The sequence below is a fragment of the Micrasema longulum genome, unplaced genomic scaffold (assembly GCF_059751315.1).
Source record: "Micrasema longulum isolate JH-2025_06_02 unplaced genomic scaffold, ASM5975131v1 h1tg001145l, whole genome shotgun sequence".
Classification (NCBI taxonomy): domain Eukaryota; kingdom Metazoa; phylum Arthropoda; class Insecta; order Trichoptera; family Brachycentridae; genus Micrasema; species Micrasema longulum.
Genome location: NW_028278333.1, coordinates 1 through 117771, shown reverse-complemented (window position 1 = coordinate 117771; position 117771 = coordinate 1). Strand labels below are relative to the sequence as shown.

The 117771-nt window shown below is 32.2% G+C and overlaps 7 protein-coding genes and 2 long non-coding RNA genes across 11 annotated transcripts; 5 read left to right on the top strand and 4 right to left on the bottom strand.

Annotated features, from left to right (window-relative positions):
• Window positions 1-1465: 1465 nt before the first annotated feature.
• Window positions 1466-17038, top strand: LOC148276793 (uncharacterized; the record flags this gene model as incomplete). The annotated part of the gene is made up of 6 exons (XM_088233741.1): window positions 1466-1489; window positions 2629-2837; window positions 9359-9470; window positions 9559-9714; window positions 13227-13396; window positions 16217-17038. Coding segments are annotated over 6 exons (884 nt in total), but the record flags the coding sequence as incomplete, so codon positions are not given.
• A 1251-nt stretch (window positions 17039-18289) lies between these two features.
• LOC148276792 (uncharacterized) lies at window positions 18290-19863 on the bottom strand. The gene has a single exon (XM_088233743.1). The coding sequence runs from the start codon at window positions 19730-19732 to the stop codon at window positions 18368-18370; it is 1365 nt and encodes a 454-aa protein (XP_088089869.1). The 5' UTR covers window positions 19733-19863; the 3' UTR covers window positions 18290-18367.
• A 4437-nt stretch (window positions 19864-24300) lies between these two features.
• On the top strand, window positions 24301-38969 carry LOC148276791 (uncharacterized). The gene is made up of 7 exons (XM_088233746.1): window positions 24301-24461; window positions 34335-34358; window positions 35671-35879; window positions 36863-36974; window positions 37051-37206; window positions 37795-37964; window positions 38599-38969. Exons 1-7 carry the CDS (start codon window positions 24407-24409, stop codon window positions 38809-38811), a joined length of 939 nt encoding a protein of 312 aa, XP_088089872.1. The 5' UTR covers window positions 24301-24406; the 3' UTR covers window positions 38812-38969.
• A 5308-nt stretch (window positions 38970-44277) lies between these two features.
• Window positions 44278-49770, bottom strand: LOC148276790 (ribosomal RNA processing protein 36 homolog). Its single transcript, XM_088233747.1, has 4 exons — window positions 48634-49770; window positions 48288-48526; window positions 46173-46453; window positions 44278-44441 (listed from the first exon to the last, which is right to left on the bottom strand). Exons 1-4 carry the CDS (start codon window positions 48670-48672, stop codon window positions 44311-44313), a joined length of 690 nt encoding a protein of 229 aa, XP_088089873.1. The 5' UTR covers window positions 48673-49770; the 3' UTR covers window positions 44278-44310.
• On the top strand, window positions 49240-60032 carry LOC148276789 (kelch-like protein 6). The gene is made up of 3 exons (XM_088233745.1): window positions 49240-49413; window positions 52896-54237; window positions 54328-60032. The coding sequence occupies exons 1-3, from the start codon at window positions 49240-49242 to the stop codon at window positions 54624-54626; spliced, it is 1815 nt and encodes a 604-aa protein (XP_088089871.1). The 3' UTR covers window positions 54627-60032.
• A 3375-nt stretch (window positions 60033-63407) lies between these two features.
• On the top strand, window positions 63408-69231 carry LOC148276788 (uncharacterized). 3 transcript variants are annotated; one of them, XR_015823655.1, is made up of 5 exons: window positions 63408-63870; window positions 64388-64450; window positions 64674-64763; window positions 65735-65809; window positions 69010-69231. It is a non-coding gene; the product is annotated as an uncharacterized LOC148276788 (long non-coding RNA). The 3 variants fall into 3 exon arrangements; XR_015823656.1 differs by lacking the exon at window positions 64388-64450; XR_015823654.1 differs by having other exon boundaries at window positions 64388-64763.
• Window positions 69232-70951: 1720 nt separating this feature from the next.
• LOC148276787 (ATP-sensitive inward rectifier potassium channel 14-like) lies at window positions 70952-90670 on the bottom strand. The gene is made up of 8 exons (XM_088233744.1): window positions 89813-90670; window positions 86419-86557; window positions 80999-81190; window positions 79422-79493; window positions 76558-76665; window positions 74178-74413; window positions 72383-72502; window positions 70952-71504 (listed from the first exon to the last, which is right to left on the bottom strand). The coding sequence occupies exons 1-8, from the start codon at window positions 90649-90651 to the stop codon at window positions 71276-71278; spliced, it is 1935 nt and encodes a 644-aa protein (XP_088089870.1). The 5' UTR covers window positions 90652-90670; the 3' UTR covers window positions 70952-71275.
• Window positions 90671-91591: 921 nt separating this feature from the next.
• Window positions 91592-95125, top strand: LOC148276786 (uncharacterized). The gene is made up of 4 exons (XR_015823652.1): window positions 91592-91683; window positions 92026-92236; window positions 92394-93350; window positions 94947-95125. It is a non-coding gene; the product is annotated as an uncharacterized LOC148276786 (long non-coding RNA).
• Window positions 95126-98179: 3054 nt separating this feature from the next.
• On the bottom strand, window positions 98180-117765 carry LOC148276785 (uncharacterized). The gene is made up of 18 exons (XM_088233742.1): window positions 117689-117765; window positions 114833-114973; window positions 113583-113780; window positions 112960-113181; window positions 112667-112879; window positions 112155-112568; window positions 111865-112069; window positions 111563-111759; window positions 111306-111481; window positions 111032-111224; window positions 110797-110943; window positions 108898-109107; window positions 105737-105922; window positions 104864-105118; window positions 103629-103961; window positions 102864-103090; window positions 102147-102320; window positions 98180-101513 (listed from the first exon to the last, which is right to left on the bottom strand). The coding sequence occupies exons 2-18, from the start codon at window positions 114921-114923 to the stop codon at window positions 101259-101261; spliced, it is 3696 nt and encodes a 1231-aa protein (XP_088089868.1). The 5' UTR covers window positions 114924-114973; window positions 117689-117765; the 3' UTR covers window positions 98180-101258.
• Between the last annotated feature and the right edge of the window lie 6 nt (window positions 117766-117771).

Sequence of the window (117771 nt, the reverse complement as noted above, 5' to 3'; positions counted from 1 at the left end):
TCGCTTCACTACCATACATAAGGGTTGCTACCAGAACTCTGTTATGCACTGCCAATTTTGCTTCTTCGATAAGTTCTTATTTGCCACTATCGATTTTAAGGCACCGTTAACTATGTTTCCGGCACTAACCCTTCTCTCAATGTACTTATCCACATTTCCGTCTCTTGTATAACATACTTTCCAAATATACAAAATCTTCAACCTGCTTTAATCTGTCTCCATTTGCTATAATCTTACATACCTACGGTATATAAAATTTATAATATTTTGTTTATATTTTATGATAATTTTTTGGATTGCTATTTTTTGTATTGTAACTCTAATCTAATAAACATGTTTGACTCTCATGTTTGTTATATCTTCTTAAAAAATGTACATATTTCTTATTTGCATTGAATAATAGAAGAAATTTTGTTGTACGGCCCCGTAGGAAATCTCATTTCCAAAATGCTGAAAAGGTTGGCCACCCATGCTCTAGATAGAGGCTTAGCGGGTTATTCCTAATATAATATATATATGTTTACAGAGAGAAATTTAGAAAATGTTTAATCATTATAACTTACAGTTTTGAAACACTATACAGACATTTCTCTATGTGTACCTACGTATATTATTTTACAAAAAATAGAAAAAATAGAAAACATAACTTCTATTAATTCACCAGTGGAGAAAATATTTCAAAATTGGTTCGCCCGAATTACACAATCCATTCTTCGACCTACCTACATTTTCATTTTTTTTTAAATATAATCATTCAAACATATTCCCGTTGCTAATTAGACGAAATTTTAGTATATTAAAATAATATGATTAAACAATCAACAACATTTTGAATAGGTCCAAATTTTGTAGACATGGGCTATATTTCACCCCCCATGGAGTTATCAAGATTGACATAATATTGCAACAATGACGGATTTGTTTTAGAAGGGAATATTGTAATATCTAGCCATTTACAGATCGTTTGATCTGTCATTGACTGGTTTAAATGCTTTAAGTATCTCTAAAATTTTCACCAGTTTTTTTGCGATGTATGTACAGTAAAACACAAATTTTCTGGATTAGTGAGTGCCAGACGTTATCCGGATAGTTGGGTTAACCTTAAAATTAAGACATACTTTAGAAATAATACAGCGAATTGGAATCGCAATAAAAACTTACTTAAACATGTCCAGCAAAGTTAATTGCTTCATTTTATTGGTTGTTATAACATCGCCTTTATTTTTTATTTCTTGATAACGATCCGGATATTTGGCAACCCGGATGACTGAAGTTCGGATAAATAGAGTTCGACCGCATGTCATTGTTAATACGAGTTGGCTGTTTTTTTTAAGAAATAGAAAAAAAACGTTGTGTTACGTTTATCAATAGGAGTGTGTATTATTTTCTTGAAGACGGTTTATCTCCTTTGATAAGTTTATTAATTTGACCAATTAATTCATGGATTTTTAATTTTTTTTTACAGGAATTCGATTGGATGGATTCAGGGGTAAGTTATTATTATTATAGTTATAGTTTTGTTTTCATCATAATATGAGTTGTTATGAAGAATCTTTGTCAAAACATTCGACGGAGAAATAAAACAGGCAATGCTATTATGCTATATCTGAGAGAGCTCATCCAACCTCTTTCACATCACGGACTATCTCTTCGTTCTAGTAACGAGAGAACCCTTTTAATACCCTGTCATCGCTCTAATTTTCTTGCCTCCTCTTTCACAGTAATAGCCGCTCGATTGTGGAATAACCTACCCACTAATGTTAGAGACGCCTTCTTTGTTTACATTTAAGTCAAGATTAAAATGTCACTATCTAAATATTTAAATTGTTCATTTATCCTTCTTCTTTCCTTCCCATCCCCTCTCCTTTCTTCATAGTATAGTGTTAATTTTTTTTAGTATATTTTATTTTTGTTAATTTTTGTATAAAATTGTAAGATTCAATATGTCCATGTATTTATAATTTTCTCAAACTGAACGTTTTGGGTAGGTAGGAAGAAATTGCCTTAAGCAATATGCCCGCCCTTATATGAATATATATTGTATATGTATATAAAGTGTCAAATAAATAAATGAATATATATTTTTAAATAGAACATTTTTTTCTAATCCGCGCCTGAGAACCGTATTCTTTTGTAGTTAAATAAACTTAGTGAGAGCAAACTGCTTCAATGTATGTAGGTACTAAATTTGTATTCTGTATGTGACTACCTAATAATATTCCTCGCCGCTACCGCAATTTTCCAAGGTAGTACGCACTGGTCAACAAGATCACTCGACATGACGTCATTGTCGCCGTTTCAAGGTTTACCTTTTTGTAATCACTATTAAAAAAAGAAACCGACAAATAAATAACAGCGTCTACAATAAATGACATTTCTACACTGAAATAAAAACAGAATACCCAATGACGTGTGATTATGTGCATAGACACGTTACAAGCGCGAAGAAAGTGGCATTTCAATGCGTTTTCATTATTTTATAACGGATTTTCACCATGATCAGAAGTGACCCTAAGCAGAAATATGCAGATTGAGCACCCTTTCGCCCAGTGTTCTGATTCAATTTAATATGGGATAGGTACCACCTCATACCCTTTATCAATAACAATTTGTACTTTATTTCCACAGTGAAGCACGCTTGGTCTGGAGCGTTAAAAGACAAGGAAAACTTCTATAATATTCCTCGCAATGTGAAGGACGCTGAGGCCGCAGGATTCTTGCAAGTTGCTCTGCCTACAGAGATGGTTGTGGATGTCTCCATGAGGTGTTTGGAGGGAGATGTGAGGGTCTGTCCGCTGTACGACAGGGCTGGTTTCATCGCTGGTCTTCAGATAGCGGTGAGCTCAAAATACTTTACAAACAAGACAAATAAAAAATGTGCCGGTTGCCCAAACCATTATGGAATACATAATAAATAGGTACTGCAGATAATGTTAGAAAGTGAATGGAAAAATTCAAAGAAACCAGGAGTTAACTGCTATAATATTCCATAGGAGAGGAGTAAGCTTTAAGTGGCGGCCCTTATTTATTTATATATACACCTATACAATTGGCATTTTTAAGGACAAATTTATACATAGAAAATTATTATGAAGGAAAGTAGAAAGACACAATGGTATATAGTAGACTTGGTGGGAGTGGAAGCGGGAGAGAGGTGTTTATAATTGAATTTGATTCAGTGATCGCATAAAAGAAGACAACTTGTTGTCAAAGAAATCAAGACTGGTATGTTTGTTGGCAGACCTAAGAATTCTGAGCATAGGGGAATGAAAACCATAGTTAGTTCTATGGTTATCGGTATGAAAGAGTAAGTTTTGTCTGAGGTTTCTAGTTGGGATTTTTAATTTTATTGAGCTCAGTAGTTCAGGGGCATCAAAGAGTAAGGAGAGAATTTTAAATAGGACTAGAAGGTCGGATTTAATGGTCTTCAAGAGAAGATATATTTAAGCTAGTTTCTAACTCGTTATACGTATATCGGTCTCTGGATAAGCCCAACCTTATGGTGTAATGACACTTGCCTCACGCACAAAGGGTTCCGGGTTCGATTCCCGGTAAAATCACAAAAAAAGTGAATTTTCTCAAGCCGCGTGTTCTGTTCTGTAATTCACAGTACTGCAATTCGGCGTTTTGGCCAGCCTATTGTGGTGCAAAAAAATCAATGTCTGGCTTAGTAATACTAAAACTTTATTTCCAAACATCGCGGTGAAGAGTTCATACAAAATAAAAAATGAAACTTTAAAATAATTTTGAGAACATGAAAAACAATGAAAAAATACGACATTATTATGTTGATTTAGAAACGCGTTATAAAAACATTTAAAACAAACAAAAACTTTTTTTTTCGTTCTACCTACATATATAATAATAAAAAAGAAACATGAGTTCTTTCTCTTTATAGTAAAAAACTGACCCTAAATAAATAAATGTTGATGGATTTTTTATTAATTTAACTATTATTTGCTCAATCGTATTTGCACACAGAAGAGCGAATCAAATGACAATTTTCTGTTAAGAACAAATAAAAAAATCTGTTTTAAGTTGTTTGTTAAGTTTTTAAACATGGATGTGAGAAAAAAAGCTAATAAAATAGATTCTAAACCAGAACAAGCAATATATCGATACTATGTAGTCTTCAATAAGAAAAAGTGAATAAAAGGAGAGGAACAGATGATAATTTAAGGAAAAGAGGAAATATTTATTCAAACGTGATTTACACAAAGTTGCTTTAGAAACATCTTTGATAATAGATGGGAAATGATAGCACAGTGGAGCCGCGTGGACAGTATGTATACTAGTATATGAGCTTGTAAAGAAGGAGGAATTGTGTATGGGAATTAATTTATTACCTACTTGCTTGCATTCTTGAATAAGGTTGTGGTCCCGTGGTTAGTGTCGTGGACTCACGGATTACAGGTTCGAAAATCGAACACCATTCTGCTCAATTTGATTCGCATTTTCTAATAGTGAGTTTAATATTACAATTTACAGCTTGTTGAAAATCCCCTCCAAAATAATTTAAATATTCAGGTCACAAGAACGCAAAATTGATAAAACATTTTTTTAACAGATTAACTTAATATTGAAAACTTATCGCAGTTACATAGTTCGCTTCTTTTGAAGTCTGTTACACACGGATCGTAAAATTGGCTGGGAATCTGTTTTTTTCCTCATAAAATAATGTGTCTTGTAATAGGTACCTATCTACACAAATTGGTTGAAATCTTGTATGCGAATATTAACATTAGAACATTTCTTAATTCGTTTAAATCTATTTTCAACTGAGATTCAGCATGCGCATATAAACAGTATGTACACTTTTTTTACTAAAACGATCGCCATGGCATCTTTTAAGATGACAGATTTTCATAAGAGCAATAACATATAACATAGCGTATATGGAAAACCCAATCACACTTGAAACCACAATGATCGGGGTAAGCAAAATGACATATTGGCGTCGTATATTAAAAAAAATTATTGAAAAGAGTAAATATACATATTGTTATAATTTTTATTTATTTTTTTAAAACCAACTTAACTTTTAAACACAGTTCTATATTTTATTACTTTATATTGTATTAAAAAAAAAAAATTATGTTGTTAATACACTCATCTTTTTATTTTTATACCAACTATACTTCTTAACACTGTTCCTATATTTTATTTCTCTATATTGTGTTTTTTTTTAAAAATCTATGTTGTTTATATACTCATCTTCTTTTTTTTATACCAACTTTACTTTTTAACACTGTTCTATCTTTTGTTGCTTTATATTGTATTTTTTAAATTTAATGTTTTTTATATACTTATATTTTGTAAAACTTTCATGTAAAAGCCTTATGGGCGTGAAAAAATAATAAAATAAAATAAAAAAATAAAATATACGTCATTGCAAAAGAGACCATAAAATTTCTGCTACAATAATTGATTCATTCACCCACTGATCCAGAATTCGTGTTCACCTTATTGTGTGCACAATGCGTACTCATGATAATTATAATTGCTTATTTATGACAAGTTTTAGATCAGAAAATTGTATGTGTGATGTGGCAAATAACATCGTTCTAAATGAGGAAGTTCAAAAGTTTTAAAACTTTAATTTTTACATATCGTATTATCATCGCTATGATTTTTTTAAATATCGTTTTTTTATATTTTTTATTACTCCACGCGTGACGTCACTTGTTCTCTTCAGTGAGTCTCCCAGATTGGTGGCTTGGCTTCTCGGAAACCGGAAATCTATTACAACACTCGTTGGTTGATTTAGAAATTTCTGACGTCGCGTCATTTAAAGTAGGTAATTTTAATTTTTTTTTTATACATTTTAGAGAGACTTCGCAGTAAAATTAAATGCTTTAAATTTTACCGCGTATATAAAAACATTTTTTGTATCTAAATTCCCATAGCACTGAGCTTCTCCTTACAATTTTGGATTTCTGTTTCTTATTCAGATTTCCGATCCGTGTAATACGAGTACTTATAACGACAACACGACCACTGGTTTTTCGAAATTATAATATTATGTATTACGCATGTTATTAATATGTTGTCATTTGTGATTAACTTTGTTTACATATTTGTATAAAAATGTGACGTTCCAAACCGGATTGTCGTTTCTCAACAATTATATCGTAATATCGAAGATAAAATACGTATATATGATATATTATTGTAGAAGCATTTACTGAAATATCCTTGAGCTTGTTCTCAGAATGTGTAAAGATCATGAATATTGCGAAACACATGGGGTGTTATTTTTTTTTACTTGTGGTGCTAATTTAAAAATTGAGCAACAAAAGTGAAACCAAACGGTAAAGGTTACACGTTATTTCTGTTCTACAAGATATTATATTTGGTTTTACGTTAAATAAATTATTAAATTTTTTATTATTAAATTTAATAAAAAGTACATGTTTTTGTAAAATTCTAAACATATCTACTTTTACACATCTAGTAAATGTTATCACTCTAATTCTCCAAAAAAGAGACTAAATCTTGTGCTTGGAGAGTGACTTACACTTTTTTAGTTGTTTATTTATAGGAGTTTATATAATTTTAAATACGAGTGCATGAAAAAAAAAACAAAAACATAGGATATATAAAGAAAAAACGTAAAACAATAATACATTCATACTTATTAAAATTTAATGTGGTTTTTACACGTGTTAAAAAAAATTCTTTAGATTAACTTTAAATTTATTTATTGATATATTATTTTTAATAGTTTTTAGTTCATTGGGAAGATTATTATAATTTTTTACACCTTTGAAGACAAAGCTATTTTGACCATGACTTGTATGGAATTTAGGAATTTTAATATTATGTTGGTATCTGAGTGACTTATTTATCTCAAATTCTTTTATTTTTTTCTTCTTTATAAATTTGCGTAATAGAATTTATTTTATGAAGAGTGTCTATTTTATTGGATTACAAGCTATCAATATGCAATGTCAAGTAGACGAAAGTGAGTATTTTCGAAACCTCTTTTTGTTCGCGCTCAGTCGAGCATACAACTACACTTTGCTTCATATATGGCAACACTGATGTCAAACAAATACAAACACGTAAAACTAAAGCTAAAAATTTTCATTTGGACCATAATTGAATTACCCAAAATACTTAATTAGGTAGAATTGACTAAACCAAATTAGTTTTTTTCGTTTTTTAACAATTTTGTACATCATTTGACGTTTAATCATCGCCGTCATATCAAAAGGGAAATATTTGAAGAAAGGATAAGAACATGGAATGGAAACCTACCTTTAATTTAATGTGAATGTTCTTCAATTTCGGGCACTGGCGCGATAAATCCAACCACTTTTAATTCGATTTTATGTGAATTCAAAAATTTTGTTTTGTTTTTGTTCTAAATCCAAATCTTCTGATTTTTAATATCTTCTATCTTGATGTTAGGTAGGTACCATAAGGATGGGTCAAAGAAAGGATGGGAAAGAAAGGTAATCGGCCAGGAATAGTGTCGATAAATGCTGTTATTTACTTAACAGTGTCCGTTGATTAATAATTAATCGATATTCAAATCATAGTCAAAGAGGGAATCGTGGGTTAGAAATACCACATTGTAAATCGAGGCTCGGACAGAGACATGCATATTTTAAAGGCCCAAAATTTTTTAATTCTTTTTTTCTATGATTTATTTTGTTGCCCTTTAATAATAAGAAATATTTTTGTGTTTTTTTTTAATATTTTTTATTTCCTTTTTTAATTAATATAAAAAAATACTATATTATCTTTTACAAAATATCTTATTTTTTCTTTCTTATGTTACACAAAAATATTATAACTCTCCATTATTTGTTATAGGAGCAAAAATTCATTAACATTTTCTTGTATACCCACGAACAGGCAATACCTTTGTGGGATTTTTTGTTTACTATTAATATGTATTTCATTGTTATGTAATTATGCTTTATTTTTTAATACTTTGTTTTATCATTTATGTTTATTGTAAAAAAACAAAAATTTAAAAAAATAAAAAATAGAGCCTTAATTCACCCTAATCACGAAAAAGCACACATTTTTAACTTCCTCCGAGAAAGCTAGAAATAGGCAAGTCGCGATTCATTAAAATAATACTATGATGTGTATTATATTGGCTCGTTTATTTGTATCATTTATCGAGGAGGATTAAAAAATGTTTTTAAAGCGAGTAACTCACAAATGCTGATTTTGAAGTTACCCATAGTCCTTCAAATATAGCTTGATTAAAATGACAGCTGCCAAACTAATGTCACTAGTGATGGTAAATTATTGATCGCTGATCATGTACCGGTCAAATCGATTTTATCCATTTTTTCATGTAAACATGAGACTCTGTTTCCGCAAATTGATATAAAAACGCAAAAACAAGCCTATTATAGTGTATTATGAAAATAAAACTTTGTTATTAGTGATACACAATTTTTATTATTTTACAAGAACCCTTCTACGGTTTCGGGAGAGCACTCCCTCTATCGACGGGTGATATAAAACTCATATGGTAAACACAGAATATGTCTTAACACGTATAAAATCTTAGACTTAATTATTGGAACTTCCACTTATGTGCTAAATTTTAAGAAATAAATTCTACTTATCGTCCTTTCCCTCATTGATCATGTTTTCATATCTGTACTTTAGATAACTATCCATAGTATCCATTTTTATGCTAACACCTTAGATAAGTGGAAAAAAAAACCCCTGCTCTAAGTTTCACTGATTAATTTGTTAATTTTTGTTTAAATTCTATGACATTGTGAACAATATTCTGTGTTTACTATATTAGTTTTATATCACCCGTCGATGGGAGGCGTGCTCTCCCGAAACTGTAGTAGTGTTCTTGTAAAAGAATAAAAATTGTGTAACACAAGTTTTATTTTCATAATAATTTATAATGAAGTGTTACGAAGTAAATGCCGATTATAATACTATATAGTGTATTTAAGACAATTACTTACTAAAAAAATTCGACATTAAATACTTTTTTTCATGAACAACAACAAATGAATTATTTTTTATTCGATCGATTAACATTGATCAATTTGCCTCATCTCTAACATGTTTTGAGTATGTCCAAATGCTTGCAGACTGGTTGGATTTTCTGGTTTATTTGAGTTTTTTTAGTTTTAAAGGTGATTTTATATCATTATGTTGATTTATGTGTCAAGCATTGTATTAAAAAAATAATTAACATGCCAGCTACGAATGATTTTTTGTGTCTTTATAAAGCACTCCTTAGACGTTAATACAAAGATATGTCCTCTCGTTTGCTGACAATGTCATTCTAATCAAGCTATATTTAAGGACTACAGTTGTAGCAATTACCCCGCGATAACATTTTCTAAAATCTTCTTTATTACAGATTCCTGTAGCTGATCTTGAAGGACTGCCATACGATGTATCTCATAAGATGATAAAGAAAAACATCCTCGGAGAGTATTATTGGACAACTACACATTACATTGTTTCACCAGGTAAACGTAACTAACAAAAATAATAAATCTGCTTTTTGGTGTAGTGTTTTAAGCATTATTTTAATTAAATATGTTTATTTACGCGTAGAAACCATTAAGAACGGGGGAAGACACGGACCAATTGGAGAGACTATTGAAGGAATATGGCTTCAGAATGGAAACGCCGTCATGCAATTACCTCTTGGAGAAGGCGAACTGTCAACACAAACACTTTTCAAGAAACAAAACTGTATTCCAAACATGGGTGAGCCTTTTTAAATGTTTTATTATTTTTACAAATTTTTGCTTGAAAGTTTGCCCAGCTTACAAGGTTGGGTACGAGGGTTGATTCAAATTGACAAGTCAATCAGCAGCTCAATGAAAAATAACTATTGACGTGCAAAAACATGCATTTGAGCGATCAAAATGAACAATAATGAACATGCTTAAGTTATCGCAATCATAAGTCAACGTGTGTGTAATCTCTAAGTCAACACTCGTGTCGGGTTGTTTTTTCTTTTCCTCGTAAATAAATACAGTCCATTGGCGAAAAATCGGCGTTTACTATAAAAAATAATGCAATATATTGCATTGGCAAAAAAGTGAAAATTAAATTACAATTACTATGGCGACTGCTTTTCTTGACATTTGGCTTGCCAACCGTCAGCTAAATGCAATAAATAGCATGATAAATAATAAATAAATATAGCTGTTTTGAAATTTTTCCATATTTACATCGGTGAAATTCAAATATGTGATTGCGCAGCAGGATTATACGTTGCGAAACGTAAATATTTTGACATTTAATATTAGGTGTTCACGGATGTTAAACAACCATGGTTAGAAATTGTTATCACGTCGCTTAATAGCACGTCGATAGTTATTTGTGAGTAAGCTACTGATGTGTATGCATTATGTAGCCAAATATGTATACAGTTAATGGCTGCTATTCACCAAGCTGGGTTCGAATTGGTTGAACACCTCTCATATTCACCTAATCCAGCCCCTAGTCAACGGTGTATATAATGAGAAGGTTTAAGGAGTTCAAAAACCCCCCATCGAAAAATAGTGAATTCTAGATATTATAATGAATTTTGTAAACCCCAAAGGTACTATGAATTTTAGACCGTTACCATGATCGATGGAAACACCAAGTTCCTTTACTATTTCAGCATAGAGCACTGCATTTATAAACCAAATGCAGCGTATTTCGATCATATGTTAAAATAAGGTAAGGTCTTACGCTTCAGGTTCCAGTCCATAAAAAATAAAACATATAAATAAAAAAATCTGTTTGAATAATCTTTAAAATCGATATTTCACGTCCACCCTGCCAAAAATTGATCCTAGGATTTCGATTTCACCCACTCAACTGTATTTTTCATCCGCCTAGATACAGAAAAGTTCCCATTGAGCCTTTTATATTAATTTTATTAAAACGCTGTCCCCCTAGTGACTACGGCGCGGCTATATCTAAAACTCAAGGAAGTAAAATTTTGGTCTATAATGACGTCATGTAATGTGCGCTGTGTACGTAGAGGAGTGATTGGCGGGGGTCGGACAAATGTTTTACCAGGAAGTTATATAAATGTTGGAGCATCGCTGGAAGAAGTGCATACAAGTCCAGGGGTGGGATTTTGAATTTTCTCTACCCCCTAGAGAGTGATTAATTAGGGGATTTTTAATTTTTGCATATGATTACTTTTTGCTTCATATTTGCCATACTGATGATTAAACGTCAAATAAATATGAACGGGTGAAATCAAACATGACGATTTTAATTAAGAACATCATTGCGACCTTAAGCATTTCCCATAAAAATCGCCAAATTATCCACTCTAGGGGGAAAAGAAGATTCAGAATACCACTCCAGGGCTGGTATTCCGAACGCAATTACTATACGCGTTATAGCGCGCTTTAAATGCGTTCAGAATACCAGCCAGAAGGTGGTATTCTAAACGCAAAAGCGCGTAGAAAATGCATTTTTAACGCGTATTTACGTACTAAATACGCCAACAGAGCGATCTCTTCGGGCGCAATTCCGTTCAGAACACCAGCCCAGGAGGACTGCGTCAAAAGGCAGAAAAACTTTTCATCCACTTTGAAATATGTCAGGGGGGAGCAGATCAATAATTAATCCTCGCACATACCCTGTTCCCAAGCCGGGCCAAACCCCTTATTAAATCTACATTTATCATATTAAATACATACTCCTATTAAAAACATTTTCTAATGTGTCTGAAAAGAGTTGCGGACATAGAATTAAGAATAGTCCAGAAGGAGCGTAGAATCATATTTGAATACATCGGACTGTGTCCAATAATTCAATGCCTCAATTTAGCCGCACGCATTCGTGATGCCGCCGCGTAATGTTGCACGATGGGAAAAATATAATTACATAAATATAACACCAGACAACAAAAACACTATCATATTAAAAAAGCAAAGACAAACACAGGACAGTCAAAAATACTACATAATGGACTTAAACACTACAACGACCTACCTCACTACTTGAAAACTTTTAATGGAGACAAATTTAAAATCAATCTGAAAAAGCACATGATGACTGAACTAACTAGACTAGACGAGACATAAAATGACCAGACAATATTAAATTTCTAATGTAACCCTAACGGGTTTTTTAAAATTGTAAATAAATAAAATAAAAAAATAACACAAATGTAAGGTTAAAAAAAAGCACTCTGTTATTTTCTCTAAAATTTTATTGTGCACGCGGAAATATTGATTGACACAACAGAGTAGATAAGTAAAGGGTCATTTAATAAGAGTAATTGAATAATTGAATAAAGTTCTTAAAACTTAAAATATAAAACAAAATTTATTTTACATAAAACGGATATTTTTATATAATGTTAAATAATATTTGATGTTTTAAAGATAATGTCGGTCAAATGTCCACGAAAGAGTTGTTTAATTCGAGATCCAATTTTTATTAGTTCTCTCATTTGATGAGCAAAGTAGGGTAAAAAATTTTACCACCCTGGGGTATTTAATGTATTTTTATTTACTTGCCAGCAACACTAACGAAATGTTCATTTTGTTTCTTCGACAATCTGACAGATGGAGAAATAATTCAATTTTTAAGTAATGCATTTGTTACATACACATTCATTTGCTAATTACACATGAAATGTGATTGCATCCTGTTTCTTTAAGATCCTAACAGTATTTCTGTACTTTAAAAGGACACAACACGGCATAGTTGAATTCAAATCAGGAGTTGCGTACTGAGCCATGTCTACAAATAAACTAATGGGTCAAAACGTAAACCTACTATATTTATGAGTAGTTTAGTCACCTTCTGTTTGATGTGCGTACGCGGTTTCTGGATTATTCTTAATTCTATTTTTGCGGATCTAAAAAGTTTATTCTCCCATATTATTTTTTGATCTTGTACGTGATTGAAGACTTTTTGACTTATGTACCTTCTGTTATACAATACAAAACGAGGAAGTGCAGTGCTACGGGGAATTTGATACAAAAATGTTTTTTTACACGCTCTAAAAATTAGAGCATTTAATTACAATTTAATTATACGGCAAAGTTACTCAAAAATGTATGAAAAAGTAAAATAAAAAGATTTTATTAAACATTTGAACTGTGTCACAAGTTCTTCTGAATCAACCAATGATATATTGTTGATTTCGAGTTTCCGGGAAGCCAACTCACCAATCAAGAACTCACCGACTAGAATTTGTGACGTCACGACGGAGTAATTTCCTCAATACTTTTAAATAATGACTTCGTTTACAGGGACTCACTACTACTACAACATGACCGAGGACTTGGATTGTCACAAGTTGTTCCCGTACTTTGTTCTGGTGAAGGAGCAGAGGGCCATTGGTATCGGCTGGCACCTGATTGGAAGCACTCCTGAGAAAGGAAGAAAGTGGTTTGAAGATGCACCGTCAAGAGGTGTTGAGGTAAAGAATACTTTTGTAGAATTCTCAGCTTTACATAATACAAGTGCATTCAGTCTTTTTTAAAAACTATACATGGCTTAAAAAGTTTTTTTCGTATCACTATACCCACCACTAAACTAATATAATGGTATGTTTTAAAAAATAAATGGAGTGAGGGATGGCCTCATCCCATCCCCGTAAAGACTTGCCTTATTACCTCCATATTAAGTATTATATTAGATTCTCCCCCTGCATCTGGAATCAATGCAAAATTAATGTATTAAATACATGCAATATAAATTCCCTAGTTTCAACAATCTAAACTTACCTTGCCTTCACAAAAGACGCATGATTGCGGATCAATTGTTTATCTATAATAATCGGATCGGATGTGCCGATTTGCTGGCTGAAATCAATTCTAATATTCCCCTTCGTCGCACTAGACATATTACGTTACTGGGCAACGACAATGCAACACCAGTAGCTCAATCACAAACAACTATCAGCGTGCTTAAAAACGTGCTTAAAAACGTGCTAAGCATTTATTTATTTACACTTTTACATTGTTTATTTTCTTTTTTTTATACATAATAATGTTCCCTCACTGAGGTGTCCCGTGCCGAGGGAAATATATTTTACCAAATGTGAAACATGCCTTAAATTAGCTATTTAACAAAGTTAACATAATAATAACAATAAAAAAACGTAAGAAATCCAATTAACCTAATTATCATTAACATAATAAACAATGTAAACTAAAATAATCGTAAAAAAACATAACCAATTTACATAGACCAATAGAAAAAATTATATATATATCATAAACAGTACACACATTTTACCTATTTTGCTTGATCCACTCATCGATCCGTGTGCAACCCACCTCCACTATCCATGTCTTAATAGCAATTTTATATTGTGAGAACTTACTGATTGTCATTGTAATTTGAGCAATCACAATAAACAATAATGAACATGCTTAAGTTATCGCAGTTTTATTTATTTTATTTTTATTTATAAATCATATAACACAAAGTATAATACATTGAATTAAATTCCCAGGAGTTACAATAACTCAATTCGGGACATAAATAATATTAACATTTTGAAAATAACACATATTGAAAACAACAAATTAACTTTATAACTAAATACACAACAACAATATTTACGCCTAAAACCTTTTCCTACACAAGCAGAATAAATATATATAAAAAAACGCTTTTAAGAATATAAAAAAAAGGAGTGAATCCACTTAGGGAAATCATAATAAGTCAACGCGTGTGTATTCTCTAAGCCAACGCTCGTGTCGGGTTGTTTTCTGTTTTCCTCGTAAATAAATACATTTCATTGGCGAAAAATCGGGGTTTACTATAAAAAATAATGCAATATATTGCATTTGCAAAAAATTGAAAATTAAATTACAATTACTATAGCGACTGCTTTTCTTGACATTTGGCTTGCCAACCGCCGCGCCGGCTAAATGCAATAAATAATAAATAAATATAGCTGTTTTGGAATTTTTCCATATTTAAACCGGTGAAATTTAAATATGTGATTGCGCAGCAAGATTATACGGCGCGAAACGCAAATATTTTAACATTTAATATTAGGCGTTCACGGATGTTGCATTGTAATCGCGAATACGATAAACAACCATGGTGAAAAATTGCTTACTAGCACGTCGATAGTTATTTGTGATTGAGCTACTGACCAGCTTAGAATTCTCTATTAGAAAGAGCAATTATAGTCCTTAAAATGTAACATGATTAGAATGACAGTTGTCAGAAAAAGTGATGAAATCACTTTGTAGTAACGTCAAAGGAGTTATTTATATTGACACACGAAAAATCATTTGTATCTGGCGTGTTAATTTATTTTTTTAATACAATGCTTGACATATAAATCAATATAATTATATAAAATCAGTTTTAAAACTAAAAAAAAAAAAACCTTATTATTAACGACTTTCTTACAAGGTTACGTCATTTTGCAAAAACGTTAGAGATGGGACAAATTGATCAATGTAAATTGATCGAATAAACAACTTATTCATTTGGTGCTGTTCATGAAAAAAGTACAAATGTCTAATTTTTTGGTGAATAATTGTGTTAAACACACTATAATAGGCTTGTTTCCGCGTTTTTTATATCAATTTTCGGAAACAGGGTTTCATGATTGCATGAAATAACTGATAAAATCGATTTGATCAGTGATCAGTAATTTCCCATCACTAATGAAATTAGTTTGACTGCTGTCATTCTATTAAGCTATATTTTAAGGACCATAGTAGATACTGTTAAAATTGCAAAACAGGATCACATTCATTCTAAATGTACCATCGTTTACTGGAACAAGTGGCATTGGATGTTCCGATCCACCCGTTGCGAAATAATAATGTGCTGTTCCTTGATCCCACAGCACAAACTATGGCTATGACTTGCGATTGCGTCGCAATGTAAACTCGAGACAAAATCTGGACTTTTTTGGTGTTGGTCTTTCTAGATTTAAACAATCACTAAGATAGACCAGACATGGCATGAGGTAGTAATTGTAATTTACTTTTTTGTCTAAGCTTTAATTCTCTTTAGTTGTATTTTATTTTAATTGTACTTGTATTTATTAATAAGGAAATGTGTTTTCCATTGTTGAATGGACTGAATAAGTCCGTATTTTAATCAATTATACCTTGATAAAGGAGCCTGTAGCTTCGAAACTGGTCGGTAATTTAACTAATAATGAGTGGTTAAAAACAGTTTTTTATTAAAAAATAAATAATCTCAAAGTTAGTGCTTCAAATAATTTTTATTGTTTTATAATATACTGTTTATTTTTGTTTAGATAACAGTACCTTCAGCTCCGCCTTGTCTCGAGGACTGGGTGAAGATTTATGGATCAGTATCACTTCACATTTACTACGTGGACGAGCCGTGGAAGATTCGCTGTGAAGATGGAGACAGTCTTCAGCCCATGTCTGTGGTCAACAAGTTTCTCCTGACATCCACCCGGTACACCGGAAAAGTCGTGGATGAAATAAAAAAACTCTTCGGCTGATTCTAAATCACAAAGCATCGAAATAATATTATATCCCCCGTATCCACGAAATACTCATATCAACCGTGACATTAATAATTACGATAATTTTAAATTAAATACTTTTGACGCACTAATTTGATTCATTTATACTAATTGTAATGATTAACATAAGCGAAGCTCCAAGGGTCTCGTTTAAACTCGCGAATTCGTTTTGGATAAGTTTGTGTTAATATTTTTCGTAATTTTTGGCTGTCCCAAAAAATGTTATCATTAAATTACCTATTTTTATTATTTTACATCAAATATCTAAAAATTTTCAATTAACATATTATTCAACAATAAATTAACACACAGTAGCTTAACAAAAACTATTTTTAAAACTTGCTTTGGATTTTTCTGCTTTGTCAATGAATTTACGGTTTTTGTTAAATAAATATACATTTTTTCCTTTTTTAAGTTTTCGCACACATTGATAAAATTTTTAAGCATGTTCTTTGTATGAAACTGCTGTATATATTGTATACTTTTTTCGTTTTATTTTTATTTAAAGTGTTTATTTCTACTAAATATGCATTTTTTTGCACTGCGTACCGTGTATATTAATTAATAAAAAATAAATTATCAACATAATTCTTTTGTTAACTTATTTATCATGTTCCTACGAACACAAACCATTTACTATAATTTCAACTGAAACATTAATATTTTGAGTATGTCCAAATCTATGAAGACACGCACTGAATAACCCACAAGTGAGTTTATCAAGGTGAAAAATATTTAGCAGAGTTGAAAAAACTTTTGAGAAAGTATAGAAATTTACCTACTTTTGTTTTAATATTATGTTTTAGTTTTTTAAACCCACGTAAATGAATGTCCGTTTTAGGCCTCCTGGCAAAATTTACATCCTCTCATCTGTTTTTTCAAACGCTTGCGATCACCTTACATTTATCACACTGCCTATGTTTGAACATGAATATTTCTTTAACATATTGATGTTTGTGAAAAGAGCTGAAACCTTTGCCGCGGTGGATATGATTAAAATGAATTATTGTTCAACCTGCATTGCCACCCGCATAGGTATTTTTAAAGCGTAAATTTTAATAACGGAGTCATATATGAGTCCCATGGAATCAAAAACAGCAATCTAACGATTTTATGCAAATCTAGTTATAGGTGGGGCAACATTGCCCTATTTAAATAGTTTTTGCTTATTTAGTAACATCCTATTAAAATCAAATTTGCAACGGAAAATCAGATTTTAAAAACCTTATTATTATCAAATGCAGCTATCTGCGAACGTGTTTCGTGTTCAATTTTTTTGTTTTTTATTCTTAGGTAAAAATATAAATCTTTTAATTTTTTAAACTGTATTTATAACTAAATAAAAGTAGTATAAACATAAGTAATAAATATATAAAGTAGATTGCAACAAAAAGTTTGATGTTTTAATTTACAAAGAAATTTTAAATCCAACTGGTCCAAGAAGAAGTTTAAAAATTGAAAAATTGTCTTCAGGCGTTGCGTAGTATGTGAAATAAATCAGTCAGACGAATCTCTTCGCAACAATAAAGGTTTCAGCTCTTTTACTTTGCTAAAATCAATAAATGAAAGAATTGAAGAAATATGGATGTGCAAACATAGGCAAAATGGTGAATGTTACACAGTGTGTAAAGTGGTCGCTTAAACCAGCCGATGACAGGTCATAAGCCCTGTAAATGCCTAGACTTCCATATTCCCTTATTTAAGGTATTCTCCATCCCTGTTGCAATTTGTTGATCTTATTGTTATTAGTGTTACATGCTTTTATTATTTTAAAAGAACACCACTGTAGTTTTGAGAGAGCGCACTCCGCACTCACGCAGGGAGGACACTAATTACGAAGTTGGAGTTTGTGTAATAATTTAGATTGTACGCTATTAAATTAACAAATAAAATCAATTTTATAATATTTGGTATTCATTTATTTTTTTTAGAAGATTTGGGTAGGGATGAGGGCTGGGGTAATCTAAATTTGCCCATTTCGATCTCAGCTTCGTAATAACTCACTGGGTGGTAGCAAAAATATTCAGGGACCTTGTAACATCCGCATTTAGAAGGATCTACGCCGGGTCCAACAGGTTCGTTCGCAATCGTCATCACGCATGCTGATAGTCCCGGAACATCGGTGTTGATACCCTCGGAGCACGGGCTAGCGGAGGGACACGGACTCTTTGGCTGACAAGGATTAACTGGCGGGCAGGGATGCAATGGTGGGCAGAGATTTTTCTTAGGCGGACATGTTGGTTTTTCTTGAGAACATGGACTCTTTGAGGGACAAGGAGTTTTTTCTGGTGGGCATGCACTCTTCGGTGGATACGGATTAACTGGTGGGCAAGGAGCTTTTTTAGGAGAACATGTTGGTTTTTCTTGTGAACATGGACTCTTTGAGGGACAATGAGTTTTTTTTGGTGGGCATGCACTCTTCGGCGGATAAGGATTAACTGGTGGGCAAGGAGCTTTTTTAGGCGAACATGTTGGTTCTTCTTGTGAACATGGACTATTTGGCGGACAGGAAGGCTTTTCAGGTAGGCAGGAACTTTTTGGCGGATCAGGATTTACTGGTGGGCAGGGGGGAGTTTTCTTAGGTGGACATGTCGGTTTTTCCGGTGAACAAGGACTCTTTGGCGGATAAGGGTTTACTGGTGGGCAGGGAGTTTTCTTAGGTGGACATGTCGGTTTTTCTGGTGAACAAGGGCTCTTTGGCGGATAAGGGTTTACTGGTGGGCAGGGAGTTTTCTTAGGTGGACATGTCGGTTTTTCTGGTGAACAAGGGCTCTTTGGCGGATAAGGGTTTACTGGTGGGCAGGGAGTTTTCTTAGGTGGACATGTCGGTTTTTCCGGTGAACAAGGACTCTTTGGCGGATAAGGGTTTACTGGTGGGCAGGGAGTTTTCTTAGGTGGACATGTCGGTTTTTCTGGTGAACAAGGGCTCTTTGGCGGATAAGGGTTTACTGGTGGGCAGGGAGTTTTCTTAGGTGGACATGTCGGTTTTTCTGGTGAACAAGGGCTCTTTGGTGGATAAGGGTTTACTGGTGGGCAGGGAGTTTTCTTAGGTGGACATGTTGGTTTTTCCGGCAAACAAGGACTTTTTGGCGGATAAGGATTTACTGGCGGGCAAGGACTTTTCTTAGGCGGACATGGTTTCTCAATAACTTCAGAAGAACAGCGATCTTTCTTAGGCGGATCCTTACTGCCGCAATCATTATGTTTCTTAAATCTGTAATTTTGAAGTGAAAATTTTCTATACGCTAAATTTAACACTGCTCTTGCATTTATATTCATTTTCTTTGGTTTATTTTTAACACATGATTTTATCTCGTAAAACGTATTAAATAACGCTAAATAATTTTTTGAGCCATCACAGAACTAAAGTTTAGTAAAATAGTACAGAATATCAGCAACATATAACAGTCAATGAGTCCATAGATAAAATATGAAATATATGACGTTACATTTTAATTCTGTTCGAAAACCGTCAAAAACTCATTGTAAGGTGTGATTTACTGTGTTTAAAAAAATATTTTTACTAAATATATTTATGGAAATATTAGCTAAGTACTTACCCATTTACATAAAGAAATTATTTTTAATAATATTGTGCAAAGTAAACATAATATTGTAATGAAGTTTTATAAATGTACCTACCTCTGTATAAACTAAACGCAAGGGAATCTGCATTATCCATACTACTACTATACCTGCAAAGGTTTGTTTGTTTGTCGGTTTGTGTTTCCTTCACGTCTCAACAGATCGACCGATTGACATAATTTCTTGCATAGGGATAGCCGGAGAGGTGAGAAGTAAAATAGGATACTTAATTTAAATCGAGAATTAAATAAATTTACAATATTTTTTTTAATATATTATATCAACAATGAGCAACATAGTTTGAAAATGAGTAGGCGGTAAGGTGGGATGTCAAAAATAATCCATTTGAAATTAAGTATTTATATTTCTAAAATTGATTTGCTTTATCCACGGTAAGTTTTTGCTTTGCTTTTCATTTTGGTTTTGTTATGGGACTTATGTTTGTAAACAGAATAACGATGCAACTTCACCATTGATTAACGGATCATCGAATTTCTTTTATAACGATAGTTGGAAGACCAAGCTCCTTTAAATCCCGATAAAATATATCATTCCATCGAGAATTTTCCGGATGGAATGATATTTACATTATAATTACACAAGTATTTCATGACCTAATTAATTTATTCCGAATACACGTGAGCGAAGCCGCGGGTAAAAAAAGCTAGTACCTAATCAATATTTCTTAAAAATAAATATTCACGCTCTTATGTACGATTCCCCAAAATATTTCATTTAATTGCTATTTTATACTAGTCGGAAATAACTGTTTATTATCGAAAATCAATTGGAAGCAGAGTGGGGGTCAAATCTCGGGCATATATAATAAAAGATAGTAAAAAAATGTGCAGTTCATTGGTATTTACATAGTTCGGTACCTACAAACAATGCATGAAGAAGATTTTTGACAATCTTTTATACAGTTTTGACTAAAAGACTGTCTGAAAATGCATGTTTATATAACTTTATATTATTAAAGGAAAGAGATTATTACAAATGAGGGCGAACTATTGAAAAAATGGAATTAAATTATACCGTTGTGATTGTTGAGAAGGATGTGCAAAAAATAGAACGTTTACTTTCTTTTATATTTGATCTTGAAAAGATTACATAAAAGCTTTATATTCCAGGTGAGAAAAAATCAATATACTTAACTAACCTATGTATCAAATAATATGTTTTTGTACTTATGTATCAGGTAAGGAAATCACACTCGTCGTTCTTCTGCAATCATAACAATATTTTCAATTAAGTATATACTCAATTCGTTTTATTCGATTAGGTACATAGTTTTAAAGGATAATAAAACGTCCATTTTGGTTTTTCATTTTATATAGAGCTAGAAAGACTATTTTATTTTGTTTCTAGCAGCGGTAAAGAAAATTGACTTTAATTTATATTATGTATGTTGTATGTTACCTAATTTATTGAAAATGTAAAATCTGATCGAACTTCTACTTTCGGTTGTTAATAGTCAGAGGATATTCATAATAATTTATGGGGTTTAATCCTCATCCCGTGGAACTTAAATACGAAAAATAATGTGTTTTTGACCCAGCTGGCTATTGCCGACCACTTTTCTTCGAAATAAAGACAATTTACTCATGTCTCGAGTAGGAACGTTCTCGTTTCGCGGCACTAGGGCTTCCAATCCGGTTTGAATCGAAACCGGTTTGCAAATAAGCTTTGTTTAGTTAATCAGTTGAAAAAAAGAGAGTTGGTACGTATATTTAATGCCCGATTTGCAATGTTGACACTTGTCTAATGCCTTGTGTAACTGTCAGGGACAGACAGTTCATTCTAGATGCAGAACCGGTTTACTATTAATAATGTTCTTCAAAAGTTTAAGCTACTTCACATTTTTTAATGATAATACTTTTCGTACAAGATTTCACGTTAAAACATATATTTAGCAAATTAAATAAACATAACAACAATACTTCATCAACCATTAAAAGCACCATTTCTTAACTGAGACAACTAAAAATAAAATAGTATTTCTTGGTTCCCGCAAACCTACATACGACAATTTTTTAATTTTTGGAATAAGATCCGTTGAAGATTATCCCAATTTGATATTAGTTTTTATAATCAAGAGTTTTAAAGATTAAACTACACGTATTCATTTGGAAGTAAAAAAGAAAGCTATCTGTTTTAGGTTATTTATTTTATTAAAAAATAAAAGGGTCCTCTGTTGGCCGGTGGTTGCGCCACATTTACTATGTGTATGGTGTATTGCACATTTACTAGGTTGCTACGTTCAATTTATTGCTACCTACTGAGCCTTAGTGTGAATATTGCTATTATACTACTGTGGGTAAAATATTTTTCTCTTCGGCCCAATAACATCTGGATTGTCATTAAATGTGCACGTGATCTTGGTTCTCTAAACACGTTCGATATATGGCCATTTTAGTGATCTTTGCGTTATTCATGCATCAATAATCAAGAAACCAACAAGTACCTAATTGACCGCAGAACATCTGAAAGAGTCTGCCGCGAGAAAAGTTTGAGCATTGAGGTTAGAAGAACCCCATTCATTACAAGGTAGGTTTTTGTATTAATTTGTATTGGGGTTCGGTGACAAAGTATATGAAGGCAACGCAATTGCAGCTACAAAATCCTCGAACCAAAAAAACTCGAGCGCCTACCTGCTATCTAGCGAGTGGTGTAATCAGCCGGTCTTGTATTTCGTGCAATGTTCATTTATTTTATTTTTTTTCATTTATTTTTTTGCACCACAACATGCCAGGAGGCCCAATTACAGTGGTGAATTACATTACAGAACAACCAGGCTTGAGAAAAATCACACATTAATTTAAGTTCAGACAGATGTCTCCCCTTCAAGCTGATACCTAGCGATTTTATTTATTTATTTATGTATTTCACAATTTTAAAACGTACAGAGTTTTATTTGGTTTCAGGTCCCGAATAGCTAAGAAATTTCTGTGTTCTGTGTGTGACCTTATTTTTTTTACATGTGTTGGTTTTATTTCATTAAGTAATGCTTAATGAATTAAAAAAAATTACAATAACATTAAAAAAATCAATATAAATATAAATTAGAAAACATGCAGGTAAGTATAATAAAAAATATAAAAATTGAATCGTAAATATAAATTTGAAAACATACTATTCATAATTAAGAAATGAGATATAATTATTATAAATAGAAAACATACCGATAATAATAAAAATTGAAGCATAAATACAAATTATAAAATATAGCATTAGTAATTAAGAAATTAAACATAAATAAAAATTGGAAAACATACCGATAATAATAAAAATTGAAGCAAAAATATGGATTTGAAAATATACCGATAATATTAAAAAAATGAAGAACAAATATAAATTAGAGAATGTACCATTTATAATTAAAAAAATAAACATACGTGTAAATACTAGTTATAAGAAAAATAAAACAAATGTAAATGAATAAACATAAAAAGTAAAAATGAAATATGAATAAAACGTCAAAATAAAATAGAAATAAAAAGTAAAAATAAAATATAAATAAAACATTAAGATTAAGCTGCATGTGACGATAGTCAGTTTCAAATTTAACATAAACAAATTTTTTGTATTATTTAGAATTTTTGTTTTTTAATTGACATCCAAAATGCTTTCAACTTATTTATTATCGTCAACGACATTCGTAATAATTGTAATTTTTCATTTACTATGTCCTTAACATTGACTTTCAAAAGGTTTCAACTTTTTATGACAGCAGGTAATATTCATGGTTGGTTGTAGGTAACAGTAGTGTAGTCGGGCCGGAGCGAACCGGAGCGGCGCTCCGGCTCTGGTCAGGAACAAATATTACGTTTTAAAAATATTTCTACTGAAGTCTCTTCAAACAATTCGAAATAATAAAAAAAACGTATTTATTGCCGATAACTGGCAAATTTCTAAACACATGTGTCCCCTCCCCCTCCCATTTCCCACCCACTTTACCAAAGTGGTGGCGGTGCGCTCCGGTACTTTTTTATTCAGGACTACACCACTGGTAGGTAACAACTACAGTGACCGCTTGTCATAACTGTTATTGTTTTGTTTTCTGTCCTCATAAATTGATAAGTTCGTCTGAATAATTATTTTCGTTAAATAAAACTTAAATTAAATATGAGAACTCGAGCAGGTTTTCTTCTGGGTAAAAACGGTAGCCGGTTCGAGGCACTTTATTGGCAACCCTACTCAACATTCAGTGCTGTAAGTCAGTTCGTCGTTATTTGCGGTTGAAAAACTGTTTGGAATTTGGAATAGTACTTCAGTGACCACGGGTCATGCAGTTGTTATTTGCGCTATAAATTTGATAAGTTCCTGTGATTAATTAGCTGAATTAATTTAATTAATATTTATCACGCCATGAATATTTTACCGGGTGTCGTTTTCTTATTAGCATTGATTTGCGCATCAAATGGTACGTAACTCAAATGTAATAGAAACATATTTGCATGCCTAGGTATTCATTTATCGATGTACCTTTTCAGCAACAAAGTATATAAAATATAAGAAAGTTTAAAATATAATTAATGAAATATAAAAATAATACTTTATTATGATGTAGGTTATCTGTTTGGTGCCTACGTCTCACCAGAATAAATATAATCGATAACATAATGGATAGAATTTAGGTGATATATTATGACCCTAATGAACTTTGTTATTTGATTCTATTTTATTCATATATCTGAATTCATTTATTTATTAATACACTTAATAAATCAATTTATTATATAAATAAGCCACGAGTGATACTTTAATCCACAAATTTGGTTTTTAATCCGTGTTTTATTTATATAATAAATTACAATGAACTTCCATCAAGAATTTTCACTTACAAACTTAAATGTTTTAATAAATCAATGACTGAATTATATTCGGGTAGGTATACTTTTTATTTTTATTTTTTTATAATTTTAAAACCCCGTTAGGGTTATAAAAACATATTATAAGGTCAAGTCATGTTACGCCATATCTGGTCATGCTCTTTTTAATGTCGGTTATAAATTTGTCTCCAATATAAATGTTCAAGTGGTCAGGTAAGTCATTGTAGTGTTTGTATAATATTTTTTATTGTCCTGCATTTGTCCTTGCTTTATTAATGTGATAGTGTTGTTGTTGTCTGGTATTATACTTGTGTATGTTAGCATGTTTGGTAACTGTTATGTCGTCGTTTCGTATGCTTCCTAATTCAATTTTGTGCGCAATTTTTATCGTCTCAATTTTCGCATTTTAAACATGTTATAGCACATTTTATAACATCGTAGGTACGTTAAATATATTGCATTCGAAGTATTACACAATACTTCATAACTAAAAAAGTCAATTATACTGTAATAAAATATTCTATAATAAGAATTACAAAAAAATGTTTTATATAGTTAAGAAAAATAAATTAACAGTACAGTAAAAAAAATATGAAAAAATGCATTAAAATTGTATAATGCAGGCAGGTAACTTTTACGAATTGTTAAAATTACGTTTTTTTTAAAAATATTTTTAGAATTGTAAACTGAAGAGGGATAGTCAATTGAACAAAAAAAAGTGATATTATAATAATAATATACAGATAACTTATATAGCGCCATTTTCGTAATATAATACCTCAAGGGCGCTTTACAAAGTGATTATATAAAGATATAAATTTAATTTTAACTTTTCAAATTAAGAAAAATAATGTACTTTGTCACCACAGGAATTCATTTAATTTAGAGAACAAGTGGGTTTTAAGTTCTTCCGAAACATCACTTCACTCTCACAGTTTCGGACTTCGGATTTGTATGATTTTATTTTGTGATAAAATCAAAGTTGTTTATTCTTTTGCGTATTATAGTTACAGAATATGATCTATGCGTTTGCACGTTAATTATGGAATATTTTGTAAAATATTCTCATACAAAAGTCAATTTTGACAAATTTGTACATGTGGTTATTTTGAGTAATTATATTTTCAATATATTATTTTTTTATTAGGATAGCGACAGAAATTATGTTGAAAGTTAAAAGTATTAATGTGAAAAATATACATTCTTAGGTAACAACTAACCCCGAGGCAAATTAACTTTGGCTTTCTATTTTATTGTTTTTTTTTAAGTCGTATTATTCTTACGTTTTGTAATACGTATTTTGCTTTATTTATCAGTTCAAGAGAAAGCTGTTTACTGTATATATTATAATACTCGTATGCCATTGTACATATCAGTATTTAAATAGAAGTCATGCTAATTAATGGTGAATATTTTTGTATGTCACATCAACATCATCACGAGTATCAAATAATATAAAAACATCAAATAATATTAAACTTTCGTACGAACTGAATCCAGTGGTCGTGTACAAAAAAGTAAACATTAAATTATAGAAAAAAAGACATAAAATAATATTGTACCTAATAGGTACTAGACTTTAGATAAAACCATTGGTATTTTGAGAGGAAATGCAGTGACAAAAAATTTAATGAATAGGTACTCTCTCAGATGCCTTCTTTATATTGTCCCGTTTTCCGCACCCCGAAACTGAACCGATTTTTACTATCTATCTATATACAAAAGGCAATGTTCGTATGTGTGTCCTCGATATACCAAATAATTACTGGACCGATTTACGTGCGGTTTTCAGCAAAATGTCAATCTTTGCCATTAGCATATTTATAGCTCTTAAAATCTTCTGTTCTGAAAAGAAAATTAGGAGAATGTTTAATCATCGTTCACAAGGGCTGCATTTGCCGAGAATGCATATACCTAAAAATCGGAAGAATGCCATTTTTTGTTTGTAAAAAAGTTTGTTTTTATAAATGTTTTAAACTATGTTAATGTTTTAAACTATGGGTAATGGAAGGGTTTTGATTTTTTTTGTTTTAAGGCCATAAGTGTAAAAAAATGAATAAATAAAAACAATAAATAATAAATTGTAGTAGAGTGGGGTTCATACCTCGGACCTTCAGAATAGATATGGACTCGGTGACACTTCACCAAATACATGATCCGTCTCAGTTAAATAAATTCATTTCTTAGATTTTGAAGGCCGTTCAGATGCACAACGTTTTTTTCCATGACGTGTGTCGTTCGCCTCTTTTCTGACGTTTCTGATCGCATGGCAGCGTCCATAATCAGAGTTGATGACCGACAGTATCTACAATTAGAATGAGGATTTAGTGCTTCGGAAATTGTGTACCAAAAATGTTTTCTTACACGTGGTGAAAATTAGAGTAGCAAGGCGAAGTTTCTCGAAAATATATGAAAAAATGAACTACTTTGCAACGTCACAGGTTTAAAGTGACCACGTGTTTAAAATTTCATTTACCTTTCTGATCATGGTTTTTTGCTTCGCTCTTCTCGGGAGAGAACACTTTCCATTCCTCGACATTTTTCAGCTATTTGTTTTCCGTTCAAGCTGCTAGACTTTGGAATGAGCTATCTCTTCATATAAAAAATGCACTTCTCTAGCCACTTTCAAGAAATGCCGTAAACATTTTTATATATCCCCAGAATCCTGAACTCCCCGAAATTTCACTCTTTTTAAAATATGTATTTTTTTATCCCCTTTTCTTTCCTTGGTTCCTCTTTTCTCTCCTACCAAACTCATTATCTGATTCCACATTCCTTATTATTTAATGTGTTCAACTTAATTTACTTAAAATTACATATATTTGCAAGCCTTATCTTCCATTTAAAAAACAACCGATAGTTTTAATTAGTTAGTTTTTTTTATTTTATGTATGTATCTTTTGATGTATATTTATGGATTTTAAAACAAAATTTCGACCAACTCTTCTTTTGACCAGTCTTTTTTTTGGTTGGCTGGAAGATATTGCTTAAAAAAATAATTCCGCGAAAGTAATTATTCTTTGTACTTGAAGTTTTAAATAAATAAATAAAAATAACCAATAATGTAACGTAAGAAGAAATCGCCTTAAGGCAACCGCCTTTATGCATATGCATGTAAACTGTATATGTATATAAAGTGTTTAAATAAATAAATTAAAGCGTTTTTTTTTAAATTGAAAAATAAATGTTTGCATTCTTATGATTTACCTAAATATTTCTATTTTGGGGGCATTTCCAACGAGTTGTAAGTTCGGTGATTTTTATTATTTGTTAATTACTAAACTAAACCAAAAATCTTTTTAAAAAAAATTTATGTATCGTATTATCAGCGCTTTGTTTTTATTTAAGTTTTGTATTTCTGAAATTAATCCTCGTGCAACGTCTCAAGTTCTCTTCAGCTTCTTCACGGTTTATTCTGCCGATTGGTCCGTTGACGATAGATAAACCGGAAATCGTCCACAACCCTCTTATCATTAGTTGATTCATATGAACTAGTGACGTCGTTCAAAGTAGTTCATTTTTATTTTTAAAAAAATCATACATTTTCAAGAAACATCGCTTTACAGTTTGGTGCTCTCATTTTTACCGCGCGTAAGAAAACATTTTTTGTATCCAATTTCCTGTAGGACTGAAGTTCCTCATTCACAGTTAGAAAATGGGAATTAAGTTGGGGTAGAGTGAAGTTGGAACCTCGAACCTCTCTGATCGGTGAGTCCGCAACACTAGCCACGGGACCACAATCTGTTTTTTGAAACAATAACAATCATAACAATAACAATCATTCAAAGCATTTGAATGAGTCGAAAGGTTTTATCCAAATATTTATGTGGTTATACATTCTTGATACACAAAATATTTGTTGCTGTGGCACGGCAAAAAATCCGGTCTCGATTGAAATCCGGGCGAGGTCCGGTCTAAGCTGTTAAAATCCAGTCAAGACCGGATTTATCCGGTCAGATGGTAACCCTAAGCTCACATGTCAGAAACACTCATTGACCCGAGCTTTTGATGTCGCGGGCGATGTAATTTCGAAAGTTCAGTGAAGATTTTCAAAATTACAAAACTTAAAAAACGCATAACGGTGATATTCCGATACATGAAAGTAAAATTATTTTTTGGTCAGTTTGATAGTCTACAAATAAGAGTACAAATAAAAAAAAAACCACTGAACTTCCTCGTTGTAAAAACTGGTTGATGACTGACGATGGACGTGCGACTATGGGATCCGAAACGTCGGAAAAGAGTGAGAACGACATAAAAATTTACTCTCTTAATAAATTCGGCTGTCGAAAATTACTGCCTGAGATAACATTTTTACACGGGAAAAGCATGCGAATATATTTTTAAATGTAATTTAACGGTTTGACCGTTGGCGTTGTTATGTTGTTGTGGCAACCGGAAACATATTTCCGGTGTTTTGACATTTAAGGGCAAATACTTTGTATGGGATTAACATAGGGTTTCGAGGGCTAAAATAGTGAAGCCGGTCGCAGGTGGTTTAAAGTCCTGACTTTTTTTGAAATCCGGTATTCGATCGAAAAAAACTTTAATACCATAGCTTTATAAGGCTAAATTAACAATTTTAATTCACAATATTTTTCGATTAACAATATTTTTGTCCACTCGCAACAGCTTTCAGAAAGTTTATTTTTCCGGAAATTTCAGTGTAAAATGATTCACATATTGGGTGTTTGAAATTGTGTTGAGTTAAAAGTATTGCTTTTATTGACTCAACTGACAATCTTTTTATTTTCTTTGTCTACTGAAAAAAATATTTCTACATTTGCGTTGTGTCATAAAACAAAAAAAAAAACTGACAAGTCTTCAGTAGTTCAGAAAATCGAGTGGTATCACTGCAAGTATTGAAGAAAATAACCCATTGCTTTTCAGCTAGTTCTTCGTAGAAGTCAGTTTGCTTCGTGTTGAGAAAAAATTTCAGCGGGCTTTTTTTCTAGAAATACTTTTACATCGTCAATTATAATTTCTGTTTCTCAAAAATACAATAGTCTCTCATATTATCAAATTGTAGCTCTTGATTTTGCTTCAATAACAATCATTCAAAGCATTTGAATGAGTCGAAAGGTTTTATCCAAATATTTATGTGGTTATACATTCTTGATACACAAAATATTTGTTGCTGTGGCACGGCAAAAAATCCGGTCTCGATTGAAATCCGGGCGAGGTCCGGTCTAAGCTGTTAAAATCCAGTCAAGACCGGATTTATCCGGTCAGATGGTAACCCTAAGCTCACATGTCAGAAACACTCATTGACCCGAGCTTTTGATGTCGCGGGCGATGTAATTTCGAAAGTTCAGTGAAGATTTTCAAAATTACAAAACTTAAAAAACGCATAACGGTGATATTCCGATACATGAAAGTAAAATTATTTTTTGGTCAGTTTGATAGTCTACAAATAAGAGTACAAATAAAAAAAAAAACCACTGAACTTCCTCGTTGTAAAAACTGGTTGATGACTGACGATGGACGTGCGACTATGGGATCCGAAACGTCGGAAAAGAGTGAGAACGACATAAAAATTTACTCTCTTAATAAATTCGGCTGTCGAAAATTACTGCCTGAGATAACATTTTTACACGGGAAAAGCATGCGAATATATTTTTAAATGTAATTTAACCAAAACAGAATTTTTAAAACATATTCTTAGGTTTTTACAATCAAGATATTCATTTCAAAAGACTTGAACCCACCTATCCGGTTTTTGGTGCTGCCAACATTATTTATATGTGTTGAAATTTTCTCTTCAAAGTTCGCAATTCTTGATAGAAACTTCACACCTAAATTTGTTGGTTGCAACAATTAAGAGAGGGAAAACATTTTGAGATGAGAATATTAAAGTCTAGGCATTTACAGGGCTTACGACCTGTCATTTGCTGGTTTAAGTGGCCACTTAACACGCTGTGTAACATTCACTATTCTGCCTATGTTTAAACATCCGCATTTCCACAACTCATCCATCTGTTAACTTCTGTAAAGTAAAAGATCTGAAACCTTTATCATGTGGGTGAGATTCATTCGGCTGAACCAATTCACCTACTAGGCAACGCCCGAAAACAATTTTCCAATTGTTATACTTCTTCTTATACCAGTTAGTTTAATCACAATGCTTTGAGTATGTTTTCCCTCTTTGTTGAAACAAATTTTAATCTAAATAACTCGATAGGGAGGAAATCCAGCCTGTCTACAAACATTTAGACATAGTCAAAGCATTGTTGATCAAACTTCACACTTTTAAAATTGTACCCATTTTGAAACCTAGACCCGATAATATCTTTTTGTGTTCACATCTACAGTTTTATTATAACGGGCAATCATAAAATTAAGAATAGTCCAGAAGCCGCATACGCGCATCAAACAGAAGGCGACTAACTACTCTTAAAGGAGTAGTTATACGTTTTAAACCTTTGACCCATTAGTTTATTTGTAGACCTCGCTCAGTACACAACTCCCGAGTTGAATTAAACGATGCCGTGTTGTGTCGTTTTAAAGTGTGGAAATACTGCTGGGATCTTAAAAAAACAGGATAGGATCACATTTCGTGTGTAAGTAGCAAATGTATTACTTAAAAATTGAATTATTTTTCCATCTGTCTTTTTTTACATTACTTCGCTAATCAAATGAGAAAACTAATAAAAATTGGACCTCTCGGATTAAATAACGCCGTGGTAGACATTTGACCGACATTATCTTTAAAACATCGAATATTATTTAACATGACATAAAAATATCCGTTTTATGTAAAATAAAATTTGTTTTATTTTTTAAGGTCTAAGTTAATTTATTAACTTACTCTTATTAAATGACCCTTTTCTTTATCTACTCAGTAGTGTATTGACACGGAAACATTAATTGTAATGTTTCCGAGTGTACAATAAAATTTTAGAGAAATTAACAAATTGCTTTTTTTTAAAATACCATTTTTATCTTACATTTGTGTTATGATATGTTTTCCGCGATCTGGTAACATAACGCTGTGACTGCACGCATGCGCGTGGCGAAAGTGGGGTAAAGTGGGAGGTTTTTTGGACACACGATGTATTCAAATATGATTCTACGCTCCTTTTGGACTATTCTGGACCTTTATATGCGAAGGCTGAGGTACAATGTAATATAAATATGTTACAGCCATGCGAGAATCTAAACATAATCCAATAAGAAATCAAGAAAATGAAATAATATAGAAATTCTTTTAAGTATTGTAATTATTTATAACTAAAGATAATAATTGGTTCCAACATACATTTTTTTTTCATCTTCATTGACAGTTCGTTTTATCTACTGCAGAAAAAAAAATGCGTTAGATCCATTGACGTAGATATACTAAAATAATAAAAGTAGTCTAGTTTTTTTCCTTTTTATGTTTACGTCTGTCGTAGTCAATTTTAATTGATGTGAAAATTATTATGCTTATTAGTTTGTAGTTAAGCTTAAAAATTTAGAGAAAAATTATAGTTTTCTACAACTTCAACAAGCACGCAGACGTAGGTAGGTACCTGATTCGTTTTGTATCGAGATTTTTTTGGGGAACGTCACAATTCACTAAATATATTACTTCTATATACAAACAGTGCATGATTTTGTATAAATTGAAATTGATAATGACCTTATATCCGGAAAAACAATAATGTGACGTGCGTAAATAAAGGAAATAAGTACAATCAGATAACACAAATACCCAATCCGACAAAACGAATTAGGTATTATTTCATTATTTTTATAGTTACATCCAAAATAATATTGCTATCGTAGACCATATAAAATCGATTGAAAATTTATTTGAAATAAATAGTATCTTTTTGAAATATTGTTAACAAGCCAACTATTTTTACTCTTGCATTTTTTAATTTAAACAAACAAATTAAGTATTAGGTTTAAAGTTAAGATGTAATATAATTCAGTAGTTATAATTTTAAAATGCAGTTTTATAAAATTGATACAAACAATGAATGTTTTAATTATTTCTTTATCTTCCGTTTGATATACCTAAATAGTATTTATATCTACATTTTCTCATTACTTTACTGATGATGACGACGCGACGGCGCGGCGGTACGGTATATTATTCGCAATAATACTAACTAACATTAATTTATCAAAACATTAAAAAATACATCAGTCTAGATAATAAAAGTTTCAATGCTGTCCGCAACGTCAACAAGACGTATCAAAAAAAGCCATAAAGAACGAAAAAACGAACGAAGATATTATCAGAAAATCACCACCAGTCTCTGTAAAAAGCCGCGAAAATCTATGGAAATCAAAGTAACTGCTGACTGTTAAAAATAAATAGGTAATAGAATAATGTAGATATCATAATTTTGTTTTGATTGCTCTGCAACGATATTTTGTTATAAAAGTGTATGTGTGTAATAATGTGAAGTCATAATAGCGAGTACCTAGTAGGTACCAAATGAGTAGCAAGAAGGCTTGTTATCTCAATTACTTCATTGTTTGCAGGTCAATTTGGACTGAAGCATCTTGTTTATATGATATACATCATACATTTATGTATTATAAAGCAACATCCACGCATGTACACATTTTTTCAGAGCCGTATAATGGGTAAAATATTTATAGATGCATTAATATTATAAATCATAAATACAAAAGAAACTTTTTGTTCCGGTTAATATTGGGACCACAAATTTGATTGGGACCGATATAATATATACCTACATTACTACTACTCAATAAAAAAAGTGGATTGAATCGGAATTAGGATTTTCAAAATCCAGATTAATTTGGTAATGTTGCATTATTGATTTAAATAAATACTGACCTTAAAATAATATAAATGAGAACCGGGACAAAACACTCTAAAGATATCAAACTGTAAGTATATTATTTATAGAATTACAATATACCAGAGAACCAAGAACAATATATTATCATAACACAAATATAAGATAATTTTATGTTTTATCACAAAAAAATTGCTGACTGGACTATACACAAAACAGGTATTTTTATTGGGCAAACGTAAAAAAAACATTAAGTAATCATTTATTAATTAAGTAAATCGATACCGTTTAATAGTACCTGCACTAAAGGCTTATTAATAGAAAGCCGGGTAAAAAATTCGACCAGCCTGGCGATACTAACAAAATGTCCACCTTGTGTTATTTAACAATCTGATCGATGGTAACATAATTACTACTTACTTATGCTACTTACGCATGACATGTTATCCCACCCTTTTCCAGTAGAATATTGACACTTAAAAACCATACAACACGGAGTAATTCAATTTAAATCGGCAGTTGAGTACTGAGCGACGTCAACAGAGTAACTAATGGCCAAAACGTAAAACTACTCGGTTATGAGTAGTTTAGTCGGCTTTAGTTTGATGCGCGTACGCGGTTTCTGGGCTATTATTCTATGATTAATATCATAATAATTTATTATGTAAACTGAGTTTCATAAATGTTTTTTTTCTTTGATTACAGCTATCCGGCTCGATGGGTTTAGAGGTAAATCGTTAAATTTATTCAAAATAATATGCATAATTAATCGGTAGTCAGATGGCAGAAGGGATAATCTGTATTTTTTCTGTGTTTTCAAAAGTTTTAATAAATATTTCGGTAAATACACATAGAAAAAAAAAAAAAAAAACAGCATTATTTAGAATGGTAATTCGTTATTTAAAATTAGCACTAAAATATTTTGGTTTGTGGATTGAAGTCTTGAAATTAAGTCTTATTTCAGCTCTCCTGAACATTTTTGAAAATTACAGATGGTCCCTTCTGCCATCTGACTACCGAAATATATTATGAAGTTACAGCTACGCCTGGGATTCGTGCAATCGTCGCAGCGTATAAAATGTTTAAAAAAAATACTGGTTGTCAGGAATAGTTTATTTACATCGGTGTTTACACCCCAATATTTCATAGTCCCTGGACTGGCATCTGAAGCGTAAAACTACGACATGCCCACTTGCACAGTAATTTGCTTAGCATGCGGTGCCTTATACAAATAACAATAAACAAGTTGTATCCAATGAAATAATTCAACATTTCATTCCAGCCTGTTTTGTGTAGAATGTGTGAAAAATCTTAATTCGATTTCTAACAAATAAATAGCGATCTTGATTTTTTTTTTGACAGAGAGGGAAAACATTTTTGAGAAAGGAATATGGGAGTCTAGGCATTTACAGGGATTATGACCTGTCATTGGCTATTTTAAGTGACCACTTTACACACTGTGTAACATTCACCATTCTGCCTATGTTTGAACATCCACATTTCCTCAACTCTTCCATCTGTTGACTTTTGTAAAGTAAAAGAGCTGAAACCTTTATCATGCGAGTGAGATTCATCTGGCTGAACCAATTAACCTACTAGGCAACGCCTGAAAACAATTTTTCAATTTTGTATACTTCTCCTTTTACCAGGTAGTTAATTCAACAATGTTTTGAGTATGTCCAAATGCTTGCAAACTGGCTGGATTTTCTCACTAGGCAGTTGTTCATATTTATATTAATTAAAAGTACAAAATATTTTACAAAAAACTGTGAGGTTAACTATCAGTCCCTTGAGTTAAAAAGGTTTTTTTAAAGAAGTACTGACGTTATTGAGATTTACCAAAATATTTCAGATTTCGGGGATCAATTTCAACGAGTTAAACAAAGATTTAAAAATAGGAGTCAAGTTGGGTTAGAGTGGGGTTTGAATCTTGGACCTTTGATCCGTGAGTCTGCGACATTAGCTACGCGACTAGAACCCATTTGGTATTTGGTTATCTGAACTTTAACATTTATTTCATCACATCTCGCTTTGATTTTAGTAAAACATGCATGGTCCAATGCTCTCAAAGATCAGGAGAGCTTTTTTGACATTCCTCGCAATGTGAAGGATGCAGAGGCGGCTGGCTACCATGATGTTCCCCGCCCGTTGGAACATGGAATGGCAGTCTCCATGCGCTGTCTGGAGAATGATGTAAGAGTGTGTCCCCTGTATGACAAGATGGGATACATCGCTGGCATTCAAATTGCTGTAAGGATAAACCTCATTCCGGATATTACGTTTTTTATCTATTTTTTGCATCACCGCAGGTCAAGATATCCGATTACAGAGATGAACAACTATAGCACAGAAATACACATATTATTTATTATGTTCTCACTGGTAATTAAACCTGGATATTTTAGGGAAATAACAGATTTCAAGACCGGATAATGAATCAGATTTAGTTTTTTACATTTGCTTTTGATTGGCCGGTAGAAATTGACACTTTACCTGAGAGCAAAATTATAACAGTTTGGTAATTATATCATATATTATAAGATGGTTTATTTTTAGATAACAGAAGTTTTTTGTGCGTTTTTTCCTGTACAATTACATAGAAAACAATCTCAATTTTCCAATTAAGCGATGCTTGCCAGTTTGTTTTGAAAATGAATGATGCTGTAGGCAAGTACAGCCATTCTGTTTTCAGTTTCTTGCACTGATCAGAGAATTAGGCATTTTCCATGAATCTCCTGATTTCGTATTTCTAAATTCAAAGGATTATTTTTTTAAATAAAAGATAAATCTTTAGTAACTTACAATATTAAAAATATTGTTTTTCTATGTGAAATACGTAAGAGAAACTCTCATATATTAGTATGAGAGTTTCAATTCGTAACACAGCTACCTCATTAATAATATAGGAATATGTATGTCAGAGACGAAGGAGCATACGAAGCAAGTGAGGCTTAGCCTCACCAAGAAATCATTGCTATTCACTAGTACCTAATATGTATTTTAATTCGCATTATATCAACACATTATGGAGATAAAAAACTAGCAACCAATATAAAAATGCTCAAAGACGCCTACAAACATGGCCCATACTGTATTATTTACTGTAGGTACCTACTTAACATTTACGCATATTTTACTTATCCTTAAAATCTGAGCTTCACTAGAAATTTGGTATCAAAGACGCCACTGATGTATGTGAATAAACATTTGATAAAAAATTAATGTGCTTACAGATTCCTGTCAAAGATCTAAATGGTCTACCTTATGATGTGTCATCAAAAATGGTTATGAAAACTATTTTGGGAGAAGATTATTGGACAACTAGTCATTATATTGTCTCTCAAGGTGATCTTTAAGAAATATCAGTAATAAATTCTTCCTATATGTGATATTTTAACTAAATGCTTTGTTATATTTGTAGAAACTCTAAGTTCGGGAGGTAGAAAGGGTCCAATCGATGAGACTATTGAGTTCCTGTGGGTACAGAGTGGCAATAGTCTGATGATGATACCCAAGACTGAAAGTGAACTCACAGCTCACACTCTGTTCAAGAAGCAGAACTGTATCCCAAACATGGGTAAATTACTTATTTTATAAACTAATTTTAACAACCTTAAAAATACACAAAAAAATCGCCTAAAAATTGTTTACAGAAATATGACAGAAAAAAAAATCGTATTAAACAAATATGGTTTTAAAACAGTTTGTCAGTAATTTTTTTTTTCTAATTTTAATAGTAACAATAAAAATAATTAGTTATTGATTAAAGTTATTCATGATTTACACAAACTGAATAAATATGTTAGTGTTGTTTGTTATGTTTTAGGAAATCGCTTCACTCACATTTGAAAAGTCCATTAAAATATTTAATAAACCTTTGCTTTTGTGTGCATAGCAAAAAGTTTTCATAAAACATTCAAGTGTCCGTACTAACAAAAGAAAAAAAATCATGTTTATTTGATCCACCAACAGAGCATCAGATAGGCACTAGTAATATGAACGGATCATTGACACTTTCAATACATCTCTGGTCATTTTAATATTAATAAATGTTGTTTTATTTATTTTTTAAAATACAAATGTATTTTACATAAATAAGTAAACAAAAATGTAAATAAAAAACAAATTCCATACAGGCAAACGACATAGTTTTTTCCATGTTTAGGAACTCACTACTACTACAACATGACTGAGGAACTGGATTGCAACAACTTTTTCCCATATTTCCCGCTGGTGAAGGAAGGTCGTGTCATCGGGATAGGGTGGCAAATCATTGGCAACACTGAAGAACACGGAAGACCCTGGTTTGAAAGTCCACCATCCAGAGCAGTAGAGGTATTTTTCATTTCAATCTTCAATCCTGTTACACTCCATAAAAGTCATACACTTACAGGAAAGACAAAAAGTACAGACAGCCATAGAAAGAAAGATAAAAATACCCAATATATTTTAAAAAGTGTTCTTATACATTATGACACAAATCTTTTGGAAAATGGTTTAATTTTTAAAACGGTAATTTATAATAGTCCCTGTTCAAGCAAAAGAAATGGTCCCCTCTTTGGAAAATAAACAGCAAATTTGATTTTTTATAGTGTGCCCAGTTAAATTTATTTGCATACATTTTTGATCTTCCAAACTGTGTAGTTATGCAACAAGTTTTCTTTTAAAAAAAAGTCTATAAATTATTTCATTTAAAAGGTTGTAATTTGATGATAAACATATTTTGAAAGACTGTTAATATTATAAAAATTTAAATTGTGAAAACTTAAGTTAATTAATTTAATAAGGGGTTTTTAAACAAACTCTTCCTTATTTTTTACTCCCTAAAATGTTTATTTAACCAAAGATGGATTTCCTTTTCACTGTGTATTCTTCTATTTTCCAATTACGCTCCCATTTTCACACATTATAAATGGCGCCCATGTGGAATATATGTTATTGATTGTTAATACTAATCTTCCATTTTTAGATGACAATTCCATCAGCTCCTCACTGCCTCGAAGAATGGGCCAGCAATTATGAAACAATATCCCTGCACATGTACTATATAGATACTCCGTGGAAGATCAAGTGTGAAGACAGCGATAGTCTTCAGTCCATGTCGGTAGTTAACAAGTTCCTGTTAACTTCTTCTCGATATACCGGGAAGGTCATTGATGGAGCTAAGAAAATCTTCGGTTAATGAACCCAATAATAAAATATTTTGTTTTTCATAAAAAATATAAAAAGCACACATGCACGAAGTACTGAGCATTACATCTTAGCTTTGTAATTTTTTTTGTTTTTTTATATACAGAATGGTTAAAGTTTCAACAAATAAAAATATTATTTTTCAACTGGTATCTATATTTTTAGTAACAATATTATTGCTGTGTTTTAAGAAGTTGTTTAAAAAAAAAATCATACAAATACTCAGTTGAAAAATACATACACCTACCTATGTCATCATCATTTACACATAATAAGATATTTTTTAACAAGGACAAAGCTGTCAACATTAGCTTGATTGAGTTCGATCATCAAAGATAATACATAGAATATGATAATATATGCCCGTTCAAAAAAATCCACAGATTTTGTAGAACAACAAGAAGGTAAGATTGATGCAGCATTGCCAACTCTACCAATTTTTGGAGTAGTACTGAATTCGATGGTAATTCTATCGATTTTTAAACATCTTGAACAATTGGCTGTTTTTATGACATAACAGTAGCCATCTCCCCCCCCCCCCCCGCTGCCTACCACAGTTTTATCAATTTTTGAACTCTTTGTGATATGCTAAACTGTTTCCTCAAAAAACACAGTGAGTAGTGCAAAGTGCAAAAAAAATGTGAAACAGTTCCAGCTGATTACGAATCAAATTTTGTTGTTTTTCTGAATCTATCGGAAATGAAAGCAGAGATTAAAAAAAATCTTATTACACTTTTTCTAGAAAACGGTTAAAAATTCAACGAAAAATTAAATTAATTTTCTTATTATGTAAATAAAGTATGTTAAATGCAGAAACAAAAGAAAAACAATAAACAAGTACAAAAGTTGTATAAAAATAAATTAAAATCTGAATTAAACTAAAAAGTATGAGAATATTTAATAAATGTACCTAAACAGAGATATAATTGTGGTCCCGTAGCTAGAGTTGCGGACTCACAGATTAGAGGTGCGAGGTCCAAACCCCAACTTGATTTCCATTTTCTAATTGTGAGTTATTTACAACTCATTGGAAATGGTCGCCAAAATTTAAATATTTGGGTAAATTACGCTAATTTTTGTTTTCTAGAAAAAAAATCATTATGATCGTAGAACAATGACGCATGTGACATTATTTTTTTTCTTTCAGCTTTACATGAGAGCGGTTTATTTTTTTTTGACACTTATCAAAACTCGATGAGTACAAAAGGATATCATTTGATACTTGGGTAAGTAATAATAGATTTTATTTTTTCAAACCTGGAAAAAAAGCCTTTGTATAACTTTTTCAAGATCAAATATAAATGAATGTCAATGTCGCATTTTTCACACATCCGTTGTTGTTCTACGATCCCAACGATATGAAATTGAATAGGTACCTTTAAGAGTGCCATGAGCAATCACAGTGAACATAATGCTAAGTTGTCTTGTTATATATCTCAATTACTCCATCATTATTTGCTGACCAATTTGAAGATATCACATTGAAGGTTTGTACCTTACATGTACCACTTTATAGAGCACCCACTCAATGAATGGAACAGATCCGCATCAAGGATTGCAATATATTTCTTATATTTATTGTGGACTATTATGTATAAAAATCATAATCTATAATATCGGTTATGGGCAGAAGATGAGAAAATACGTACGTGCTTTATATGACTATGCCTGCATCAATGGTATTAACAGTACGCTTACATGACTACTTAAAACATAAATAAATAACTTTGTGCCTATTAAACTTTGGCTTTAATTGATTGCTCATTTGTGTCATAATTTCAGTAGCGCAAATGTACAAAACGGTCTCAGTAATATAAATATACTCATTTCTATCATTCATTGCGCGGTACAGATAGTATAAGTTAGTTCTAGTAGTAAAAGTACTCATTTCTGTCCAGATTCAAGTAATATTTCAGAAATATTTCTGTTATTTGTATAAAAATCTGGAATCTGGTTACACAAATGAAATGATCTGTAAATAATAATGTTTTTTTGGTCTCCTGAAAAGTTACACTTTTTCAGTTGTACTCTTATGTCCGTCCATCAAAGATATAGGTAAACAACTTACATAAAGAATTTCAGAACTAGAAGTATCTAACTGGAGGGTTGCAGATTGCAGCAGATGCCAGAAGGTGTTGGAGGTAAAAGTTGATGTAGGCCAAGGCTCGATATGGGCTGTAGTGCCATTGAAGAAGAAGATAATAATCTGTTTTTGTTTAACAGATTACAGACATTAATCGACTATGCACATAATTTGATAAGTGTGTAAATGCAAAGTAGTTTTGCCAAATGTAACAGTTTGAGTGCAGCGGAGATATACAATAAACAACCATGAGTATTAAAGTAGAAACAATAAAGTTAATGAAAAACAATTTTAATTTTACATTACTTAACATTCTATATATTATGTATGTGTTTTGGTGCATATGCATAGCTGTACCTTAAAGGATAAACCACGGGAGTCACATTGAACACAATGTTCAGGAAACAAGATTTGTGATTGTGCGTTTTCCAAAACAGGATAACTTTTGAACCAAATGATTATTTCAATCTTTAAAGAACTTTCAATGTAAAACAATGATTATTTTGATAATAAAAGTACATATAGAAATAGCATGTCTATCGACTACTGATGGTTTTTGCATGAAAACGAAGTGAACTATAGATTTTTATTTCAACTTAAAAAAGCATTTTTATGATGATAGTGGACTTTGTTTTATTCACGTGTAAAATAGCTTATTGTGGTAACTATTTTATGAAAATTACAAACAATGTTGTGTGCGAATGTACGCAACATTGTTTGTTAAATAACATTTAAAACATTAGTAAAATAAATAACTTACATATAATTTAAACATAAAAGTAGGTTGGTAGACAATGTTATAAAAATATGTAAGAATAGCCAAATAAAGATAATGGAATTTTACATAATGTGTTTGTTTTTACCTCTATAAAAATGTAAGATAACAGGAATGTAGTTTTGACCTGTTAGATTCAAAGATCACATTATTTTCAGACCAAGTTACTGATGTTCAGAATTCATTGTTATGAATTTTTATTAAAAATGTTCAGTGTTTTTATTTTTTAGTTTTAGGAAGAATTGAAATCAGGAAACAAATAATATAAAAGACAGCGGTATACATTTACTTAAATGTTAAAGAGATTCCATAAGTACATAGTATTTATAGTATTATGGGACTCACCCGGAAACCAATGTCCACTGTCGCTCGATCTACTATCGTCTTAAGGACAGTGCAGAAGGTGAATCATTCATATCCTGTATGTAAACAATAACATATCAAAACATCCAAAACACTGATTACCTAGCGCGGATGTCAAATTTCTGACAGTCAGGGAAATAAAAGATGATCAATTCCCCACTACGAAGAAGAAAGAACAACAGGGATGGCTACAATAAAAGCTGTGAAGTCCTTACTAAAAGCAGTCAGCGCTAAGTCAGTTAGTCAGACAGTAAAATGTTAATAGTCAGTAGATTTCTCGCTTCATAATTGAATTTCGTATATTATTAAACGACTACAGAGGTTTTCTAGAATTTTGGTCATGTGGCTCTTGGACAAGGCACAATGCCCTTAAAACATAACTTTTTATTTATGCATAAATTTTGAATGCAGATATGTGTATATGATTATGTACTTATGATTATGTATATGATTATGTACTTGTGGGAGGTATAGTAAGTGGCGAAAGCGGGGTGGTCCGCTGTCATTCGGGTGAATATAAATATATTGAAGCGAGTGACCGTGGATCGCCTTGCTGTCGTTTCTTGCTGAGCTGCCTACGGGTGCGATACCCTACCGTTACCACACCATAATGTACAATTTGCATCTATCTTGGTACAGGTTTACCTACATAGATAGATGCAAAAAAAAAATGGAATTATGTATAATTGTGTAAGTAGACAAAATTGTAATCTTAGAGATTATATATAAAAACTTTTTGATGTAAATACACATTGTATTGATATTATTTTTAATATGTAAAAAAAGAAATGTAAAATTAAATTCTGCCATCTCCAAGTGCGGTAGGAGCTCACTGTATCAACAAGCATAAAATTCTACGGTATAAAATGAGAATCGTTGAAATAAATCAAATAAATATAATCTGGACCAAACTCATTGCAGCCCACACTGTAGATTTCTCGACAGTAACATTAGTAAATTTAATTAGGTACAATAACACCGGCCAAACGTTGCAAACATTCTAAAATTTCATAGTGATAATTTAAAATAAAAATCTCCAATAATAATTGGTAGTCATGTTTGATTCAATAAAAAAGCTAAAACAACCGAAATATAAATAAAGCACCTACTTGACACCGGGACAAAAAATTTAAAGGAATTATTCTTGAAAAAATCTGAATTTCACATGTATAAATCTTTGTTCTTATTAACTAAAAATAGCACAGCATCAAATTTATCATACAGAGGGAATGAACTTTTTCAGATGAATGTAAAAATCCACACAGCGCAATAAAATTACAAGGTTGGATTATTATTTTGATTTATTTAATGGTAGGCAAACGCACTCACTAGTACATCAGGAGCCCGACTAATCAACTTAATTTTTTTTTTGCAGGATTTTTACCTGAGAGTAGCCTCTAAATAATAAAATAATCTATGCACTTTAATTTTACCCCGTTGTGTGGATTTGTGCAACTGGCGTAAAATCGGCCATTGATTCTCAGATCATAAATCTTTTGGCCACTTTGTTGTCCAATATTAAAGTGATAATATGTGATAAATTAAGTATTCTAAAGACTATAAACTAATGTGGATACAATTTTTTAATATTATTATTTATTTACTAAATTTTGCAAAATGTTTCTTTATTTTTTTATATATCTCTATCTATGAATATATATGTGTGTGTATATGTATGCATATATATATATAAATGTATATGTCTATGTAATGTATATGTAAATGTATTAAATATATTTCTGTATACCCATATACCTATGTGGGTATATTTCCTTATTTTTTGTTTTTTTTTACAATATACATAAGGGGTAAAACAGAATATTAAAAAAATAAAGGATAATTACATAGCAATGAAATACATATTAAAAGTAAAAATATTAAACGAAAAAAACCCACAAAGACATGGCCTGTTCGTGGGTATACAAGAAATGTTTATGAATTTTTTGCTCCTATAAATAGACAGGTATAATATTTTTCTGTAATATAAGTAAGAGAAAAGAAAATATTCTATAAAAGATTAGAAGATACTTTTTTATTTTATTATAATTAAAAAAGGAAATAAAAAATATAAAGAAAACATTCCTTGTTATTAAAGAGCAACAAAATATATCATAGAAAATAAACTTATTATAATAATAACTTATTATTGTTTCTTTTTTGCACTTGAATGTATTACTGATAAATGTAATGTAGGGCGTATAAATAAATAAATATTTTAAATACAAAATAGATACCAATTTTTTTAAAGACAAATTTATTAAAAACATTTACTACATAACACTCATATTTTTTCTAACTTTCTGAGCATTCTTCTTCCTGTGTTTTGTAATATGCTTTTCCAATTTCCCGCTATTTTTCAAATCTTCATACTGCTCGACCAAATTGAACATTTTCTTTTCAGCTGCAAATATAAATTTAATTTCATAAATTTAAAAAGAAAATTTGGTAAAATTTTACAATGCTCACATATATGCAAAGATAAAACAAACTACAGAGAAACACGAACGATAGTCTAAACATAACAATACATTAATAATATTTTGAGTTTGTAGACAAAATACTAGATTTCATCTTCTAGGGAGTTATTAAGGTTAATCCAACTGGTCCAAGAAGCATAAAACTTGAAAAGTTGTTTTCAGGCATTGTCTAGTATGTGAAATAATTCAATCAGATTCAATTCTCTTCACACCAATAAAGGTTTCAGCTATATTATTTCACGTGATCAACAGATGGAAGAGTTGAAGAAATATGAATGTTTAAACATAGGCAAAATGTGTAAAAACACAGTGTGTAAAGTGGCCACTTAAACCAGCCAATCACAAGCCATAAGCCTAGACTTCCATATTCCTTCACTTAAAATGTTTTCCATCTCTGTTGTAATTTGTTGATAACTGTAAGGAAGTAGTGACACTCGTCGATGCTATATGTCGCTATTAGGCTAGCCATGTGATGTGGTAGTGGGCAAACGGCCGAAGGTAAATTATTCCCAAGCACTCAGATTTAGACCTTCCTAGATATAAGATGTATTTTTTATAATAAATTAGTATCTCAACATTAATAATATTTTTCTTTTCTGACCATCAAGTTATTACAATAACAATACATATCAAAAGTTTTACTGCAAAATATATTATAAAACATAGTCGGACATTCGGAAAATCAATTATTTAACGAAAAAATCTCATATTTGAAAATTTACTTAAATTATGTAGGAATCACACCAAAATAATAGGTATGTGTGAGATTTTTTTTAATGAAAAAAAAAACAAAAAAAAATAGTAATTGGCACTTCTGTGAAGTTGATACATGTTGATTAGGAACTTTTGCCTTACCACTGTCAATATGAATGTTCGTTTATTTTCTGTGTTTATAATTCATGTTTAAGAAAAAAAAAACCTTGAAATTTTATTTCCTTCCATTACCGTTTATACAATTTAATAAAACATAATTTCCCTATCCACACCCACTGGTGCATATGGCACTCTATCGGGACATCAAATGCTGCATATTTTAATAGTCATAGGAAGGTGAGGTGATCAGTTTTACGTTTCAGGTGCCAGTCCAAGGACAATGGAATCTTACAGTGTAAACCACCTTTTAAATCAATATTTCATGCCGACCTTCTTAGGAATTTAACCTGGAACCTCAAGAATGGCAAACAAACACGCCAATCACTACACCGTGAGGCGGAATGGTTCCCGCTAGATTTTATTTATCTGAGTTTTTCAAAATACTCGTTCAGGATTCAAGTTCTATTTTATATACCCCTTTCGCTCCTGGATATTTTTCAAAATTTTCTTTACTCTCCTTTTTTTTGGACCATCTCTCCACTTCGGATACTGGAGCTATTGTATAAAAAATATGTTATGTTCTAAGTGGCCAGTAAAATGAACAATCGTTGTGGCCAGGATCGAACAGAATATGGAAGGCAATTTGAATTTTTGTTTGTACCCACACAAACTTGTTGGCAGCATTGTTTTCACAGGGTAAATTTTATTACTAACAATGTCTGAACAACAAATATTGCTCATATAAAAGTACATACTATATCAGAATAAAAATCCATTAATTACATGGGCACAAAGTCTTGAAATTTTTATAAAAAATAGTAATTTAATGGGATCCAACTTACATTTTTTAACATAACCTGGATTACTTCCTTCTTTAATCATCTTAACCTTTTGTTTATACTCCTCGTTCTTCTTTTCCAATTTTTCTTTATTTCGTTTTTCTTCCCTATTTTGGTTTTCCATTCTCTGTATCAAGTATTTTATCTGACTTTGTCGTTCTGGATCATCAGTCTTCGCCAATTCTTTTTTAAGGGTTCTTAACTCTCGTTGCTTAATTTCCGAGAGGAAACTATAACTCCTCTTAAAGGCAACTGGATTGTAATCACCACATAAAGAATCAAATCTGTAAAGTAATTACTCGAGTTAGAGAAATGTATGCATCATATTGCAAGGAAAAGTTGAAACAAAACGCAATGGAAGATGACGTATCTCTTGGCTTAAAAACAAGAGTGTTTGAAAAGAAATTGGCTCTCTCACAGTAAAGCAACAAATAAAAAAATATAATACAATTTAACCAACAATGCCATACATTCAAAACTAGAGATAAAAAAGGATAAGATTACCAATGAGGAGAAAAACACAGTCCCAAAACTCACTATACAAAGATTTAAAACTGTACAATGAGTTATCTGAAGAAATTAAAAAAAAAAAACATGTTCTTGATAAATTAAGTTATAAAACATAAAGTTATTGAAAGTTTATATTAGTTCTATGAACTAACTTAATAAAGCATGAATAAATAAAATAATTCACAAATTACTTCGGCAATCATAAACCCCCATATAACCATAGTAGAAAAAATACACAGATTTCATTGAATAACCAAGAGAAAAGTGACATCATAATACTAAAACTGATATTTTAAAAATCTAAACATTTTATTTAAAAAATAACATCAAAACTTTTTAAAATATTTGAAGTAATATCAAAATACGAGGAAAGAAACTTCCTAAATAGACCAAAATGTTCAATTAACAAGTTTGCGGTTGTGCCAGATATTGCCTTCAAAATCGTGTCTCTCATTTGGGAAATGATGGCTAAAGCCGCAGTTCAAAAGACATTGGTAGTGAAAAAAATGGTTTTGCCTAAACTGAAGTAATTATGTGATAAGAGATGTAAAAATTGTGTCCCTATAAAAAGCGGTCAGCAACAAAAGTGTCCCAGTATGTTATATAAACCTTTAATCGATTAATAACATTTCAAATGTGCTTTGGTTAACATGTAATCCCACACCAAGCACGAGAGGTAGTAAATTTTTTTTCATTAGTTATTTTCGCCTCATGTATTATTTATATAAAAAAATGTATCAGTTTATAAAACATCTTTAATAGTAAATAAAAATAAAAACATGTTAGTAATATAAGATTTGATGCGAGGCTAAAAACGAGGTCACAAAAAATGGTGACGCTAATTCACAAATTTTAGACAATCATTTTCATTCTTTCAACGACATTTTCACTTCTGGTCTATCCTATGGTAATTTCCTACCACTAGGTGATCTCCTCGTTATGACAAAGGAGAAGCAACTTCACACATGGCAAGAATATTGGGTAGCCTCCTTCCAAGCCAACGGAAGTCATTTTTTCCAATTGAAACCAAATTTAACAGAAAAGCCTTGGTTTTCCAAAGTAATTCTGAACAAATTTGTGACATCTTCCATATGCAGAATGGGCACATTTGTAATGGTTCTCACTTGTTTAGAATCCATGTCTGTGCGAATGTCAGCTTGAGGAGGAAGATCTAAATCATTCATGTTTTTTTGGATGCCCCATAAATGATTGCTATCCTGAGTTCCAATCTGACCTCCCATGTCAACGTCTTATTCCTTACTCATATTTAAACTCTCCTGTCACCACCCAATAAACATGTATTCAAAATTTTATGTAAATATCTAGTTAAAAAATGGTACTAAGTTGTAAATAAGTTATATATACGTCTAGTGCGTGTAATATTAGATACTAACTTGTATATAGTACAGACACATAAGTAAATATTTAAATAAATAAAAATATGAAACTCGACACTCGCTAAAACACCCCAGTTGGGAGGTGAAAAGCCAAAAAAAAAATCTAAGAAGAAGAACTCTGGTTTATATATTGATACTGTTTACATAAAGGAGAAGTTTGAATATAATATAAATTAACAAATAATTGTAAGCGATTTGTCAATATAGGTACCTTGGATCTCTGATTTCCTTTTGTCCAATGGTTTTCTTGTCAAACAAAGGCACCGGTTTCTTCGAACTCATCTCTCTTGGTCTATTCTTATTTTCTCGTTTAAAAGACGCATTTTTATTGATTCTTCTCTTGGGAGCAGCGCCAAATACCGCCTCATTGTATACTTTTGAACCTAACTCTTGTTTGAGTTTCTGTAAGTCCTCAAAGCTCATGGATGAAAGTTCCTCTCTTATTTGAATCTTTAAACACAAAATTATTTTTGAATGAAGTACTTTTTATTGACAATATTGTCATCAAGCAGTTTCGTTTAGGTTATATTATTTTGACAAACCAAAATTTAACATACCCTTTCTTTATCTTCATTGTCAGAATCACAAGAGGCCATTTTAAAACCAGTCTTTTTTTTTTAGAGTCAAATATTATATTTAATTTAGCACATCATTTGAACTAGGGACACAACGTGTTTTCCTTATTCCGTCTTTATTATTTTATTATGAATTATGACAAGCGACAGAACAGAGAACACAGCGATAAAAGTAATGACAGAATAGTAGGCTTAGGCTCCCTAGGCTGCGTTCACATCGTGAACGACTTTATCAATTTTTAAATATTGACCAAACACCTAAAACTGACAAATCTCTAAACAATTACATACATTTTTGACATTTCAAGTATGACCATCTGCAAGTGTTACCATTAAAATGTGGAAATTATTGAGTTTATGGCTGCGCTGTTTTCTTTGTCGTTGACCTGTCAAAACGTCGTAAATGGTTGCAAACATTGACAATTTTCAATTTTGAACAAATTTAAAATTGTTGTTTGCCGCTTGAAGATTGAGCGTGCCGGTGAACGTTCGTGAGTGGATGGTGAACAATTGTGTTTTGTGCGATAAATCAATACTCTATTAACAGCGTATATAAATATTTTTTGTTGAAATAAGTCTACCAAGAAAATGACAGAAAATCAAAATAGCGAGATATATTCTCCATCTTTCGATGTCGTGTTAGAAGTTGGAAATAAAACATTTTTTCTTCAAAAGGAAATACTTCGGGAAAGATGTGTTTATTTCGAAGCTATGTTCAGCGGGAAATTCGCGGAGGACTCTCAAGAAAAAGTGGTTATAGAGGCAAGTTCTTATTTTATAACTTTATTTCTATCAATCTCCGGGGCATTTTCTACACATTGTATTAAGTAATCAGTACGTAATTGATTTCCTACACATTTAATATTTTATTATGGATTTAAACATTAACAGAAAGTGTTCTTTCTGTTTGATAAAATAATTAATTTAATATTACAACCAAATCGCTGGATATTAATTGACCACTCAATTCACGGTTTTGATAATCCAAATGTACTTGTATCTGATTATCATCAAGAGAGAAAGATCACTATCATCTCTATTTAATTTTCTTAGTTTTGCTTGATAGAAACATCCATTGATATAAAAATCTTTGCTTCCTGCAACTCATAATAGTTGAAAAAAAATATCAGGTTCTAATTTTCACACGAAAAGCTATAAATGTATTTTTATATTTTTCTTTTTAATTTGTATCTTTTTGGGTGATTCCTTGTAAGTTGGATTCGTTTCGACGTTTCAGATACCATTGCCGGACCCATCTTCAGTGTAAACTCACTCACAGTGTTCACTCACTCGAGTTACATCATATGACCTTACTTTTATTTTTTATTGTTGTTACTTCCCAAGGAATTGACAAAAAACTTTTATTTTTAAATGTTCCGTAGAACAAGTTTTTATAAATTTTCTTCTTAGTTTTTTTTGGCTTTTTCACACTTAACTGGGTATTCTGGCCAGTATCGAGTTTCAAATTTTATTTATTTAAATATTTACACATGTGTTAGTACTATATACAAGTTCGTGTGTTAGTATTTAATATTACACATACAGTTTACATAATATTTAACTTATTTACTACTTAATACCGTTTATAACTACATATTTACATTAAAAAAATATATGTTTATTGGGTAGGGACAAGAGAGTTAGAATATGAGTAGGGAATGGGACGTTGACATCGGAGAGGTCGGATAGAAACTCAGGATAACAATCATTTATGGGGCACCCGAAAAAAACATGATTTAGATCTTCCTCCTCAAGTTGACATTTGCTCATGGCAGAATCCCGGACGTGGATTCTGAACAGATGAAAACCATTACAACAGTGCCCAGTTCTGCAAATAGCAGATGTCTCAAATTTGTTTAGTACCACTTTGGAAAACCAAGGTTTTTCTGTTAAATTTGGTTTCAATTGGAAAAGGTGTCTTCCCTTGGCTTGGGAGGAGGCTACTCAATATTCTTGCCATTTTTTGTGAACTTTCTTAAAAATATGTTTTTTTATTTGTGTTTTGAATGAAGGGTCAACCTAACTTCTTTCCAATTTTTTTATTATTCCTGCTACTAGTTTGCATGGATATCTAAAATATCTATAACACTTTGAAATCATTTATCTCAAAATGAGCTTTTTTAAGGTACAGCATATTGCCATAACATGGAAAACTGCCTCTTCCTTCAATCCTTCCCTGTAGAATGACTTGTAAAATGTCATATTTTTTGCCTCTCGTCACATGCCCAAAGTACTCAAGTTTTCTTTTCTTTATGGTTTTCAGTACCTCTTTATCTTTTTTCATCCGTCGGAGAACATCATCATTTCTGACTTTGTCCACCCAGCAGATTTTTCATATACTCCTGTAGTACCACATTTCAAAGGCTTCGATCTTTTTTGAAGTGGCTTGGGTGAGCGTCTTATAGATAATTGCATCAATGTATAAATATGTTTGGATGTATTGAGCTGAACTTACCATAGGTTCAGCTGGCACAAAGAATCAGACACTCGGTTACAAGGGAGGGGAGAATAACACGCTCCCATTAATGAGGAACTTCAGCCCTACGGGAAATGGGATACAAAAAATGTTTTTTTGCGCGCGGTAAAAATTAGAGCATTCAACTGTAGGCAAAGTTTCTTGAAAATGTACGGAAAAAATAATAAAAAATATTATAATAAAAACACACTACTTTGAATGACGTCACTGGTTCATGTGAATCAACCTATGATCTGAGAGCTATGGAAGATTTCCGGTCTGCTCGTCGCTTCTGGACCAATGGGAAAAACTGAATGAGAATAAGTGGAAATGAACCTCTGACGTTACACGCGGAGTTATTTCAGAAATAAAAAACTTCGAAAAATCGTAGCACTGATAATACGATACATAATTTTATTTGACTTAGTTTAATAGTCTATTACCAAATAAAAAAAAATTAAAAAGCCACTGAACTTCCTCATTTACAAAGGTCGTTACATTCCCGTCGTTTTCCAGTATGTGACGGGGTTCTTGATCCGACGCTAATTTTGCATTTGTTATTTTAATGTGTGTGATGTATTTTTGAACTAAATATCTAAACATTGCGAGTCATCATCATGAATGAACAATAGGTCAATAAATGTCACACAGTCCAAACACTTATTCAATATTGTGAATAATAATGTCTATATAAACTTGCAAACATAAAATTATATCTGAATGCCAGAAAGGCCATGGTCAATGCCTTGTTAATAAAATCCCAAGGTGCACATTGTAAGATTTAATAAATAATACTTAACTCTTCGTGTGTCCAGGCAGATGAAGAATTCAGTTCTGTGTGTGAAATAGAACCAGAACCCTGGATGTTTTCCAGCCCTTCTGATTTCAATTGTAATCTTCTAAGAATAAATCTTCAGAGAAGCGATACCTTTCACTACTGTTCACAGTTACAGTAACATAAGAAGGAACCATTACAGATGTATTTTTAACTATACTAAAATTCTGTTTTTAAATTGTGTGTCGTAAAATAGTAAGTTAAGTAAATATGTTTACGGAACAGTATCCTTGGTACGTTCGTATTGAATATATTATTGTGTTTCTCAAGGACTGTTTCTGTTATTCATATTGAAAGGAGTTGAAAATTGTAATCGAAATACAAGTTTTATTGCTTGACGGTTTTTATTGTTTTCTGACATTTGACCTTTAAGTAATTAATTATTGTGTTTTATCTTTTAATGTAAAATTTGTCTGTCCATGTTTTTATGAATAAAACATTTATCTTCTGATATGAAAAAGATATAATTTTCATTCAGATTACAATTAAAGCGAGATACTTAAATTTAAACAATAAAATTTATAAACATTTGGACATACTCAAAACATTATTGAATAACATAAATATTATCACCTTAAGACTGAATTTTTAGACATGATCAATTGTTTGCTTTTATACATTTAACATAAAATCATAACTGATGTGTTTATTCATTATGGTGTGTATCATTAAACGTGGAAAAGAGTAAAGTCAAGATTTATAAAAAATACTTCTAAAACATTTTTTTACATTTCTGGACATAATGTGCGAAAGCACAACGCTCTAACCACTAATGAGTAATGACAGAATGTTAAAGTAAATTATTCTAGGTCAATGTTCTGTCTTTATTGTGACTACTCTCTTGACCTCTGATTGCATTCAACAACCCTAAGGTCAAAATAATTTACAACATTTGAGTTAACCATCAACAAAAACATATCTTTATGAAAATTAAAATATTAATGTTTTTTTTAGATAATATCATCGAAAGCAATGACCTTTATACTAGACTACCTGTATAGAAAAATCATCGAAGTGGATGATTTGAATAATGTGACTGAATATATGGAAGCTGCCACGTTTTTTCAATTACCTGACCTCGTCAACACAATAATAGAAATATTGATCAAAAAAATCGATATCATAACCTGGTGTAAGATCATGCAGATAGCCAAATTGTTTAACTTAAACAGCTTAGAAAGTAAAGCGAAATGTTTCGGACTTTATAATTTTGACCAAGTCAGAAAAAATATTAATTGTATAGACAATCTGTCCACTCTCCACTGGTACTTATCTCACCAATATTTAAACCTGACTGATGAATACCACGTATTCCAAGCCGGTTGTGATTGGTTACTGAATAAAACCATAGAAAGCAATCACATATTAGTTGTTCTCAGCTGCCTTAATTATAGCAACTTAGATATTGTATCCCTAGAGAATATAAGCAAGAGCAGTTTACTCGATACTGATGAAGAAATGAGATTTATTATTGATATCATAGTACTGCTCAGAAAAAAAGAGTTTCTGTCAGAAACGATTGCGTCCAATAAATTTAAAACTAATTTCATAAACGAGGTCAACCAAAACACGTATGACATTCTTTGCAGCTTACTTTTATCAGTCAAAGAAAGACATAGCATACAACAACCGTGTGTCATCAGAAAAAGGAACGATACCTTTTTAAAAAAATTTAACCCGAAAGTTAATGAGCTCACAAATTGGATAGAAATCTCCAAGAAAAGTTGGTGGGGGCACAATATTGTCGTGTGGAAAGGTTTCAATATTGTAGTTCTCTGCGGTGAAACCAGCATGGGAAAGAATATTTGGAATACAAATATTTTAATGTACAGCATCTTGGAAGAGAAGTGGAAAATATTAAACGCGCTTCCGATATCTCCACGACGCCACGCTGAAGCCATTATTCACGAAGATAATTTGTATCTCATCGGTGGTGTTAACTCCTTTAGGATAACTCTGTCCTCTGTTATGAAGTATGACCTGATTCGTGATACTTGGGAATCTTTACCTGATCTTCCCGAGTGCTGCCAAACTCCAGTAGCTACATTCCACAATAATGAGCTGTATGTCTCCGCCGAAATGTTGTATGTCTTTCGCAACAATGAATGGGTGCGCCTTTTTAAGATATCCATGAGACATAATACAATTGTCTCATTTAAGAATAATTTGTACTTTACAAAGAACTGGAGGAATACCCTGAGTTGTTGGAAAACTGGCAGTGAGATTGAATATATGAGATCCAACGAACAACTGAGCAAGGAGTCCAAGTATAATATAACATCAATGTGCTTGATAGGTAAGTAAAAAACAAAACAAGAAATAACTGAAATACGTAACCCAATACTGATAATTAAAATTAATTGATAACTCGCATCGTTTTTTTCAGGTAAATTTGTGTATCTCTTGACTGAACCCGAACACTTTGAGAAACAGACATATTGCATCGAAAGGTGCAATCTAGACGAAGAAACATCCAATACAGAAATGTTGATGGAAAAACCAGCTGATGCGGATTACTCGTATAACACTTCAGACTGTCTCGTTATCCCGAGTCTAGACATCGAGGATGACTCCATTAATGACTTTGGTAAGACATGTTTACAAACAATAGTCCTTCATCAAAATGATCTCGCTGACAACCCAGCTTACAATGACACCGAAAGTGTATCAGTTTATCCCGAATAGATAACTTACGGAGAAGACATGAATTGTATCTTGAGGATATATTCATTATCCTGCCACTACCAAAATTTTCCTAAAAGCATTCATAAAATCTCGGACAACTTGTTTAGAGAAAAACAGTGGTGCTTTTTATAGATTCTTTAATGTGAATTGGAGATCTCTTAGAATAGGTCCCGTAGATTGGAACTAATTTAGTATCTAGTAACAGAAATGTAATTAACATGCACTATATTAGTGATACACTATTAAGAGTATAAGAGTGAGTTTTTATCAACCAGTATTTGTACCGTGTTTTATCATGTATCTCTAAATTGTAACTTCTAAATAAGCTGTGCATCCACAAATCTCTTTCAGAACACCTTGCATTCTAATGTAGGTACATTTGTTAAAGTTCAACTGTGATTTCAGAATGTATTGTGTAATTGAACTGTTTATTATTCGAAGCGATAATATTTCTATAGATGCTTTTAATTCAATATGTTAATATATTACGTAGTTTTACTAAATTCGTATTTCAATATGAACATATTCTATTTTAGAATAGTTGGACATAGTATTTATAATTTTTACGTCCTTTATTTGATTAAAACCAAAATCCAGTGATACCGTACTTATATATTTTTTCCTTTTTGAAATAATATAGCCGGAAAACGTTCCTTCATACACTTAATTATTTAACAGATATGCAGTCAATTACGAGGTATATTCAGAAAATAAGTACCGTTTGACAAGTTTAAGAAAACAAGTAGTCAAAAAAAAATATTATTGTGAAAAATCTTTATACCTTAAATTATTTTTCTACATAACTCCCACCATTTTTTATATTTTTTACACAAACGGCATAAATTGCCTTTAACATATATTGAACATAAATATTAAAAAAAAATACATATATATAAATACATAACAAAAAATTATAAAATTGCAACTATAACAATAGTAACAAGTAGGTAAATACACATAAGCAACCAAAATTATTAACGAAATAAATACATGAATATGAAAAAAATAAAAAAAGGAAAAACATTTTTAAATATACAGAATAATATTGCGAGAGAAAAAAAGAAATCAGACTTTTTTAAAGGCACTCGTCAAAGTGGGAGCACAAGCTTTTGTATTCCCTCTTCATAAAAGGGTTCTACCCTCTTCTTAAAAGGTTACGCCCACTTTGTTCATCATCGTGCACATTATCACGACCTTCATTGAACTCGCCCATCTCCCTACCGTTGAACCACTTATCACATGTTCTCTGTACACTTCACAGATTTGTTGATGAATGTGGACTGGTTTAATGTTATTCGCATTAAGGAAACAAATTATACACCTTATCTCATAAGCGGCTGGATTTTCAATTTTATTCAGCATTTCAACCAAGCACCACGAAGCATACACAATGGTCAGCTACCTCATAATGGCGTAATGGTTCAATAGGTCAGGCTAAGTACCACGCTTGCGCAAAACTGCGGTCGCAGCTCTGCCATGGCAAAAAATAAAAACGGAACTTGCTTTCAGGATAAACCTCGTAGTTAAGTTATTCCCAGTTTGTGAAATTAACGTATTGAAGTATTTAAATATTCATTCTCTAGTGATAATGAGAAAAAAAGTGCCCTAACGATTAATATGAATTGATGTTGTAAAATATTTTGTTTACTATATTGTTTATTTAAACAATATGTTTGATGTCTGTAAAATGAACAATGAAATGTATAATAATGCATATGATAAATTTGAATTTAAACAACAAAGTGTATTGAATGAAAATTTACAAAATGTTTTACCAATTATTTTCCGTGTCACAGCACTGCACTGTTAATGATTACTTTTATCTGAAATATTTATCCCTTTAATAAATATTAATAGCAAACTAAGTTGGCACAAGATAAATTAAGCAATAAAACAATAAAATGAGAGGCAGTCAGTGGTCTTCAACCTTTTAATGTTTTATGCTTTAATATTATTCATAGAACTGATCATTGCTGCATTTATTTTTCTCCAGATAATGAACGATGATAGTTCTTATATCTGAAAGTAGTTTTATTGTCTTCCATCCATTGTACAACCTGACTTAAACCCAATAAACATATCACATAGAAGCACAATTTCTAGTTTAGAAAAGTATTGCCGTTTGCGAATTTGTACATACTTAATAATAATCATGTAGTTAAATACTGTACGGTGTTTGCTTAAAGCTATAATAAATATTTAGTGCTTGGATTTTTTTTTTAAACTACTTAATGGGAGAAGAGTTATCAACAAGACATTCTATTTCTAATTTATTCTTAAGTTTTTTCAAATTCTGATGAAAAGTTTATATTATATAGAAAAAATCATTTAACCTCTATACGTCTCAAATGCATAGTTCAAACGAAGACGGGACAATATTGTCTTGTCCCTGCTTCGGACCTATTGTACTAGTGTGAACAGAAATTTAGAGGACACGACAATAGATCAAGACATCGTACTACGGATAGTCGGGCAGGCTATTTCACCCGCCACGTTCCGAGTTTAAACTACAGTCAAATTGTTGTATTGCCTCACTGTCCTGTCCTACATAGTCGAGGCTGTTCACGAAGCTGGGACAGGACAGTATTGTCCTGTCTATTGTAATGTCCTCATATGAACTCTACTTAATAGACTTACTTTCTCTTCTTTGCTGGCAAGTCTACAATTTCTATGCCATATTCTGTCTTCCTGGTTATTTTATTCCTGACAAACTGCAATTGAAAAACTACATGTATGTTTTGTACAAATACATATTATGTTTTGTAATAAATTGACAAAATGCAACATTCAAATAAGACACATTGAAATTAAACTGTCACAAAATATCCAAAATGGTTCCCAGTAGTTAATTGATGTGTGAAAGCTGTTTTGATATTTTAAAGGATGGTACGGTATGTTTTTAGGGCAGCTAAGATTTTCCTCTTCTATGTTGTTGATTTAAACATTTTGTTTTATTGTGTTTCACAGACGTCTTCAATTCCTCAAAACTGACAGTAAAAACATCAATAAGGAGTAATAAAAATATGTAACCTAATTAAATACTGTGTCAAAGAAAAAAAGTCAGAATTTAAGGTTTTGAGAATAATTTATTTGTAACTTGTTTTACTATGCGAGTCGTGTACTTATTATGTTGAATGGTCTTTTAAATAACTGGTTATCCCGTTGTAAATATTTTTTTCCTTGCATGTATTTAAATAATAATTTACCTATAATGTAAAACACAATTTTTGAATATATTTATGTATTGTTTTACATAGATTATTATATCTCTTGTCCTCCAAATAAATTAATTATGTAAGTAATCTAGTTGCTAAAACATCAAGAAAACTCTAGTCTGAAACAATTTTACCTACTTAATGTATTCTACATTAAAAGTGTATACAAAAAATATTGTTCAATTTATCCATTCTTAAATGAGACTTAAATACCACCAATCCGTGTCTTTCCTGGAAGTATATTGCAAGACCAATAATATTTAGTCTATTATGAAATTCTCACCGTGCTCTGTAATATGCTCTTGTCCCATGTGTATTGTTATATAAGATACCAGCAATATTTGTGTATAGTACAGGAATATTCAAAATTATGTACTCAACTTTGTATACACAGCTATGTTTCCTGATAAATATATTGTAAGTAAGGTTGTTAGATGTGTAAGAAGAAAAAAAGCCAGACAATCATTAATTCTCTACCCTCACCCAGTGGTGTATAGGACATTGCATTGGTATACTAAAACCAATGTATCTTAATCTGAGCTGAATCGAACTGCATGATGTAATTAGGTAAACATTCTTGAGGTCTTTATTGTGGCGATGAAGTTGATGCACTCCGGAGCGTTGTATTGGATTTCTCCTCTAATTTCATTATTAAAAGTTAATGTCCTGTGTTTTACAAGTTGGTATTGCACAACAGTATAATGTATCAAGTGAAACAATAAATGCATAGTTGCCTTCTTCGTTCGATCTATGAACGTTGTACCCACATACTTATTTCATGCAACGTTAAACTTTTTTAAACTTATTTTTTGGTACATGTGGCCCTTTGAGAGTATAATATGTAATTTGATTCATATTTGTCACTAGTTCACCGTTTAAAACATAGACTTTTAAAATTGGGTTTGTCTTTTTAAAAACTGTATACTTCCTATTATTGCTAAAAGTTATTGCCTTTCTCCTAGGAATTGAGATTATAAAATGATTTTGTGAACTAAAAATATGACCTTAAGAAATGAATCTCCTTAACCTCGTTTGTCCAGCATTTGAAATACCAATAATTGATAAATTAATAATAGGACTTATATCAATCAAGTAGTTAAGTAAGCAGTAAACCCAAAATGTATAATTAGTATTTTTTTTCATACTGTTATGTGTTATCTTTTTTTATCTATAAAACATACTACTTAACAATTTGACCTTAAATTTGTTTAACATTGAATTTATTACAATAATGACATACCTAATTCTAAAAATAATATTTTGGCGAGGCATTTGAAATATATTCTGGTGAAATAAATATATTTTTTTCTGAACAATTTTACAATGTGAAAAAACAACGAATTGTATAATTTAAAATACACTGTCTGAAAAGAAAGAAAACCAGCTTTTAAAATAATTAAATAGTTATTTTAGATTCCTCTTTTTTCAAACAACATTTAACTAAGACAGTGTGTTAAAATTCAACGAAGTGTTAAAATTATGAATATGATTTTATTATTTAACGAAGAAAAAATGTAATAATTGTATAATTTTTACATTATTACTCTAAGATTTATACTTGTAATGAAATATATTATGTCAACCATTTATATTCCTCTTTCAAATAACTTATTATGTCAGAATAATGTTTTGAAATTGTTTGTTTAAATTTCAAAACCAATATTTCATGTTTCGTACTAGGTATTTGGTAAAGAAATATCACATTTTAGTTAAGAAATATTGAAAGATTTGGTCTTAATTAAATTGACTAACTAACTTGATGGGTCGTTATTATATCATTGTCAAGCTAATCCTTACTGTAAAATTTACAGATTTGCCAAATATATCATCTAGATAAAATTAGAATTCAGTTTAATTCCCACTATTTATTTAAAGTCCTCGTATGTTTTACTTTGAAAAATTAGATTTTTTTTTTTTTTTCAATATAGAAAAATGCTAGAACAAAAACTCATCTTCACAAATAAATTGGTAAACTGCCTTTTACAGTATATAATAATTTTGTAGAAATAGTATAATATTATTACATGAATTGTATTATTACATGAATTGTGTCTGTTAGAAATACACATACTCAAAAATGTACACATCAGTTTAATGAGGAACTTCAGGCCTATGGAAAATTGGATACAAAAATGTTTTCTTACGCGCGGTAAAAATTAAAGCAATATTGTACGGCAAAGTTTCTTGAAAATGTATGAAAAAAATAGTAATAAATATTTTAACAAAAACGAACTACTTTGAACGACGTCACTAGTTCATATGAATCGACCAATGATCAGAGAGTTGTGAAAGATTTTCAGTTTGCTTACTGTCAACGAACAAATCAACAGAACTGACTGAGAAGAAGCGGAAGAGAACGTTACACGTCACACGCTGAGTAAATTCAGAAATACAAAGCTTTAAAAAATCCTAGCGCTGATAATACGATATATAAAAATCAAAAAATATTTTTTTTGACATAGTTTAATAGCCAATTAACAAATTTAAAAAATCTAAAGAAACCATGGAACTTCCTCTTTATCAAATATTTTTTTTATTGTAGTTGAAGTAAAGTAGAAAACAAACACGTTTATTTAAAAAATATATCAATATTAAAACACAAGGCCTTCAAAGTTTTAAATGTATCAAAAATGGTTGATACTAGTTAACTCAATTATTAATATTTGCCCATTTTATTTAGAGATTCGTGGGAGAAAATAGGTGCTTTGTAATTGTTTTAAAAATTGCTCTAGCTTGTCCTAAACGTTTAAGCCTATCATATATTATTTTTATTTTGATAAATTGCCAAGTAAAAAATGAACTCAATAATTACATATATATTTTTTATTACTTTTATTTAAATTATAAAATTCATCAAGAATCTCAGCGGTATGACTATAAAAAAATGAAGATTAGAAAAAATCCACTAACTTTTTTTTTCTTTAGTTTGTAAGCATTTATATGTTTATTTTAAGAATCGGGTGACAAGGACAGTCCCCTTTATAAACTAGAAAGACAGGCCAGTACACTCTTTTTATAAATAAATAAAAATAATCTTCCTTCACCAATTTATTATAAATGCTTGTATTGTGTTGCATTATTATTATCGTTGTATATTTAAAGCGTTGATATTGCGCGTTGAGGCATAGGATAATAGCATTGATCTTCTAATTAACTTCAGATGAATGTGCTTTTAGCAAACATAATTCGATTTAATTAAATCTTTATGTATTATATACGTATTTCTAAATATGCTCGGAATATAGTAGGTATTACCTATTTAAACATAAAATTTCCACAAATGAATTAGTATGTTTGATATAATGTGAGACCTGTCAAATTACATTGGATCTAAAAATATACTCTAAAGCAACTGTTTTTGTACTAAATAAAACCTTGAACGACAATATTACAAATACATTGTAAAAATATTGAATTTTGCTTTTAAAAAAACTCATGTATGCACTTATTTTACTCTCAATAAGCTGCATCAAATAATCTTATTTAGAAGTCAAAGTTTATCCTCCCTTTATCTGCAAAGTAAACATTTATAAATATATTTTTTTACTGTATTGAATCATTAATTTGATTTGACAAATTTGAATCACATGCGCCGTTATCCATTATTTTGATTAATGTAAATATTATTAACGAAAGTACTCTTATTTTACAATATTAAAAAAATAATGTATATTTTCTGATTACTTGGAGATACCAGTACTTAAAATAATTCATGTATTTTCTAACCAAATCAATGCTTACTTAAAATTCATAATTTGCGGTGTCTCATCGGAAGAATACAATGGAATCGTTATGCAGCATACATACCCCTTAAATAAGCTGAGCGCTGTTGCGTAAAATTAGCTTTTAAATGTTTTATTAATTTAAAAACGAATATATTGTTGTATTCTGGTAAAACCCTCTAAATGCATTAATATAACAGTTTTTTTAACATATTTTGGACATGATACATACTTATGTAACAATCTTAGTTTATTTAAATTGTTTCTATGGATCAGCAGCTTTCTAAAAAAATAATATAGTTAATGGAATAAATTAATGGTTTTCACCAGAAAATATTTAAAAAAAAAAATTTATACATGATAACTTTGAAACTAAACCGCGGCGGATTTAGAGAATTTTATCAGTTGATAAAGCTTGAAGAGGGTTTTACCAGTATACAGGCGATATGCAATAGCTGAATAGAAAGTATGTATGTTTAAAATACAGTTTTTTTTTTAGTTAAATGATTAACTCCAGCTTTCCTTATTTTAAAATCACTGGTTTATGAAACCCAAATCTGTAATTTGTATCCATTCGTACAAGTCTTGTCTTTTTCAAATTAAAAAAGTTGGGAATATGCATATATCATATTTTTTAGTTTTTGTGAACTTGCCCTTTAGTAAGAATATTTTTTGGACATTCACTGAAGATAATTCTAGTCAGTTTCTGTAGTGTCAAAAAGGGTAGATACTGTAAAAATCTGATTTTATGCTGGCAACACCAAATTATAACCAGTTTATTTTGTGATTTACTACAAGGTCAAAACATTCTATAGTGTTCTTTTTTAAGTATAACCATAAACCAGCGCCTTCAATTATTTCCTGCTCTTTTTTGAAGTTGATAAAAAGTTTGATTCTCATACCCGTATGCAGAGACAAAACTTAAGGTGAGGAAAGTACATTCTAATTTCAAATGCAGAAAATAACCCGAAGGTGAAGACAATAGAATGTACTTTCCTCACCTTAAGGTTTGTCTCTGCATACGGGTATCAGTACTTTTAACAGAGAATAACCTTCAATTGTCTTCTTTTATTTATGATAAGTCTCCAGATCTTTTATATACAACTTGACATTATTATCATCTTGTTTTTATCATTTGACGCATTTCCCAGAAGTTCCACTGTGTAAGACTACTTGTATTTGTATATGTCACTGAATATGTTTATATCACACGTGTATTTCTAAAGTGACAACTTAAAAATCAGTGTTTTCGAGTTATGTAGGAGATTAGGAAATATTTCTCTATAAATCATTAAGAGCGTAGTAACTTAGTTTAAAAAATCAGACAAACGGCGCTAGTGTCATTTTGACTCACTTCAACTGTGTGTTGGGCGTGTTCCAAACTGTATTATTTTAAGGTATGTCATTTATATAGATGAAATGCCAAACTTTTTTGTGTAGCATTTAGCCTTAAGACATTTTTGTTGATGGAATTTATAAAAACAGAGTTTTATTTGGAGTTGTGTCAGTTTAGCCGATCAAGGTTTTTTAAAGAAAGTTTGTTATTATTTCGAGTTCGGTCACTTGAGAATTTTTTTTGAATCTCAAGAATGTTATATAATATAATCATTGTTTGGAACCTTGGAAAATCCTTTTGGTTTTTCAAATACTTTTTATTAAGCTCGCAAACAGTTTTTTGCCTTTTTCTCAATGTATTTTTTTTAATTGTGTCTTTTTAGAAATACATGTGCGATATTTTACCTTACCATTTTCGTTTTCTGATGTATTATTGGCCAAATTATACTACTCTAATATTGTGAATTATAAAATTGTTATGAAAACATATTTTACATTTGCTACTCTTTATGCTAACCAGGCAGTTTTCAGCCAATACAAGACTTTCTAGTCATTCTTCCGATGTCGCACAAGCCACTTGCTAGTAAATCAATACAGTTTGTGGCGCAACTGTCGGCGGCGTGTGCCCAGCCACGCCGTGCCGGCCGGCGTCCTTCTAGACGAACCGCCAATTTATCCGTTTCCATTCGAAATCGCTGTCACACTGCTCTCTGTGTTTTTGCACTTTTTCTTCGAAATACCGAGTTGTTGCGTACCGAATCGTAATTCTACGAAAAAACTACATCGTTTTCCGAAACGATATCCACATTTATTTAAAGAACGGATCAATCGTGTTTAAAGTCCCAAATTTATCCGATGACAAGATTAATCGACGTTGTTTTGTGTGCATTAAACACTTCAACGCATTCAACTTTAGCCAATACAATGACATCCAGCTTTTATTGTGCTCTGTGCCTACCATTGGATTGCCAGGTAAATTACATGATATTTCATACATAATTATTTCAAGAATTTGTCTCATGTTGCACGTTTATTTGTCCCGTTTGCCTGCCCTGCAAATTTATAACTCATAGGGAAAGCATACTTTTATTAATCTGGACCCATTTTACAATTAAAGTTATTAGTATTTCTGCAAGAAAAATATATGTACGACTTAGGTTAGCTTTCCACTGTAATTGCACCTTATTTATCCGTCTTGTGTCTATACAATTGCAAGTCTGCTTTTGGAATGTGGTGTTTGTGATTTGTCTTACAGTTTTGCTATATCGTTACCATATTTTTTGTCTCAATCGGAGTTTATATTGTTTTTACAGTTGATTAATCGGGTTATTATGTATGTACAAAGTTGGCGTAGTGCCTTTTCCTGCAACTTCCGACATTTTTATTTGGTCATTATTTACAAACAATTACTAGGGTGGCATGGTGTGTATACAATTGTAAGGATGTGCTTTTGCAATGTGGTGTTGGTAATTTGTATTTTTTTTTACAGGGTTTAACAAGTCACCATCCAAAGAAAATAGTTTTCATTATTTACTTGGTGAACAGAGTTCGGGTATGTATTTCTATAATTTTCACATTTCCTTACACCCCTTCTTTCAGACTTATGTACTATCTCAGTTATTATATTGTCGTTAATGCTTTCTACACGTCCTAACCATCTCAGCTTATTCTTTTCTATTCGTTCAAGCCTTACTCGATCTTTCAAGGTTTTTCCTGAAATTCTTGCATTATGTTATCTGGTATGATGTTCATTTTATTTTTATTGTGAATTACAGTCGGCGTAGCTGTTACTGAAGAACTCCCCTGTGCACTCCCGGAAGGCGTTGCCAGTTGCAGTGGTACGACTTTCATCCAACCTATTTCTGGTTTGTAGTAATATTTTTTTATTTTTGTAATAAAAATTTACAGACATACATATTTATATATAAGAGAAAGAGAAACATCTTGGTTTCTTTGTTAAAAAGAAAAAAATAATAAACAATACATATAAATTCAGGAGAGTTCAGCGTGTGTAAGAGTTAATGGGAGAATTTACATCTTGGTTTGCGATCTCAAAAGGCGTGAAACAGGGATGTGTAATGTCACTATGGTTGTTTAATCTATACATGGACAACTGCATGAAAGAGATAGAATGTATGGGTATTGGAGCAAAAATTGATAATTTTTCAGTCAGCTGCTTGTTGTATGTTGATGATGCAGTTCTGTTAGCAAGCAGCAACGAGGATTTGCAACAAATAGTCTCTAGAATGTATGATGTATGCCTGGAGAGCCAATTGCCGATGAACCAAAGTAAGTCAAAAGTGATGATATTTGAACGTAGTTATACAGAAAGCAGCCAGCCATAGAAAGGTGAAACTGAGATAATAGCCATTTTGTGAAAAGGGTGAATTATAAAATCTACACAACAGTTGGAATGTTTTTGACTAACAAATGATAACAATGAATACATAAGTTTTTTTTAAATATTACAAACAAGAATCTTATTATGTATTTGACCAGTTTAAATGATTTTTATAGTACCATAAGATTTTTCTAGTTTTGTGGGTGTTTTCTGCAAATTGAGAAATGCCGTTTTTGTGATCGTCAAAGACTACAGCGTCTGAGCGTGGGCCATTCCTTTTTTAATTATTAAAAAGTTTATAGCACATATATATCGTATGACATGACCATGAAAGTGACCCTCTCAGTTGAAACAAATTTCTGACCCATAATTTTCTCCAGCAAATCGGCATATTAAAGCTGTTTGTGTTTTCAAAGAACTTAAAATGTATACATACAGTTACTTGTCCGACTCATTGACACATTGTCACATATTACTAATTAATAATTTTTTTAGATATCAACGCTGATGACATATCAGGCCCACTGCGTATTTCTGGTCCGAGTGCCCTCCAGCAGAGTACACCAAAAAGTTAGTATCAAATGACATGTATTCAATTATGCATTTTCTCTTGGTTCTTGGTTCTTGGACAGAGAGATTTCGTTCTACGTAATATCCACAGATACTTTGTTTCTATCATGTTCATGCAGTTTATTAATAATGCTAACCCCTTACACTACTAAACAACGATATATCGTTGTTGTTAATCCCTATCATAAAGTTCTAACTAGACTGATGCTGACGACATAATCCTCAAAAGGGTAAATGAATTCGGGAACTGCTTGTTGCACTTAACCGTCAGTGGTATAAAACTTCTAGCTAGCCGGAACCTGAAACAGCGATTTTTTTACATTGCAAAAACAGTGAAATAAAAAATAAATCAATGTAAATACTCGTATTTAGATTTTTCAATCACTTATATGATATTTGAGGAAAATAATTGTATTCTGTGCTTTCCCCGCTATTATACCCGACCCAGTGATTACGAAAATATTGACGTACTTCGTTGAATAACTAATTGAATATTTTAACTTTAATATAATAACTCCTATCTAGTGAGGTCCCTATATCACCGGAAAACCCCATAATTAAGAATATAAACAAATAAGTAAAGAGCCATAAAACATAAAAATAATTTACCATGGAACCTAATGATTGTCAATTAGGACGTTTGAATATTAAAAAAATAATTTGTTAATTTATTATAATGGGTACCCACAGTAATGGGAAATTTAAATGTTTTAGCTGTTCATTAGGTAATAATTATTACTCTACAAAAAAAACGTAATTATTATTATACAAACTCTATTCTACAAACTATTCTACAAACAAAACGTAATTGTGGTAAATGAGGTATATTAGCTCGATTTTGATCCAAGAATACTTCAGAAAAAGTTTCTTCGATTTCTTCCATAAGAGTCATATAAACTATCATCACATCACTTAGAAGTTGATCGTTATTGTCTAATTCACTTTCGGAATAGGTTGAGCTGCTAAGTCTCCAAGTTTCTCGGTGAGGTACTATTATTTCTATATCACTTTCACTATCCGTTATCATTTTGAATGATATATTTTGTAAATTTATTCACAATAAAAAGGACGCTTTGCAGAGTTAAATTGTTTGTTAGAGTAACAAAGTAAGATTAAAAATATATATAAATGTAAAAAATATGTAATTTACCACAGCTGTTTGTAATTTCGGTAACTGTTGTCTATCTCGCTCAATCCATTATGCGTGAACTAGCTATTAGTGAAACGGAATATTTTTCTTGGAAGAGATATCAATTTGTGAGACAGTTGCACAAAAACTTTTTTTATTTTTTATTATATTATTACAACTACCAAGAAATAATATAACTTCTTAGTACATTTACCAGTTATCTTTAAGTTTCAATCTAAATAACTCCCTACAAACATTTGGACATACTCTTAAAATATTGTTGATTAAAAAACTTGCATAAAAAAATTAAAGTGTTTTTAGGCATTACCTAGGAGGTGAAATAATTTATCTAGATGAAACTCACCGACATCAATAAAGGTTTGATGCCGCCCGTCAATTAAAAAATGCGTTTGTAGTGTCTAGAGTCGATTATTGTAATGGTATCTATGCAGGTCTGCCAATGAATTGTACCTAGAATGTACCTTCGGGGTGGTACTGAATGTAGAGTTCACGGGTTTGAAATTGAAGGCCATGAAATCGTACAAATGTTTGATGTGCCACATCTTTTGAAGGGATTTAGAAATAATATGCTAGTAAAAGATGTACATTTTGTTCAAAATTCTGTATCAAAAATAGCTAAGTGGTCCCATATTGTACAATCATACACCTACGATCAAGCAAGAGGGGAAGACTTTTTCCAAATGCACAAATTAACAGATTGTCATATTTTCCCCGATAAACTTAGAAAAATGAAGGTCAAGGTTGCTGCTCAGGTGTTCAGCAGGACAGTAGGAACTACCATGAAATCTTTGGCAGATACTGTGGATGATATTGACGATGGGGCATCACAGACTGCTGATCTTATCTTATTTATAAATAAACTTTTCGACAGTTTAAATGGCAGTTCTCTCAATGCTGATAGTATTATTTGTAAATACCGTTGTGGAGTCAGATTAACATCTCCCCACTGGAAATTTTGGCAGGAAGCTATTTCCATCTTAAAATCAGTAAAATTTGTAGATTCCTAAAACTAAAAAATATCAATACCACCTACAGTGCGTAACTGGATTACAACTCTGGAAGCAATATCATATTTGAGTAATAAATTACTTACATGTTATAAATTTACTTTTGTGCTTCCACGTAACCTTAACCAAGACCCCATTGAAAACTTTTTTGGCATGGTAAGAAGTCAGGGTGCACGTAACATTAACCCCTCTAGTTCAAATTTTATAGATGCTTTTAAGTCGCTTCTCATATCAAACTCATCTCATACTCGCTCCATTGGAGCAAATTGTGAAAATGATGACGGTGAAATTTTAGATTCATTAAAACTTTTTTTAACATCGGACATCGAAGTCACTCCTTACCAACAAGTTCTTCAAGACAGAAAAGTGTCAATATGTTGCGGTTTGTAAATATATAGCTGGTTATGTGGCAAAACGGGCTCTATCTAAATTTGGATCTTGTTGTGAATGTAGACTGGATCTTAAATCTGAAATACAGTTACCGGGGCATAGTTTAATAACTTCTAGGGCATGTGGTCCAAATACTTTAATCCACCCAACAATCAAAATCTATAAAGTTTTTAATACCATTGTCAATCACTGCAAAAATAATTTACCGATTATTCGCCATAAGTTTCATGTTATGTCGAGTTTGAAGGAAATAGTACTATCTAAATTAAATCTAGCATGTTTATCTTGTCCAGCACATAGAGGCCATCTTTTTGATTTTATTGTTAACTTAGTATTATGATTATATATTTTTCTTGGTGTAAACAAATGAACTTTCTATTAACTGGGCGAAAAAAATTAGAGTCTTGCATTGTTGATCCTCTCAAATTACAAGCTAGAAAGTCTTATAATAAAAGACTTAAGAATAAGAAGCGCAGACAATAGAGTAGATACATGCATACCCTTTTCTTCTTACCTGCCATATTAGCACTTCATTTCATTACTTAATAAGCTTATAAGTGCTTCCTTCTTGTTTTATTCCTAAGCAGCAGCCTAGAAATGTCAATGTGAAATAAAATAAATTATCCACCATTAATAATATTCTTTTGTTTCAGAATGGTGATTGTTGATGCCATGGCTCTTAATCTGCACGAAGAAAATATTTTTCATCCAGGATTAGCAGGGATCCAATGCTGATCACAATGCTGAACAATTTTTAAATAATATTCAATTGTTATTTTTGATAATCCAATATACTAACCACACATGTATATAATATTATTTTATAAGTGTCAGTTTTCTTTCTCGATTCTTTCTGACGCATATAATAGAATCGATTGATTTATTTTAACAGTAAAATAAAACTATTAAAAATGTTTTTTAAAAATTTTATTTATGTATTCCTATTCCATAATAAATTTATTGTGCAATATCAATATAAAATTGTTTTTTTAAATACAAGACAGAAAAATTAAATTGCGTGCTAATACTTGTATTTAATTAAGCAATTTTGTATTGATATTGTACAATAAATATCAATATATAATGCAACGCAGTGATTTGAATTTTCGCGCCATCGTCAAGCTTCTTGTATGCCACACTAGATAGCGCTGCGATCGACGCCAAAAGTACTTAGATATAGTACCATAGTTTCCTGTCTAAAGATATCTGTAGTCTGTGATGCTAACCTATCTAAAAATCTCCCATTTTGATGATGCTATTTAAATATTATATAAGTTTCTCGGTTGTGACTTTAACAAAAAATACTAGGCTTAGTCATTGTAAAAAAATATTAGTTCTAATATTTCAACTACACAAATGTGCATTCAGTATACAACACATTTACTATGTTTGATAGTTTTGTTTATGTATCTGATATAATATTATAAATCAATACATTAGTTTAAGGTTTATTTTTAAAGCTTACTTATATTTACCCAAAGTGTACTTAATTATAATAAAATAAATTTATTTTGAGTTTTATTACTACTTGTGTTTGCTACTAAGTGTTTTTTTAAATACCTTGTTGCATTTAAATTAAATAAAAAAATGTATATGTAAATATTTTGTTTTATTACGCGAGTAAAAGATCAATAAATGATCCACATTTTTAAATAGTAAATAGTGTGGATCTTTCCGTATAGCATTAGTGAAAGAAAAAAGCGTAGTTTAGAAGTCTTCGAGATGTGGCGCTACAGAAGTGTAATTTGTGGATATATTACATTACAAATGATATAGTACTTCTATTCTATTTTTGCTAATGGGGATCCAGTGCCAAACAAGCTTCCGAAGTCACTGCGACCTGTGTAGAACTATCGTGACGGGTCTTCGTAAATTGATTCTCGCCCTCCAAGCCTAAGTCTTTGAAGAGCCGGGCTACTAAATGGAGATCGAGTGCTCTCATATCTATTGCTAAATCTCCTTCTCCAATCCCAAACGGAATAGTACAAATAGGAAAATCTCCCGCATATTATTTTCAAAGAAACTGTAGAGTGCATTAACCATAGAGGGCGATACCATGGGTGCCATGGTCGAATTAAAGAAGATATGAAAAATAATATGGCCAGTTAAAAAGAACCACATTGATCCGAGATAAATATGGAAGCGGAGCAGCTGTTGGCTGCAAACCAATCCTGGGGATTGAAACCAGAAGAAAGAATGAATGGATAGTGGAGCTAGGTAGAAGTAAAATGGATTGTCTCATTCGCCTATACCAATATTGAATCAACTGCTCCACAAGTGTATAGCTTATGTTAGGTTTTTGTTATTTTCATTGTGTGTTTTGTAATATAAATAATATTGATGTACATAAATACCTTGTTTTTAAAACTGTCTGAATATTTTTTAATTATCTTCGTTTTTTTAAGTTAGTTTTCTTTGTGTATTCTCAAATGTAATAAAAAAAGGATATTGTTAATTGTCCTCGGCACGGGAAACCCCAGTGAGGTCACATTATTTTTATTATTAATTATAGTTTGAAGGCAAAACATATGAATAAATAAATAAATGAATCTGTCAAGTATTGCCAATTACAATTTGAATATAAATAAATAAACATTTGAATCAAGGTCCTCTAAATCATGAAGAGGTACCTCATTTATTAACATGTAATTTCTCAAAATATGATATTTCTACTAAACACCTATGGTAAAAATATTTAGTGCACTAAAATTGAATACAGTCAGACAATTTAACAGAGATGTAAAAATCACTAGGGAATATTTAGTTCTAGGCAAGGCTTACATGACCTTTAATTAGCTTGTTTAAGAGATCACTTTACACACTGTAACATTTGCCAATTTTGGAAGCTAAATTGGCGAATGAATTCTTGTTCGTACCACGAGCATGTTGAAACACCATAGATGATACCTTTTGTGAATTTCATGGCGTTTTCCTCACAATAATCGGTTTGAACTGTGTCCTGAAACTCCATCCGGGGCTCGTAAGGGTCGAGGGTGGTGATGACGGAGTAGACAGGAAGATGGGGGACGAGGGTCCATGTTCGGTTAACTCTCTCAGTAGCCGAGCACTGCAAAGTGGAGTGTCCACAGGAGTCAACTTATTGAGCAATTTACGATCCACTACGTAGGAACCTATTTGGCCATTGTAACTGAAAGATAATAATTTATATTGTAAACAACCAATTCTCTTTTTTATTATTATCGCAACCTCTCAAAAAGCAAATTAAAATACAGTAAAAAATCTTAAGACTCTCTTACATATTTTAACTTTTATAGAAGTTTTCTATTACTAACGTAACAAATAATATCGAGGTTTTCGGTTAGGGAAGCAGTTACTTAGTAACAAGGTACATAGATCAAATATGTACCTACTACTGAGACAGTATTTCCAGTTAAGTGCTTTGAAATAAACTAAAAAGCAATTTCATGCGAAAATTTCATCATAAATGTTTCATATTCCAGAATTAGATGGAGCGCAAGTGCATTTTACTTCAGTCAGCGCATAACTGCGCAATCAAAAGGTTCTGTGTGTCTGCTTGCTGCAATTTTTTTGCTGCAAGTTATTGATAAATGAATATCGAATCTATATCAGGGAACGTATTCTGATGGGAAGTTAAAATTTATCTTAAATTTTATCTACAAAGTAAAATTAAATTTCAGTATGAAAAATAGAATATGTTTACATTTTTTTTTCTTAACCTGTTCAATTACCGGATGCCGAAGAAGATACTTTGAATTTTCATACAAATATACACACTTTCGTACATAATTATCGATATTGGTTTTACCATCTCCAGTATATACCAATGAATCTTCATTTTTTTTGTAAAAGATTTTTGTTGAAGTTATCTACCTAAAAGAGTTAACTTGTAACTGATTTTATTTGATTAAAAAAATTAGATTTGTTTAGAGGTTACATTTTTAGGAAAGCATTGGTTCCATCCAATCTATGAACGTACAGCGCATGGTGGCTGGTTTATTAAAACATATTCTGTGTTCTGTGTAAAAACTATATGTGATCATTTACCTCATAACATTCTTAAATCGCTGCCCCCAGAGAATGTCCTGTGGCAAGTATGAAGTTCTACTTTGGGTCATCTGACCGGTAATCCGAGAGGATCCAGTTAATGTGATGACCACCTCAAATCTGAAAGTATTTAAATTAAATTAAAGAATATCTGTTTCTGCATCGAATTCTCTGCATTCTTTGATGACATGACGTGTCAGACGTTTTGTGTCAAACTATGGCCGGAGATGCTATTCTGGACGCCTCTAGGAGGTAGAAAACGCATTGCTGCGGCGGCCTCCGTGGTGTAGTGGTCAAGACGCTTGACTCACGCACGGAAGGTTCCGGGTTCGATTCCCGGTGAGAACACAAAAAATTAAAAATGTGATTTTTCTCAAGCCTGGGTGCTCTGTGATGTAATTCACCACTGTAATTAGGCCTCCTGGCCTGTTGTGGTGCAAAAGAAAATGTAATGAAAATGTAATGTAATTGCTAGCACGTAATTTACGTACTAATTATGAGCTAAGCAACACTTTCTCTATCCCCTGGAAAGCGTTCAGAATCTCACTGCAGAACTCTACTTGTTTGAGATTAGTTTGAGTACAACTTAAAATTCCCACATAATTGATTTATTTGAACACTTTATATTCATATACAGTTTACATACATATGCATAAGGGCGGGCATATTGTCTTAAGGAAATTTATTCCTATCTACCCAAACCGTTCAATTTGAGAAAATCTGTGTTATATAAACATCTTGTTGGTTTATTAATAATTTCATAATAGTACAAAATATTGATAAAAAAATATATCTTTTCAGAAGTAAAAATTGACTAAATATCTACACTATACTATGAAGAGAGGAGGGAAAAACGAAAAACTTAAATATTCAGGAAGTGACATTTCATAGGTGATTTGAATGTAAATAAAGAAGTCTGTCTCTGACATTAGTGGGTAGACTATTCCACAATCTAGCACCTTCTACTGTGAAAGAGGAGGAAATTTACCCTTGTGACTGCAATAAATGTTTTATAAAAATGAAATTTATGAAAATATTACTATAATTTGATCCTTTGTTCTAGGCACCTTAATTTATTTTACAAGCAATCCCGCTATTTCTTGTAGGAGTAGGCAGAAAATAGAATGCCATAACACTAAATACAGACTTCCCTTATTCTGCAGGAATAAGCATACCTTGAAGCATTTGTTAAATTTGGTCATGATATGCCCATGTCATTTCCGTGTCCATCTACATTCGCATCGTAAATCTTTTTAACTGTCAAAACCATCGCAACGCTCCTTTCACACTTTTGCCAGTAATACTTGTCTCACAGTCTTGCATTTTACACTTACCATATTAAAATTATTTCCATCTTAAAAGAGCTGAACGTACATGACAGACTATCCTCCATCTATTTAAAGTGTATCCATCAGTTTTTCGGACACATCGCCAGACGAGATGAGAGAATTTTTGGTCGTGGAAGGAGTCGAAGGAAGAAGAGGGAGATAAAGATCCCCCTAGATAGACTGATCAAATCAAGGCCATCACAGGACAGCGGACAGTGGTGGAGGACAACAATGGAAGACATTCATGGCCCTCAGCAGTGAGGAGAATGATGCAGATTATATTAAAATTATTTAACACAGAAGAAAGTTATTTTTAAAGAATACAAGTGTAGTAACTTCCACAAGTATATGTGTACATGCTTCGTGATGTAGTGGTTAGGTTAGATTTTAATTTTTAATAGTCTCGGCTTGATCATTTTGCCTCCAGGTGCGGATGGGGTTAGGAAGACAAAGCAAAAAACACTCGCCTTTGATCAATCAAGTCCTTGGCTGACATGTCGTAAAGCGGACTGTTCTCGTCTATTGTGTGTTGCAGCGTAGTGGGCCACATGACAAGGGGGTTCTGTGGAGACAGAGTGAGGCTGGCGTTTGTAGGCCCCCCATGGCGAATCAGCCAGCCCGACACGCGTGTCCCAACCACGTGCTTCTGTTGTGTGTCCCAAACGCGGATCACGAGACACAGCTTCCCATCCCGCATGCATACCTAAGGAAATACTTGTATCGTGAACGGATTGGAAGAGAAGGGATTTGAGTGTGAAACTCCTTCATGATTTCCCGAATTTTTGCGTTTGCTGTTTACCATATTGATGTGCCATGTATTTATTTTTACAAATTATTATTATGTTTCCGACCCATTTTTGTTGTGATATATTCGTATGTCTGTGTCAACTAATTACTCGTTTCAACTCAACCCAGGACTTTTAGTCCCATGGAGTTGGGACTTATGTCTCAAAAAATGTGTAATAAACTAATTATTAGTAATAAAATAATTTTAAAAAGAAAGTAAAAAAGGTAAAATCCACGTTTTCTCTATCCCCAATTTGTCAGGACATACGATGCAGCTTAAAATTCTGAAAAAAGTTGTACAATATGGTGTATATATACCACCATTTTGGTTATAGTTGGCTGGTGGCACATAAAATACTGTTGAAGACTTTTTAAATGTATCTTCTGCTTAACTTTTGACTTTTACTTTTGCATATATCTACTAAATGTACCCAACATATTATTGTTGGTTGTGAATTTTTAGTAATACATATAAATGTTCATTGAAGCAGAGGGAGGGGAGGAAAGTATAGTTGGGATTATACCATGTCTCTCCCTTTCATGTACTTTTTATTTAATTTTTAAAATATATTTTTTTTTAGTATTAATTTTCCTCTCTCCTTCTGTATTCATAATAAATTAATGTGAAATCTGTAATTGGTCTTACTTTTTCAAATTGTTCTCTTGTACCTTGTATTTATAAAAAAGACTATATGATTTCCTTAATAATTAAATAAAAAAGTCACCTAGCATTTTAACTGCAAAAATGATTTAGGTACGTATGTTTTAATGATGTAAAGAAATTTGAATATATTTTTTTATACATTTAATTTAATTTTTTATTTTCTTGTTAATATTAAAAGGATACTTGTGTTGCTATAAGATTTAAAGAGAAAATCTTTGCAAAAAAATCTGCCTTTGAAGTTTGGTGGGAATTTAAGTGTATGTACATGAAATTGAGTTATGTGTATGTTAAGTGCATGTACGGGAAATTAAAAAAAAATATATGTGTTTGTACCATAGAATTAAGAATAGTCCAGAAACCGCATACGCGCATCAAACAGAAGGCGACTAAACTACTCTTAAAAGAGTAGTTTTACGTTTTGACCCATTATTTTCTTTGTAGACGTCGCTCAGTACGCAACTACCGATTTGAATTCAACTATGCCGTGTTGTGTCGTTTTAAAGTGTAGAAATACTGCTGGGATCTTTAAGAAACAGGATGAGATCACATTTCAAGTGTAATTAGCAAACGAATGTTTAAGTAGTAAATGCATTACTTAAAAATTGTTTTTTTTTTCCATCTGCCAGATTGTCAAAGAAAACAAAATGGACATTTCGTACTAACGAAAAATACTAAGTGCCAAAGTAGTAATTTTGTTTACCCTACTTTGCTTATCTAATGAGAGAACTAATGAAAATTGGATCTCGGATTAAACAACGCCGTGGTGGACAGTTGACCGACATTATCTTTAAAACATAAAATATTATTTAACATGTTAAAAAATATCCGTTTTATGTAAAACAAACTTTATTTTATATTTTAAGTTCAAAGTTCATTAATTCAATTACTCTTATTAAACGACCGTTTACTTATCTACTCTGTTGTGTCAATCAATGTTTCTGCGGGCACAATAAAATTTTATAGAAATTAACAAATAGTTTTTTTTTACCTTACATTTGTGTCATGATTGTATTTTTTCCCATCTGGCAACATTACGCGGCGGTTTCACGAATGCGCGCGGCGAAAGTGGATCAAAGTAGGGGGATTTTTGGACACAGTTCAAATATGATTCTACGCTCCTTCTGGACTATTCTTAATTCTATGGTTTGTACATATCTTCACTAACGTGCACTCACCAACACCCTACAACAGCACAACTGAGCAAACTGTTTTCATTTGTTACTAATTTACTTGTTTTTTTATCTTTCGGCACTTTATCAAAACACAAAAATTTGTATTTGACCAAATGACCAGATTTATAAATATAATAGGAAGTACGAGTATAGATTTCTTCATCAAAAATTGATTAATAAATTGCATAAAAAATTGTAAATGAGAAACGTTTTGAGAAATCTTACCACTGCGCGATTGCTGAATCCAACGCCTTCTAGATTCTTCTCCGGACGGACTATCTTAGCGTATACAATGCCGACCATAGCTCCTAATAATGCATATCCCGTAATTACCTGTAAATACACCAAAATTGTCCCTTAAGTAACAACACAGTGATGAAATAACTGCTTATTTAATTCGTCTTCATCATCATCATTTCCTTTCTGCACCTAATGGTATATAGGGCACTGCATTGGCACACCAATCGCAGCGTAATCATTTTTGTTACATGAAGGTAAGATGATCAGTTTCACGTTTCAGGTACCAGTCCAGGGACTATGAAATATTTGACGATGTGGACTAAAACATCCTTTTAAATATATATATATAAGTAATTCAAATAGATCAAGTCAAAGAAGGAATCGTGTGTTAAAAATACCACATTGTAAAACGAGGCTCGCACAGAGAAATGTATATTTTATAGGCCCAAAAAATTTTTATTCTTTTTTTACTGATAATATTTTTTATTGATTCCAAACATTCAAAATTTTTTTTTTTTTTAAAACATGCACTATCCTGGATTCAAACTAAAGATATGAACTCTTTTTTTCTATGATATATTTTGTTGCCCTTTGATATTTGATATAAGGAATATATTTGTGTTTTTTTAATATTTTTTATTTCCTTTTTTAATTACTATAAAAAAATACCATATAATCTTTTACAGAATATTTTATTTTTTCTTTCTTATGTTACACAAAAATATTATGACTGTCCATTATTTATTATAGGGGCAAAAATTCATTAACATTTTCTTGTATACCCACGAACAGGCCATGCCTTTGTGGGATTTTTTGTTTACTATTTTTACCATTAATATGTATTTCATTGCTATGTAATTATGCTTTATTTTTTAATACTCTGTTTTATCACTTATGTTTATTGTAAAAAAAAAAAAAATATATTTATATACATATTTTATATGAACCTTGCCGGGAATCGAACTTAATTTATCTTCAGTTCAATAAAATAAGCTGTTTTTATCGCCTTTATTCATTAATGTGGTTTAGATTAGCACCACAAAATACCAGGAGGCCCAGGCACAGAGAACCTGAGTGATCAAAAAATTTAAAAAATCAGATTTTATTTTTTTGTTCTCGCCAGGAATGGAGCCCGGAACCTTCCGTGCGTGAGTCACACAATAGAATATTATATCCTGTTATGTAACTATCATCATTAAATAAGCTAATTGTGCTAAAAATGATTATAACATTAAAGGCGAATCTAAAAATCGCTACGTACATTTCATTCAAATCTTTAATCAACTTTGCTTAGATGTGCGTAGCAAAAAAATCTTCTTCTTTATCTTTAATGAGATCCTCAGATCTGTGTTACAGAAAACTAGCTGTTCTGAGATGATGACAGGCGCCGTGGCGCAGTTGGTTAGACGGCCAACTGTGAAACTGACGTCGCGGGTTCGATTCCCGCCAGTTGCAAGAAAAAAAACCAAGAAAGATTTTTTTCTCAATTGGTCTGGGTGTTGTGGCGTATTTTTCGTTACCTTCTTCCATATCCCCTCTATCCCATCTGCTGACAAGCCTCAAAATAGAAGCTTAGCGGGTTATTCCTTTTTTAAAAAATGAGGTCCAACTGTTCCTCCATCTCTTGGGTGGTCTTCCTGGCGGTTGTTGTCGAGATTTCATTGGCTGCAATGTACACAAGTATGTCCACATGTTCCCTCCTGTATCTTCTTCTGGATCTGCTCCATCGTACGATGCCCTCTTTTTCACACGTATCTCTAATTATCGTATTACGGATTCGGTCTCGGAGCGTTTTTACAGTAATGGACCTTAACACCATAATTTCAGCTGTTTTGAGTAGCCCTTTGGTACGTACAGTGTCAGTCCGCGCTTCTACAACATACGTCATGATAGGTCGCACACATGTCTTGTATATTCTGGCTTAACTATCGGCACGCATATCCTTATTTCTCCATATTACATTCCTCAGACACCCCGACACAGCTGATGCTTTGTTGACTTGTTCTCGGACTTCAGTGTACAAATCCTGTGACTTGAGATTTCTACTCCCAGATATCGAAACTCATGGCCTGTTTTTCTTCTCTTTCGGTAATCTCAAAATCATACAAATCATTCAAACGTGCGTACTACTTCCACAAGAAAAAAATGTATGTTTACTTCTATGGAACAGCTGCCTGTCCCACCGTATACAGGGTGTTCTTTAAACCCTGTCACATCCGAAACCACGATGATCAGTATGAGCAAGAAAACATATTGGCACATTAAAATATTTTTTTAGAACGAATAAAATTTAAAAAAATAAACTCTCTAAAAAAGGTGGTTGCTGGTTGGTGGTTGGTGGTTGGTGGTTGCTTACTTCTGCAGGGGAGAAACAAGGAAGGGGAGGGGAGAATCTGATACTGCGCCACGCTCCCCTCACTTCTCCCATGCAGAAGTAAGTATTTTTTAAATATTCTAATGTCTTCTTGCCCATACTGATCATCGTGGTTTCGGATGTGACGGGGTTTTAAGAACATCCTGTATAATCCACATGCAGTGAAATATTGCAATGCGAAACCACATTTAAAAACTAATATTTCATGTCAACCTTCTGGGGAATCGAACCCGGGACCTCAAACACGGTAGGTGAACGCTCCAACTACTACACCACGAGGCGAACGTTTATCCACTCGATTTAATTTTTCATGTTTTTAACTGAAAGCAGCCGTCTAGTCAAAAAGACTTGCCAGGATTTTGGTTCTATTTGACTCACAGAACTGTTGTCTTTATTCGCCCGGACACAGACATAAAGATATTTATATATATATATATATATATATATATATATATATATATATATACATTCTTACCTCCATAAGCATTATGAAGATAGTTTCAGGACACTCTTCAGTTGGTGATTTTTCACCGTAGCCTATTGACACCTAAAATTTAAAAAATAATTAATTTAACAATTTACACATAAAATATTAAAAAATATATGTAGCCTAATACGTAATTAAAAAAAATAATAGCAAAATAAATACTTGTTATTTCAATCATATACGTTTAGAAACCAGCTATAAAATGCGATTGTCGGTTTTATAAATTTAGTTTCTAAATAATCTCATTCCTCGATTAAAGTTGAATGAGATAAGCTCCTTTCAGGATCCTTCACTTTCATAAAAAAAATCGAGGCTTTTTGTAAACATTTTAATGAAATTAAATTACTTAATTAAAATATGACTATTTTTCAGGAATTTTAGAATCTTAAGAACATTTTGATGAATTTCAATTTTTGTTCGTTTTTTAGAATCTTTTGGGGCCGGTTTTAACGGCGTTTTCCTTTTATTTTTTCAACGTACTCCTTCAGTTATGCGACCGTACCATTACCATATAATAGTAATGATTATTTTAATTATTTAATTCTTGAAATAACTCGTACATACTCTTATGTGTGCTTTAATAATAACATTACATTTATATATAATTTACAAATTGCTTAACACAATATGTCTTGGCTGTAGTCTTCTAAAACGCACGCAAAATGAAGAAATCATACGATTTTAAAACGAATGTTTATTTTAAATCGCACTATAATAAAAAAATAAAAAAAACATGTATTAGATAAAAACAATAAGTTTTAAAGGTATTTCTGTTAAAACATATACTTAAAAGTTTTATGTAACTAAAGTATAATTACTTTTAGATCGGCAGATTACACCATTTCAAATTTAGACTGAACTTATGTATCTAGGATCTCAATAAAGACTAAGTATCGAACTGAAATTTGTTATAATAATTTTAACATAATAAGTTGAACATGAAAGTGGCGGAAGCAAAAATTATTTTTTTTGTTTTTGAAAAGAAATACAAGCATTTTAAATCACATACATTTTTATGGCAGTTTTCTTTATTTCTACGTAAAAGTATGCCTTCGGTAATACTTAAAAAAATATATGTATTCTTTTTTTAAAAAAAGAAAGATATTTCTGGTTGTAATATTTAATTTAAAACAATATCTTATTTACGTTTTTATGACCTCCATACCTGCCCTTTTCGACTTCTATACTCCCTTCTCTAAAATGGTCTTCATCTCTGTATTATGTTAATATTTGTAATTTGTTTGACATCGGCTTCACTTTTGTATATCTATTATCATGTGACAGTACTCTTTCCTAGGAGTCTGAATTTACTAGGTATAGGGCGGCCATTACAATGAAACATGAGATAAAGGGCCATATTGAATGGTTATTAGATTACTGATTAAAGAGACGTCATTTTTCGAAGCCTTCATAATGTGAAATATTTCCATAGCTTACGTCTCGAAAACGGCACACATAGAGAAGTCGATAAGTGGTCATGTACAAATATCAACTAATCTTTATCGAAATGGTTGACCACAAAGTGAATGCTTTCCATATGAATAATACAATAATTATAATTTTACCTGTGTTTCCACGCTGAAGGTAAATATTCCCGTGAAAGTGACGCCGTTGTCTATGCAGAGTATGTCTGGCGGATTGGAGGACAGGTCTCCGTTGGCGTACGAGGCCAGGTAGAACATGAGGGCGAAGGACAGCCACAAGATGAAGTGGACGATACTGAACATTAAAGTGACCCATCTCCAGCGGCATTCTATCTGCGGATTTATAATTTCACTCAATCAAAATAAGGATAAAAAAAAAAAAAAAATGTTTCTGCTTAAAATGTAATACTATGTTTAAATTATATTATTATTTTGTAAACGTTTCATCAAAGTGTAAATAAATATACGTATTTAATATATAAATTACCCTATTTAAATTTATGTCAACAGAGAGGGAAAATATTTTTGGATTCTAGGCATTTACAGGGCTTATGCCCTGTCATTGGCTGGTTTAAGTGGCCACTTTACACACTGTGTAACATTCACCATTCTGCCCATGTTTGAACATCCACATTTCCTCAACTCTTCCATATGTATGTCCAATGTTTGCAGACTGGCTGGATTTCCTCCCTAGGGAGTTATTCATATTTAAATTTATTTCAACAGAGGGAAAACATTTTTGAGAAGGGAATATGTAGCTCTTTCACTTCAGAAAAGCAACAGATGGAAGAGTTGAGGTAATGTGGATGTTCAAACATGGGCAGAATGGTGAATGTTACACAGTGTGTAAAGTGGCCACTTAAACCAACCAATGAAAGGTCATAAGCCCTGTAAATAACTCTAAAATAACTCCCTAGGGAGGAAATCCAGCCAGTCGGCAAGCATTTGGACATACTTAAGCATTGTTCTAAATTACCCACTTATCAATTAAAGCATTATAGATAATCAAAAATAGGAAAAAACGTTCAACTAATATATCGTGTTTTTATATTATAAGTGTTTTTGACACCTATTAATTACGGGGTTTTATACGAAAAAAAGTAGTAGTCACTTTTACACCGATTAAAAAAATGGACCTACAATTTTCTTAACACGATACTCAATTGATTAAATAAGAGCCACAACAATAACGTATTTAAACTCATTAAAATAACATTAAATAAACCCCCCTGTGCCCGTGACCCGTAAACCCGTGACACTTGGTCAAATATTACTTCAGACAAAAATAATTTAATTCAATTACTGTTTTACAATTTTAAATTCTCAACCTCAACCTTACTGTTTTTTCAAAAATACATTTGATTTTATAATAAAAATACCAGTCTCAAAGACTTTGCAAAAGCGACAAAACCGGTGACTGGTTCCAAATCCAAATTTCAGGATTTTAGTATTGCTTATCTTTAATTTCTATAATAAATTACAGTAACTTCCGCCAAGAATTTTCAGTAACCAACTTGAATGTCTTATAATTTAAAATTTTATTTTTTAAATCATACATCATATATTGTGCGCTTTTGAATCAATTTTCAAATATATGTGTGATACACACATTACACGTATTATGTGATTGTATATATTATAATACGTAAATAAATATGTATATACGTCCTTTTAGATACTTTTAATTTCCGGCCACAGCAATAAGGAGATCATTAACATCATTAACTTGTCCTCCTGAATTTAAGCTGTTTGACAATACAAATGTACGAATAAAAGGATACATTAAAATCATTCAAATGAGTATTTATCTAAATATTTTATCAACAATATGGCAATCGAAAAAAAATGTTTTAAGAACTACGTGTTACTTTTGACTCAAAGTGAATCTTCTCACATCGTTTTGTAATCATCTCCAATAAGATTATGCAGATGTTATGTTTTTTTTATTTCTAGAGACAGGATTATATTATGCAATTCCATATTTGCATACGCATTTGCGTGTTTTGTCTATTTTTACAGGTTTTAGCATAGTTTACTGAAAACCTGCTGATGCGGCATATTTGCGATATTTTTACAGATCATAAGCTGTAGCAGACCTAAACAATGAAATAAAAACCTAAACATCAAATTGCCAGATATATTCTCGAATAAACTATAATTTATTTAAATCTTCAAGTACAAATAATCAGTACTTTGGTTGACTGATTGCTAAAAGAAATATCCTCGAGCCAACCAAAAAAAAAAGATTGGTCAAAAATTTATACAAAAATATACATCAAAAGATTTTGAAAAAAACCCTTAGAGTATGTTTATACTCTAAGAAAAAACCCAATTAATAAAAAATAACAGCTGTTTTTTTAATAGAGAGATAAGGCTCGCACATATAAACTATAAAACAGTACATTATGTTGTACACTTTTAAGGATGGTGAATGTGAGATCAGGAAATGAGTTTGGAAGGAGACAGGAAGAGGAACAAGAAAAGGGAAGGAATATATGTACTATATTTGTTTAAATAAAGAATATGAAGGAAAGTTAGAGTATATGGAAATGTTTCAAGCGTTTCTTGAAAGTAGCAACAGAAGGTGCATTGTCATTTAAAAAAAGGTTTGAACTGACAGAAGGCACAACCGCACAAAATAAAATTTTGAAAAATAGATTGTTGTTAACATTGATAAAAATAAAGATTGTTTGAATTTTTCCTAATAATAGTATCTGTATTTTTTAAACATTTTCTGTTGCATAATGTCACACTTTACTTGCATTTTTCATGGATATTTGCATGCATGTTTCAGCCTGTTTACGTTACATATAATCCGGTCTTTAGTTATTCACACACTTAACATTTCCAACATTTAAAAACAATTATAACTTTATTTTGTTCTCTCATAAAATCACAGCTATATTCCTTAAAATGTAACATGATTAGAATGACAGTTGTCAGAAAAAGTGGCGACATAACTTTGTAGTAACGTCAAAGGAGTTTTTTTTTATATTCACACGAAAAATCATTTGTATCTGGCGTGTCAATTTATTTTTTTATTACAATGCTTGAAACATAAATCAACATTAATATATAAAATCAGCTTTAAAACAAAAAAAAACGAAAATAAACCTAAATATTAACGACGTTCTTACAAAGTTACATCATTTTGCAAAAACGTTAGAGATGCGACAAATCGATCAAATAAAACAGTATTCGTTTGATGTTGTTCATGAAAATAGTACAAATGTCTCATTTTTTGGTGAATAATTGTGTTAAACACACTATGATAGGCTTGTTTTTCGTTTTTTATATCAATTTTCGGAAACAGAGTTTCACGATTGCATGAAATAACCGATAAAATCGATTTGATCAGTGATCAGTAATTTCCCATCACTAATGAAATTAGTTTGACAGCTGACATTATAATCAAGCTATATTTCAAGGACTCTAGAGTATGCATGTGCAGTTTGGAATCATATTTATCACCGCAACTCATACAATCTTGAACGAGTACAGCGAAAGTTTATGAGATATTTTAAATTATAGGACTACCTGTGTCAAAAATTGAATTTTAATCCCCGACGAGTAATTTAGATCTACCGTTACTACCGAACAGGAGAACAAGAAATGACCTCTTATTCATTTATAAATTATTGAATAATAAAACAAATTGCTCTGAACTAAATTTTCATAAATTTTCCTACCCCGCGTAGACCAATGAAACTTAATTTTTCGTTTCACAATCGTCACCATAGCACACATCTGTACCTCAAAGTACTGGGATAATACGATACACGATTTTTAAAAAACTTTTAGTATTTAAAAAAAAAACCATTAAGCTTCCTCATTGAAGACAACTCAGTTAAATTCCCACTGTAAACGGGGCCCTGGTCGACATACCAGCTATATCGTTATTTTTCTTCTTGTTTTAGAACGAACTATTAAAATACTATTAGTTCATTCTCCTGGAGCCTTATGCTGGAAAGATGTGATATTTTGTCACCAACTCGACAATAGTCGATTGGGCATCTCGATTGCTTTGTCATAATGCTATTCTTGAAAACCCCTCGAAAGTTTAATTACAAAGACGAACGAGAAAGTGGCAACACTAACAAATCCGTATTTATCTATGGCTCTTCTGCCAAACGTAAACCTTTATTGTTTCTTTTCAGACTTCTTCCGTTTAATATTTTGTGTATAGAATATTATGAAAAAAAAAAAAGAAAAGGTTCTACTGAGACACTGCAACATTGATAATTATTATTTGTCTTTGACATAACACACATCTACATGTTATTAGAAATATTTCACATTCATTTAATGGATTTCAAAAACATATTTATTTATTTATTTATTAACTTACACGCCCTACGGGCTTTTACATACCTATATTAGAAATTACATTCAAGTTCTGCAGCAAAACATAAGTATGTAAATTTAGTTAAAATTAACGCTAACATAAGAAAAACTAAAAGATACAATAATAAGTAAAAATAAGAAAATGTACCAACATATGTAGGTATATGGGTACATAGAAAAATATTTAACAAATTTACATATGAAAACATACATACATACATACACATGCATATGCATACATACACACCCACATATACATACATACATGTACATATATATACATACACATACACGCACATACATATACATACATATAAGTTTATACATTATTATAGAGATACATGAAAAAAACAATATTAAGAAATTTTATACAAATTAATTTATAACCTTTTGAATACTTATATAAAGACAGACGAAATATATCAACTTCACCATACTCGTTACCTAGCCAGTGTAGTCTAGGTACTGGTGAATTGTAATAATAATTGTAACTGCCAGGAGATTAAAAAAATAACGTTAGCTGCCGAGTAATTCGAACAGGTACTTTTAAGCTGATAACACTAGTTAATTCCGGGACGCCCAATACGCCATTTGCTATTTTATATCAATTTAATAAATCATTTATTTATATTGTATAATACATATCTTAAATACGTATTTTGACATTGACAAGCGACAAAATAATTTTGAAATCAGGTTTCTAGTGAAACTTCATTTGATAATGCATTAAAAATAAGTACAGTTATATTTGTTGCACATTTGTTGATACGCCAACATAATAACATTGATCAGTATTTTAAGTTTTAATTTAAAATACAACAAAAATACCTACTCGTCAAACATAAATGCCAAGCGTTTTACAAGAAGGAATTTTGACTGCTGAAGTTGCGATGTTGCATTCGATTGTCAATGTCGAGTGCTTTGGGGCACTCGAGATAAAGTCGATTGGTTTTCAATCGACTGCATTCGTATGGGTGGTTCAAGAATGCTGTCACTCGTCGAATTACAGAAGTCGCATACGATTCTAAAGACGAATGAGTCAAGCATAAGGACCCTGTTCCCAGATTCCATAGATATGAAGGATTATAAGGATAAGGCTGGTAATGATGATGATATATTTGTCTCCGGTCTTGCTCGTTACGAGTGTACACTTTTGTGTTTGTTTACATGTAAAAGACAATCAATGCTGTTCATGTAAAAATAAATAAATAAATTACCAATGTAGTTCCCATGTCTTTCATAAACCGCCCCATGCGTCCTGAAATGTGCTGTCGAATTGGAATATTAGTCTCCCCATTTCTGAAAACTACCCTTTTTGATCTCCTCGCTCTGAATCCACTCTGCTCCTGAGTTTTTCTGCAATGTTCACAGAGAAAATATCATTCGTAACATAGTATTAAAATCTCAGAGTAATAATGCGCCAAGCTATAGAGAAGTTTGCTACAGTTCGCAGCAAAACAATGGGCCGTACTCAGGTCGAGAATTGCCAAATGGATATTAATTTGCATTGTAAATACTTTTGAATATGTACCCGTGTAGTTATTATTGCAGGGTTATTCTAATTTATTTTTCTATAATTCGCCTATATTTATTTCATAAAATTGAAAATACATGTGTGCGTTTATTTTTTTATTCATTTTATTCACAATATACTTATGTTACATTTATTGAGACATAAATCCCACCTCCATGGAACGAAAGTCCTGTGTTGAGTTTGTTTGTTTGTCCGTCGCATCTCCGAAACGGCAAGTCGGCAACGGCCTAAAATTTGGACACGTCATTTGAGATACGATTTCAAGGTAAACATTGTTTTTTTCGAGTAAAATTTAAATCGACCTCTACTCGATAAAAACTCAAACTTTATATGGATGCCTAGTGCGGCCCTGACATATTGCCCATAATCAACTGTCATTATCGACAGTAAACATACTTTGATTCACAAATTTATTTCCTAAATTGAGAAAAAATAGTACCTGAAATATATATGTTGATATAAGGAAAGTTTTTAAGCAACATAATACACTTGTCGGGACAATAAATGCCAAAAATCAATTTAAATCATGGGAAAATTTTCTCCTTTAACACTTTCGACGCTCCTACTGCTGCAACCAAACATACTGCAACTCACCAAAGTCGATTTTTATTTATTATAACGTAAATATCCAAGTTATTTACAAACAAAGCCAAGCACAGCTACAAAAACATCCGATCGAACCGTTATGTTTATGTTGTCAAAAAAAAATGGCCACCAATTGGTTGCTAATCAACAAACCAACATCGCATGCGTTCTATAAAACATGGTGATAGGGCTTCCCTCTAGGTTACGCATTATACTCTGAGATTAAAATGGTTTATTAGAGTATAAAATATAATTACTGTACACACTTTGGACGAGACGTTAGCGTGTTACTCTGCATAAAATTTCGAGGTAGATCGTAAATCCCCATAGACACGACGAAAATAATAATAATTATCTAAAAATAATTGTGTATTTTACGAGTTTGGTTTTATTTAAATATGAAGCTTGTTATATTTTTTTTATTCTTCTAACAGCGAAGATGTGATGAATTCTATTCTATTTTATTTTAACAGTGATTAGTAAATATTACATCGAACATGTGGAGCAAATCAGTAATTTTTTTTGTCATGTTGTTCTTCTAAAGGTGGAAAAAGTGAAGTGAGAAGGGTACGATATTTAAAACTAGACAGGAGTGGACCAAAGGAAATATTGTTTATTTGTTTTTTTTTCTTTCTTTAAAGTTAGTGCTTCACATGTATGATACATTTTATAAATAGAGGCATTTTAAAATATTGAAATTTAAGTGATTAATTCCTATTTAAATAATAATGATTTTTTAAAAAGTTTCTGTTAAATATTTTACTCAAGCATCAAAGCGTAACCAATTTTATTTCTCTCGAGACTTACAGATAAAGGAAAAATTCCTGAAAACATGAATTTACATGCTTACAAACAAAATACTTAGTGTCGGCGTGTATCTTCTTCTTCTTCAACAATATTTTGAGTTTGTCCAAATTTTTGTAGACAAGTACTGGATTTAACTCCCTGGGGAGCTGTTAACATTAACATATTACAACAGAGATGAAGAACATTTAAGAGAAGGTAATAAAGAAGTCTAGGCATCTACAGGGCTTATGACCTGTCATTGGCTGGTTTAAGTGGCCACTTTACACACTGTGTAACATTCACCATTCTGCCCATATTTAAACATACATATTCCTTCAATTCTTTCATCTGTTGATGTTTGGGAAGTTAAAGAGCTGAAACCTTTATTTATGCGGGTGAAATTCATCTAATTGAATTTTTTCACCTACATACTAGGCAACGCCTGAAAATTTTATTTTTTAAATTTCTATACTTCTTCATGAACAAGGTGGATGGATTTATCAACAATATTTTGAGTTTGCCCAAATTATAAGCCCTGTAGATGCCTAGACTTCTATATTACCTTATCATAAATGTTCTTCATCTCTGTTGTAATATGTTATTCTTCCTTTTCTTTATTTATTGGCTCTTTCACCTCCTTACAGGGGTGTTCCAGCCAGTGTCGAGTTTTAGATAAATTTACACATGTTTTAGTACTATATACAAGTTAGTTTGTTAGTAGTTAATATTGAGTACAGTATACATATCGATATATAACATATTTTTAACTCAATGCCATTTTTTATAACTAGATATTTACATAAAATTTTGAATACATGTTTATTGGATTGGGACAGGAGAGTTAGAATATGAATAGGGAATGGGTCGTTGATATCGGAGAGGTCAGGATAACTTAGGATAGGAACTCAAGATAACAATCATTTATCGGCGTGTATAAAAAATGTACCGTACTAAAAAAAATATTAATTTTAAAATATTGAATTCATTATTATCTCCTCTTTTCCACAAAATTATTTATGGTGCATTGGAAACTACATTAAAATACTATTTGTCAACAGGGTTAAGGTAATCTTACTTGTTTTATTAATACAAATTGGTTATTTTTAAATAACGCTGCTGTTTATCGACTGGATCGAGATAAAAAAGAATCTTGAGCATACTATATCAGATGTATATCATAACGTGAATTATTCATTAGAAAAGATTTTAGATTAGAAAAGATATTTGTTGCTGTGTTATTACTTGTTACTATATTATTATTATTACCATACCTTTATGTAAATATTATTCTGTCCCAAAATGAGTTTGTTGTAACTGCTGGGAGTACAAAAAAATTATAAAAAATTGTATGATTTAATAAATAAAAAATAAAAAATAAAAAATCTTATTTACAATCATTTTTATGGTCACCTCGCGGAAATCGAAACTAGAATCTGGCAAGACATCCAAATTCGTTAACCAGGGGTTATTTTCCTAATGCTCACGCGACCGTAGATAAAGTTTTTATATCGCGTATTTTGTATGTAAATACACGAGATAAAAGTGTTTTTTACGGCCGCGAAAGCAGTTTAGGACCACAGTTGGATAAAAAGTAGTAAACAAAAAACAATAGATCATTACGTCTTCATCCTCGTTGCGGTGGGCAGAGAGTATAGAACGCTTTCTATTCCGATTATAAAAATAGTCAATAATAAATATGTTAATACCTCGTTCTCCGGGTGCTATTACGTCCAGTGTACGAAATGGGTAGGATAGAACTTCCATCACTCACTGCACTATTTGGTATTATCAAACTGTTCTCCCGGTGTAACCCTGGTCTGGTATCATTAGCGTCTCCATCATACTCCAGGATATCATCGCTGTCGTAGTGCGTCTCCCTGGAGATCAGGTCATCGCTGTAGTCCTCGCGACCGTCAAAGTTGTTACTGAACAGGCGGTTTCTCGCTGACTCTCTACTGTCGGAAGACGGAGACCCTTCACCTTGATACTCAGTGGCGTCATTATACGATATAACTGTTGCATTATTTACGTTGAAATTAAACACATTCATATTTTCTGAATCGGTGGAAATCAAAGCTAAGCGCGTCTTTTCATTCGTATCTTCATTGGATATGTATTCCGCGCAGTTGCTGAACACCTCATCTATTAGTTTGTCCATATTTGTACTGTCTTCTTCTTCGTTTTTTGGGCCAGTTTGTCCAGGATCATCCAGGTGTATGTGTAAATCTCTGTCGGTACTTTTGCGATGGTTTATATTGGAGCCATTCTCGTTCGCGTGAATTTGTATCCGAACACTCGTGTTTACGTCCGCACTAGCGCCATCTGTGGGCGTATCGTTTTCACTGGGATTCTGAGTAGCAACTTGCACATTTGCGGTGGTGATTATTTCGTCAGATTGCAGTCGGTCGGAACTTCTCTCAGTACCGACAGTATCTCGTTCACCGGACTGACTGCGCCCTCCGTCCGCAGCCACGTTAGGATTGAACGCCCCGCAGACGAGAGGGTTTCTGGTCTCCAGAAGATCGTACACCGATCCTTCCTCCATGGCTTCTGCGTAGCTTCTCTTTCTTTGCATTTCGTTTAGATAACCGCCCGCCGTAACCTGTGATACTATTATCTCGCTTTCGTCAAAATAAACAGTCCCGTAATTTTATCGCGAGAACTCCGCGCGATCCAAGATTCACGAATATATAAAAATAGATAAAGAATTCCTCGTCCCGCCTATCCTTCCGTATCTTATCTCTGGCGCGAGGCATTTTCCTTGTCTCGCGACTCGCAATCTTACTGATAAGTCTCCAGTCCGCACTCTCCACGGAGAGGCCGCCCACACGGCGGGCGCACTTTGTTGCTAGATGCCTTGTTTCCTCTATTTATTCAATATTAATCTTCTCAAAATATGTAGATGAGCTACTTGTATGCGTAGTTATTATAACCACACCGGTTGGCCTAGTCGAAAATGTACACTGCTACTCTTTACAACTCCGCAAACCATGAACATAAACATCATATCTAATAAACGTCACTTAGGTCAGTGATACAAAGTTACGCTTTTATTGTGACAATAATCATAATTTGAGCTATATTTTTTCTGACTGCGTAATTAAGGCAGGAAGTGCTGACGCCGCATGTCGGTAAGAATTCGTCATAGCAGGCACAAAAACTATATTGAAATATTTCAACAATCCTGGCAAAACTAAAATGTCGATTACATCTAGAGTAATTACTCAGGGGATATTTATAATAAATGTATTAAGTGACACCTGTATTATGCAACATGTAACACCAGAACACATCATTTCTATCATTTCACTGACTATCCTCGTGCGTGGTCTAACTGTTAAGGCGGTTGCCTATGAACGGGAGTTCCGGGTTCGATTCTCGGCAATATTTAGCAGTAGGTACCACCTGCTGGTAAGCAGGTCCTGCTACGCTTAAATTACATTCTAAATTAGAAACGCAAGTTTCAAAGTTTTTTTTCTTTTTATAATTATGTCAAAATTAACGTTTTAAATACTGTTTTTGGTAAATTATTTGTCTAATTATCGTTAATTAAATCAATTAGAAGAAAAAAATTAAGGTAAAATTTTTATATTGTTTGATGCATTTTTTAGTTTAATATCATTTATCTCATTTGCATTTACAAAGGTAAAAATATAATGATACGTTTGTATTTTTAGTCAACAAATAGACATAATTTTTGTGAAGTCTTTTTCGCGTCATGTTTTGAATAAATTATTATAAATATATACGGTTGCGAGACAAATTCAGTTTCATTCTGAAATATCTACATAATTACAAAAAATATGCATTTTACTGTGCAGTTTTGTTTTTTTACTTTACTATCTTTGCTACTCAGTTTTTTACCTTTACTTTTTTTTTCTAAACGTGATTGGCTTTTAATTTAATTATTATATTTCAGGTTTTTAAATTTCAAATTTTATTCAGTTAATGAAAAGAGTAAAGCTGAACAATGTTTACTGATTCTCAAACTAAATTCATAGATGCGATAGTTTACGATACACACAAGAGTCCTCAGTACTACGCCAAACTATCTCAGGCTGAGAAATATCGCATGACGCATCGTCCCAATACTCGATGTGATATGATCAACATTCAGGTCCTGGGGTAAGGTAATTAGTAGTTATTTTGTCATTTCTATTATAAAATAAGACAAATAAAAAAAAAAATGAAAACATCTACCGTTTTGTCGATACATGTAAAAAATTGAAAAGAGTTTTTTAAATTGCGGTGTGGATATTTGACACAATAATCCATTTATGTTTATAGGATAAAAAACACTAAACAAAACAATAGAAGATTCTGCAGAGTAGCTGGGAAAACTTCGCTTCCTTCTAATCAAAATAGACAAAAAACCTTTACAAAAGCCGTGATCCCCGTAAGGATAAAGTCGAACAAATCGCTCAAAAGAATTTCGCTCAAACCAGAAGTTCCTGAAAATCGTATTCCAGAATTCTGCGAATCCACGGAGCGCATTTTTATACAAGATGGCTATTTCACAACAAACTGTCAAAAACATATAAACTCTCAAACGTATAATAAATATTCACCAAACACATTTCTTAAAATGGACGAAAGTTTGAATGAAACCTCTCGAGTGGATTCTGTCAAACCATTTGATGCAGACACCGCGATTCCGAAAGGTTTTCCATATAACTTCAACTGCAATGAAACCGAATGCCAAATGAGATCCTCGGGAATGGAAAATTCTAGTAAAATGCCGAAAAACGAAGAGCACAAAGCTGAAAATCGCGGATCAAGTATTAGACATCTTGCAACAGTAGTAGACAAGAAATGTTGCAACGAACGCGTACATGCTTTCCAAAGATTTAACAAACCGCATTGCGCATCAAAAGACTGGCCTTCGTTTTATTTACCAGAATGTCTGTCATTTTCCGAGCGCCCTTTAGAGAAAATAAGCGAGTGTCAATCAAAACAGAATAGTTCACAAGCCGATGAATTTAATCAGAACAATGCTACTCACGAAATCACAAAAATAAAGCATGACAGTTTACACAATAATAGTTCTACACTAAATAATATTTCGCCTTCTGTTAATGATTATATTAACGCCTACACCGTCATGTCTCCCCGGATGAACGAGAAATCTACAAATACTAAGGAAAATTTTCATTCTCTAGTAAAGGAGAGGTTCGCCCTGCCCAATAAAATGTATCAGTCTTCGTCTTCGCCAGCGTTTTATGAAGATTTAAACAAAAGTCGCCAGTAAGTTTATTTTACATTTTATTTAATAGTACACTTGACAAATATAGTTAGAAATATAATAAGATACACAATTAACGTCAAGTTTCATGATCGGTAAAATGGATTAACACAAGCGCTTACCGCCAGCTTATTTAAAGGCCTTATTGTGTAAGATTCAATGAAAGTTTGTAAGTGAAAATTCTTGTTGGAAGTTCATTGTAATTTATTATAGAAATAAAAGACAAGTGATACTTTAATCCGCTAATTTGGAATATCCAGTGACCGGTTTCATCGCACAAAATCACACTCACGAAGGATGGAATACTAAAAATATAAATAATATATGTATATACAATACTAAAACTCATTAAAATAGCATTATATCAACTCATTAGTTAACCCGAATTTTTTTGTTAATGATCCTTAAGATAAAAATAATTTTATTTAATTTACTTTCATACAATTTTGGATTCTCTATCCTTACCTCTATTTCGTATAAATACACTGAACCCTAAAGATACCAGTCTCGAAGATGTCGCGAATGCGATGAAACCGGTTGATGGATATTCCGAATTTGTGATTTAAGTATCACTCGTCTTTTATTTCTATAACAAATTCAATGAATCTTTTAAAAACTTCAAAATAAAAAACGTTAAAAAAATACAATTAAAATTTTATTTCACAAAAATTTCCACCCGATTTTCTTCCAACGAAATATATATGCCCCTCTAAATTATTTATTTATATATCAACGGTTCAAAGAACCTTTTACAATAAAAAGTTTTACAGATATAATCACAGCAGTGAACAATCCATTATGTAATATATAGTATGAAATATAACTATATAATTCAACTAAAAAATTAAAACTAAACAAATAGGTACATTTTTTTTAAACTGCAAAAAAGTTAAAAAAAGAAACATACAAATCTAACATGACGAATAAAAGATAACAATTAAAATGAGAAAACCTTATGTTCAAAATATAAATATAGCAAATTAAAATTGATAATAATTTAACATAAACATAAAGTGACTAGTATTTAGCTAGGTAATTATGAAAAAGAAAAATAATACCATAATAAAATTTTATAAATAATACGTTTTTTGGATCAATATGAAAGCTTAAATAATCTTAATAACACCTTTATAATTTGGCAATAAATCCACAAATGTATAATTTATATATAAAGAAATAAACAAAAATACGTATCCAAAAAAAAAACAAAGTAAAATTTGATAATATATTTTTAAATAAATTCATTCCCTTTCTAAAAAATAACGAGTAAAATTATATTTTAATGAATTTACAGAGTTTGAATTAAAAATATCAAATATTTTTTCGAACTTATTTCCATACTTATGTATTCTGGATATAGCCGAATGCATTTCGAAGTTGGTACGAGAATTGTTACAATAAAATAATTCTCTACTTCTAGTGCACCTACCAGGTATTCGAATTTAAATTAGTTCAAGTATATTTATGATGGTATTTGCCTAAGAGCTAGTGTTTTTGTCGTCTAATATAAAAAAATTAATGAGTTTTAAAATGATTTCATTTGAAATTTCAGTTTCGATGTAAAGTACCATATAACATTTGGATATTTTTTGTTTTAGAAAATGGCTTCTAGAAGATGTCATACTAGAGGAAACTCCCTTAAAAAGTACCGCTGAAAAGGATGTCTTTAACCAAAAGTGTAGTAAAAACCTCTCGCCAGAACATCAGACCCTTAAAATAAGTGTTAGTCAACTCCCAGACGAGAGACACTCCAAACATACGCAGTTAACAAAAAAGGTATATAAACAAAATATTTTTCATTCTATCCTATGACAAAAATATGAGGTTATGGCAAGCTCTCACATTGACATTTCGCTGTTCTAAAGAATAAAAAAGTTTAGTCTCGTTGGTTACAGTTTTAAGGCAATAAACATTTTTAAGAAAAACCTTTATATACATACATCGCCTTCATAATCAACAAGACAAAACGGTCTTCGAATCGGTTGATTGAAAAAAACTCCCCGTCAACCGTAAATATAATGTACAGAATGTAACATTGAACGTTACCACATTTTTCCAACAGAAGAATACAGGAAAAATGTACTCTCGATGCAAAAACTTAAATTACTTTTGATCCAAGTATGTGGGTTTATTTTGCTTATCTTGTAAAGTTTGATTATATTTTTACAAAACCGTCGATATGAAACATATAAACGCAGTAGAAATTATTGTTTACAATGGAATGGGCGCGAAAAATAATAACTTCACTTTCCTATTTTTTTAAGACTCGTAATAAGCAATAAATGTTTTAAAGTTCAATACAGTTGATATAAATGTATCCCATACAGTTTAATACCAGTACCAACTCAAAGTCCAAAAAAATTACAGTGAATAAGCTTTTCAAGCGTAAGCCGTTTACGGTTTTAACATTCTGTGGATGTTTCAAAAGCTTACATTAGTTTCCAACAATTCATCGTTAGGATTTCTGCGTTGAATTAAATTTTACAACTCATTTTGGTAGAACGGGGTTCGAAAATGTATACCCAATACCTACAATGTACATCGATTCTTTTATAAAATAAACAACATTGATAAATAATATTTTTAACGTATTTTGCTCTGAAGAGTCTTCTCTCTCTCTTTTTAATTCGTGCCTTATGTCTGAGGATGGCGATTACGCCCGACTCCTGGCATGGCTCGTCCGTGGACAGTCTCCTTCCATCTGGAACGGTCTTGTGCTGTTCTGTAGGCATGTGTCAGTGATAGTTCTGATAAGTCAGTGAATGAGCCACTCCATCTTGTCGGTTTAACGTCCACACAACCTTGTCCCTTCGACACTTCCCAAGAGGATAGTTTTCTCCAAACGATCTCAGTTCCCTCGGGAAATATATCCAAAGAACTGCAGGATTCTTTTCTCGCACATGGATGTTAGTCTTTCTCTTATGTCTAGTACCTGGAATAGATTTGTACGTCCGACTGTCCGCGGAATCCGCAGCATTCGCTCTGAAGACACATCCATACCAAAGACTGACTTACATACTATTCATGAAATAAGTGATTTCTAATCACAAACCTTTACAGACGTTATTTGGTACTCTTGTTCAACACAGTTTTTTGTCTAGGGAGTCGGGGTAGGTCTATGGACACAAATTGTACTGTTTGTTTATGTCCTTAATACTACGAATTTGCTGAATATAATAATAATGAAAAGAAGAGTTTGTGAGAATAGTATCAATGAAAAAAACATATCGACAGCTACTTTTTATTTGACTCAACGCAAATAAAACTTTTTTTCAGGAAAGAAAATGGAAAATCTTCTTCAGAAAGCTAAATTGCAGAAAAAAGAATACCTAAATACATATATTTGTAATGGATGTTTTTTGCCGAATTATGGACTCGAATGGGAAAATGACTTTAAAATACAAACATGAAAATCTGGTCAATGCAATTCAATTTGTAATAATGGTTGAATTCTTTCAAATGCTGGAAGTTTTTGTAGAAAAAACAAGGTAGTGATTTGTCGAGTTGGTTTTCTGCTACGTTTTATTGCAATTTATAAAAATATCAATACCCTTAAAACTATTTTCTGTTCCCTAGTTTGCCCGCACCTAGATTATTCTTTGTTATCTGGTCACATATTATGATATTAACATCAAAAATATTGAATCAGTTCAACATAGGTTTTCAAAAAAGATAGGCTAGAGGTTGGGCTTATCCAGAGACCAATATACGTTTAATGAGTTAGAAACTACCTTAAATATATATTATCTTCAAGACCGTTGAAATAAATCAAGACATTCTAGTCCTATTTAAAATTCTCTCCTCACTCTTTTTTTTTTTTTTTTTTTTAAAAAGAAATATTTGCGTTCCTATGATTTACCCAAATATTTAATTTTGAGGGCCATTTTCAACGAGTTGTAAATAACTCACTATTAGAAAATGGAATTAAGTTGGGGTAAAGTGGGATTCGAACCACAGACCTTTGGTCCGTGAGTCCGAGACACTAGCCACAGGACCACAACCCAATCAATTTGATGCGCCTGAACTACTGAGCTCATTAAAATTAAATATCCCAACTAGAATTCTCAGACAAAACTGACTCTTACATACCCCGATAACCATAGAACTAACTATGGTTTTCATTCCCCTATGCCCAGAATTCTTAGGTCTGCCAACAAACATACCAGTCTTGCTATCTTTGATAACAAGTTGTCTTCTTTCATACGATCACTGAATCAAATTAAATTATAAACACCTCTCTCCCGCTTCCACTCCCACTAAGTCTACTATATACCATTGTGTCTTTCTAATTTTTTTTATAATAATTTTCTATGGATACATATGCCCATAAAATACCCATTGGATGTATATATAAATAAATAATTTTAGCGATATTTACAACATTCACATTTCACCGAATGCTGCTAATTTCAATCATAGGTACAACAAATGCAGGGAAGTCAGTTGTGCTTCTGTCAATAAATCCAAGGAGTATTAAGGATTTACTGATCACGTGTTCAATATGAGTTGTATAAAAAAGTTAAGTGTCAAGCATAATACCTAAATCTCGTATAATCTCGTATACAGGTGATAATATTTCATCATTCAGTAAATAGTCGTATGTGATTGGATTTTCCAGACAAAAAAATCTCATAACCTTGCACATACTTAAGTTGAGATGTAGATTATTAGATTAAAAAGTAGATACAGCATTCTAGACATTCTAGAGTATTGAATATTTCGTTTATCACCCAATTTAATTTGATTATACATGTCGGATAAAGCACTAATTAACTACTTTAATTTGAACCTATTTAAAATTATGTTTGGAGAATGAAGATTGAAACAAACATTTTCTATTTTACAAAAACTTTATTTACATATTGAAATAAATAGGAAAATTATTATTATACAAATTTTGCCAGTGACAACTATTTAGCCAAAGATAAAGGTGATTTGAATTTATTAGACTGTCGTTTTAAACACATGTTTAATTATGAAAATAATCATTTTTATCAGTTAAATTATCACTGACAGTTTAAGAATTATCTACCTAAACAGTTTCAAAATAATATGTTCAAAATAGCAGTAAAATAATTCAGTATTATCAAATAATATAATTAGTACATAAATATTTTAATTCATAAAATATGAAGAAAACGCAAAATGTTTTATATCTAGTATTTACATACAATAAAAATAAAAGGAATGTTTTTTTAACTCTCCCTTCCCGGTGATGTGTAGCTAATTCCATCTAATAACTTTAATATCTCCATAAATATATACAATTATGGATTAAGATTATCGGTGTTACTGCGGTACACATTTAGGTATGGGTAATATATTTTTAAACTAAATAATGCTTATTGGGAACAAAACAAGCATTTTATCGAAAATCGTAGATAAATCACAATACGATAGAGAGTTTACCTATGTGTCGCAGGTTGCGGAAAACGAAGTAAAAGAGTAACCTTATATATAATTGTCTCACGCACTCTTCATGTCTCACTTTCGATAATTCGGGTATATTCGGGAGCGAGAGATATATTGGTTTTAAAGGTGATTCGACACCCCAATATTTAATTGTTTCTAGACTGGTACCTGAAGAGTAAGACTTTTCACTTGCCTTCACGTAACATATTTTTGAGAAACGCTGGGTTTGATGTTCCGATTAAGTTTAATATTCCCATTATTGTTTTAGTAAAATTGTTGATCGATTTAATTTTGACTTACTTGACTTGAATATGACACCATCAACAAACCGCGATCAAATCTTATATTCTGATATAAGGTATTATGTGCCTACATTTTTTATTATTTTTTAAATTATAATTTTATAGAGATTTTGAGTAACATTGAACCAGGTTTATGAGATACTTATTTGGGGTATTTCGAGTTGCTATTTTTTAGGTTGGTGTTTTTAGATCTTAATTTAATTCAATTTGATTACAAAACTCTTAAAAAATATATTGTAAATGATTGAAAAGTGTTTAATATTTAATTGGTCTAAATTTGGAAAGCTTAGGACTTTATTTTCTTAAACAAATTTCTTACTTTTGGACCATATAATCGCTCTGCATTTGTTATAAATTAGGTTAGTGTAAAATTCAAGTTAATGTAAAGTTTAAATTAATGGTTTATAATAAAAAATTAAATAATCGGAACTGTAGAATAACACTGGACGATGTATGGAAAATGATGTTCGGAAGTAAGGTACCGCTCTTGGCATTTATATATTCGTCAAAACAATTTTACGGATCTTTTTGGTATGTTATGCCTTATTATAGAAAATTAATAGTTTTATATTTTTGTTTCTATAAATTACCATAAAAAAAGAACGGACTAATTTAGTTTAGTCCGATTTATTAAACTTCAATGTTACCCAAAATGACTGTTATTTTTCTTATGATTATTGTTTCGAAATATTATTTTAATAAGTGAACTAAAAGTAAACAATATTCACACACTAATAAAAAAAAAACAAACAACTCTCGTGAATTTATCTTCGCTCGCTAAGCTATTAATAATCTTTTTCTTTAAATGTTTTTTTAATTTTAGTATTTTAAAAAACAAAACTTTTGATTATGGTCGGATTAATAACTAATGCTTCTTTAATTCGGAAACCGAGTAAAACTTTTATTGGTGATGGTAATGGGCATACTATCATAGTTTAGTTTTATGTATAAAATAATCTAAGAAATCAAATAATCTAAGTAAATATAAAATGAGCAATCCAAGGATCGTTTTATTATTCAAAGAGTTACTTTATAATTAAATTCGAATTGCCAAGCTTCTTAAATAAGCTCTTCCTAATATTTATAATTTAGTCAAAAGAGAAACTATTTATCTTTTAAATATATGATGATGATTTAATTTAGTTATGGTTTGATTTATATTTTACGATTTTCAATATTAACGAAAAACCTTAAAATATTTTTACTTTAACTTTAAAATATTTTTTATCAGATGGGGAAGTTCCTACTGTATATATTTTTTAGATGATAATTTAGGGAATTTATAAATATCTTAATATTATTATGAAAAACAAAAAAGATTTTTCTTCCTGCCGAAAATCTGCGCTTTAAAAAAAAAACATTCAAATCACTATAAACAATTTCAGGTTTAAATATTCTGTTAATTGCATTTCGCAAGTTATATTTACAAAGTAAATACTATAGTTCCCTGTGGTGGTGAACTTATATGGGTTCGTTTAATCTCGACGATGTGTATTATTGTTAGACTTAAAATAAACTGAAAATCGTACAATTTCGTGAACTAAGTAGCAAGTTCAAATTCGTTTAATCTTTTATTCGGTCCCTAATCTATATGAAACTACGACCCAATAACCAACATGATCGTTTGTAGCTTTGGACCAAACATGTACGAAATCGTCAAATCATCCAAGTGGCCAATTTTTCGTTACTCTCCATTTTTATGCACATGACCCCGTCGCAATAATAAGCGCAACGGTTTGTTACATCATACAAATCAGGAATGAAGAAAAATTAGGCTATTCTGACACTATTAAACGCCTTGGACAAAGGTCCAAGATTTGTCATTTTCGCACGTGCTAAGAGGTATGTCCGAAATTGTCAAATTGACTAAGCGCCCAAACATTTTTTAGCCAACTCGCATGAAAAAACACAATCAGTTTTGCTTTTATTCAAACTAGAGGATAACTAAAAAATTGGCGACTCGCGAATTAAACGATTTGGCTCAAGCGAAACGTTCTGGACCAGCATAATATCCAAAATCGTCAAATCAGCTGAGCGGCCGATCTTTTTGTTTTCCTCTATTTTTGACAAATGCGAGGATAATGAATTAATGGCTGCTAGAGTAATTCGACGATTTTGCATATACTACAAACTATTTAAATCCTCGAAGAATCACAATACTCAAATAGTCGATATTTCAAGTTTTGTTTCAGGTTTTTATATGTTCATGCTGATAGTTCTGTCGTTGGTGTCCATAGCTTCTGCGATATCGTCCTTCTCTCTTCTGGAGAGAACGTATACAGGGGGTTCTACCGGCAAGAACCTGTCGCTGAAGGTGGCGACCTTGGAGCTCCCGAGGGAAGAGACCTTCTTCCTGTACAGCATGAGTAGCACGGCCATGGTGCTGATGATGAAGGCGGAGGCAGCCACCAGGACGATAATAGCTGTATGATACGTGGTCAGGACAGAAACCTGAAATAAAACAAGATGATTGAAGAAATTTAACAATAGAGCAATACGCTCAAGAGTGTCAAGACAAGAAACGATTTCCTGAATGAAAAGAGAAATAGCAACCCAACATCTTGCCCATCATATGCTGTAAACAGCATCCACATACACGGAAACATCCCTCGTTGCCAAGCTGCTTTCATAAGTTTTGTAGCCGTTACGTTGTGCAGAAAAAAGGTGGCACAGAAATACATATTATTATAATGTACTTCATTGAATCGAGAAAAAGAGGGAAATGCATATTTTTTTACTGACTGGAATAAGACATACTATCAGAAAAACATACAACATCATCATCGCTTTAAAAGCCGGTCCATGTCCGTGCTTCTATTCATTTCCTCAAATATATCCACCACAAAACTAAATGATATTAGTTTAAATTCGCTTTTCGTTAACAGTGGCGATTTTGGCAAATGAAATAAACGGGCGACAAAAGAACAAAAATAAGTATATACGAGTGTAGTGCGAATGTAGATGGTTGCAGAAGAAGTCACCCAAAAAATTAAAAAATGATTAGGAAATCTAATACTCATTTGAGTCAGACACTAAAAGTGTTTGAAAGACCATTGACTTAAATAATCGTGTTTATATAATTACCGTCGATTCGGAGAGGATTTCTCGGTGCTGGAGGGCGATGATCTTGTTGTCAGCCATGTCTTTGGTTTGCGCGGTGCCCAGTTTGTGGCGGAAGGTGGACTTCCTGATGTCCGCTACCATCGTCACGTTACCTTGGCCCAGCTGCTTGCTGAGGAATAGTTCCTCCTGCTTCACCTACAACGGATTACAACATTGTTTATTTATTTATTTATTCATTCATTCAAAATTACACTAGTTTAAATATTAATGAACTTATTAAGGCTTTTTAGGCTATGCCCGTGTCAAGCCACAATAAAAATACATAGTAAAATTAATTCAATTAAATTATAATGACATGTGATGCAATAGAATAACAATCTAGAAAAAAAGGTATGAGTAAAAAATAATAAAATTCCAAAGAATATAATCCAAAAAGATAATCAGAAATAATTTTTAAAATATAAGTTATACAAATTAAGAATCACACATAATTAAATATACAAAATAATACTATCACTAAAATCAACAAAATAATAGTAAAATATAGTAGTATTAAAAAAAAACAAAATAAGAGTATCATTGGAAACAACAGAAAAAGTTGTATAATTGAAATGATAATTGAGATATGTTTTCTAGAAATATAGTTTATACTTGAATAGAGAAAAGCTTTATCCATTGATAGAAATAATCTTAAAAAGTCATATCCTTTATTTGCAACAAAATAAAATAATTATGTACCAATTCTTCCAAGTGATAGGCGATGTCTACTTTATTGTTTCCAAGTACGGTGAAGTGTATATAGGTGACTCCTGGTTCCTTCACCAGTTCTATCTGCTTGTCCTTGATGGTAGCTCCTAGCTTTGCAAGATCTCTAGTGAGTTGGGATTTCATGGCGTTACCAATTTCGGAAGAGAAGTCGCCGAAGAATCCGAGAGTTATGTGCACTGCTTCAATCGGTGTAGGTACTGGAGAAAAGAGAAAACATAATTTATTTTATACAATCTATCCTTCTAACGGTATTGCTTTTTCTTTTCAATTATGTTTACAATCATCATTAAATCATGATGCTACATTAGGTACTGCATTTGTAAAGTAACTGCTGTGTATCTCAACCATCTGTTACTGGGAGGTAAGGGATCAGTCTTACCGTTCAGATGCCAGATTGGAGACAATGAAATATTGAAGTTTAAAACCACCATAATCTCAGGAATTGAAGCCAAGACCTGAATCGTCATATGCAAGCGCAACAAGTTACACTGCATGTGGTTCACCAATTATATGCACCACTGGGTGCGGAAGTTGATGATTTAAAAAAATAAACATTTGCGGATATGTGATTTACCCAAATATTTCAATTTTGGACCATTTTTAACGTTAGAATGGGGTTCAAATAAAATAATAAGGTTCAATACAAAATATTTATTAAGATGATAAGTTTGTGAGAATGGTGATGGTGAATATAAATACGGATAAGCAAGGAGAAAAAAATATTCGTGGACTTACAGCAAATGCTATTTCCTCTCGAGAAGGTAGAAGTGCCGGAAAGTTGGTTACCCGCCTCATCCACACACCAACACTTAGCGTCCCCTCGGCTGTTCTCGCACTGCGTGGGATTGAACCGCCCGCTGGAGTCACACGTCACCTCGTAGGCGGCTGCGGAGCCAGCCAACCGCTCTTGCGTGCTCAGGCAGCGGCTCCGTGGCCCTGAGGAAGCTGCCGCCGCCGCTCGCGTGGGAGCTGCCTCGTCGCCCACCTTGCTGGAGTCACTCTCCTGGCTCTCCTCGATGGAATCTATGAAGTTGTAGTCTGTCATGTGGCGCACGAGCTCTTCCAAAACTGAAAACACGTGTATCAACAATTATTTCAGCATCTTTCACGCACGGGGGGGGTCCAGATTCGATTCCTGGAGAAATCACATATGATTGCTAAGCCTGCATATTTTGAGCTGTAATTGGGCTTTTCGGCTTTTCTTGGTATCACTTTGTTTCTAATATAATGATCATTTGAGCATTTTCTGTAATTTCAGCGTAATCAAGTAATTTCAAGAATTATTAAAATACATTTTAAAAATACCAGAACTGCGATCATCTTATATGATTTAAAATGCCAATTTCATACATCGCAATTAAAATTGAATTTAACTCTACTACTTTCACTGCCCCGCCCCTTTCACTAATATTATTATTTCATTAGGTATTAATTAGAAAATAATGTGCCTTACTCAAAGACAAAGCACCGCCCAACAATCTGAAGGATCAAACTTTGACGCCAGAACCAGATCTGTTTTGCAAATAAATTATGTTCATGTAAGATAAATATTTTGATTTGGTGTTACTCTGTGGGTAGATTCCAGTGCATTAGGGGCACATTTTGGTTTATGTGTAGAGCTACCCATAGGGGCTATATGGGGCAGTGAAATAGACTCACTTTCTTTTTGCTGCTCTTACTTTTTTTGCTTGCCTGGCTTCCAAAACATCAGTTGTGTCCCTGCGGTATCAGAGCCCCCCTGAGTAACTTTAAATCTTCCAAGAACAAATATCTACCGAGAAGCAAAGCCCTTTATTATAACCTCTGTAGGCTGAAGGCAATTAAAATAATGAAATTTAGATTCTGTTTCCATTTTAGTGTAGGAATTTCGCAAATCATTTTGTGAAACTTCAGAGACGAGAAGAAGTAACCACTTGGGTCTTACAATATTGATGTAAGACCAAAAAAGACATAGAAAATGAGGTAACTACCGTCATCATTGTTGGAGAAGTCCATCCTCCTCCTCGCCTGGCGGAAGTTACAGTTGGGGCGCTCCCCTCGCACGAGGCTGCCCCGCAGAGGCTCCCCCTTGCCGCTGGCGCACCAGCATACCCCGATGTGCTCCATGCACTGCACAGCCTCCCACTCGCCCGTGTCCGAGCGGCAGCGCGGGATGAACGTGTCCTTCTTGTAGCGGATGGCCGCCTTCTGGTTCTTCTCCCGGAGACGCTCGCATTGGCTGAGGACTGAAAAACAAATAATTTAAAAAAACTTGCCTGAAACCTTAAAAATATTGCGAGAAAGAACACTTGGAAGAAGAAATTAGTGTAAATTCCAAAAATTAAGGCTATTTTTGCTGAAGGAAAACAAAAATATCTAAATATGACGATCATATCCCTCTCCGCACCCTATATTGCAAAAGGCACTGCATTGGTACATCAAATGTAGCGTATATCGATCATCTATTACATTAAAGTAAGGTGATCAGCCTTGCTCTTCAAGTGCCAGTTAAGGAACATGAAATATTTCAATGTAGAGCCACGTTTTTTCATGAATATTTCATTTTGACCTTCCCAGGAGTCGAACCCGGGACCTCGAGCGTGGTAGGTGAACGCGCCAACTAATCACGCTTTGAGCATATCCAAATATTTGTAGACAAGTACTGGAATTTACACCGTAAAGAATCGATCGAAATTGATAGCAACAGAAATTTTCGGCTTTCGGAATTAAATCAGTTGAAGAAGATTCATCATTTTGTCCTGGTGGTCGTTTGTTACATTGTTAAAAATCACAATTCGTGTACCAAAGTAGTGGACTAAGTGGGGATAAGGTAATGTGAGGATGTCATCGAGTTTATTTATTACCTGGGCATACAGTGTTGCAATGCTGTTCATTCTGGAAGTTGTTATGGTTTCCAGAGCACCCTTCATACTTGAACTGTAGGCACTGGTTTTTCTCTGGACTAAAGTGCCACCTCACAGTGAAGTTCGACACCTGACCTGGACTGTGATTACAACGTCCTTCATCCTTTGCGTCAAAGCATACGGATCCTGTAAAGTAACGCACTGTCGTTATTTTGAGGAGTTGTAGACGGACGCACACCGAGAAGACCGATGAACTGAAGTACTCTCTTATGATAGAGAAAATCCAAAAGAAGTTTCTGAGATATCTCTACATGAGAGAGTGCGTGGTGCTTGGCTCTACCCGACCGAGTTTCTCCAGGGAATGATTGGCTACAACAGTTTAGAGACTAGAAGGAATGTGTATTTGTCTACACATTTTTATCGGTTGTGGCGCGGTATGATCGATAATTCTGAGATTGTGATGAGCATTGGTTTGTATGTTCCTGATAATTACCCAAGACAGCGTCAGCATAGATTGTTTCATATTCCGATATACAGGACTAACCTGTTGGAAGGTCTACCGCTATGCTAAACAACATCGCTCTGGATATTGATCTGTTCCATGTATCCGAAGGGGTTTTCCGGAACAGGATTCTCCTACTACTTTGACATAAGTCTCTTTCATTTATTTTTTTATTTTTTATAGTATGTACGTATTAAATATATGTTTGTAATGTATATGTTATATTTGAAATAAATTAATTGAACTAAATTGAAGATGACTAATTCATCATATCCTTACAAATCTGCATTAGGGTTTTCTAACACTGCTATTACAATTTTCCGAAAATTGTTTTAAAAACGCAAAAAGTCAAAGAGTTGATTCCGCACGACAGAAATCTTCTTCGCTGTGACTATATATTTTTTTTCTATTTTAAACAGTTTTTGATTATAATGTGATATGTTTATTCAGATAGTTGTTCAAAATATTCATTAAAACAACTAGTAATTACCATAATACACATTATATATTATATGTAGAGTAATAATTTTAACAAACTGTTTATTTTCAATTTTAGACTCTTTATGACGACTCTCTACTTACTTATTTAGATGTTTGTTTAAGATTATGAAGAGAATGCGTGTTAATATTTTTCTCCTGCCTCGCCTAAAAATAATTTCATTTCATTTCTGGGTTTGGTATTTGCCGTCAGGTTAGACGGACAGATTTCGAAGAATTTCAATTGTACGGTACGAGGATAAATAACAACTAGGGAGAAACAGTCGTTACATGCGACCGGGCACCTAGTACCGGCATAAAATAGTAAAATGACTAATCAATAAAAAAGGTCAACACATCTTTCGAACTTTTCAACACAACTTTTTGCACAACAACACAATATGTCAGCACAACATGTCGCGGACTGCAGGGCCTCCATTGAAAAGAAGATTTTTAATTTTTTAAAATATATTTTTCTCATAAAAACAAAACACATATTATAATTTTATACAATGGTTTCGATGTGTCAGTAGAAATATATATATATATATATATAAATATAATGTGTTTCTATATTTATTTGTATAATGAGGGTAACCTTTATTGTCACATAATAATATTTATGCTAAGTACTTTTTTTAGTGTAATAGTGTTATTTCTGTACATGTGGGGTGTGTGAGGATGTGTGTATATATGTATGGGTGTGTGAGTATTGTATATATGTCACAATTTGTTGTGAATATAAGTGGACCTATTGAACAATGATTATCAAAAATTATATGTTTTTTAAAAACCTTAATGAGGAAACCTATCAACCACCTTATGGATCGATGTAAAATTGTTCAGAACGCTCCGGCCTAAAATCCAAATTTAAAAATGCTTAAAAATTTCAAATTATAATCTTTATATATTTAATTCCTTGTACGTGTGATGTCACCGTACTCCTCCTAAACGGCTTAACCGATTTACGTGCGGTTTTCAGAGAAATATAGATCTTTGCGTCGTGCGTGTTTGTAGATATTAAAATCTTCAATCACAAATGTTTTATTCATCAAACTACAAGGGTTGCATTCGAGGAGAATGCATTTGCAAAAAAATGGAAAGATGTTGTTTTTTGTGTATAAAAAAAGTTTGTTTTTAATATTTACAAACAGCATTTGTTTTTTTTAGGATCTCAATCGTACTCTTTCCTTAAATTACTTATACTTTCTACCCATTAATTTCTTTTTATTGGATTTTTGATAACACAAAAATAATATTAAATTCAAAACATTTTAAAAACCGTATTCCTACATAAGTACACCACTCTGTTGGTGAGGCGACCGGAATTTGACGTTTGCAAAAAGAATGCCATATTTGAAAATATATTTATTTTATGTTTTGGAATTCAACTATAAACAGTACCTACTGAAATTCAATATTTTTTTAATATCAACAATTTTTAGTTTTGGAATTTAATCACAAACAAGTACCTAGATACCTAGAAAAGTATTTTTTAATATGATAGCAGGCAAGCCAACGTTTGGGCAGAACAACGTCTGTCGGGTCCGCTAGTATAGAATATAGTAGAGCAAGTTTTAACGCGAACGAAGAGTCAAGAATTTTATTATATTATATTATAATTTTATTATATTAATTTTAACCTTATTGTAATGGCCATCGGTTCGAATTCGTCACGGCAGTGACATCTGTTGAGAAAAGATGAAGTCAACCGAAAAGGACAACGTATTTGATTAGTTAATCAAATACGTAGTTTTAATGGGCCTCGATAGATGGCTCGCCTGGTCTTCCGTCACTGCACACGGGCGGAAATACATAAAAAATTATCGTTGCAAATTTCGCCATATTGGGCACGCCACTGGGTTTTGTAATCTCCTTAAAAATCTTCGAAATAATCGCGAAGGTGTTAAAATTCAAATTCAAATTCAAAAGAAGAGTTAACAGTTAATTGATGAAGACGAATTGGATGCAGACCAGGACTTCGGGATTGCCCAGGTCAGTTGTATTCAATTTTCTTTGACGGATTACCTGTCGGTTGGGTTCGAACTGTTGGCCATTATTATATAAATTAACTTTTGATTGTTACTTAAGAATCGAAACTGCAAAACAAGAAACATGTATAGCTTGTGAATGACATAACATTATACACTTATATTATATGTAATTTTATTTTGTAACTTACTCGGTTTGGGACAGCAGACTGGAGGACTGTCATTAGCGCCCGATATTGGAGGCAGGCGACACTTGTGGGAAGAGGGACATGGGGGCTCGTTGGGACCGCAGCGCCTAGCTGGGGTCCCGTCAGCCCCTTCGCAGCTAGGAACACCTTCAGTGTTATCAGAACCGAGGCATAGGGCTACCGGGGGACACGGTTCACTGACGCATCCTACTGCTAAACAGAGGAATTGAGAACTATAAAATAGAGTGTTTTACACAATTTGGGTGTATAACTGTATAATATAACAAATGCAGTAATCCGTGGTAACAAAAAAAATGCGATCTGCTTTAATTTATTTAAAAAAAATAAATGTCAAGCAAAACTTATTTTCCGATTCATTTATGACTCAATTTAAAATATCCATAGTTTGTTTTGATTATCTGTAATTTTGAAATGTCGTTAACATTGCATATGGATTATCAAAGACAGCCCAAAATAATGAAATCTCGAAAAAATCAAGCTTTTTTATTATCATATTGGCTCGGAGATCAAGTAATAAAATATGCAAAATAAGGCAAAAGAATATGTATACATTTTTCGGGAAAAACGTTAAAATGATAAGTTCCCCAATTGGCGGAGTTGACTGTGAACTTGTTAATTGATGTGCAATTTTACTATTTTGTGATGTAAGACAATTGAGGAAAAATTGTGTAAAACACGACATGGCGATTCAGGTTTTAAAAGAAATAATAAAGTCAGTAGACGCATCGATTGCCTGAAATAAAAACTCAACAGAACACACCAAAAACCGGCTTAAAATATCAAAGTCTTATTGTTATTCCCTAATCCTAATAATTTGTATTGGGTGCTGATGATAAATACAAAAGAAAATTATAAACCATATTTATATAAATTATATATTTGATGGCCTTCAGACGTAGTTATAAGACATAATTTTTCAAATAAAGATTGTTCACGCGATTTGACGTGAATCACAAAAACCCCTCTCGTGAATAATAGGAAAATATCAAATACCAATAAAAATATACGAAATGGATTTAGAATAATTAATTGTATTTTCAAAATCAATATGGATATTGTGGAGAAATGTTTTCATACATAGATATTTATTTATTTATTATATATAATTACAACAGTTACATGAAGAAACATAAATGCAAGAAACTGAACAAAAATAACAAAAAACTATTTAGCAAAGACAAACAAGGGCAAAACAATAATAGTATTCAATATATTAAAAAAAACGAAAGACCAAAAACTTTGAGCTAAACCATGCCAATCCAACTTCATCCCACACTGTTTAGTCGCGAAGAGATCTACGAAAAGCCGGAAGATCTATCCCAAAAAATTCCAAGTCGTGTGATGAATTGACTAATCTACACATCCTGTACATTGGGGCATAAAAACCAAAGTTGCTCTTAGAAGATTTTATAAATAGCAGATTTTGACTTCTGGTGACACGGTTGGGAACATGAAAAGAAATTGATCGCAACAGAGATGGGACATCACTTAAAGCATGAAGTATTTTGAAAATGCATATAAGGTCCATCTCAGTTCTACGTCTCTCCAATGAAGACAGATTAAGAGATTGCTCTGTTTCAAAATAAGAATAATTACCCCTTTGTAATCCGAGCAACCATGCCACTAAAATAAAAAATAAATTCACCAAAAATACGTTCGTCTCAAAACGCTACGTGTTTGGCCTTGGTTGTTGTGACGTCAAGATTCGTGAAATTGTTCTACACAAATTTAAATGGCAAGGAACAAATAAAAATGAATCATGACGTATGGCCAATGAAATGACCCTATTGCGTTTCAAGCGAATGTCGAGAAAGACGGTTCTCGATTTATCTCCCCCTCTGATGAACTCCTTCACCATGTCATAATAACATATCTACTTACTGACAACTTTACAGACTTCTCCTTCGTTGAGACATTTCGTATCATCACACGGATCCCTGCATCGGCAAGTATTGCATCCTTTATTGTCTAAGGCATATCCGTACTCGCACTCCTTAAAGCATTCCATCGCAGGGCAATTCGAAGGAGCTGAAAAGATGCAATACAATATGTATTTCTACTACAATAATAATGAAAAAATTGTTCATCACAATGTCTCAAAAATAAAAGGAATTACCTTGACATTGTGGTTTCTGTGCTTTAGTTGTTCTCGTACCCTCCACTTCTTGTCCTGCTTGATCTACGCACCAGCAAGTACCCTTGGCTTCGTGACATTGAACCAAATCAAATGTCCCATCCTCACCACAAGATGGCACATACAGCTGTCGAGCTGGTATACCTTCCTCAGAAGCTTTGTGTAAAGCGATTGCCTTAAAAAAAAAAGAAAATATAATATTTAGTCGATTATAAATATACTAAATATGTCTCGGAACAAATGAATAAATACTTACTCGTTGGTGTTGGCATGCAGTTTTCATAATCGGCTGCACGCAGTGTGTACCACAGCCATTGCTACAACATCTCTGATCACCTTCACACTGGGAATCAGATTGACAGCCGTACTCGCATTGTCCTCCTCCAGAGCTAGGTACTAAGTACGGGCACTCACCAGGCTTTTGAGGTAGACCTGCATGACAAAAAAAAAACTATAAACAACCTGATTGGTTCCATAAAACGTAATCATCACTGAATAACGCACAAGACTTACAGGCTGGAACTGGAGGACAGTAATCATTGTCACAAGCTACGTCCACCATCTGACAACCTTGGCCTTCACCGCAGGTCACATCTTGGCAGGGGTTTCTACACTGGCAAAGAGGACATTGAGTTTCTGGACTGATCACAAAACCGTAATCGCATCCTAGACGACACGTAAGCTCCAAGCAATCTGAATTCTCACGTAACCTAAAAAAATATTTCGCATTTGTTATAAAAAAAATTGTTTGTATATATTTTTTAAATTTTGATTTAATTATGTTTTTTTTAAATTTTATAATACATAGCACTTACAGTACACAATCAACTGTCGCTGTACCATTACCCCTGGTGGAAGGAATCTCAGTACCGAAGCTGTCCACACACCAACAATTTGGGCCAAGACACTGAGTAGCCACAAAGGAACCGTTGGTATGACATTCTGGTTTAGGGAGAGCAAGTTTCATGCCATCATCAGTACCTTCCATCTTATCGTTAAAGTCTCGAAGATATTCGCACACTAAAAACAAATCATTATAAAATGGTGTTTCAAACAAATCAACTGATTTATCTAATTAAATTTATTTCAAAAGTTAAATGTTTACTTGAAGGTGCTCTATCGAAATCCGTATTGTCATCTGTATTTTCTTTGATCTCTGCATCTGCGCAGACAGATCCGCAGCTGGAAGTGAGACAGCATTTCTTGTCTCCATCGCACTCATCATCGGCGACACAGGATTTGGTAGTGTTAAGGTCACAAAGCTGATTAACGCTGAAAGGACAAAGTCCTGGCTTCATCAAGTAGTCTTCGCCTTCATCTTCTTCCTCCATCATGTCTTCCGATGGGCAGCAGACAGCTTGCTCACTGTTAGACACCTGAATGCAGCGGTGTGAAGAAGGACAGTCAGATTGGCTATCCTCGTCACGCTCAGGGTCACAGTTGATGATCTCTCCTGTTGTTTCGTTAGTCAGGGGAGCATCATGCATGCAAGGGTTAACATACGTCACCTTGGGACGACCTAAAAAATAAAATAATAAAATTATTCCAAATATTTCAATTTCAATTTATTTCTCTTAAAAAGCTAACAAAATAGCGCTGCAAAAAGTAATTACTCACAGACGGGGTAAGTGGGGCAGAATTCTTCTTGACATGTAGACTCCTTCACGGGGACACATTCTTCGCCATCCTGGCAAGGAAATCCTTGACAAGGGTCATCGCACTCACAGCTTGGGCAACCATCTGAATCTACTTTGAAACCGTATTCACAGATGGAGGCACAGATATTTTGGTCGCACAGTTTGTTGCTTAAAGATCGAGCTTCATGGCGTGCTAAAAATGAAAATTAACAACATTCAAAATCGTTGTTTATTACGCGGTAATATTTGATCGACTAATTGATTAAACATTACCATTCTCCATGGGGAATTTATCGCAGTCAACTCCCTCCGCTGGTCCCATTGAACCGCTTGCTTTAAGTCCCGAGTTATTCACACACCAGCACACTAGACCATTACGAGAACACTGTCGGCGTTGAAAGGATCCATCTTTAGGAGAGCATTGCGGAATATAGCCACGACCCTCACGTTCGTTCAACGATAGTGCTTCTGCCAGGGATTTTTGCTGCAGACATTCTGAAATGAAATGAATAAGAGCTGTCAATTCAAAAGCCAAAATCAGAATATGATATCATTTCAACTTTTGTATTTCTGGGGCACGGTAAACTAGATTTAAACATCCATTTTGAGAACTCGTCAAAAGGCTGAAATATTTATCCCATTAAGCTGTTTATTGGATTGTAAGTCTCCAATTCATTATATTGGCGAGACAAGAGTACAAACTGGAAATTTTATAAAATGAAGGTTTTTATATGAAATAAATGACAGATATGTCTTAATTTTATTAATAAATGTGAAAATTCTGCTTATAACAAAACATATCCTGATTTAATATAGATTTTTTCTAGCACTTCGGGGTACAAGTATGTTAAATTCTTTATACATAAGTCAATGTATATTTTAATGGGTTTTTTTACCCGTGAGGTTTTCGGGGAAGACGCAATGTTTTCCACATTGCTCATTGTGGCAGCATTTCTGCATGGAAGGACACTCCAGATCATGGGAACACGACACAGATCCGATGTCACACTCCTCTGATGTACCGTTGGAAACTGGACAGGCACCAGGTTTCTGGATCTTTAGCGATGCGGGGCAACACACTCCATAGTCGTTTCCTATGAAAAACTTATTTGGTTAAAGGAAATTATCATCACTGATTAAGGTAAAATATTGGTCAGCGAAAGAGAATATTTTTAATATCAGGGTCAGGGAAAAATAATATGAAACTCTTGTTTACACATTAATTTATTGGAAGTATTTATGTCCAGTGAATCTAAATAATACGAGAGAATTTTAACTTGAATATGTAGAGTAAAGGCTACACGAAGGCTAACCCAACCTAATCAGTAGCTCAATTACAAATAACTATCGACGTGCTTAAAAACACGGTAAGCATTTGAGCGATCACAGTGAACAATAATGAAAATGCTTAAGTTATCGCAGTCATAAGTCAACGCGTGTGTAATTTCTAAGTCAACGCTCGTGTCGGTTTGTTTTTTGTTTTCCTCCTAAAATACAGTTCATTGGCGAAAATTCGGCGTTTACTTTAAAAAATAATACAATATATTACTTTTGCAAAATAGTAAGGAGTATCTAATACAAAAAAGTGAAAATTAAATTACAATTACTATGGCGACTGCTTTTCTTGGCATTTGGCTTGCCAATCGCCGGATAAATGCAATGAATAGCTTGATAAATAATAAATAAATAAATAAAAATAGCAGTTTTGGAATATTTTCCATATTTACATCGGTGAAATTCAAATATGTGATTGCGCAGCAGATTATACGTCGCGAAACGTAAATATTAGGACATTAAATATTAGGTGTTCACGGATGTTCCATTATGATCGCGAATACGATGAACAACCATGGTAAGAAATTGTTATCACGTGACTTATTAGCACGTCGATAGTTATTTGTGATTGAGCTACAGAAGTGGTTAGGTTAGTATCTATCTAAGAACGTAACTCAATACGTTCTAAGATAAAGTTTTTTTGTAAATTTAGCTATGGGTATTTTTTATTCCTTGACAGGCACCTGAACTGAGCGTAAGATAGATCATATTACCTTCATATATCAGACGATTGAAATGACGATGATGATTATTATTATTATATTATGTTAAAGGCAGTTTACGCCGTTTAAATAAATTTAAAAAATGTTACCTCTCTGAACGAAGCACTGGTAAAGCGGTGGACAGTTTGGCTTTCCGGGGTCTGTCCCGCACAGGAAGGGACGATGGGTATCCGATATCATTAGTGGGTCTCCTACGGGACAGATATTGTCCAAACTTCGGCCTCTTTTACCTGCACAAATTGGAAATACAATTAGCGTACGCATAGCCGTATCTTAATGAACAGTTTAAATATAATGATTTCCTGGAATTAAGAACAAAAACCCGCCGATAAACTCCAAGCGGTTTGCTAAAAGCTACCAAAATAAAGAAAACGAGATTATAAATTGAAATAAAAAATAATATAAAATTAGAATTAGGTTGTGGTCCCGTGGCTAGTGTTGCGCACTCACGGATCAGAGGTCCGAGGTTCAAACCCCACACTACCCCAACTTTATTTATATTTTTTAATAGTGAGTTATTTACAACTCGTAGAAAATAGCCACCAAAATTGAAATATTTGGGTAAATCATAAGTAAAAACGCTGATATTTCTTTTACTAAAAAAAATTAAATAAAACAACGTGCTTGCTTTTTTGACATAGCGGCCTTCGTGGTATAGTGGTTAAGACGTATAAGAAGATTCTTGTTCGATTTCTCGGCGAGAGTGCAAAAATAAAAAAAGGTGATTTTATTAAGTCTGGGTGTTCTGTGTTGTTACGTACTGAATTTCTATTTTCTATACTGGCAACTCATATAAAACTGTAAATATTCCTTTCCTACCCAAATCCTTCCTATTTCAAATTCTTGTGCTTCTACCGTCCTGTGAGCAAGTCACATGTGAAAAGTTTCCTATCTGATAAATCTTTATCATATACTGCGTCAGCATATTTCGTACAAAGTGAAGTTAGTGTGTAAATAGACTAAATTGTACAGTTTATCATCATCTACACGATACCGGAATCCGTGATACAGCAATAGTGAAGTGCTCCATATAAGAAACAATCGGAAGAACTTCAAAAGTGAGTAACAATTTTTATACAGTCCACTAAACTCTAATTCCCTCTGTTATCAGTTGCTCAACGCCTGAAAGGCATTGAACTGATCTAACAGTGTTGTTATTGCGTCCTCTGGCCTATTAGGGTGCAAAAATAAAAAATAAAATGATTATCTGCCAAATCATAACTGCTGGCAAAAAAGTATTACCACGAGTGTGATTGTATCAATTATCAATTTTAGAGTCCCAGTAACGTAGACCAGAAACCAATTTCTTTTTAAAATTTCTAAATGTTCCACTAAATCTTTTCAAAATTCATTTGTAAATAGAACCTGCAATATGTTTAGTCAGAAATTAAATTGAATTGATATTAATAACATATCTTTAACTTCCTTTAAAAGTAAAATTTCCAAAATAATTTAAGTTATGATGTTGCGCCTTGAATCCGCAGCCTATATTACGCAGGTTATATGCAGTTCTGTATGTAGGCAAATAATAAATGTATACTGTATGGTCAACTATAGTCGTGTTATATATTATAATGTGCAACTGTGTGACCAATATTCAAAAGTAGAAATATTTTGAATAATATGTATAACATTTACATTTCTAGTAATATTATAAGTTTTGTATGATTAGTTATTTTATGTTATGAATAATTTTTATGTGACAACATTTACAATAACAACATTATGTGAAAGCCTCTAATTGGACTTTATGATATATATTTATGGTATAACTGTATCTTATAAATTTATAAATGTCTGTTAGCTTTCCAATGAAATAAAATAAAAACGAAAGGTGTTTTTACGAGTACAATCAAACATTAATTAGCTTCTTATGGTTTGGGTGTCCGGAGTATTTCGGAGGGGAAATAAAAAATATACAAATTCTTCAAAATAAGGCGATGAGAATTATACTCAAAAGAAATATGTATTCTAAAGCAAAAAAAATTGGCTTGCTTACAGTAAAGCAATATGTAAATGAAATATATTAAAGCAATTTTTATACATGAAATAATTAAGGGGATAAGTAACATAAAATCAAATTTAACCAACAATGTCATGCATATGAAACTAGAGATAAAAGAAGATAATATTGGTAAAACAAATGAGGAGAAAAACAGAGTCAACTTATTGTACAAGGGATCTAAGCTGTACAATGAGGCACCTGAAGAAATATAAAGCATTCAAATATTAAAATATTGATTGAAAAATATATATTTTTGAGAATTTTTGATAAAAAGTTGTAATGATATTAAAAGTTCATATTAGATTTTAAGGTGTTCCAAACTGACTTAATTAAAGCATAAATAAATCAGTGGGCTTTTTGATGAATCTAACCACTATGGGGGCTAGATTTCTTACCGTCTATACGCTCTGTAGCTGCAAGACGTACGGTAATCTAGTTCTTATCTGTTATAATTTTTAATTGATCTTAATTGGAAATGAGGAACTAGAATCCCAACCGTCCATGCGCTCTGTAGCTGCAAGACGTGCTAGGATATTTATTTTTTGTACAGCGCCCTTAAGGCGATTTTCACAAAAATGGCATACGGTAATATAGTTCCTATCTGTTATAATTTTTAATTGATTTTAATTGGAAACGAGGAACTAGAATCCCAACCGTTCATGCGCTCTGTAGCTGCAAGACGTGCTGGGATATTTATTTATTGTACAGCGCCCTTGAGGTGATTTTCACAAAAATGGCTTCTTTATATATTATGAACACTTTCTAGAACACAGGTAATTTTCGGTGAAATGTGGTCATACAATCATACACTAAAGTTAGAATTATGTATTTTTTCTTCATAAATGTTTTTTCCCATTCCATAATATTTTTTTACTGCCTCATAAAATTACACTCTGTTCGCAATTTGTTTTTGTTGTTATTTTTACTATCGGTGGCTCACAGGTCGGTACAGGCGGGCAGGGCTGCTTGAGGCAAGCGACCTCCTCCAGTTGGCAGGCCAGCTGGCCGGGGGCAGGCGCACCC

Bases quoted from the DNA above. Each gene is read 5' to 3' on its own strand.
- LOC148276792 (XM_088233743.1), bottom strand. From the start codon at position 19,732: ATGAATATAAATGCAAGAGCAGTGTTAAATTTAGCGTATAGAAAATTT.
- LOC148276791 (XM_088233746.1), top strand. From the start codon at position 24,407: ATGAATATTTTACCGGGTGTCGTTTTCTTATTAGCATTGATTTGCGCA. The intron at 34,359-35,670 runs GTAAATCGTTAA...CTTTGATTTTAG, and splicing joins CCGGCTCGATGGGTTTAGAG to TAAAACATGCATGGTCCAAT. The intron at 37,207-37,794 runs GTAAATTACTTA...TTCCATGTTTAG, and splicing joins GAACTGTATCCCAAACATGG to GAACTCACTACTACTACAAC.
- LOC148276790 (XM_088233747.1), bottom strand. From the start codon at position 48,672: ATGGCCTCTTGTGATTCTGACAATGAAGATAAAGAAAGG. The intron at 48,527-48,633 runs GTATGTTAAATT...TTGTGTTTAAAG, and splicing joins ACAATGAAGATAAAGAAAGG to ATTCAAATAAGAGAGGAACT. The intron at 44,442-46,172 runs GTAAGTTGGATC...TTATATTTGCAG, and splicing joins TCCAGGTTATGTTAAAAAAT to CTGAAAAGAAAATGTTCAAT.
- LOC148276789 (XM_088233745.1), top strand. From the start codon at position 49,240: ATGACAGAAAATCAAAATAGCGAGATATATTCTCCATCTTTCGATGTC. The intron at 49,414-52,895 runs GCAAGTTCTTAT...TGTTTTTTTTAG, and splicing joins AAGAAAAAGTGGTTATAGAG to ATAATATCATCGAAAGCAAT. The intron at 54,238-54,327 runs GTAAGTAAAAAA...CGTTTTTTTCAG, and splicing joins AACATCAATGTGCTTGATAG to GTAAATTTGTGTATCTCTTG.
- LOC148276787 (XM_088233744.1), bottom strand. From the start codon at position 90,651: ATGGAGGAAGGATCGGTGTACGATCTTCTGGAGACCAGAAACCCTCTC. The intron at 86,558-89,812 runs GTATTAACATAT...TGAACATTGCAG, and splicing joins AATAGCACCCGGAGAACGAG to AAAAACTCAGGAGCAGAGTG. The intron at 71,505-72,382 runs GTAAATGATCAC...ATTATCTTTCAG, and splicing joins CGATTTAAGAATGTTATGAG to TTACAATGGCCAAATAGGTT.
- LOC148276785 (XM_088233742.1), bottom strand. From the start codon at position 114,923: ATGATATCGGATACCCATCGTCCCTTCCTGTGCGGGACAGACCCCGGA. The intron at 112,880-112,959 runs GTAATGTTTAAT...TTTCATTTTTAG, and splicing joins TAAATTCCCCATGGAGAATG to CACGCCATGAAGCTCGATCT. The intron at 110,944-111,031 runs GTAATTCCTTTT...GCATCTTTTCAG, and splicing joins ACAGAAACCACAATGTCAAG to CTCCTTCGAATTGCCCTGCG.